At 40.4% G+C, this 144,179-nt stretch overlaps 1 long non-coding RNA gene across 2 annotated transcripts; it reads right to left on the minus strand.

Annotated features, from left to right (window-relative positions):
• Positions 1-28,714: 28,714 nt before the first annotated feature.
• Positions 28,715-102,142, minus strand: LOC132393217 (uncharacterized). 2 transcript variants are annotated; one of them, XR_009511798.1, is made up of 8 exons: positions 101,953-102,142; positions 98,774-98,835; positions 97,297-97,367; positions 96,271-96,423; positions 86,639-86,682; positions 39,289-39,440; positions 34,014-34,111; positions 28,715-29,485 (listed from the first exon to the last, which is right to left on the minus strand). It is a non-coding gene; the product is annotated as an uncharacterized LOC132393217 (long non-coding RNA). The 2 variants fall into 2 exon arrangements; XR_009511797.1 differs by lacking the exons at positions 28,715-29,485; positions 34,014-34,111; positions 39,289-39,440; positions 86,639-86,682 and having other exon boundaries at positions 95,050-96,423.
• Positions 102,143-144,179: the final 42,037 nt, after the last annotated feature.

Here is a 144,179-nt window from a genome sequence, read left to right on the forward strand (position 1 = left end):
TATTTAACCCCATTTCTCAACCCCTGTCCTTGTTCACTGTCAAACCAGCTGCTCCTGCGTTACATTCTCCCTGACTAAGGTTTATTTTGTTGCCGGCTCGGTTTAGTTTCTGTTCTCTTGCTTTGTGTTCCCACCTGTCTTATTATTTTGCAGTCTATTATTGAAGTTAGTGTTCATCATTGAATTGTCTCTACTGCTCTGCTTTTGGGTCAAGTCTCCCCTATATTTCCTGAAAGGATGAGTGAACCAATGATTGACTTGGCAAAGAATGCTCGCCTCAAGGAAGCAGTCTGCCAATATGAGCACACAATCCTGAAGCAGCAGGAAACTATTGACCATCTTTCACTTTCTTCCAGGTGTCTATCTCAGTGCAGCAGCTCCATGCCAGTCAACCTTCTCCCCCTGAGCCCTGGATTCTCATGCCTCAACTTTGATAGATCTCCAACCCAATGTCTCAACTTCTTGTTTCACTTTGAGCTCCAGCCATCTCTATATTCCACAAAATGAGCCAGGATCACCTGCTTCATCTCTCCCATTGACTGGGCCTCTGTTAACTGGGACATTAAAACCACCATTTGCAATAAATATGATGAATTCACTGCTGAGATGTGACTAGGTTTTCAACCATCAGGCTTGTGGGACTAGGTGAGAGTAAGCATCCAGCACGGACTAGAAGGGCTGAGATGGCCTGTTTCCATGCTGTAATTGTTATATGGTTATATCCAGGAAGTGGAAGGGAGGGAGAAATTTGATATTTCACCTACCCGAAGTCTGACACTCTGTGGTGGATTCAGGAGCATTGCGTCAGAATATGGAAGCACGCCTGGCCCATTACTATCGAGGTCTCTTGGAGGGCTTGAAAGATGAGCCACCTGCCTGGGGGATTCCCACTGACCACGACCGCCTTATCACTCTGGCTCTCCATATTGACAAGTGTTCTATTCAACAGCCCTCCAGATCATTACCCATGTCTCCAGAATCAAGGCAGTTAGGGAAAGCTTCCTTAACCCTCCAAGAGTATGAGCTTTGGTGGAGAAACTTGTGCACCTACTGCCGAGCAGACAAATGCTAATGCATCATAACCCCACAGCTTATAGGAATACGGCATCCCCAGGTAGAGATGAGGGGCTTCCTATTGGGCAAACTTATCCCAAACCCTTGTTCCTGCACCATAGCCCACCTCATTCTCCCTGACCTCCTCCACACTATGTTGACCCTACATGCATTGAAGGTTCTAGTGGATTCTAGTGGACAGCCAACTTTCTGGTTCAGACTCTGTATGTGTGTTGTGTTTGTGACATCTGTAGCATTAACAAACCTAACTCTCAACCCTTCAACACCTTGGCCATTAATGGATGACCCTTAAGGTTAGGGACTGCACACATGAGAGTTGGGGAGCATCTTAAATCCATCCATTTCCTCCCGATCGGCTCCTTCAACACACCATTCATCTCTCATTACTCCTGGCTCTCCACTTACGACCCCCACTTCACCTGGTTCACTGCCGAGTGAGGACTTGCCAGCCGGAACCCCCACCTATAACATCAGTTGACTTTGCCCTGCAAATCTGTGGAGATAGAGGAAACCCCTGACCTCACTAAACTCCAACAGGAATGTCTTCACTGAAAGGGAAGCCAGCATCCTGCTGACTCACAGGCCACACAACTGCACAATTGACCTCCTCCTGAAGGTTGTCTGTTTTCCCTCCCTGTCTTATTGAGACCAAGCAATGAATGACTGCGTTGCTGAAGTGCTACAACATGGCTTCATTCACCAATCACCATCCACAGCCTGTGCAGGATTCTTCTTTGTCAAAAACAAAGATTGGGGTCTTTGTCCCTGCATTAATTACAGTGGACTCAATAAAATCACCATTGGGAACCACTGCTCCTCCTCTTGATGCGACTGGATCTATGGAGTGCATACAACCTGATCTGCATTTGCCAGGGGAACAAGTGGAAGATGGTGTTCAATACACACACTGACCACTATAAATACTTTGTGATACAGCCATGTTTCAAGCCTTCATTACTGAGATCCTCTGAGACATGCTATACAGGAATGTGTTACCTTGACAACATGCATATTTTCTCCAGGACACGGCCCCTCCCCTCCAAAGTCACCATCTGTCATGTCCGTTCAGTACTTCAACATCTCATTGAAAACCATTGCAAGTTAGAAAAGTTTCAATTCCACACCCCAGTCATTTCCTTCCTGGATTATGTCCTTTCACCCCAACGCATAACCATGGACCCAGAGAAAGTGTGTGCCATTGTTATATAGCCCCAGCTATGCATCTTCAAATATCTACAGCGTGTCTTGGGTTTCTCTAACTTCTACCACTGTTTTTTTTCCAGAAACTACAACCAAATCACTGTTCCTCTCACTTTGCTCTTCAGGTCACCTACCTCATGGATAACCTGGTTTGCTGCCATGAACCACACTTTCGAGGAGTGCAAGGGCCCTGGTTTGCCACTGCCAGAATGATTGGAGGATAGCATAAAGGGCCATCTTGGCTGCCAATGCTGCCTGTTGCCACCAGACCAAGCACTCACTCAGCCAGACTACTCCAGCCTGGGAAACGTGTCTAGCTGTCTTTCCAAGATCTGCGCCTGCGCACCAGCTCCTGAAAACTCTCTCCTGTGTTCATTGGTTCCTTCAGGATCATCGATTGCATCAATCCAGCCACTTGTCTCCAACTGCCAACATCCCACAGGATCACACCTACCTTCCACATGTCCTGGCTCAAACCCATTGTCAATGGACCAGTCAACCTACCTGAGCCTGCACATCTGGAACCTAGGAAGATAGTCCAGTATAAACAGCTTGCTGCTTGATGAATTCACATCTCTGTGGACGAGTGTGCAGTACCTGTTTGAATAGGAGGGGTATAGACTAGAGGAAATGTCTCGGGTGCCATCCAGTTACAACTTGGAGCAATCACTCATTGATGACTTTCACCAGACTGATCCAGAATATACTGAGCTGAAGGGAGCAAGCCATGAAGTGTGTTCCTGTTAGGCCTGTTTCTGCTGGCACCTCCCAGTTTCCAAGCTGCTAATAGGATACTCCTGCTGCTTGTTCCAGACTCATCACCTGCAGCCTATTTCTCATCCATAGCTCTTGTTCACTCATCAAACCAGCTGACCTCAACCAGTTGCTACTAGATTTCGCTCTCCTTGCCTTAGGCTCAACCTGATGCCTGTTCATTAATTTATTTAAACATGTGGTGTGGAACAGGGACTTCCGGCCTAGCAAGCCCCACTGATTTAATTCCGAGCCTAATCATAGAGTTGTGATGAGTTTTCTTTCATTCTTGCTTTGTGTTCCTTCATGCCTTGTTACCTTGCAGTGTATCATTAAAGACATCATTCACCACTGAATCGTTTCTGCTGTCCTGCTTTTGGGTCAAGCCTCCTCTACATTTCCTGACACCAACTGAATTTTGGAATAAACAGTAAACAACATTTCACAATACTGTGCAATTTGGTATCAATTGAAACACTTAATATAGGAAGAAATATCAGATAAAGAAACAAAAATACATTTCTTGCACTTTCTCTCTCTCTCACTGGGACTCACATCCTGTCTTGTTTTAGCACTTTCTTCTGCTGTTCATTTATTCCCTCCATTTTTTCCCTCTGTGGTTCAAATTAAATGAACATTCTATTGTATTCTGTCCATTTTTCTTACTTATACACTTTAAGTTCCATTGATTTTTCAGAGAATGTGAAGTGCAGTACAACATTATGGTCAACATTAGGATACGTAATAAATTGGTTAGTGAAAATGAATGCAAGCACAAATGTTGGAAATGATGGATCCCACACTTGCAATGTTAACTCTGCTTCTCTTTACTGAAATTGGAACTGTAGGATTGTCTAACTAGGATTCGCCTGCCACTCATTCCAGACTCATCAACTGCAGCCTCCTTAACCCCAGTTCTCATCTATAATCCTTATTCACTCATCAAACCAGCTGGCATCAACCAGTTGTTCCGGAGTTGGGCAATCAATATGAGGGCTGTGTAAAAAGAGTTGCCTTTTAATCAGGATGATGATCTAGATTTTAAAGACAGAGTTTCGCAGCAGTTTCTCTGAGTTGAGCAGCGACCAATCAGCAAGAGGGATACATTAGAACGGGCCTATAAAAAAACTCAAGTGGAAGCAGAGTGGCCATTTTTTTGAGTGTGCCAGTCTTTAAAGTGGTTTTGACTCATCGGGCATAGGTGAGATCAGGCTTGGCTGAGGTAAAATGTCTTGTAAATTATTCTTTCTCCATTCTTATTTGTTCATTCCTCATCTGTTAGGGCATAGTAGTTTAGTGAGAATGGCTTGAGGGGCAGTGTTTTGTACTGTGTGTGGAATGTGGGAAGTCTGGGAGACTTGCAATCTCACAGATAAGCACATCTGCACCAGGAACGCCAAACTGCAACTTTTGAGAGACTGTATTAAGGAACTGGAACTGTAGATCGATGACCTTTGACCCATACGGGAGAATGAGGAGGTGATAGACAGGAACTACAGGGAGGTAGTCACCCCCTAGGTTGCAAGGGACAGTTAACTGGGTGACTGTCAGGAGAAGGAAGCGAAATAGACAGCCAGTGCAGAGTACACCTGTGGCTGATCCCTTCAATATTAAGCATATAGCTATAGATACAATTGGGGGGGGGGGGACCTATGGGGGAGGGGTGTGGTGGTGGAGAGCCACAGTGACCAGGTCTCTGGCACTGAGACTAGGGTTGTGGGTTTGAGGAGCAGAGAGAGGAAGAGGACTGCAGTGCTTATAGGAGATTTCTTAGAGGAACAGAGATGAGGTTCTGTGGGAGTGATGGTGACATCTGGGTGGTATATTGCCTCCCTGGTGCCAGGACCAGGGATCTTTTGAATCATGTCCATGTCCTTCTTAAGAGCGATGGTGAACAGCCAGAAGTCTTAGTACATACTGGGACCAATGACATAGGTAGACAAAGTGAGGAGGTCCTGGAAAGAGATTTTAGGGAGCTAGGTAGAAAGCTAAGAAACAAATCCTCCAGGGTAGTAATCTCTGGATTGCTGCCTGTGCCCTGTGCCAGTGAGGGTAAGAATAGGATGATCTGGCAGGTGAAAGCATAGCTGAGGAACTGGTGCAGGGGTTCAAATTTCTGAATCATTAGGATCTTTACTGCAGAAGGTACAACTTGTACAAAAGGGATGGGTTATATCTGAACCTGCAGGGTAGAGGAGTGGGGGACCAATATCCTTGCAGGCAGGTTGTCTAGTTGCTAGAGTAGGATTAAACTAATAATTTAGCAGTGGAATGGAAACTAGAGTGGTAGTGCTGAAGATGAGGTAGTTGTTGTACAAACAGAGGCAACCTGTAGTGAGACCCCAAAAAGGAGAGGCTGTTGATAGAGCAAAATTGCAGTCAACAGGATGAGTTGCATCGTAAAAATGGATGAACTCAAAAAGGGTGAATACAGGACTGGAGGTAGTATATCTGAATGCATGCTGTTTAGGGAATAAGATGGATAACTTGCAGCAGTTACAAATTGGCATGTATAATGTTGTAGGAATCACTAAATCCTGGCTGAAAGAAGATTATTGCTGGGAGCTTAACATCCAAGGATACACATTGTATCAAAAGAACATGCAGGAAGGCAGAGGTACGGCGTAGCTCCATTGGTAAGAAAGTCATTAGAAAGAGTTGACATAGGGTAGGAATGTTTTGAATCATTGTGGATAGATCCAAGGAACTGAAAGGATAAAAAGACCCAGATGATGGGAGAGTATACAGGCTTGCAAACAATAATAATAATGTGGTCTACAGATTAGAACAGGAGAGAGAAAATGCATGCCAACAGGGCAATGTTACCATTGTTATGGAGGATTTCAATATGCAGGTTGATTGGGAAAATCACATTTTTGCTGGACTCCAAGAGGGAGAATTGCTATGATGCCTAGGAGAAGGCTTTTTAAAGTAGCTCATGGTTGAGCCCATTAGGGGATCAGCTACTCTGGACTGGGTGTTATGCAATGTTCCAGAGTTGACTAGGGAGCTTAAAGTAAAAGAACCCTGAGGAGAGAGTAATCATAATATGATAGAATTCACCATGAAATTTGATAAGGAGAAGCTGAAGGCAAATGTAGCAGTGTTAGAAAGGAGTAAATGGAATTACAGTGGCATGAGAGAGGAGTTGGCCAAAACTAACTGGGAAAGAATGCTGGCAGAGATGACAGCAGAGCAGAAATGGCTGGAATTTCTGGAAGCAATTTGGAAAGCACAGGATATATACATTCCAAAGAGGAAGAAGTATACTAAAAGCAAGATGACACAAATCTTGGCTAACAAGAAAAGTCATTGCCACCATAAAACCTAAAGAGAAGGCATATAATAGAGCAAAAATTGGGAAGCTTTAAAAAAAAACAAGAGGCAACTATATAAATCATTAAGAAGGTAAAGATGGAATACAAAAGTAAGCTAGCCAATAATATTAAAGAGGATATCAAAAGTTTCTTCAAGTACAAGGTGTAAAAGAGAGGTGAGAGTGGATATCAGACAGATGGAAAACAGCACTGGAGAGGTAGCAATGTGGGACCAAAGAAAAGGCAGATAAGCTGAATAAGTATTCTGCATCAGTCTTCACTGTGGAAGATACTTGCAGTTTGGTGTGAGTTCCAGGTGCTGGGTCATGAAGTGTGTGAAGTTACCATTATGAGAGAGAAGGCTCTTGGGAAATTGAAAGGTCTGTCAGTAGTCCAACCACAAGCAAGGAAAAATCTGTAGAAGCTGGAAATCAAAGCAACATGCAGAAAGTGGCAGGAGGAACTCAGCAGGCAGGCAGCACCTGATGGAAAAGAGAATAGTTGACCTTTCGAGATGAGACCCTTCATCAAAACTGGAGATAAAAAAAGATGAGCAGTCAGAAGTAAGAAGGTGGGGGAGGGGAGGAAGAAACAAACACAACATGATAGGTAAAGCCAGGTGGGGGAGAGGTGAAGTAAAGAGCTGGGAAGTTGATTGGTGAAAGAGTTGCAGGGCTGGAAAAGGTGGAATCTGATAGGAGAGGACAGAAGGCCACGGAAGAGAGGAAAGGGTGGGGGGGGGGAGCACCAAAGGGAGGTGATGTGCAGGTAATGAAAAAGGTGAAAGGTGAGAGAGTGAAATGTGAATGGGGATAGTGAAGGGGGAAGCAATTTCCAGAAGTTTGAGAAACAGATATTTATGCCATCAGGTTGGAGGCTACACAGATGTAATATAAGGTGTGACTCCTCCTATTTGATTGTAGCCTCATCATGAAAATAGAGAAGGCCATGGACAGACATGTTGGAATGTGAATAATAAGTGGAATGAAAATGGGGAGGAACTGGGAGATCCAGCTTTTTCTGGCAGATGGAGTGTATGTGCTTGGCAAAGCAGTCTCCCAATATAGTCTCACCAATATACAGAAGACCACAGCTGGAGCACTCGATACAGTAGATGACCCCCAACAGACTCTCTGGTGAAGAATTGCCTTACCTGGTAGGACTGCTTGGGGCCCTGAATGGTAGTGAGGGAGGAAGTAAGGGACAGGTGAGGCACTTGTTCTGCTGGCAAAGATAAGTTCCAGGAGGGAGATCAGTGGGAAGGTACGAATAGACAAGGGAGTTGTATAGTGAGCAATCCCTGCGGAAAGCAGAAAGTGGGGGAGAGGGAAAGACATACTTGGTGGTGGGATCCTGTTGAAGATGGCAGAGGTATGGAGGGTTGTGTGCTGGACATGGAGGCTGGTGGGGTGATAAGTGAGGACAAAAGGTATTTTATCCTTGGTGGTTTGGCGGGAGGATAGAATGAGAGCAGCATTGATGGTGGAGGAAGGGAAGCCACTTTCTATGAAGAAGGAGAACATCTTCATTCTGAAATGATAAGCCTCATCCTGAGAACAGATGCAGCAGAGACAGAGGAACTGAGAGAAGGGGAAAGTTGGTAAGTCACCTGGACCAGATGGATTACACCCTTGGGTTCTAAAAGAGGTAGCTGAAGAGATTGTGGAGATTGTGATTCTGGAAGACTGGAAAATTGCAAATGTTGCTCCACTCTTCAAGAAGGGAGGGAGGCAGAAGAAAGGAAATTATAGGCCAGTTAGTCTGAACTCAGTGGTTGTTAAGATGTTGGAATCAATTTTCAAGGATGTGATTTCGGAATGCGATTAGTGAGGCTGAAGTCTCAGCGTGCTTGGAGGCTCATGATAAAATAGGCCATAGTCAGCATGGTTTCCTCAAGGGAAAATCTTGCCTGACAAATCTGTTGGAATTCTTTCAAGAAATAACAAGCAGGATAGAAAAAGGACAATCAGTTGATGTTATGTACTTAGATTTTCAGAAGCCCTTTGACAAATTGCCATACATATGGCTGCTTAACAAGCTACAAGTCCATGGTATTGTATGAAAGATTCTACCATGGATAAAGCAGTGGCTGATTAGCAAGAAGCAGAGTGGGAATAAAGGGAGCCTTTTCTGGTTGGCTGTCGGTGACTACTGGTGATCCACAGGGGTCTGTTTTGGGACTGATTCTTTTTACATAATATCAGTAATTTGGATGATGGAATTGATGGCTTTGTTGCAAGGTTCACAGATTATACAAAGACTGATGGAGGACCAGGTATTTTGAGAAGTAGAGAAGCTACAGAAGGACTTCGACAGATTAGGAAAATGGGCAAAAGGTGGAATACAATATTGGAAAGTGTATGGTCATGTACTTTGATAGAAGAAATGAAAGGGTTAACTATTTTCTAAATGGAGAGAAAATGCAAAAGTCCGAGGCAGCAAGGGACTTGGGAGTCCATGTGCAAGATTCTCTAAAGATTAATTTGCAGGTTGAGTCTGTGGTGAGGAAACAAATGCAACCTTAGAGGACTAGAATATAAAAGCAAAGATGTAATCTTGAGACTTTATAAAGCACTGGTGAGGCCTCACTTGGAGTATTGTGAACAGATTTGGGCCCCTTATCTTAGAAAGGATGTGCTGAAACTGGAGAGGATTCAATGGAGGTTCATGAAAATAATTCCAGGACTGAATTGCTTGTAATATGAAGAGTGTTTGATAGCTCCCTGACCTGTATTCACTAGAATTCAGAAGAATGAGGTGTGACCTCACTTAAACCAACCAAATGGTGAAAGGCCTTGACAGAGTGGATGTGCAGAGGATGTTTCCTATGGTGGGGGAGTCTGTAAGACCTGAGTACACAGCCTCAGAATGTCATGGTTCTGGTTGGCTGTTCCCCTTTAATGCTCCTTTCTCCCTGATTATGCCCTAATTTCAGTCATTAGATTTTCAATTGCTGCTAGTTTACTTAATTACAGTACACCTGGTTTTCATCAGATACTGTGGAAATAAGTACGATGGCATCAGTATCACAGGTTTCCAGTTTGCTGGTCTATTCTTGTTTGGTACTTTGTTTCCTTGTCCGATTAGAGCTATTAGTTCAAAGTTCAGCTCTAGTTCCAAGATAGTCCCTGTAATTCCCATCTCCTTGTCAAGATTCCTCTGGTTTGCTGTTCTATGTTCATGTCTATGCCAAAATCCCCAACTCATTGGACGTGCTGGTGTCCTGCACTTAGGTTCTCCTCAGTCGCCCTGTGCAACACCGAACAGAGGGGTGTCCTTTTAGAATAGAGATGAGGAGGAATTTCTTCAGACAGGGGTGTAGAATTCTTTGACCCACACGGCTGTGGTGCCAAGTCTTTATATACATTGAAGGCAGTGGTTGATAGATTCTTGATAGGCAGGAGATTGGGGCTGAGAGCAACCATAATGAAGCAGTAAAGCAGACTCAAAGGGTAAAACAGCCTAATTCTGCTCCTATATCTTTTGGTCTTACGGTCTAAATGTTGCCTGGGTTGCTAAGAATTTTCAGCATTTGGTACTTGATATTAGATTTCCAGTACCTGCAGCTTCCTTGTGATTTTTACTCAACAATCTCACCTGAGCTCATACAAAGGATTGAAAATTAAGCAGAGGAAGGTTTCTGATGTAAACTAGTCATCTGAACTGTTTCTTATTGCACACAAGCTGCTGAACATTCCTAATGCTTATTGCTTTTACCTTGGATATCCCAGCATCCATGTTATTTTGATCAATAAACACTGTGAAGGGGACTAAAGAAGAACTTAAAAAAAAATAGAAGCAGGAGTGGGTCATTTGCTTTGTGTGCCTGATGTGCTATTCAATAAAATAATTTCAGGTTTTAATCTCAGTGGCAGTTTTCTGCACCAACTGCATTTACTTCGATTCCCTAAATATCTAAAAGCCTATTGATCTTCGATTGAATATATTCATCAATGGGCTTGTACAAGCTTTTGTGTAGAGAATTCTGAAGATTCATAACTGTCTGGGTGAAAGAATTTATTTTTGTACATCCCGCATGGTGGAGTAAGGGAATAAAAACATATGGTGAATTGTGGGAAGGTCAATAGGCTGTCCTGACAATTAGTGGCCTGAGGGCATTAGCAGGAAATGGGAAGGTGGAGTGGTTTTGTGAGGGAGAGGTTGAGAAATTAGGGTAACTACTTGAGAGAGCTCTTATCTGGAAGGCAGAATGCATCTCAGATACCCTGGCAAAATCACGTCCCTTAAATGCTAAGACCTGTATTAACCCTTGCATGCAGAGATATTATAGCATTACACATTATCAACAACCTCCACAAACACAACAAAAATGCACCAGAACATTAACTACCCAAGTAAGTTTTGTGATTGAATTATTTTATAAAATACCTTTGCATATCACCCAAAAATGATGTATGTGTCTGAATTCTGAGGTAATAATTTTCAATGTCACTTTCTTTTAAGTGGTCCTCTTGAAGGAATCCAGAGCCGGAAGAAAAAAGGACTTCCCGATTATAATCATTCATTCTCTAAACATTGGCAGTCATTAACTATTATCATGTTAAAAAAGATGCTCATCCTCTTCATTACTACACAACTTGCTGTGGTGAATTTAATAGGCAATTAGTGCTGAAATGCATAGACCATGAGAATTACACAGAGGTGAAAGCCCAGATGCATATTTTGCAAAACTAGGAGCAAAGTGCCACAAATAAACTGGTAATGTGGCAATTCAAAAGTCATGGGTTATCACTTCCTCACTGTTAGTTGCTGGCTGATTAGAGCATTAATATCAGCAATACTTTCAGCAAAATCTGGCCTGTCACACTTCTGAAAGTTCAGAAAACTCCTAAAAGGAATTTTCAGTGGGTCTGTATTTAGCATACAGTAACTTTGATTTCACTCTATCATTCAGCCACACATTGACAAAGCCTCATTAATATACAGCCAATGTAAATTTTACCTTAATTAAGCTTTTGAAATTTATCTTCATTTTTCAAGATTATTTGATAAAAACTACTAAGCAGAAAGTTAAAGAAGCTGAAAATAAATTGCACTAGCACAGTTGACTGAACAATACTGATACATCCTGGAAAGTTAAAGACACTGAACATGCTCAGACTGCACAATGTAAAGTTAGCTCAGAGATACAGTTCTGAGGAAAAATATCAAGCCTAGTTCAGGTTTGGAAATGACTAAGTCCTTTGTGTGAAAATGTTAATGAAAGCATGATTGAAAGATGATCACATGAACAAGAAAAAAAGAATGCAGACATCAGGAACATAAAATAAAAACAGAAAATTCTCTTAAATATCAGCAGGTTTATGTTGTTGACCATTCAACATTATTAAGAAAATGGATGTTTCAAGTTTCTGAGAAAGAGTGGGAGGGATTGTCAGAACAAAAGGAGTATCTGCGATAGAATGGAGACTGAGAATCCAGATCACACAGTTGCAGGCTGAGAGAGGTCGAGAAGAGCTCGTTCTTCACACAGTCGATCTCTATGGAAGAGATGACCATAGAAGATGAAAGAAGACAATGGAGAACAAAAACAGCACTGAAGCCATGAGATATACTAAACAACAACGACTGGAAACCTGAAACAGGGAATGAAAGCAACACTATGAAGGTCTGGTAGGTTGCATGAAGCAAGAGGTAACTGAGTTATTTGATTATTTTTCTCCTTTCTCTTTATTCATTTAGTTATATGTCTTTGCCACTCTCCAAAGGTGTCAGTCTTATCTGGCTTCTCTATCTGATCACAGTCATTCCTCCTGTTCTTTCTGCTCCTTCCCTTTCTCTGCAACCTATGACATTCTTCTTATCTTATTGGTTATTGACCTGAAACTTTATCACTTTCTAACTGACCACAGATGCTGCTGAACCTCTTGAGATTTTCTTAAAAGTTCTGTTTTATTTAACAATTATTACTCAGATTTAAATGCTTAATTTTCAAAAAATAGCAATCATTTAAGAAAACAAATCAATATAAAGAATTCAGGAATCATTCTGAGCAGCTTGTGGGCAACCAATAGCCACAAAGTGCAAAATGCTACTCAATATCATATCATTCCCTTATTCCAGAAATTGTGCGAGCAAAACGATGAACTAGAAATTTAAAGGAACTGACATAAGATGATCACGGCTACTCCTGCCTGTAAAGTTGAATGTAATTCATCCTCCCATTTATTTTGTCCCACTACCATTTACTTTTGCCAAGCTCCAGGAGTCCATAGATCTTTGTCGTTCATAACTCTTCTATCTCTCAAGGCTTTGTTGTTTCCTTTCAAAGGTTCAAAGGTTCATTTTACATTCAAAATATGCATGTACAATACAACTCTGATATTTATCTTCCCCAGATTGCCACAAATACCCATGAAAAGAAAAAGAAACAAAACTCGCAGACCCCAGAATCCCCTATTCCCTCCCCACAGTAAAAACAGCCACTATAGCAACAAATATCCATCCCCTCCCTGCAGAAGAAAAACAGCAATAATAACAATCCCCAATTCCCTCACCTGCAGAGAAAAACAGCAACTATACAATCCCTGACCCACTCACTTACAGAACAAAAGAGTAAAAATAGCAACACATGCCTATGCCCTCTCCCGTTGAAAAAAAACATTGACAATAATTATCCCTGACCACCTCACTCACAGGAAGGAACAGCTACAGTAGCATCAAAAACACCCCACTATAACCTCCCCCCCACTCACACATAAAGAACTAACAGATCACCTACCCATCAATCAGCCACAAGAAAGAAAACACCAAAAACCTGACGGCTTCGGTTGGGAGCAATTAGGAATGCCACAGATAAAGTGGCCTCCATTGGGAGTGTTTGCTGACCGTCTGGCCTCCACTGGGAGCAATCGCTGATCCCCTCCACATTAACCTTGATGCTTCAATCTTCCTCGCCGCTTTGAGATGAGTTGTTCATGAGCCCTACGTCTTGTCTCCGGTCTTTTCCACAATTCAGCTCATGTTCTTGGTCCTTTTTGGCCCCCTGTCTCTGATTTCCACTAGGCAGCTTTCTGGACACAGCATATTTCTAAATTCGGCTTAACAAAATTAAATACAAAATTTAATATCTATTAAGAAAATCAATAGGGAATTAGGAGAAAATCTAGCAAGAATATACTGTAGAGTTGGAAGAAAATTCACTTATCTTTCTATGACTTGCTGCTTCAAAGTAATGAGAATCAAAAAGCGTTCAGGAATGTCTTCCTGGAGAAGCCCAAGCTTAGGTGCAGCAAGAGGGTTAAAGTCATCAGAATGGTCTATGTAGTAGAATCCCCTCTCCTTCACATCAACCTTAACCTTCTCCTGGAATATTTTAACTGCTCTACCAGAGTCCCCTTAGGAAAGATGCAGTATTAACACCGAGCAACTCAGCTATGGACAGTCCCAAGCCCGGCTATGAAATGAGGAGGGTTGGGCATGGGGTTGGCTGTCCCATCAAAGACCCAGTGCTACTGAAACACCAGCAGAAGCTCTGAAGATCTCATCCCTGAGAAAGGGGATATACCACAAAGGTGAGCTATATATGGAGAGAAGTTGAAGGAATGGCCCAATACAGGGGACACCGGCGAGCTACTGTCAGCAACCTACACCCCTGTGGGGGTGCTGGGGTGTACGTAACAATTTAAAACAAGAAGACAGCGGGAGAGCACCTAAGGATTTCCTGCGGGAAGACATTTTGAGTTCTCGGGGGAAGAGAGAGGCCAGACTGCGCAGGCGTGTGACGTCAGCCAGTTGAGCGTGAACAGTTGAAAAAGAAGGCAGCCATATCCAGCGGGCAGTGGAGTGAGAGGCAGCAGAGTGAAAGGGCTTTGGCTCCATGGGCTTCGGCGGTAACGGGACAAGGTGAGGCAGTTGTTGATTGCAAAAGGAGGTATAATGTGTGTGAGGCAATTTTTCTATGGTCGGTGTCAGATTTTGGAGGTCCTGGAGTCTCCCAGTATCCCGGACGGCCACATCTGCACCTGTTGCATCGAGATGCAACTCCTAAGGGACCATGTTAGAGAACTGGAGCTGCAGCTCGATGATCTTCATCTGGTCAGGGAGAGTGAGGAGGTAATAGAGAGGAGTTATAGGCAGGTGTTCACTCAGGGGCCACGGGTGACAGAGGGCAAGAGTCAGGTACTAGGGAGTACCCCTGTGGCTGTAGCCCTTGACAACAAGTACTCCTGTTTGAGTACTGTTGGGGGGGGGGACAGCCTACCTGGGGGAAGCGACAGTGGCCGTGCCTCTGGCACAGAGTCCAGCCCTGTAGCTCAGAAGGGTGGGGAAAGGAAGAGGAAGGCAGTAGTAATAGGGGACTCTATAGTTAGGGGGTCAGACAGGTGATTCTGTGGACGCAGGAAAGAAACGCAGGTAGTTTGCCTCCCAGGTGCCAGGGTCCGGGATGTTTCTGATAACGTCCATGATATCCTGCGGTGGGAGGGAGAACAGCCAGAAGTCGTGGTATATATTGGTACAAATGACATAGGTAGAAAAAGGGACGAGGTCCTGAAAGAAGACTACAGGGAGTTAGAAAGGAAGTTGAAAAGCAGGTCCTCAAAAGTAGTCATTTTGCAATTACTGCCTGTGCCACGTGACAGTGAGAATAGGAATAGAATGAGGTGGAGGATAAATGCGTGGCTGAGGGATTGGAGCAGAGGGCAGGGATTCAGATTTCTGGATCATTGGGACCTCTTTTGGGGCAGTTGTGACCTGTACAAAAAGGACAGATTGCACTTGAATCCCAGGGGGACCAATATCGTGGCGGGCAGGTTTGATAGAGCTGCTGGGGAGGGTTTAAATTAGTTTGGCAGGGGGTGGGAATCAGAATGTGAGTGCAGGGATTAAGGTAGAAGGACAAGGGTATGATGCTAAGAGTTCTGAGTTGATGAGGAAGGACAGTCAGGGGACAGAACATAATTGTAGCCAGTTAAAGAGGTTGAAATGTGTCTATTTCAATGCTAGGAGTATTAGGAACAAAGAGGATGAACTTAGAGCATGGATTAGTACGTGGAACTACAATATTATGGCCATTACTGAAACTTGGTTGGAGGAAGGGCAGGATTGGATGATGCAGGTCCTGGGGTTCAGATGTTTTAAAAGGAATAGGATGGGAGGTAGAAAAGGTGGGGAGTGGCTTTGCTGGTCAGGGATAGTATCACGGCTATAGAAAGGGAGGACGCTGCAGAGGGAGTGTCCATGGAGTCAGTCTGGGTGGAAGTCCGAAATAGAAAGGGATCAATCACTGTGCTGGGAGTAGTCTATAGGCCTCCAAGTAGCCCTCGGGACACCGAGGAGAAGATAAGCAGGCAGATTTTAGAATGGTGCAGGAAATACAGGGTAGTAGTTATGGGTGATTTCAACTTCCCTCATTTTGACTGGCACCTCCTGAGTGCAAGGGGGATAGATGGGGCTGAATTTGTCAGGTGTGTTCAAGAAGGATTCCTGACACATTATGTGGACCGGCCGACAAGAGGAGAGGCTATACTGGATCTAGTACTGGGTAATGAACCTGGTCAGGTGACAGACCTCTTGGTGGGGGAGCATTTGGGGAGAGTGACCACAACTTCCTTAGCTTCAGCAAAGCTATGGAAATGGAAAAAATCAGACAAAATGGAAAAGTGCTAAACTGGGGAAGGATAACTTTGAAGGGATGAGGCAGGAACTAGCAAGAGTAAATTGGAAACAGATGTTCAAAGGGGAAAGCACAGAAGTAATGTGGGAGAAATTTAGGGACCACCTGAGCCGAGTTCAGGATAGGTTTGTCCCACTGGGGCAAGGAAAAAATGGTAGGAAAAGGGAACCATGGCTGACAAAACATGTGAGGCAACTTGTCAAGAGGAAAAAGGAAGCATATGTTAGATATAAGAAGCAGGAAGTAGGAGGGGCTTATGAGAAATATAGGGTAGCCAGGAAGGAGCTAAAGAAAGGACTTAGGAGAGCTCGAAGGGGGCATGAGAAGGCCTTGGCATGTAGGATTAAGGAGAACCCCAAGGCGTTCTATACATATGTGAAGAATAGGAGGATGACGAGAACGAAGGTGGGACCACTGAAGGATAAGGAGGGTAATATGTACCCGGAAGCGGAGGAGATTGGGGAGGTGCTAAGTGAATACTTTGCTTCGGTATTCACAAGTGATCTTGATCAGGATGAGGTCGAAGTAGAGCAGGCCTGTGTGCTGGACAATGTGGAGTTTAAGGAAGAAGAAGTGCTGGATCTTCTTAAAAACGTTAAGATTGATAAATTCCCAGGGCCAGATATGATACACCCCAGGTTGTTGTGGGAATTGAGAGAAGAGATCGCAGGAGCATTAGCTATGATCTTTGAATCCTCTTTGGCTGCAGGGGAAGTGCCAGAGGACTGCAGAATGGCAAACGTAGTTCCCCATTAAAAAAAGGTAATAGGGAGAAACCTGGGAACTATAGACCGGTGAGTCTTACGTCGGTGGTATGCAAACTACTAGAAAGGATTCTTAAGGATAGGACCTACGAGCATTTGGAGAAGTACAGTCTACTCATGGATAGTCAACAAGGCTTTGTGAAGGGAAGATTGTTCCTCATGAGCCTGATTGAGTTTTTTGAGGAGGTAACAAAAGAAATTGATGAGGGTAGGGCAGTGGATGTGGTCTACATGGACTTTAGCAAAGCATTTGACGAGGTCCCTCATGAGAGACTCATCCAGAAAGTCGTGAGGCATGGGATAAGTGAAACCTTTCTGTTTGGATAAAAATTTGGCTTAACGGAAGAAAGCAGAGGGTAGTTGTGGAAGGAAAGTATTCTGCCTGGAGGTCGGTGACTATTGGAGTGCCGTAGGTATCTGTCCTGGGACCCCTGCTAGTTGTGATTTTTATAAATGACTTGGATGTAGAGGTGAAGGATGGGTGAGTAAGTTTGCGAATGACACAAAGATTGGAGGAGTTGTGGATGGAGCTGTAGGTTATCAAAGGTTACAAGAGGATATAGGCAGGCTGCAGAGTTGGGCAGAAAAATGGCAGATGGGGTTTAATCCGGACAAGTGTGAGGTGATGCATTTTGGAAGGACAAACCAGAAGACTGAGTACAGGATTAATGGTCAGTTACTTAAGAGTGTGGATGAACAAAGGGACCTTGGGGTTCAAATCCATAGATCCCTCAAGGTTGCTGCACAGCTTGATAGAGTAGTTAAGAAGGCCTATGGGATGCTAGGCTTCATAAACAACGGGACTGAGTTCAAGAGTAGAGAGGTCATGTTGCAACTCTACAAATCTCTGGTGAGACTGCACTTAGAGTATTGTGTTCAAATCTGGTCACCTCATTATAGGAAGGATGTGGAAGCTATGGAGAGGGTGCAGAGGAGATTTACCAGGATGTTGCCTGGTTTGGAGAACAAGTCATATGAAGCAAGGTTAGCAGAGCAGGGACTTTTCTCTTTGGAGTGTAGAAGAATGAGAGGGGACTTGATAGAGGTCTACAAGATTATAAGAGGCATAGATAGGGTGGATAGTCAGTACCTGTTTCCCAGGGCACCAATAGCAAATACCAGAGGGTATATGTACAAAATTAAGGGAGGGAAGTTTAGCGGAAACATCAGGGGTAAGATTTTTAGAGGGTTGTGAGTGCCTGGAATGACTTGCCAGGGATGGTGGTGGAGGCTAAAACATTAGCGGTATTGAAGAGCCTCTTGGACAGGCACATGGATGAAAGAAAAATGGAGGGTTATGGGGCAGTGTGGGTTTAGTACTTTTTTTTAAGGATTATATGGGTCGGCACAACATGGAGGGCTGAAGGGCCTGTACTGTGCTGTAGTGTTCTATGGTTCTGTGGTAAATAACACTGAACACTCACACGAAAGAACATTTTAACCAAGATTTACATTTAATAGCATATTCACAGTGTCAGTGAACATCAACACAGAGGTAGCTGGCTCTCCTGAATTGAGTGTCCTGAGTGAGATAATCTAGTAGATACAAAATACCTTCTTGTTCAGCAGTCCCTCCGGATTAAGAATGACCAGCTTCCACTTTGGATCTATGGATTCTGAGGTTACTGATGAGGTTAATAATGTGCAAACCATAGACTCCATCACAGATTGGATAAGGAGTGACTGAGCACTGTTGATGCAGAACTCAAGCCATATATTAATTTTATAACAGAACTTACATCATTCTTTGTGAAAATTTCACCAATTCACTTTCTACTATTTTCCCATCAGCTTATGCTGAACTACACTGTTAAATGTTTACAGTGGCTCTGTTTATTTTTGAAAACAATTAACTTGTTGGTGCTAGTCAGCCATATCCTCTTTGAGGAATATTAATGTAACTGTGTGTAGACTTGACATAGGTGGCTTTAACATTTAAGAGAAGTTCTGCATTAAGTACCTCAAACCGTCATCAGTCCTTTGTATGTATAAGGGACTAATGCCTCCTTTGGGCTTGTATTTTGGATATTGTTTGGTTTTGCCAATACCAAAATGGTGTTTATTAATTCCAGCCAATGAGCTAATGCTTCTAGCCTCCCTCCTGCCCCCCCATTGAGGACAACCACTACTAAATGCAGTAAAATGGACTGAAGAAAGAATAATCAGTTGAAAAATGTTACCTTCTACATCTGAATCCAGCTGATTATAAAGAAATACAAGGACTAAAACAGAAGCAGTACACTTTTCAGATGCATATTAGGAGGTATTTTCTATTTGATATGATTGTATAAACTAATGGATACTTGGGAATTATAATGAGGCAATAATCAAGGAGTTCAAATGGCATTATAAACTGCAGTAGTGGAACTTGAGAGTTTTATTACTACCATCTGAGACATAAGATAAAATTACAGGCTTGAAGTTGTTCACTGTTATCTATCATTCTTTAATGTGCCACTAATTTTACAGGATGATTTTACAGGGCAGAAATATTGCACATTTTAAACTGAGGCACGTTAATTTTTACTTCAATTTGACAAATAGGCTGCTTTTCAATCTTTTGCTTAATAATCAATGTAAATAGATGGAGTAGAGTGGAGTTGGGGGAAGCAAATGTAACACACCAAAGACGAAGGCCCAAGTATCAGTGAGAGTGCTGCCTCTGTTCCGATACCAGCTAGAGATCAACATTCCTCACGTACCTCAGTGTAGATTGAACAGAAACAGAAAAGATACTTTGTATCTTTGTATTACAGAGTTGGCCAAGCAGCAATGGTGATGATAAAATAGAGTTAACATTTCATGTCCGTGATCTTTCATCATAGCTTAATTCTTTTCATACAGTTCATTGACCTGAAACAGTAACTCCATTTCTCTCTCTGTATACATTGCCTAACCTGCTGAGTGTCATGGTATTTTATCATAATGCTCCAGAATTAAGGAAAGAAAAGCTTATTTATACTTCAGAGACAAATCTATTAGATCTTTCAATGGCTATACAAACTACTCTTTTCTAAAATTGTCACCAGAATAAACGAGTAAGTGCTCGTCCCGTCTGACATATCTAATATTCATTGGACAGTCGGTGAACGTCAGGGTGACATTACTTATGGAAAATTGCACTAAAACTTGGTATTGCCCCAAGTCTATTTTTATGCCTCACATTCAGCTGTGACAGAGTAAAATTCTTCTTCCAAATTTGTATTTCTGCAGGAGTGAAGTTACCACCTTTGTTTGGGAGCATTTCAAGATAGATAATCTCACATAGCTTTGACATTCATTGACTGCTGTGTAACTGCAGCTACCACCGGGCATTGAACTTTAAAAAATGTGTTGGCTGGAGACCTATTTAACTTAATTTTAAATTGTTTGATTTTGCTATTTGAATTGTATTAATATTTAATACCTGGCATTAATAGCAGCATTTGAATGATGGTCAGCCGAGCACTGCAGTCAATATTGTACTGGCTCCACATTTCTCTAGGCAACTTATGTTCTGAAAACTTCAGTTAAAATGCAGTTGCACCATATTTCATAGATTTAGTTCACTTTTCAGTTGGCAATGAGTATCAGCACAGACACTGATAGCCAGTGCTCTCTTTTCAAAATGCGCAACAATATTTATGCTAGGGGATTTTAAGATTGTTGGGTAATTTCTGCAAATTTGTTGGGAGGCAATTATTCTAAATCCAATTGCAAATTGAATGAATAGCATGTATAATAATATGAAACATTTTATTTGAAGTACAGTACTGCTATAGAAACATCAGAAATTACTTGCATGGTATTAAAGGGAAACTAATTTTCATACAGGAACCTAATTTTGCACATTTGAAGGAGCATGTTAAAATATATTGTCTTTTTATTAATAATACAACTTCTTTCTCCATTACTCCTGTCCCCACTTTCCACTAAATGTGCCCTATATAGATACAAAAAAATATATATATACACACATAAACATGTTGGTGAAAATAACTAAATAAGTAATAAACATCAGGAGGTTAAACATTAAAGCAATCAAGCAATTTTCATTATTATATAAAAATACAATCTAGCCAAATTATTAATTTCTTATAATCAGTCCACAGTTATATAATTATCTACCTTACTTTGCTGTGGCTTGAACAACAAATATCTTACCCGGTCCAGAGAAAATTTAATATAATCAAAGATGTGTAGCAATATGCTATGTTTAATAAGTACATGAACTGTCAGTGAATAGATTTTCAATTTCATTGCAACAAAACATACATCTTTGAATAACAGAGGAAAGAAATATCTTGCCTCAGTAGTTGACAATTCCCCAAAAGAACAGATATTTTGCTAAACAATACAGCAATACAAATGCTTCATCTTATGTTTCACATACTGTTTGTAGGTCTAGGAACATGAGGCGGTGATAAGAGAGGCTTTGGATTGAACATGTGATTGGGAATTGATTCACATGGTAGAGTTTCTGGTCCAAAAGTGAGAAAAAAATGAAAAGATCTCACAAGATCTTTTTTACAGCTCTTCAGCCTTAAGGACAGCTATCAGGAGAATGACTTGTCAATGGTAAGAAATAAAATAAATCTCAGTATAATGTTCAAGTGTTACTTCAGGAATGAGATTTTCCATGAAGTGCAAAATATGCCAGAAGCATGTACTCAGCTGAAATTCTTGCATGAATTTAATTAACATCTCCACACATTCAGGCTTTCTCATGCTGATACTTATTCTCCAGCTTAGCTAAGAACTGAATTTAGCTGGATTGCAATTATAGTCATAGAAAACAACAGCGCAGAACCAGTCACTTCGGCTCACCTAGTTCATGATGAAACCATTTCAACTGCCTGCTTCCATCGACCTGCACCGTTACACTGGGACCATAGCCCTCCATACCCCTACCATCCATGTAAAAAAAACTTCACTTAAACGCTTAAATCTAACTTGCATGCACCACCTGTGCTGGCAGCTCATTCCACACACTCACAACCCTCTGAGTGAAGAAGTTATCTCTTATGCTGCCCTTAAACTTTTCACCTATCACCCTTAACCCATGAGCTCTGGTTGTAGTCCCACCCAACCTCATTGGAAAAAGCCTGCTTGCATTTACCCTATCAATACTCCTTATAATTTTGTATACATCTATCAAACCTCCTCTCACTGATCTGTGTTCTAAAGAATACATCCTAACCTTTTCAATCTTTCCTTATAATCCAGGTCCTCCAGACCCAGCAGCATCCTTGTAAAATTTCTCTATACTATTTACATCTTAGCTCTAGGTAGATGACCAAAACTGCACACAATACTCCAAATTAGGCCTCACTAGCGTCTTATACATCTTCAACATAATATCCGATCTCCTGTACTCAGTACTTTGATTTATGAAGGCCAATGTGCCAAAAGCTTTCTTTACAACCTTATCTACCTGTGACACAACTCTCAATGAATTATGGACCAGTACTTTTGAAGTTATTAACTCATCATTTAATAACTCATCAGGGGTGACAGATAAGTTTGTGGCCTAAGGTAGAAGGAGATAAGTTATTAACTTCAAACTTTCTGCATAATCACTCAAAGAGTTGACCTGCATGTGTATGTAACGACATCTGTATAACTCATCTCCTTCTACCTTAGGCCACAAACCTATCAATCACGCATCTGTGGACACTTTCTGGAGGTCCAAGTTCTGTATGCTCCATGACCGCTGGACTAAGTGTGTAAATTTAGGAGGGGACTGACTATGTTGAAAAACAAATGTGATAGGTTTTCTAAAATTGACTCCTTCTACCTTAGGCCACAAACTGATCAATATAGATGCAAAGTAATTATTTAAGATCTCCCCCATCTCTTTTGGCTTCACACATGGATTATCATTCCAGAGGACCAATTTCCCCTCACAATCCTTTTGCCCTTTCAGAATCAGGTTTATTATCTCCGGCATTTGATGTGAAATTTGTTAACTTAGCAGCAGCAGTTCAATCCAGTACATAATTTAGCAGGGAAAAAAATATAATGATAATAATAAATAAAATAAAACATAATAATAATAAATAACCAAGTAAATCAATTATATATATTGAATAGATCTTTTAAAAATATGCAAAAACAGAAATAATACATATTTTTAAAAAAGTGAGGTAATGTCCAAAGATTCAATGTCCATTTTGGAATCAGATGGCAGAGGAGAAGAAGCTGTTCCTGAATCGCTGAGTGTGTGCCTTCAGGCTTCTGTATCTCCTTTCTGATGGTAACAGTGAGAAAAGGGCATGCCCTGGGTGCTGGAGGTCCTTAATAATGGATGCTGCCTTTCTGAAACACTGCTCCTTAAAGATGTCCTGGGTACTTTGTATGTTAGTGCCCAAGATGGAGCTGACTAGATTTACAACCTTCTGCAGCTTCTTTCGGTCCTGTGCGATCGCCCCTCCATACCAGCCAGTAATGCAGCCTGTCAGAATGCTCTCCATGGTACAACTATAGAAGTTTTTGAGTGTATTTGTTGACATGCCAAATCTCTTCATACTCATAATAAAGTATAGCCACTGTCTTGCCTTCTTTACAACTACATGAATATGTTGAGGCCAGGTTAGATCTTCAGAGATCTTGACACCCAGGAACTTCAAACTGTTCACTCTCTCCACTTCTGATCCATCTATGAAGATTGGTATGTGTTCCTCCATCCACCCTTCCTGAAGTCTATAATCAGCTCTTTCATCTTACTAATGTTGAGTGCCAGTTTGTTGCTGTGGCACCACTCCACCAGTTGGCATATCTCACTCCTGTACGACCTCTCATCACCACCTGAGATTCTACCAACAATGGTTGTATCATCAGCAAATTTATAGATGATATTTGAGCTATGCCTAGCCACACAGTCATGTTTATATACAGAGTAGAGCAACGGGCTAAGCACACACCCGAGGTAAGCCATTGTTGATCATCAGTGAGGAGGAGATGTTATTATCGATCTGACAGACTGTAGTCTTCCAGTTAGAAAGTCAAGGATCCAATTGCAGAGGGAGGTAGAGAGGCCCAGGTTCTGCAACTTCTCAATCAGGATTGTGGGAATGATGGTATTAAATGCTGAGCTATTTTTGATGAACAGCATCCTAAAGTAGGTGTTTGTGTACATACCTCTGTAGAATCCCTGAGGATTCTCCTTCACCTTGTCTACCAGGACAACCTCATGTTTTCTTTGAGCCCTTCTGATTTCTTTTTAAATGTTCTCTTGCATTTCTTACACTTCATAGATACCTCATTTGTTCCTAACTGCCTATACCTGCTATGTATCTCTTTTATTTTTAACAGGGCCTCAATAGCTCTAGAAAACCAAAGCTCTCTACATTTGTGATCTTTACCTTTTATTCTAACAGGCACATACAAACTCTGTGCTCTCAAAATTTGAAGGCCTCACACTAACCAAAAATACATTTGCAGGTAACAGCCTGTCCCAATCCACACTTGCCAGATCATTTCTGATACCATCAAAATTAGCCTTTTTCCAACAGGATCTCAACCAGTGGACCAGACCTATTTTTTTGCGTATTTACTTAAAAATTGATGGCATTGTGATTGGTAGATGTAAAGTGTTCCCATACTCAAACTTCTAGCACCTACCCTGTCTCATTCTCTAAGAGCAGATCACGAATCACACACTCTCTCATTGTGACTTCTCTGTATTGATTAACAAAATCTTCTTGAACACATTTGTTCTTCTAAATCCCTCTATTGCAATGTGCATTTCCAGAGAGAGGGATAGACAGTTTGTGTATCTGTATAAGTAAGGTCCATTATGGAGTGAAGCATGAGGAAATTAAGCTTACTTTGGTAGGAAAATAGAAAAACAATTTGTAAATGATGCAAAACTATTGAACAATGGTTTACCAAGGGATTTGGGTACATTGATTTAAGAACTGCAGACACTTAACACACAGGTAACATGAAAGCAATTACAGTGTCAAAGGAGTTTTGCCATTTATTGGAAAAGATTGGAGCACAAGTCTTACTGCAATCCTACAGGGTTTTGATAACACTGTCTGAACATTTAATGCTTAGAAATGCTCTTTGTACCCAAGAGAGGATATAGTTATCTTGGACATGCCTCAATATTGGATTCTGGATTGGTTCCCGTGGGTGTTGTTCTACGAGGGATGTTGCACAGATTTAAAAATAATAATAAGGAATGAGGTGAATGAAATGCAAGATTTGGACAGTTTGAGAAATAAGGAACTGCTCAGTTGTTTCCCCTAGCAGGAGAACAATGGGTCTTAGCTTCTGGGCAAGGATCGAGATGAAGAGAAATATTTTTGCTTAGTCATGAATCTTCAGACTTCTCTATCCCTGAGGATTGTAAACATTCAGTCAGAGTATAAAAAAATTAGGGACTGACAAATTTTTTATGGTCTAAAGGGATACAGGGACTGAACAGAAAGTTGTACCAAAACTAACATGCAGATTAGCCACAATCTTATAGAATTCAGGGTAGGCTGAAGTGATCATATAACCTACTCCAGATTCTGTTTTTTATGTTCTTATTGGAAAAAGTATGGATCTGGTGACAGGGCAATCCCCTAGGAAAGAATGTATCAGTTCTACTCAATCTCACATGTCAATGGGAAATCTGGTTGTTTTGTTAAGTAATATTACTTTTCAACCATATCCCCACGTATGTTGGTATCATGTAAGCAGGTTTGAATATCTGGCATGGCTGGAGGCAGAGGACAGCGAAGTCTATGTTTCAAGAAAAATACAGAATGGGATATAAAATGGACTGCCACTCCATTTGTTTCACACTGTCAAAGTTCTAACCCCACTGGTGATCTCCCCTTAGTTTTTGTCATTAGAATTGCCTGTCCAGATGTATAATAGAGAACCACACTTAATATCCCTCACTTTTGCAATGAAATTCAAGCAAAAGGGACAAGTCCCTGCTTCAAAGCCCAGGTTATCTGAACTGGGTTTGATGATCTGAAGTCAAGTAGGTTAAACTTATCTGTAAATATAAATTGGGGGAGGGGGGTGTACTTGGGTCTTTATCATCGTGCTTAAGCTCTCTCATGAAAATACTTCTAATAAATACTTACTGGATCAGTTAATGGAACTGTATACAACTGGATCCTTTACTGGGACAGTATACAAGGTTAATTGTACAAAATTAATGATGGAATTTCACATGAAATGTATTCTTAGACTTTCAGGTGGCTCTGGTTCCCGACTGGGAGTCCCGTAACACCACAGTAGTGCTAAAATATTAGAGTAAACAAGCTGATGTTACGTATTGAAATTTACCCAATGTTTTGAAATATGCAAAAATAATAGTGATTTCTCATAGCATAGGTATCTGGGGAAGGGATGACATATACAAAAGGGATGGGTTACACCTCAACCCAAGGAGATCCAATATCCTTGCGGCCAGATTGGCAAGAGTTGTTCAGGTGGGTTTAAATTAATTTGGCTGGGTAACAGAAACCAGAGTGATAGTGCTAAACATGAGGTAGTGGTTTACAAGCAGAGGCAACGTGGAGTGAGACTTCTAGCAAGGAGAGGCTGATTTATAGGTATAATGCGTGCAGTTTTCGAAATAAGGTTGATGAACTTGTGGCACAGTTAAAGATTGGCAAGTATGATGTTGTGGGCATCGCTGGATCCTGGCTGAAAGAAGATCATAGCTGGGTGCTTAATGTCCAAGGATACACGATCTATCGAAAGGACAGGCAGGGTGGTAAATGGGGTGGTGGTGGAACAAATTAAATCAAATCATTAGTAAGAGGTGGCAAAGGATTGAAAAGTGTTGAGTCATTGTGGATACAGCTAAGAAACTGCAAGAGTAAGAAGACCCAAATGGAAGTTATACAGTATGTAGACCCTTAAACAGTAGTAATCATGTGGTCTACAAATTACAAAGGGAAATAGAAAATGTATGCCAAAAGGCAATGTTACAACATACAGGTAGATTGGGAAAATCAGGTTATTCCTGGATTCCAGGATGGGAAATGCCTGTGAGATGGCTCTTTAGAACAGCTTGTGGTTGAGCCCACTAGGGATCAAGTATCCTGGATTGGATGTTGTGCAATAACCCGGAATTGATTAGAAAGCTTAAGATAAAATAACCCTTAAGGGAAAGTGATCATAATATGATTGAATTCACCCTGAAATTTGAGGAGGAGAAGCTAAAGTCAGATGTATCAGTATTACAGTGGAGTAATGGGAATTACAAGGCATGAGAGAGGAGTTGACCAGTATTGATTGGAAAAGACTGCCAGGTGTTGACAGCAGAGCAGCAATGGCTGGACTTTCTGGAAGCAGTGTGGTGAACTACATATACCTGTCTGGACATGCCCCCTGCTGACTGCTCCTGTGGCTCCTCCCACAGACCCCTGTATAAAGGCAGTTGGAGACACTGCTCCCCCCTCAGTCTCCAGGATGTCTGTGGTGGTTTCTGGCAGCTAATAAAAGCCTATTGTTTGCCTCCTGTCTCCGAGAGTTATTGATGGTGCATCAAGCATTTCAGAAGGCACAGGATATATACATCCCAAAGAGGAAGAAGTACTCTAAAGACAAGATGACACACACAACTGTGGCTAACAAGAAAATTCAAAGCCAACATAAAACCCAAAGCGAGGGCATATAATAGAGCAAAACATTGTGGGAAGTTTGATGATTGGGAAGCCTTCAAGTACTAACAGAAAGCAAGTAAAAAGTTATTAAGAAGGTAAAGATGGAATATGAAAGTAAGCTAGCCAATAATACTAAAGAGGATACTAAAAGTTTCTTCAGATGCATAAAAAGTAGAAGAGAGGCAAGAACAAACATCAGACTGCTAGATAAAGATGCTGGGGAGTTGTTAATGGGTACAAGTAGATGGCAGATGAACTGAATAAGTATTCTTCATCTGTCTTTACTGTTGAAGACACAAGCGGTATGGTGGAAGTTCCAGGTGACTCATGTGATATTACCATTACCATGGAGATGGTTCTTGGGAAACTGAAAGGTCTGAAGGTTAGTAAGTCATCTGGACCTGATGGTGTATACCCCAGGGTTCTGAAAGAGTGGAAGCATTAGTAACAACCTCTCAAGAATGACTGGATTGTGGAATGGTTCCAGAAGTTTGGAAAATTGCAAATGTCACTCCACTCTCCAACAAGTGAGGGAGACAGAAGAAAGGAAATTATAGGCCGCTTAGTCTGACCTCAGTGGTTGGGATAATGTTGGAGTCAATTATTGAGGATGAAGTCTCAGGGTATTTGAAGTCACATGATAAAATAGGTCATAGTCACTGTGGTTTCCTCAAGGGACAGTCTTGCCTGACAAATCTGTTGGAATTCTTTCAAGGAATAACAAGCAGGCCAGACAAAGGACAATCAGTTGATGTTGTGCATATAAATTTTCAGAAAGCTTTTGACAAGGTGCCACACATGAGTCTGCTTAACAAGCTACAAGCTCATGGTATTACAGTAAAGATTCTAGCATAGATAAATTAGTGGCTGACTGGCAGGTGGCAAAGTGTGGGAATTAAAGGATCCTCTTCTGGTTGGCTGCCAGTGACTAGTGATTTTCCACAGGGGTCTGTGTTGGGCCCGATTCTTTTTGCACTATATATCAATTATTTGGATGATGGAATTGATGGCTTTGTTGCAAAGTTTGCAGATGATTAAAAGATAAGTGGAGGGGCAGATAGTTTTGAGGAAGTAGAGAGGATACAGAAGAACTTAGACAGATTAGGAGAATGGGCAAAGTGGCAGATAGAATACAGAGGTGGTTAGTTAATAGTCCTGCACTTTGGTAGAAGAAATTAAAGGGTTGACTATTTTCTAATGTTATGAACCCCATAAATGGGTTACTTACTAGCAAACATAGAAGCATCCATTGAAGTCTGGTGATACTATTTTTAACAGTATTTATTAGCAAAAATACACAAAAATAATATCAATGCAAATATACAAATAATATACGTCATTAATACTAAACCTAAATGTGCGGGTATAATAATAATCAATAAGAAATAAGCTCTATTGTTGACTAGGGGATAATGAATTGTCAGATGGAAATATAAAGTTCATTTCAGTTCACACAGGTTGCGGTGTTTGTTGGTCGCTGTGTTGCAATTGTTGGAGAGAGAGAGAGAGATAGAAGAATGGGAACAGTTACCGCCAAACTTCCTTTATGATTTCGATCCGTCAGAGTCTCGTTGTTGTGGTCATTCAAGTATGACCTCTCCTTTAGCTAACCATTCTTCCGTGATGAGCCCACCACCCAGGCAAGGGAGGACAAACACAAGCTCTCACCGGCTTTCACTATAAAACGCTGTCACTGGATTTCTAGTATTTCTCCTGGTGCGTCTGAGGGGTGTTCCCCAGACCCAACTTTTATCCCCACTCACGGGGTCTCAGATGTCAATCAGGTTGGGATGAAGCAATCCCTCAACCAGGCCACTCTGGTTGTCCCCTGAGGGGTTTCAATGATTAGTACAGTACTCAATATACAATTCCTTCTCCAAGAGACAATAGTAGTAATCAGTGGTTCTGTTCTGCTTTTTGTTAGGAGACATTCCACCTTGTTGTGTATTCTGCATTGTCCATAACAACTGCCTTTGCTGTGATCCTGCATCTCTCTCTCTCTCATTACTGACATGATGTGTATCTCTCATTTCCTGGGTATCAGACCCGAAATAATAGCGATTTTGCGATTCTCGGGGGGGGGGGGCAATGGCGATTCTGGACCCTTCTGTCCATCAGATTTGCTCCTCATTCGTAACACTAAAGGGAGAGAAAACACAAAAAATAATGAAGCATGAAGGGACTTGGGAGTCCTTGTCAGGATTCCATAACAAAAAATTTGTAGGTTGAGTCTATACTGAGGAAGGCAAATGTGATGTTAGCATTCATTTCAAGAGGACTAGAATATAAGAGCAAGGATGTAATGATGAGACTTTATAAAGCACTGGTAGGGCCTCACTTGGAATATTGTGACGAGTTTTGGGCCCCTTATCTTAGCAATGGCGTTCACAAAAATCATTCCAGATTTGAACAGCTTGTTGTATGAAGAGCATTTGATGGGTCTTCGCCTATATTCACTGGAATTCAGAAGAATGAGTGGTGACCTCATTGAAACCTATCAAATGGTGAAAGGCCTTGATAGAGTGGATGTAGAGAGGATGCTTCCTATGGTAGGAGTGTCTAGGGCCAGAGGACACAGCCTTAGAATAGAAGGGTGTCATTTTAGAATGGAGATGAGGTGGAATTTCTTTAACTAGAGAGGTGAATGTGTGGAATTTTTTGACTCAGGCAGCTTTGGAGGCCAAGTTTTTTAGTATACTTAAGGCAGAGGTTGATAGATTCTTGATTGGTTAGGGTATGAAGGGATATAGGGAGAAGGCAGGAGAAATGGCCTATTTCTGCTCCGTTGTCTTATAGCTATCTCTCATAGCATCCCTGCTGAACTCTAGGACCATACAACCAGCAGAGATAGAAATAGAATTGAGCTCATTGTCTCATTGTGTCTGCTCCACCATTTGATCATGTCTGTTTCATTTTGCCTCTCGACTCTTTTCTTCTGCCTTCTCTCTGTAATCTTTGATGCCCTTACTAATGAAGAACCTATTAACCTCCATGTTAAGCATACACAATGACATCCCTCCACAACCATCTGTGACAATGAATTCCACAAATTCACCACCTTCTTGCTAAAGGATTTCCTCTTCATCTCTGTTCTAAAGTGATGTTCTATTCTGAAGCTGTTCCCTCTGGTCCTAGACTCTCCTGATATTGTAACCATCCTCTGCATATCCACTCAATCAATGCCTTTCAATATTTGATAGGTTTCAATGAAATACCCCCCCCCCCCATTCTTCAGAACATCAGTGGTTACTGTCCCAGCCATCAAATGTTCCTCATATGTTGACTTCCATTCCTGTGAACCTCCTTCGTATCTTCTCCAATGCTAGCAGAAGCTGTCTCAGATATGACGAATTGCTCAATACCCCAGTTTGCAGGGCTACAGTATTCAAATCAGGTGATACTGTAGCGGTGTGCTACACGCAGCGCTGAAATAACGACACGGAGTCGGTAAACTGCAGTTAAAAAAAGATTTTATTTGAACTTCGCGGCCTCACTTTAAAGCCTCCCTGATCCCGCCCTCCCTGGGCGCGGATGCTTTAGGGGGCACGTATTCACAGTCCTGTCCCGCGTGCGGATGCTGTAGGGGGCACATATTCACAGTCCCACGCAGGCTTTTCCCTTTGTTGGTGAAGCAGACCTAGCGCCCTTTTGGGACTGGCCTTTATGCCGGCGCGCTGGCTATTTGTGAGCTAGTTCAAGTGCGGTAGGAAGTGGGTCGCCACATAAACCCCCCCCCCCCCAGAACTGGTGATACACCCCCCAATGTCCACAGTCTGGGCCGGACCCTGTTTGGGAGGTCGGCCTCTGCGCCGTGGTGCCGGAAACTCGACCGGTTGCGCCACATCCACATGGGCCAGTTTGAGTCGGTCCACCGTGAAAACCTCCTCTCTCCCCCCAACGTCCAGCACGAACGTGGACCCGTTGTTCCGGAGCACCATAAACGGCCCCTCGTAGGGCCGTTGCAGCGGTGGCTGATGCCCGCCCCTTCGTACAAACACAAACTTACAGTTCTGTTGGTCTTTGGGTACGCAGGTCGGGTTCTGCCCATGCTGCGAAGTGGGGATGGGGGCTAGGTTGCCGAGCCTCTCGCGTAGTCTGCCCAGGACTGCTGCAGGTTCTTCCTTTTGCCCCCTTGGGGCTGGTATGAACTCCCCGGGGACGACCAGGGGTGCGCCGTACACCAACTCGGCCGACGAGGCGTGCAGATCGGCTTTGGGCGCCGTGCGGATGCCGAGTAGGACCCAGGGAAGCTCATCCACCCAGCTAGTCCCTCGCAGGCGGGTCAGGAGAGCCAACTTCAGGTGACGGTGGAAACGCTCCACCAGTCCGTTCGACTGTGGGTGGTAGGCAGTTTTGTAGTGCAGCTGTGTCCCCAAAAAGCTGGCCATAGCTGACCACAGGCTGGAGGTGAACTGGGCGCCTCTGTTGGAGGTAATGTGGGCTTTTCCCTTTGTTGGTGAAGCAGACCTGGTGCCCTTTTGGGACTGGGCTTTATGCCGGTGCGCTGGCTACTTGTGAGCCGGTTTGAGTGCGCTAGGAAGTGGGTCGCCACAATACTGACCTTTACAAGGAATTGAGATATGACCTCCATAAAACCATCAGGGATCACAAGAGACAATACTAGTCCAATATCAAGTCCCAAACCAGGCGGCAGATGTGATAGGGCTCTTGCGCTGTATTAGGCTATGAAACAAAGTTAGGGAACATCATTGACAATAGCACATTCCTCCTGATGAGAATGACACATCCTGTGCACATTTTGAACAGAAAGAAATTGTGATGTAATTACCTACCCAGACAGTCTCCAATGCACCTGAACCAACAGTGACTGTAGTGGATGTAAAATCAATTTTCCAAAGACTGAACCTGTAGAAAGCATATAGCATGTACGATGTCCGTGGCCGTGTCTTTAGACATTGCACAGATCAGTAGGCAGAGGTATTTGTAGACATATTTAACCTCTCCCTGCTTCAGTCTAAGGTTCCCACCTGCTTTGAGAAGACCAGTATCATCCAGATATCCAAGTAAAATGCCTTAATGACTACTGACTGGTGTCTCTGGCATCTATCATCATGAAGTGGTTCAAGAGGCTGCTGATGGAACCCAATAACTCCATCCTCCCTGACAAGCTTGATTCACTATAGTTTACCTGCTACTGAAACAAGTCTACAGCAGATGCCATCTCCCTGTCTGTGCTCTCATCTCTAGAGTATCTGGACAATAAAGACACCTTGGCTAGACAGTTACTTATTGACTACAGGTTCACCTTCAGTGCTAAAATTCCGTGCAAGCACATCTCAAAACTCCTAGATCTGGGACTCAACACCCCTTTGCAAATGGATCCTTAATTTCCTGACTAACAAACTGGATTCGACAAAGATTAGCAGCAGTGCATCCAACATACTGGTGGCTCTCTTAACACTGGTGCCCCACAAAACTGCCTCCTCATCCCCTACCCTACTCCCTGTACACTCATTATCTGCGTGGCCATATTCCACTCTAACTTCATACACAAGTTTGCAGATGATACCTCCATTGTGGGTCGTATTTCAAATAATGATGAGTTGGAGTTCATGAAGGAAATAGGTGCCCCAATGACTTGGTGACAACAGAAGAGCTGGTCATTGACTTTGGGAAGGGGTAGTACTGAGGTTGGGAGGGTTGAGCGTTTCAAATTCCTAGGAATGAACATTACGAGTAACTTGACCTTGTTCACTGACTTACACACATGGACATGAAAGCTCACCAACTCCTCTACTTCCTCAAGAGGTTGAAGAAATTGGGCATGTCCCCATAGATCCTTACCAATTTTTTATCGATGGACCATAGAGAACATTCTATCTGGATTCATCAGAGCATGCCTGTGAGCATAATCAAAGAACTGACCTACCTGGGACATTCTCTCTTTCCCCTCCTCCTATTTGACAGAAGGTATAAAGTCCCTGAAGGCATGTACCATCAGGATCAAGAACAGGTTCTACCACTATTAGACTGGTTTCCTAGTATGAAAAGATGGACTCTTGACCTCACAAACTATCCCATTATCACCTTACATCTTATAGTCTCTCCGTACTACACATTCTTTGGAGCTGGTACATTTTAGTCTTCATTCTATTATTTTTTTTAACCCTGTGCTGCCTCAATGTACTGTATAACTAATTGATATGTATAAACAATATGCAAGACAGACTTTTCACTGTACTGCAATACATGTGATAATAACCCAAATCCAATTCTTATTCTGTTTTATAAGTGAGATGAAATTGGAGGAGCTTAGGCAGAAGGAAGTATAGACTTGAATGTATCCCATATAATTATGACCACTGATTTGTTGACAAGAGCCAAATCTTCATTAATTGGCAACCCACATGGGGACCTTCCTCCACACTTCAAGCTTCAGAAGGAAAGTTCACATGCAATTATACCGCCTCCTCAAATCTCTCCTCTACTGAATATATCACTTAAGAATCAGTTGTGCCATAGACTTATGGGACTGAATGACATCCAGTAACATTATGTGATGTCTAGTTGTAAATCCTTCTGCTATTTGTTCACATAATAACCTTTTCAAACAGGATCTCGTACAGGCATTGAATAAGCAATAGGGTAAGTTTGGGTGCAGTGTGCTTGCAGCATCAAAGTGGTAACTAAAAACTAGCAAACTTACTGATTGTGAATTGCATATGCTTGACTCTGATGTTTTCCATGGATCCTTTCAATTTACAACCAGGACATTTGCCACATCAGCCAGTATTTGGTCCATTGCTATAAAAATAGATGAAATTGCTTGTTAAAGAACACTTTCTTACTGTACCCACGGGGAAATCATGCCAATGCTCTTCAATTGATATCTTGAGAAACGTAACAATGTAGTGAAGGAGGAGAATGTAATTACGCTCTACTTCAATAAAAAACCATTTTGAATCAGAGTGAGAATCAGGTTTATTATCACCAGCATGTGACGTGAAATTTGTTAATATAGCAGCAGCAGTTCAATGCAATAGAAACATAAAAACATAGAAAACCTACGGCACAATACAGGCCCTTCGGCTCACAAAGTTGTGCCGAACACGTCCCTACTTTAGAAATTACTAGGTTTACCTATAGCTCTCTATTTTACTAAGCTTCATGTACCTATCTAAAAGACTCTTAAAAGACCAACATATCCGCCTCCACCACCGTTGCCAGCAGCCCATTCCACACACTCACCATTCTCTGAGTAAAAATCTTACCCCTGACATCTCCTCTGTACCTACTCCCCAGCACCTTAAACCTGTGTCCTCTTGTGGCAAACATTTTAGCCCTGGGGAAAAAAGCCTCTGACTAGCCACACGATCAATGCCTCTCATTATCTTGTACGCTTCTATCAGGTCACCTCTGATCCTCCTTCACTCCAAGGAGAAAAGGCCGAGTTCACTCAACCTATTCTCATGAGGCATGCTCCCTAATCCAGGCAACATCCTTGTAAATCTCCTCTGCACACTTTCTATGACTTCCACATCCTTCCTGTAGTGAGGCGACCAGAACTGAGCAGAGTACTCCAAGTGGGATCTGACTAGGGTCCTATATAGCTGCAACATTATCTCTCGCTCCTGTACTCAAACACACAATTGATGAAGGCCAATGCACCATATGCTTTCTTAACCACACAGTCAACCTGCGCAGCAGCTTTGAGTATCCTGTGGACTTGGACCCCAAGATCCCTCTGATCCTCCACACTGCCAAGAGTCTTACCATTAATACTACATTCTGCCATCATACTTGACCTACTAAAATGAACTACTGCACAATTATCTAGGTTGAACTCCATCTCTGCCACTTCTCAGCCCAGTTTTGTATCCTATCAATGTCCTACAGTAACCTTTGACAGCCCCACACTATCCTCCAACCTCCAAGCTTGGTGTCATCAGCAAATTTACTAACCCATCCCTCCACTTCTTCATCCAGGTCACATAAAAAATCACAAAGAGTAGGGGTCCCAGAACAGTTCCCTGAGGCTTTCCACTGGTGACCGACCTCCATGCAGAATATGACCCATCTACAACCACTCTTTGCCTTCCGTGGGTAAGCCAGTTCTGGATCCACAAAGCAATGTCCCCTTGGATCTCATGCCTCCATACTTTCTCAATAAGCCTTGCGTGGGGTACCTTGTCAAATGCCTTGCTGAAATACATAACATAGAAGGAAAAAAAACAAAACAAAATAATAATAATAAATAATTAAATCAATTACCGTATACATATATTGAATGGATTTTAAATTGTGCAAAAAACAGAAATGTTATATATTAAAAACGTGAGGTAGAGTTCAAGGGTTCGATATCCATTTAGGAATCGGATAGCAGAGGGGAAGAAGAGGGAATGCCTGACAGATGGCTAGAATGCATGCTGTTGCACATAATCAGAAGACATGGTCATTGTGTGTTTTGATTTTGGCTTAAGATATTCCACTTATACACAGCACCTCAGAAAACTCCAGCTGCTTCTGTGCCAGCAGGGCCCAAGACCAAGAAGGAGACTGTAATGTTATTTTTTTTACTTTGAGCATATTTCTCAGGTTTAGTGTCCCTGAACAATCCCAGTGAGTTGCTCTCATAGTGTAGTACTTTTCTATTTGACTAATATCTATGTACGGTTAAGTGAGCCTGAGGGTCAAAATAAACAACCCTCGTTAGTGCAGATTGACTTCTTGTTTAGTCATGTGGCATCCCATTTCCTTCACTTGACTATAGCTCAGTGATTATCATTTGGCAATGTATACATAACCAGCCAAATAGAAGTGAACAGAAACATTGATATGTTTGGAGTCACAGCAAACAGAGGCTTTATCATCCCTCCTCCCTGTTTTGTGCTTTCTCTTTCTCATGTTGGCGAGGTGCCATCTGCCCAAATATGAGGATAAACAGGATAATGGGATCTTGAAAATTGTGTGGAGCATATATTATGCTGAGAACTAACTTATCAAAGCTAACAAGATCATTATATTGGATCACTTCTCTGTTAATTAAATTACTCAGCCTGTTCTTCAGATTACTTATTCTTCTTTTTCCATCAAACCCAAATTTGGCTGTAACCTGGGATGCTTCAGGAATGGTTGCGTTGGAGCACAACTTGTTACAAAGTTATTAATCAAACACTCAATCTTAAGTACTGTCTGTAAATAAGTTGGGTATTATTAACCTGGGGAGGACTGGTAATGGGAAAAGAGGAAGGCAGAATTTTGATTGCTCTAATCACAGAGTCTCATTTTCAAGTTACTTGGGACTTTGTTTTATCCATGCATAGTGAGGTAGGAGCCAGATGTTAATTCTCATTCACTTGAAGATTGTTCAGTCGTATTTTAACATAGTAGCCAGAGGAAATATAAAAGTCAAAATATTGCAAAATGTCGCAATTACAGAACCTGGAATCTTAGTTGCACTTAGTTAGATGTAGCTGTCAATAAAATTGCTGTTTCTTACCAATTTTATTTGATAATATTGTGTATCGCTGAAAAATTCTGATACAATTTATGAACAAAAAATGTACTTTTTATAGAATTTTCCACAAGAGGAGATACGATGTGCTTTGGGAGAATGATGGGACTGTATGTTCCAAATGACTAACCTCATATATCAACCAACTGCACAATCCATTACTGTTAAATATTAATGCAATCCATAACTTTATAAATTCCCAGTCATTTACTGAAACAGGTAATTTCTGTTTTGTTGAAAGTCTTATATGGCACCATTACTGATTAAGTATTAATTTATTTTCAAGTTGTCTCATGAAGCCACATGACAGCTTTTCTCACTCAGCTGAGCAAAATGATATAAATGTGTGTGTGTCCTTTAGGGCTCCTTATTTCATATTTAACATTCTACCTTAAGCTTCCTGTCAAGCTTCTATCATAAACTCATGGATTAAAAGCAACAGAATAAAAATCCTTATCTTTGCTAATTGGAGTTCAAGGGTTCAAGCCATTTCACTTGGATACAATTATTTATTTTAAAGCTTTTTTTTATAAATTGGCTCAAGTGTGTCAGTGCTATTTAATATGACAATTCCAGAGAGCAACATGGGTGACCTTTACTGTGGGGAGTCCATCTGGAAACCAATCAATATCTATTACATTTTTTCTGTACCAAATGTCCTGCAAACTGTTATTTTCAGAAACATTAAGCAGCAACTGCTGACTCTAATGGTGTTGTTCAGTATCTTAATCACAGCTCAGCTTCAGAGATTAGAAAGGTTTCTTAGATGTCAACTAAGACAGGAACAACTGCTGAGAGAATGTGCCTTGGCTTTTTCCATGAGCTGCAAATTTGTTTCAAACCTGAATTAAGAAGCATAGCTTCCATCCAATTTATCATTACCAGTAAAAATCTGCCAATATGCTTCATAATCCAGGCTGACACATAAGTAAACCATTAAAGGAGTACTCTTTGAAGTAAAATATTAGTCCAAACCCCTAACTTGCTGCTTAGTGGTATAAAAGATCCTTCAATCAAATGGTGGGTGGGATTGTGGCATTTAAACTGCAGAAGAAAATTCTGAAGCAGGAGCAATAACTGCTTCACACACAGAGTTCAGGTTTTGATGCCTCTCTGCCCAAACATACAACTATAAGGCTTGGCTAACACCTGTCCGCTTCCCTACAATGGGACCTCCTGCCCATGAAATGAAGACTCATAATACACAACCAAATACCCCATGCAAATGGTGTTTCATTTCTTCTTCCACTTCCAATTCTCCTCACCGCCCTGTTCCTTACCTCTCCCATGCTCTGAGTCACCACCTCCCACAATACTACCTCACATGCAGCCGGAATCTCCCCCCTCACTCATCTGCAAACACTCTTATTCCTCCCAATTGTTCTCTTAGGTTTAGGTATTTTTATTAGGTATACAATTTTGATCAGCCAATCAGCATTAGGGAGTTTTGGGGATCCAATCTCTTCCCAGATTTCCAACTTTGCAGCAGATCATAAGCTGATTAAAAGATTAAAGATTGTAGCTTTATTTGTCACATATATTTAGAAGGCATGTGCTCAGTGATTCAGGAACAGCTTCTTCCCTTCTGCCATCTGCTTCCTAAATGGACATTGAACCCTTGGAAACCACCTCACTTTTTTAATATCTATTATTTCTGGGTTTTTTTGCATGATTTTTAATCTATTCAATACACACATACTGTAATTGATGTATTTATTTATTATTATTATTTTGTTTTTTTTATTTGTTTTTCTTCTGTATTATGTATTGCATTGAACTACTGCTGCTGTTAAGTTAACAAATTTCACGTCACATGATGATGTTAATAAACCTGATTCTGATTCTGATACAACAAAACACATCGTGAAATGATGGTTTGCGTCAATGACCATCACAGCCAGAGGTTGTGCTGGGGGCAGCCCACAAGTGTCATCTCGCTTCCAACACACACACACAAATGTCGCCACACCTCCAACACACACAAGTGTTGCCATGTTTTTAACGCCAACGTAGCGTTGCCACAATTCACAAGCCCCATCCCTAACTGTCTGTGTTCAGAATGTGGAAGAAAACCAGGGTACCTGGAGCAAGATCACAGGGAGAACATACAAACTCCTTACAGAGAGCGGTGGAAATTGTACCCCAATCTGTGCTTGCTATTGCTGTAAAGCAATGCGCTAACTACTATGCTACAGTGGCCAGCCTTAATGCCCTGAGCACTAACCTAATCTTGCTATGTGTAAATTGACTTCCAACTTTACACCAGTGCATCTCAATGGCTTCATTGCTCTGAAGTGAAGAGATATTTAATTTGTTCCTTCAAGAATAAAATTGCAGCTTTTCTTGCCGTAAAGCACAAAAGTGTTTTTGTTTAGCTGGCACAAAGATCACAAACTCTGAAGCTGAACAGTATTATTTTATCATTGCTTTGATAAAAATGGTTTAAAATTTGAAAAGGATAAATTACATTTAAAAATAAAATGGGTTAAGAAGTTGTTTTGTATAAACCAATCTTGATCAGGGACTCTTAATTAATGCCAAAGATCATAGTTCCCTCTGCCTCCAATCTCTTCTGGACGTGAGTCATCTGCTGGTTTTGATGTTTACAAGGGAATGGATCTAGGGGAAGATAAAAGATAGTTGGAACAAATACACAAGCTTTAAAAAGTTCACACGGTATCATGCATATCAATGTTAACCCATATACTGGCTTGTTAATGATTTACAAGAAAAATCAGTAGTTTTATTCTGTTCTGAAGCTGTAGACTATCAACTTCAAGCAATCACATCAGCTGAAAATTGTTGGAAGCAATGTTTCCACAGCCTATGGACTCACTTTCACAAATTCTTCATCTCATATCTCAATATTTATTGTTTATTAATGTATTTAGTGTTACTTTTTTTCGCAAATCAAGCTGCTAAAACCTGAAGTATGGGCACAGCCAAGCACACTCATTTCTCAATTGCTAGGAACTTGCGGACAATTCTAGTGGTCAGTATTGTGGAGTTCTGAAGACATACATAAATATTGCTGGGTAGGCCTAATTGTGTAATGACTTTGGGGTGATACCAGTTGTAGATATTACAATTGGGAAAATATATACCCTGTTCATGTTCCATAGTCTTTCAATTTCCTCATTTAATTTAGTGTTTTTCACAATGATATCAGTATATTGTGTTTGTGGTTCGAATAGCTATATCTATTAAGTAAGTTGTTCTTACTTGTTTGTCCTGTAATATGATATTCTAACCAGACAGTTATAATGGTTTGTTCTATCTGTAATAATACATCAATCATAATATAATTTGTTGGACTCTGATTCTAAAACGGGATCAGGTTTGTATTTATAGTAAAGAATGGTATGTTTATTGAGCTTTAAACTTAAAGCAGGATTTTGGTAAATGATGTTTGCCACTTGATTGTGCCTGTGCAAGTAATCAGATTGAGTTAAACTGTTGCAGGATCCTTAATGTATTGGATTATTTTTGGTTTCTCTTAGCATTTTCTGCACTTATTATCCTGAATTTGTTAGTCTTTGATAACTTTTATACTAAACACTAGTCCTATATTGCCATGAGAAACACCTTTGTTTCTGTGAATACATCTCTAAGACTTGTTTTCAATGCTTCCTAGTTTTCATCTAGTTTTCTCAAATTATGTGAATATTTTCCATGGAGGGTTATACTCTTCCATTGGTTAGCTTTTTCTCCTGTGGTGATAAGTTCTTTTATTTTTCTAGGTTGTGCTTTCATTTAAGTTTCATGGTGTGTACTTCTTATCAGAATTGCATATGCTCATGTGAAGTGTTGAAACCTGTTTTTGTTGATGAAAATATATTCTCAGAAGTTTGATCTGACCATTGTGTAAATTTTTAAAGTAGTTTATTCTTCTTCCTCCTTCTGTCCGAGATAGTGTTAATTTAATTGTGCTCGACTGTACATACCATTTTCTAATGTTTGTCACTTTGATTATTTTTCTTTGTAAACTTCCAGATCAGTTTCAGACCAAGATATTATGCCAAAAGAATACATTAATATGGGTAGAGTGGAAGTGTTTATTGCCTTTGTTATATTTTTACTGTTGAGCTGTTTTCAGATTTCCTTAAGCCTTGAAGTAAATTCTGCTGTACGTTTTCCCTTTATCATAGTATGGTCTGTTTTCTTTGCTATTTGATATCCCAAATACTTACATGTTTCATATTGTTCCATCAGTTTTATTGTATCCTGCTGCTCTGTTTTATATTCTGCTAGCTCTATTGAACTGTTCTTTATGTTTAATGTTCTACATTTATCTAGAGTGTTCATGTCTACATCTTTAGAAAATAGTTTTCACTTTTGAATTAATTCCTTCAGTTTTACTGATGAGGGAGCATATCATTCTGATTTGCCTACGTATAGATGGGGTGCAAAGGTACAATTAATTTGGTTGTTTCTGATTTGAGACCCTATTTTCATCTGATTCAGTAAATTAGAAAGTGGGTTTAAAGCTAGACAAAACCATAGTGTACTTGAGATTCAACTTGTTTTATTTTGTTAACAGTCGTTTTTTTTTGGCTGTGAATAGACTGGTGCAGCAATGCTTCATCAGATGTTGTAGGATTTCACAAGTATTGGATATAGTTTATAAATATTAAGAGCTTCTTCTAACCATGAATATGGAACCAAGTGCTTTTTGGTAGTCAATATTACTAATTATTTTTGTAATTTTTATTTTTTTCTCAGCTCAAGCTGTTAAAACCTGAGTTCCAGGTACAGCCAAGCATGTTCATTGTTCAATTGCTAGGAACTTTTGGATTATTCTAGAGATGTTTAGCATTGTGGCTTTCTGAATCTTTAGATACATATTGCTGTGTAGGCCTAATTGTTTAATGATATTGTGTAGTGACTTTGGGATGATACTAGTGGTAGATATTACTACTGGAACATTGCATGTCCAGTTCATGTTCCAAAGTCTTTCAATTTCCTCTTTTAATTCAGCATATTTTTTTGTGATTTTCACTTAATGGTTTCTGTATGATATGTGTGTGTGAGGATGTGAATGTGGGCTGTAGGAAGGATGTGCCACCATGGTTTGGGAGTCTTTCAAGAGGGGGGAGCAAGATAAATTGTGGTTGTTATTGGGGATAGTATAACCAGGAGAATAGACTCAGAACCAAAGGCTGTGTTGTCTGTCTGGTGCCCAGATTTGGGATATCTCAACTGGCATGCGGAGGAATTTGAAGTGGGAGGGCAAAGATCTAATTGTCATGGTCCATGTGGGTACCAACAACAGAGGAAGAACAAGGAAGTAGGCTTTTATGATGGCAGTTGAGGACTAAATTGAAAAGCAGAACCAAAAAGATATTTTTTTCTGGATTTTTACCTGTGCCATGTGCAAACTGGTGCAGTGTTAGTAACATCAGATAGCTAAATACGTGGCTCAAAGGTGGTATGGGAGAAGTGGATTTGAATTTGTGGGCAATTGGCAACCAGTATTAGGGAGGGAGGGGCCAGGCTGCACCTGAACTGTGCTGGAAGCAAGATGCTGGCAAATTTGGCAGGGGGATGGGAACTGGAGTGATGGGGCTGAGGACGGAGTTTACAAACAGAGATGGTATGTAATGAGACCACTAGCACGGAAGGGCTGATGATAGGGCAAAATTGCAGCCAACGGGATAAATTGCCATGCAAAAGGGTGATAAATATGGGTCTGAAAGTGTTCTATATGATTGCACACAGTATAAAGAATGCAAATAAGATCTGCTCACCCTGCCCTCATATTTACCTGGTCTATTTCCAACACCTCCTTCACCTTTCTCAACCTCTCTGTTGCTATCTCTGGAGACAGCTCATCTACTGATATTTTTTATAAACCCACTGATTCTCACAGCTACCATGACTATCCTTCTTTCCACACTGCCGCTTGTAAAAATGCCAGTTACTTTTCACAGGTTCTTCATCTCCACCACATCATCTCTCAGGACGAGGCCTTTCATTCCAGAACTAATGAGATGTCCTCCTTCTTCAAAGAAAGGGGTTTTCCTTACCCGCATCTCTTCCACTTTGCACATGTCTGCCCTCACCCCATCCTCCAGACACCCCACTGGGGATAGGGATCTTCTTGTTCTCACCAACCACCCGACTGGCCTCCGAGCCCAGCATATAATTCTCTGCAACTTCTGCCATTTCTGATGGGATCCCTCCGTCAAGCACATCTTTCCATCCCCCTTATTATCCACTTTCCACAGTAGTCGCTTCCTACTCTATTCTCTTCTCCATTTGTCCTCCCCACTGATCTCCTTCCTGGTACATTTCCTTGGAAGCTGATCAAGTGTGACACCTGCCCATAAACCTTCTCCTTCACTACCATTCGGGGCCCCAAACAGTCCTCCCAGGTGAGGTAACACTTTACCTTTGAGTCAGTTGGGGTCATCATCCAGTGCTTCTGGTGTGGTCTCCTGTCTATCAGTGAGACCCAACATAGATTGGGAGACTGCTTCACCGAGCACCTATGCTCTGTTCACCAGAAAAAGCGGGATCTCCCAGTGGCCAGCCATTTTAATTCTATTTCTGATTCCCATTTCGATGTGTCCGTCCACTGCCGCAATGAGGCCACACTCAGGTTGGAGGAGCAACACGTTATATTCCGTCTGGGTAGCCTCCAACCTGATGACATAAGCATCGGTTTATTGAATTTCCGGTAATTGCCCCCACACCCCCATTTCACCATTCCCCATTCCTGTTTCCCGCTCTCACCTTACCTGCTCAACTTCTGTCTCTGTGCTTCTCCCCCTTCCCTTTCTTCCATGGTCTTCTAACCTCTCTTGTCAGATTCCCCCTTTTCCAGTGCTTCAGCTCTTTTACCAATCAACTTCCCAGCTCTTTACTACACCTATCACCTACCACCTTGTCCTTCTTCCTCCCCTCCCCACCCCCACCTTCTGAGTCTGACTTGTCATCTTCTTTTCCAGTCCTGATGAAGGATCATGGCCTGAAACATCAACTATTTACTCTTTTCCATAGATGGTGCCTGGCCTGCTGAGTTTCTCTAGCATTCTGCATGTGTTGCAAGGGATAAGATGGATGACCTTGCGGGCATCTCTAAATTGTGGCTGATACAAGATTATAGTTGGCAGCTTAATATCCAAAGATACAGGTTGTATCAAAAGGATAGGCAGGTACACACCAGTGGTGGGGTTGCTCTGTTGATAAAAAAATGAAATCAAAACATTATAAGGAGGCGACAATGGATCAGAAGGGGTAGAATCATGCTGAGTTGAGCTAAGAAACCGCAGGGATTAAAAAACCCTGATGAGACTTATATACAGACCTCCAAACAGAAGCAAAGATGTGGTTTACAAATTACAATAGGAGATAGAAAGTGCATCTTAAAAGGTCAATATTATGATGTTCAATCTCCAGATAGATTGGGAAAATTAGATTGGTGCTGGATCCCAAGAGGCATTTTTTGTAGAAAGCATATGAACTTGCAGCAGAGTTACAGATTGACAGACATCACTGAATCATGACTTTAAGATGATTATAGCTGGGAGTTTAACATCTCAGGATACACATTGTACCAAAAGGACAAGTAGCTAGGCGTGGCTCTGTTGGCAAGTAATGAAATCAAATCATAAAAAATAGGGGACAAAGGGTCGGAAGGTCTTTAGTCATTGTGCATAGAGCTAAAGAACTGTAATGGTAAAATTACCCTGATGGGGATTATATACACACCTCCAAGCAATAATAAAGACGAGGTCTGCAAATTAAAATGGGAAATAGAAAATGCATGTCAAAAGGATAATGCAGAGGATTTCAATATGCTGGATTCCAAGAGGGGGAATTTGTAGAATGCCTACATGATGACTTTTTAGAGCAGCTTGCTGTTGAGCCCATGAGGGATCAACTATTCTGGATTGGCTATTGTGTAACAAGTAGAATTGATTTGCGAGCTTAAGATAAAGGAACCCTTAGAAGACAGTGACCATAATATAATAGAATTCACCCTGCAATTTCAGAAAGAGAAGCTGAATCAGTATTACAGGTGAGTAAAGGGAATTACAGAGGCATGAGAGAGGAACTGGCCAAAATAGATTGGAAGGGAACACACAGCATTGATAATAACTGGAGTTCCAGGGAGCAATTAGTAACGTGCAGGATAGATACATCCCAAAGAAGAAGTACTCTAAACACAGGATGAAACAAGAAGACAAAGCCAACATGAAAACCAAATAGGGGGCATATAATACAACAAAAATTAGGGAGAAGTTAGAGGAATGGGAAGTTTTTAAAAACCAACAGAAGGCAACGAAAAAGTCTGAAAGGAGGATAAGATGGAATACAAAGGTGCTATCCAATAATATTAAAGGGGATACCAAAAGTTTCCTCAGATATATGAAGTGTAAAAGGGAGGCAAGAGTAAATGTAGAACTGCTGGAAAATGTTGCTGGAGAGGTAGTAATTGGGGATAGGAAATGGCAGGTGAACTGAGTAAGCATATTGCATCAATCTTCACTGTGGAAGACACCAGCAATATGCTGCAGGTTTGAGAATGTCGGGGGCAGAAGTGATTGAAGATGCTATTGCTAGGGAGAAAATGCACAGGAAACTGAAAGGTGTGAAGGTAGACAAGTCACCTGGACCAGATGGTATACTCCCCAGGGTTCTGAAGGAAGTAGCTGAAGAGATTAAGAAGGCATTAGTAATGATTGTTGAAGAATCATAAGACCATAAAATTTAGGAGCAGAAGTAGGCCATTCGGCCCATTGAATCTGCTTCACCATTCAATTATGGGCTGATCCACTTCATCCAGTCATCTCCACTCCCCTGCTTTCACCCCATACCCTTTAATGCCCTGGCTAATCAAGGAGCTATCTATCTCTGCCTTAAATACACCCAATGACTTGGCCTCCAAAGCCACTCGTGGCAACAAATTCCACAGATTTACCTCCCTCTGATTAAAGTGATCTCCCCACATCTCTGTTCTAAATGGACGTCCTTCAGTCCTGAAGTTGTGCCCTCTTGACCTAGAATCCCCTACCATGGAAAATAACTTTGCCACATCTCATCTGCTCAGGTCTTTTAACATTTGGAATGTTTCTACGAGATGCCCCCTCATTCTCCTGAATTCTAGGGAATACAGCCCAAGAGCTGCCAAACGTTCCTCATATGGTAACCCTCTCAATCCTGGAATCATTCTTATGAATCTTCTCTGAAAACTCTCCAATGTCACTATATGCTTTCAAAAATAAGGAGCCCAAAACTGCACACAATACTCTAAGTGTGGTCTCATGAGTGCCTTATAGAGCCTCAACATCACATTCCAGCTCTTATATTCTATACCTCTAGAAATGAATGCCAACATTGCATTCACCTTCTTCACAATCAACTCAACCTGGAAGTTAACCTTTAGGGTATCTTGGACAAGGACTCCCAAGTCTCTTTGCCTCTCTGCATTTTGAATTCTCTCCCCATCTAAATAATAGTCTGCCTGTTTATTTCTTCCACAGTTCCAGAGGACTGGAAAATTGCAAACGTCACTCAACTCTTCAAGAAGTGAGAGCAGCAGAAGAAAGAAAATTTAGGCCAGTTGGTCTGATGACAGTGGTTGGGAAGATGTTGGAATCAATTGTTAAGGATGTGATTTAGGTATACTTGAAGGCACAAGATAAAATAGGTCAAAGTTAGTACGGTTTCCTTAAGGGAAAACCTTACCTAATAAATCTGTTGGAATTCTTTGAAGAGATAACAAGCCGGATAGGCAAAGACATTCATTGGATGTTGTGTGCTTGAATATTCAGAAGGCCTTTGTCAAAATGTCACACATGAGGCTTCTTAACAAATAGGAGCCCATGGTATTACAGGAAAGATATCAGCATGGTTAGAGTATAGGCTGATTAGAAGGAGGCAAAGAGTGGAAATAAATGGAGCCTTTTCTGGTTGGCTGCCAGTGACTAGTGCTGTTCCATGGGGGCTGTGTTGGGTCTGCTTCTTTTTCCATTATATATTAATGATTAGGATGAAGGAATTGATGGCTTTGTGGCCAGGTTTCTGCATGATATGAAGATAACTGGGCAAGTAACTGGGCAAGTAGTGTTCAGGATGCACAGAAGTTACAGACTTAAACACCTTAGGAGAATGGGTAAAGAAGTGGCAGATGAACTACGGTGCCTTAAAGTGAATGGTCATACATTTTGGTAGAAGAAATAAGAGTGTAGAGGATTATTTTCAAAATAGAGAGAAAATTCTAAAATCTGGGATAAAAGGGGGCTTGAGAGTCCTTGTGCAGGATTTCTTAAAGATTAATTTACAGGTTGATTAGTGGTGAGGAAGACAAATGCCAATATTATCATTAATTTCAAGAGGGCTAGAATATGAAAGCATGCATGTGATGTTATGACTTTATAAGGCAATAGTGAGGCCTCACCTGGAGTATTGTGAGCAGTTTTAGGCCCATTATCCAAATAAGGATGTGCTGACATTAGAGAAGGTTCAAAGGAGGTTTACAAATGAAAGACTTATCACATGAGGAACATTAGATGGTTCTGGGCCTGAGCTCACTGGAATTCAGAAGAGTAAATGGTGACCTAATTGAAATCTATTGAATGGAGAACAGCCTTGATAGACTGATGTGGAGAGGATGTTTCCTATTGTGGGAGTGTCCAAGACCAGAGGCCACAGCCTCAGAATCGAGGAGCATCCATTTAGAATGGAGATGAGGAAGAATTCCTTTAACCAGAGAGTGGTGAATCTGTGGAATTCATTGCCACAAGTGGCTGGAGAGGCCAAGTCATTGGGTTTATTTAAGGCAGAGGTTGATAGGTTCTTGATTAGCAAGGGAATGAAGTGTTTTGGTTAGAAGTCTGGAGATTGGGGCAGAGAGGAAAATGGGTCAGCCATGATGAAATGACAGAGCAGATTTGCTGGACCAAATGGCCTAATTCTGCTCCTATATCTTATTGTTACCAGGTTCGGATATGGCCCAAGTGTGGAGTGAGAGACATTGAAGCAGGTCAATCAATAGTTCAGAAACTTTAATGTGAACAGTGTTAAAGGGAAAACAAAACAATAAACGCTAGGCCAAACAGGGCCGTTAACTAAAACTCTCAAATGGTAAACGAAGCCTACACTGTGGCTGAAAAGAAAATCTTTCTAAATCTTTTTATTAATATTAGTAATATGGACAGAATACAAATGATATATTGATAAAGAAATTACCAACATATAAATTCCATTACATATGAAAAAAAACATACATAATAGTTACAATATAAATGAGTTTACCAAAACATAAGCCATAAAATATATGTATGAACATAGTAAGTCTAAATATTTCATAATATATGATATAAAGAAAACAGAAAAAAGAAAGAAAAAAAATATAATGCCAAACTAGCTAATCTATTCTAATAACTAATATAGAAGAAAAAGAAGCAAAAAAGAGAGAAAAAAAGGGGGCTGTTTATAATATCTCACAAAAATAAGTATTCATCAATGCTGTCACTTCCGGTCCTCTCAAAATCCATAAGCTAAAAGCTGGGAAATCAAATGAACTTGGCACAGGGTCATATTACATCATATGAAAATGTTGAATAAATGGTCTCCATAACTTTTCAAATTTAATAGAAGTCTCAAAAGTACCACTTCTAATTTTTTCTAAATTTAAACATAACATAGTTTGAGAGAACCAATTCAATACAGTGGGAGGATTAATTTCTTTCCAATTCAACAATATAGATCTTCTAGCCATCAGAGTTAGAAATGCAATCATTCGACGGGCAGAAGAAGATAAATGCAGTGAGTCTAAGATTGGTAAACCAAAAATTACGGTAATAGGATGAGGTTGTAAATCGATATTCAAAACCGCAGAAATAATATCAAAAATATCTTTCCAATATTTCTCCAAAAATGAACAAAACCAAAACATATGAGTTAAAGACGCAATTTCAGAATGACATCTATCACAAATAGGACTAATATGAGAGTAAAAATGAGCTAATTTATCCTTGGACATATGGGCCCTATGTACGACCTTAAATTGTATTAGTGAATGTTTGGCACATAACGATGATGTATTAACTAATTGAAGAATTCTATCCCAATTCTCACTAGAAATACTAAGACTAAGCTCTCTTTCCCAATCCTTTTTAGTCTTATAAAGAGGCTCTGAACGTATCTTCATAATTATATTATAAAGTTTTGAAATAAGCCCTTTTTGAAAAGGGTCTAATTCAAATAAACTCTCCAAAATATCTGAAGGCACAAAATTTGGAAACGTAGAGAGTACAGAACTTAAAAAATGTCTAATCTGTAAATATCTAAAAAAAATTAAATCTAGGCAAGTTATATTTGTTGGATAATTGCTCAAAAGACATGAAACAATTATCTAAAAATAAATCAGAAAATCTTAGTAATCCCTTAGTTTTCCAAACCGAATAAGCTTGATCTATAATGGAAGGGTGAAAAAAACAATTAGATACAATAGGACTATTTAAAACAAATTGAGTCAACCCAAAAAATCTCCAAAATTGAAACCATATACGCAAAGTATGTTTAATGATCGGGTTGTCAATTCGTTTCGACAATTTAGAAAGAGCAAAAGGGAGAGAAGTCCCTAAAATAGAACCCAGAAAAAGAAAATCTAAACATTAAACGAATGCCTCTAGCCTTCAGAGTCAGTTGACACGTAAGTTCAGTTTTCTTAGGGATGGCTGAAAGCAAACAGTCAGCAAAGTGTTGCTATGCCCTGTCCAAGTCTTGACAAGCACTACGACAACAAGTATGGAGTTAAATATTATCACAATTAAATAATAATTAGCTGACACATGCAAATTCACAAGTGTAATTGCCGTATCTACTGCGCTGCTGAATCCATGGTTGTGAGACTTGTGGTATTATGGTCTTAAATCACATAACCTGGGCTGTGATAGGGCTTTAAACTAAATAACGGGGTGGAGGGGTTTGTTGATTTGAAGTTACTGAAGTCTCCAGAATAAAGAATAAGACAGAAAATTTAGAAACGGATAAGAATTTATCTTCAGGCAACATGGAGACAAAATTGAAAGGAAGAGTGATCAGTACAGGACTGTTGATGTTATATTAGAATGCACACAGTCTAACAAATAAGGCAGATGATCTTGTAGCCTATTTAGAAATTAACAGGTATTGTGGGTATCAGAAAGTCATGGTGATGAAGGGAAAGGTAAACTTAGGTAGAGGGGTAGGTAAATGGGGGAATGGATTAAGGGGTATGATTTGCTTATGATCAATTGTCTTATAGTTACTTTATGTTACTGAGCAGTCAGAAAGAAACACTACCCAGCAACAGGTGACACACTAGGCTTTGTTCTCTAAAAGTGCTAAGCATAACTAAATATGGGTATAGAATGATTGAAGGGGCATCTCAAGGTATAACAAAATATGGAGCAGTACGTTCGAGAGAAGGGGGAGGTGTCAGGTGGAGGTGTCAATATGATGAACTTGGTTGTATCCAGGCTGGCCTTGGCAGAAATAATTATAACTAACCAATAATGATTTTACTTCTAATTGTATATTAACAGGTGATCGACACTATTCTAAAATTGTCTTAACTTGCGTAATTGTAAGTTTTCCTGCGATTAATATTATAAATTGGGTAGAATTGTAAGTCCGGACGGAATGCTCAGGCTATCTCTTAGATTAGTCTGTGATTTCCCCATAGCATGCTATGAGTAAAAAATGAAGTTTGATGAAGTATCGCTTGTTTTATGGTTTTATTGAATTCATGGTACCTTGCATTATTGCATTGGGTCAATCCATCTTTGACAATGATGCAAGAAAATCTAAGGACATGCATCATATCAAAAGGACAGGCAGATGGCCAGAGTGGGTGAGGTGGGTTTGCTGGTAAAAAATTAAGTCAAATCCTTAGAAAAAAATAACACAGGATCAGAAGACATATAATCCTTGTGGTTAGAGCTGAGAACCTGCAAAGATAAAAAGACCCCGATGAGAGTTACATGCAGTAGCCAGGATGTGGATGTAAAAAAGGCAATGTTACAATAGTCATGGGGGATTTCAATATGCAAGTAGATTGGAAAATTAATCTGCTGCTGGATCTTGGGAGGTATTTGTAGAATGCCTGTAAGATGGCTTTTAAGAGCATTTGTGGTTGAACCAACTAGGGTAAAATGCAAATCTGGATTGAGTGTTGTCTAATGGTTTGATTCGAAGGCTTAAGACAAGGGAACTCTTAAGTGATCATAATATGATAGAATCACACTGCAGTTTGAGAGGGAGAAGCTAAAAGGTAATGTATTGGTTTTACAATTGAGTAAAGGTAACTACAGAGGCATGAAAGAGGAATGAGCAAAGTTGACTGAAAAGGGACTCTAGCTGGGATGACAGTAGAGCAGCAATGGGCAGAGCTTCAAGAGGTAAATTGGATGGCACTGAATTGTTCATCTCGAAGAAGAATCAATTTCTTTTATGATGTATGACCTATCTTTAAATTTTTGATTACGGAATGGTATACCTTTATGTGATATGCTATAACATTTTGATCATTTTTATTACAATATACGAATGTATACAATTTATATTGAGATGTATCTATGTGTTGCACTCTGTAAATCTTGTTTTTATCTTCTGAATAAAAAGACTAAAAAAAAAAATTCTAAAGGGAGGATGAGGTAACAGTGGCTGATAAGGGATATTAAAGACAGCATAAAAACAAATGAGAGTACATACAGTATAGCTAAAATTAGTGGGAAACAAAATCATTGGGATTTTTTAAAAAGCAACAGAAAGCAACTAAAAAGCAATGAGAGAAAAGATGATATATGAAAATACGATAACCACTAATATAAAAGAGGTCACCATTTTTTCCCCCAATATAATGGTAAGGCTTTAAAAGGCATTAGATAGACCACCTTTAGATCATGCTGAGTAGTTTTGGGCCCCAATTGTAAGAAAGGACATGCTGGCATTGTAGAAAGTTGAGAGGATTATGAGAACACTTATATCAGTGCCAAAGAAGAATAATGTGGACTGCCTTAATGACTATCGCCCGGTAGCATTCACATCGACAGTGATGAAATGCTTTGAGAGGTTGGTTATGACTAGACTGAATTCCTGGCTCAGCAAGTTCCTGGGTCCATTGCAATCTACCTATTGTCACAATAGGTCAATGACAGATGCAATCTCCATGGCACTTCACATGGTTTTAGACCACCGGGACAACACAAACACCTACTTCAGGATGCTGTTCATCGACTATAGCTCATTATTTAACACCATCATTCCCACAATCCTGATTGAAAAGTTGTAGAACCTGGGCCCCTGTACCTCTCTCTGTAATTGGATCCTTGACTTCCTAACCAGAAGACCACAGTCTGTGTGGATTGGTGATAACATATCTTCTTCACTGACGATCAACACTGGCGTACCTCAGGGGTGTGTGCTTAGCCCAATGCTCTACTCTCTGTATACACATGACTGTGTGGCTAGGCATAGTTCAAATACCATCTACAAATTTGCTGATGATACAACTCTTGTTGGTAGAATCTCAGGTGGTGACGAGAGGTCGTACAGGCGTGAGATATGCCAACTAGTGGAGTGGTGCCACTGCAACAACCTGGCACTCAACATCAGTAAGACGAAAGAACTGATTGTGGACTTCAGGAAGGGTACGACGAAGGAACACATACCAATCCTTATAGAGGGATCAGAAGTGGAGACAGTGAGCAGCTTCAAGTTCCTGGGTGTCAAGATCTCTGAGGATCTAACCTGGTCCCAACACATTGATGTAGTCATAAAGGCAAGACAGCTGCTATACTTTATTAGGAGTTTGAAGTGATTTAGCATGTCAACAAATACGCTCAAAAACTTCTATAGTTGTATCATGGAAAACATTCTGACAGGCTGCATCACTGTCTGGTATGGAGGGGCTACTGCACAGAACCGAAAGAAGCTGCGGAGGGTTGTAAATCTATTCACCTCCATCTTGGGCACTAGCCCACAAAGCACCCAGGACATCTTTAGGGAGTGGTGTCTCAGAAAGGCAGCATCCGCTATTAAGAACCTCCAGCACCCAGAGCATGCCTTTTTCTCACTTTTCCCATCAGGTAGGAGATACAGAAGCCTGAAGGCACACACTCAGTGATTCAGGAACAGCTTCTTCCCCTCTGCCATCTGATTCCTAAATGGACATTGAATCTTTGGACACTACCTCACTTTTTAAAATATACAGTATTCCTGTTTTGCATATTTTAATAATTCAATATATGTAATTGATTTTCTTTTTAATTTATTATTATGTTTTATTTTATTTATTATATTTTTCTCTCTCTGCTAGATTATGTATTGCATTGAACTGCTGCTGCTAAGTTAACAAATTTCATGTTACATGCCAGTGATAATAAACTTGATTCTGATTCTGGAATTAAAAGGTTAATGTATGAGAAGCACTTGATGGCTCCAGGCCTGGACTCACTGGAGTTTAGAAGAAGATTGAAAGGCCTAGATTGAGTGGATGTGGAGCAGATGTTTTCAATAGTGGGGGAGTCTAGGACCAGAGGGCATGGCCTCAGAATAGGACATCCGTTTAGAACAAAAATGAGGAGGAATGCCTTTACATAGAGTGTGGTGAATTTGTAGAATCCATTGCCATGTACAGCTGTGGGGGCCAAATCTTTGGTGTATTTAAAAGAAAGGTTGATAGATCCTTGATTAGTAAGGGCATCAAAGATTATGCAAAGACAGTAGAATGCTGTTGGGAAAGGAAATAAATCAGCCATGGGTGAATAGTAGAGCTGGCTGAAAAGAATACTTCTGTTCCTATGTCTTAGGCTCAATGTGAAAGTAAATGGTAATGGAATTAATGAATAACATAAGGTAAGGAGAAAGAATAGTGAAAATGATAGGTCAGTAAAAACAGATTAAGAGTTGTAAAAGCAGGTGTGCAAAAGGCAAAAGAAAAGTGTTGAAGTTCAAAGTTGAAAGTTCAAAGTAAATTCATTCTCAATGTACATATATGTCATCATATATCACCCTATGGTTCATTTTCTAGTGCAAATTCGCGGTTACAACAAGGAAACACAATAGAATCAAGGAAAAACCATGCACAACAGGATGGCCAAACAACCAACGTGCAAAAGACCACAAGCTGTGCAAATATGAAAAGTACAAATAAACAAAATAATAAATAAATAAGTAATAAATATTGAGAACGTGAGATGAAGAGTCTTTGAAAATAAATCCATAGGTTGTACGAACAATTCAGTGCTGGGGTGACTGAAGGTGAGCGAAATTATCCCCTCTGGTTCAAGAGCATGATGGTTAAGGGTTAATATCTGTTCTAGAATCTGGTGGTGTGGGTACTGATGCCACTACCTCTCCTTCCTGATAGCAGCAGTGAGAAGAGAGTATGGCCTGGCTAGTGGGGTTCCTTGATGATGGATCCTGCTTTTCAGCAAAGGCTCTCCATGTAGGTATGCTCACTGGTGGCAATGGCCTTACCTGTGATGGACTGGGTTGTATCCATTACTTTGTGTTGGCTTTTCCATTCAGATACTTTGGTGTTTCAATACCAGGCCACGATGCAACCAGTTAGTATACTCTGCTCTGCACATCTATAGAAATTTGTCAAATTTTAGATGACATGCCGAACCTTCGCAAACTTTGAAGGAACATTAACTGTGTTAAGGAGGTAAAATTATTCATTCTGAGCAATAGCACAGAGCTGTGATTAGGAGCTAATCTTAGAGTCAAGTATATATACAATTCAAAGAAGGATCTAGTGCAGGAAGTATTCAGTGGCTAGGACACTGAGCTGTGATGGGGATACATGGTGACTGCTTTACTCTTGCCAATGTTTTGTTGGAGGAGACACCATTGAATCCAAGCAGTTAATGGAATTCAGAAAAACATGTTTGTTAATGTACAGGCAATTGAGAGGCTAATAGAAGTGGTGATGAAGTAAAAAATCAATGCCATCATCAAACCCTTGCAACCTAACACAACTTCCTCTGATGGTTTTGCTAAGCAACAGCATGTGAGGAAACAACTACAGACTCTGTGCTTAGGGGGGTGGGGAGCCAGTACTGGATGCAGAAACGTCATTGCTATGACTCACTAAGAATGGACCCACTGTAGCCTCACCTATATCAATGACAATCAAAGTCTGAAGTCAAAATCAAAGACTGGAGGACTAAACAGTTTATCTCATTTATATCAGGTGGTAGTCATGATGCAGTGCTGTTTTGGGACAGGTACAGAGATAAAGCCTTGACAGGAGAGACACAAACAAGGATTTGCACATATGGGAGATATCAATACTTTAAAGGACTTAAAGTGAAATGACGGTGAGAGGTAGAATTGGAAGGATAGAGAGTTCAAAGAATAGTTAATTTCAAGTGTGATGTAGCAGACATGAATGTGAGCAAACCATTAACAATATTATCTAACAGGACCAAGAAAAGGAAATCAGATAGCAATCAGGGGGATGAAAAGAACAGGATGTGGGTGTCATGGAGATGAAATTGATGAAAATAGGAGGAAGTAGGTTTGTGAAATGAAAATATAGTCAAATGAAATATTTGATCAAATTTGTATCCAATGTTTGTAAATTATTTAATAAAAGAAACAATATTAACAAGTTAAAGCTGCAAGGCAAATGGGAAAGATCGTTAAAATTTTGGTGAAAAAGAATTGCTAGGATCAGTGGTAGTGTGACAAACGAAGATCACTTGAATAAGTGGATATTGAAAAAAATGAAGTGACAGCTGATGAACACCATACATTCCTTTGGAAGTACTCCTAATGGAGTTAAGAATATGATCTAAAACCTTTGTGTCCAGCCACTAAAAAAATACAAGCAATTTTACAGCTGAGACTTCAGTTAATACATTTGATCTTTCTGTTATGCCAGGTAGAATTTTCAGTTTAATACGTGTGTTTTGAATCTTACTGCTGCATTGCATTTCTTCTCAAAATGATGTTAATTGTTTTTCCCATATTGCAGCTTTGTAAATACATGTAATGAAGCTATTTGCATCACACTGTAGTAATGCCACGGTCAGACTAGGCAATTAAATAAAAATAAGCTTTTATATTTCTACAGCAGCTTACGTCATTGAGGTGTCTCAAAATACCTCAGGCAACTAAATTAATTTAATCATTCACCAGCTCTTAGTTTACAGATAACTTCACAGCCATGTTGTAACAGCAGTCTCATGAACAGTGATGAGAAAAAAAAAGTTATTCAGTGCTTTTTAGCATGACTAACACATTTGAACCAAAGCGGTATTGCATAAGAAACTATGTTTTAATGCAGGAATTTTGGGTTGCAATATTCTACCATTCTTTACACTGGAGTGTAGAATTGGACTTTTTAAAAGGGAATTTCATGAAAAGACCTTTCTCTAATGATCTCCCTGCAATGTAGCAATCAATGATTACTTATCTAGGGGAGGGACCTGATTAGGATAAAGTAATTGGATCAGGGTTGTGGGAGAGAAATTATCTTGTGTTGATTGGGTTAATGAAGATGTCTTGGAGGCAGCTAATAATAAAGATAAATTACCAGGGCCCAGATAAGGTAAGCCATATAAATGACACTAAACCAGGCCATATTACTCCAGTAACAAATCTCTTCATTGTCTGATACTATGCAATATTTCACAGTGATGTTAAGCAGAGCATTGCTGAACACTTCAGGGTAGAAGATACCAAAACTATCTCAGAAGGAGTGGAGAACAGTAAGCTTTAAGAGATCGAGGAGCTGAAAGAAATTAGTGTGTAAAGAAAGTATTGTAGAAGTTAATAGGTCTGCAGGATCTGATGACCAGAATATCAAAATTCTGTAAAATAATACAGCTATAGTAATGATGGATGCGTTAGTCACCATCTTCCAAATTTCCATGCACTCAGGAATGGTTCTCATTGACTGAAAGGTAGCAAATAACAGTGAGGAGAAACCAGGAGGTTATTAGCAACAGAATCAGATAGCTGGCTGGAAGTTATTCTTGAATATCTACCTTATTAAGGATGTAATAACAAGGCATTTAGAAAAAAGTAATGAGAGTGAATAGGGACAAAATAGATTTATGAAAGGGAAATCATGTTTGATATACCTATTAGAGTTTATTTGTAGTCATAACTCAAGAACAGGTGAAAAAGGAAATGAAAAAAAATAGCTAAAGTGGTATTCACTTTGGAGAGGTATGGAGGAGTTCCTTTGCTTAGAACCTCATGAATTTTTAGATGTATTTACACCAGAGGGTTATGGAAGCCGAGTCACTGAATATATTCAAAGCAGAAGTAATTTAATGGAGAGTCAAAATTTATGGGGTTTAGTCAGTGAGGTTAAAGCTAAGATCAGTCTTCATTTTCCTGAAGTAAGGTGCAACTTGCCAGTTCATATGTCTCATTTCTGATCCTATCTTTTATGTTCTTATATTCCCAAGCAAGAAAGGAAATGAAAGAACTTGTGTAAGGAGTGAAAAATCCTGATACATATTTATTTTATTCTGGTCTTTGACATGAATTGATAGAGCCAGCAGCCCATTTCACACATTGTCTGATTTTCTTTAAAAGGACTTCATTAGACAAAATACGGTGCATGATTCAATGGGCAGTCAACTTGTTATGAGCACTTTTCAGTTGATTGGTAAAGCCAAAGTTACCCCTTTATTGTCAATGAAATTAATTTAAAAAACACATTTATATCACAAAGTCTGAACAATTCATTTCAAACTTTAATTTTAGGCTGAATTTCAATTTTCCAATACTCCATTAACAATCATCAAAAATTACATAACCTGAAGTCCCTCTTTCCTGGTTCCAGCCCACACTTCTTCTAAGGCCTGAACATGCTTCTTGAAGTTAGGTGCCCAAAATTGGACACACTACTGTAGCTGAGGCATTAGTAGAGGAGCATTCATAATCAGTTGGGCTGAAGGATCTGTCTCCATGGTGTTGATTCTGTTATACTACTTCACCTGTCACTGATGACATCCTCATGAATATTACCTATTTTTTTCCTTTTGTCTCTCCTTAACAATAAATGGTCTATTTTACATCTATCCTTCCAAAGTGTATAGGCAATTTCATATACTCTGCATTAGACTACATCTTCCACAAGGACTATTCTATGTCCTCTTGAGGTCTACTATGGAAGTAATTCAGAAGACGTGAGCTTAAATGGTTGATGGTTGAGTTGAATTGTTCCCCAATCTTGGCAATTTACTTGTAAACATTTCATCACCATGCAAGGAGACATTGTCAGTGCACTTTTCATTGTGGTGTGTCCTCTGAATGCTTGACCCTTAGATGCTTTTCAGTCAGCTGATCTGACATCATTTCAGAAACTCAACTCGCACAAAAGAGATTGGACAGGCTAGATGCAGGAAGATTGTTTCCGATGTTGGGGAAGTCCAGAATGAGGGGTCACAGTTTAAGGATAAAGGGGAAGCCTTTTAGGACCTAGATGAGGGAAAACTTCTTCACACAGAGAGTGGTGAATCTGTGGAATTTTCTGCCACAGGAAACAGTTGAGGCCGGTTCTTGGCTATATTTAAGAGGAAGTTAGATATGGCCCTTGTGGCTAAAGGGATCGGTGGGTATGGAGAGAAAGCAGGTACAGGGTTCTGAGTTGGATGATCAGCCATGATCATACTGAATGGCGGTGCAGGCTCGAAGGGCTGAATGGCCTACTCCTGCACCTATTTTCTATGTTTCTATGTGTAAAATGGATTTCTGCAGAACTTCATATGAAGATGCCTATGAGATCGACAACTCACCAACCAACAAGCAACCAAACAGGTTGACTTTCCATACATTTGGAATATCTCAGAAATAGTAGCCCATTTGCTCCAATTTCTTTTGTGCACAAACCAACAGTGACGTTGAGTTGAGTACTTTGAAAACCAAAAGAATGAAACAAGCTGTTAGTCAAGATGAATGTGGTCTAAAAAATCCAACGCAGGACTGAAGCAAATGTTACATCAGCCATACTGGAAAAGAACTATCCACACATGAACATCAATTGGCTGTCAAGTGGGATGACCAACTCTGCCTAATTTCTACCCATGAAGATTGAGAGGGGCACAAATTGGACTGGGTATCAGTGAAAGACATAGCACAAGGGAATTCCAAGAAATGTGGCTTTCTGTGATCAATTCTGTAAACAAGCAATAGACTTCCATCCTATTATGAGTCAATACGGACAAAATTCCAGACCATAATGCACGGTGCACCACAGAGCCAATCAGTGGTGAGATTTCCTCCCCACAGCACAACTGAGTTTCTGAAATGATTGAATCAGCTGAGTGAGAAGTATTATTGAGCCTCTGGCAATGATCTTTGCATCATCAATGGGACGGGAGAGGTCCGGAGGATTGGAGGGTTACGGATAATGTTCCTTTATTCAAGAAAGGGAGTAGAGATAGCCCAGGAAATTATAGACCAGTGAGTTTTACCTCAGTGCTTGGTAAGTTGACAGAGAAGATCCTGAGAGGCAGGATTTATGAGCATTTGGAGAGGTATAATATGATTAGGAATAGTCAGAATGGCTTTGTGAAAGACAGGTCATACTTTACGAGCCTGATTTAATTTTTTGAGGATGTGATTAAACACATTGATGAAGGAAGAGCAGTAGATGTAGTGTACATGGATTTCAGCAAGGCATTTGATAAGGTTCCCCATGCAAGGCTTATTGGGAAAGTAAGGGGGCATGGGATCCAAGGGGACATTGCTTTGTGGATCCAGAACTGGCTTGCCCACAGAAGGCAAAGAGTGGTTGCAGACAAGTCATATTCTGCACGGAGGTCGGTCTCCAGAGGTGTGCCTCAGGGATCTGTTCTGGGACACCTACTCTTTGTGATTTTTTATAAATGACCTGGATGAAGAAGTGGAGGGATAGGTTAGTAAATTTGCTGATGACACCAAGATTGGAGGTTGGAGGATAGTGGGGAGGGCTGTCAAAGGTTACTGTAGGACATTGATAGGATACAAAACAGGACTTAGAAGTGAAAGATGGAGTTCAACCCAGGTAAGTGTGAAGAGGTTCATTTTGGTAAGTCAAATATGATGGCAGAATATAGTATTAATGGTAGTGTGAAGGATCAGAGGGATTTTGGGGTCCAAGTCCATAGGACACTCAAAACTGCTCCATAGGTTGACTCTGTGTATTGGTGCATTGGCCTTCATCAATCATGGGATTGAGTTTAAGAACTGAGTGGTAATGTTGCAGCTATATAGGACCCTGGTCAGATCCCACTTGGAGTATTGTGTTCAGTTCAGGCTGCCTCACTATAGGAAGCATGTGGAAACCATAGAAAGGGTGCAGAGGCAATTTACAAGGATGTTGCCTGGATTGGGGAGCATGCCTTATGAGAATAGGTTGAGTGAACTCGGCCTTTTCTCCTTGCAACAGTGGAGGATGAGAGGAGACTGGATAGGTGTGTATAAGATGATGAGAGGCATTGACGGTGTGGATAGTCAGATGCTTTTTCCCAGGGCTGAAATGGCTAACACAAGAGGGCACAGTTTTAAAGTGCTTGGAAGAAGGTATAGAGGAGATGTCAAGTTTAAGTTTAACGTAGAGAGTGGTGAGTGCATGGAAAGGGCTGCCATGAAACTTCCTTGAGCTTCACTTTACAAAAAGTGTATGTATTTTTGCCTTACATTTCTCTATACCATCTAAATGATCTTGTTAAAATGAGTATGACATCAGCTATTTCACAATTCCTCCACACCAAGAGCACTTTCATATGTCATCTTCTTCATGACCCACTTGTTACAACAATCCAATTTGTCCGTTTTCTTCACTTTTAACAATGACTATATCTGATATTTCCTTTCATTGTATCATTTCTTTAATTCACCCCACATCCAGATTTAATGTTATGGAATCTGTTCATGGTTCCTTCCTTTAACATTAAAAATAGGTATTCAGTGTACCTTATATCAGTTACTCATTGGTCATGATACTACTTGATTCTTGTCAGACGTTTCCTATAGCAATGTTTATAAAACAGCCTTAATAATTGCTGCTATCAATACCTCCTTGAGCAATTGATCCTGGATTTTCTCACTTGCAGACCCTGGTCAGATGGCATTAGCAACAGCATCTCCTCCACCATTTCCATCAGCATAAGTGCACCACGGAGCTGTGTGCTTAGCCCCCTGCCCTGTTCACTTTACATCTATGACTGTGTGGCTAACCACAGCTCCAATACCATATTCAAGTTGGTGGATGGCAGCACTGTTGTGGGCCGCATCAAAGGTGGTGATGAATTGGCATACAGAGGGAGACAAAATTTGGTTGAGTGGTGTCATAACAATAACCTCTCATTAAATGACAGCAAGACCAAGGAACTGATTGTAGACTTCAGGAACTGTAAGCCAAAGGTCTGTGAGTCAGTTCTCGTAAGGGGATAAGAGGTGGAGAGGGTTAGCAACATTAAGTTCCTGGGTGTTACTATCACAGAGGATCTGTCCTGGACACAGCGTGTGAATGCATTTGTGAAGAAGGAAGCATGACAGTGCTTCTACTTCCTCTGGAATCTGTGGAGGTTGGCATGGCATCTAAAATTTTGGCAAACTTCTATAGATATGTAGTGGAGAGTGTATTGACTGGCTGCATCATGGGCTGGTACGGAAACACTAATACCTTTGAACAAAAATCCTATGTAAGGTGGTAGGTTTGGCCCAATACGTCATGACTAAAACTCTCCCAGATGTTGAACGTGTCTACATGAAGCACTGTCTAGGAAAACAGTTTCAGTCATCAGAGATCTCCATCACCCAGGCCATGCTCTTTTCTCACTGTTCCCATCAGGTAGAAGGTATAAGAGCCTCAGGAATCACACCACCAAGTTTAAGAATAGTTATTATCCCTCAACCATCAGCCTCTTAATCAAAAAGGGGTAACTACACTCACTTGCCCATCTTTTGAGATCTTCCCACAACCAATTATCTCACCTTAGGGACTCTTTACCTCATTATCTCATGTTCTCATTATTTATTGCTGTTGATATTTGCATTTGTACAGTTTGTTGTCTTCTGCACTCTGGTTGATCTTTCATTAATCCTGTTATAGTAACTATTCTACAGATTTGCTGAGCCTGCCTGCAAGAAAATGAATCTCAGGGTTGTAAATGGTGAGATATATGTACTTTGATAGCAAAATTTACTTTGAACTTCTGACTTTGAATTTATCACAACCTCAGTTTTCTGAGCTCAGTATTGGGGATCTTTCTATTAAAAGCAAATCCATGAGAAGCAATGATGTGGCAAATAAGCTGGGATCCACAAGGGTCCAGATTTAAATGAATGAGAAGCACACTGAGAAAAGTGAGGCATAAAGACATTATTGAGATGAGAAGATTTAAAACAAAGAAACACTTTAAGCATGAATGACAAATTTAAATTGGACAGATTAGGGAATGGGTACCAAATGGGACAGATTTGATGGACGCAGGATAATTGGAATAAAGCTTCGAGTGCTCAAAATGTATTAATTAGAAAATGAGCTAGAAGGAAATTGGAGTTATTGGCAAAGGAGTGTAGTATGTTATAAGGGATAACGTTTCTGGCCTTCAATATTTTTAATGGAAAATCACTCATACCTAATCTCATTACTCTGCATGCCCCAGCACCTCCCTATCTCACTGCAGTTTCCTCGATTATTTATTCACATTCCCTTAACAAAAAGATATGTTGGAAAAATACACAAAAAAGCAGATGAAGAAGATCTGAAATTCAAAATAAAAATGCCTGAACTGTGAACTCTGCTTTTCTTTTCACAGAAGGACACTATAATAAAACCTCTCACATTCTCTCCTACAGATAATTTTAAGGAAATGGTCCAGCAGGACCGATTCCTCAACTAATGAAAGGCTTTTGTCATTATGTAAACATCTTTTAAATCTTGAATATGTTCCCATTCTCCATTCCGGCAAATCTACAATGAATAATCTTGATAGTTATTAAGTCCCTTCTGGATGGGAGAACTAAACTTGATTTGTATTCTAAACAGCATTATCTTTGCCTTCTACAAATATATAGTATCATTACCTCTTTATATTAACAATCAATGCCACCATTCAAAGGTATGAAAAAATGTTATTGACACTTGTCCACAATGTTTCTTGCATTAATTCCCTTACAGAATGCAAAACAATTGCAACAATTATTTTGATTTAACAAACTTCACCTGTATTTCCACAAAGAACAATGGTGCTTTTACAGCTGTGTGCATACATCTACTGATGCTTCTGGACACATCTTCAGTGACGTTCCTGGAATCATCGGGTGTTTCGGGTCTTTCACCCTCCTCCAGGTGACCCAGCCGGGGCTGATCAGACCCCAGCTTGTGTCATGTCTACACATGACTCCATGGAATTGCTGTCAAACCAAATTTTCCCTGTGAGCACAAGGATTTAGGAATTAATGATCAACAATTTAGTTAAATGCTAAAAATATTTCTTTGGAAAATAGCAAAACTCATGTAACAGATATTGGTAAAGCAGACCCTCTACACATCGCACCAGAATTTATATTAAATATGACATTTCTTTTGTACAGGCGATTAACCATAAAACAAACTTTCTTGACATACACAGGTCATTATGTCAAGGCTTCCTTCTGATCCTGTTTATAATTTAATACAATAATAATATTTCACACTCCCTTATAACATAGAAGGAGGCAGTTTTGGACCATAAAATCTTTGCTGGCTCACAGAGAGTCCCCTTTCCCACTAATTTTCCACTCTACCTATTTTCCCCACTTTCCTGTTAACTCCCCTCCCTCATCTCAGACTCTAGCACTCACCTATGCATAAGAGGCAATTTACAGTGGGCAATTAATACAATCATATCTGGAGAGTGGAAGGAAACAGGAACACCCAGAGAAATCCCACATATGCAAACTTCATGCATAAACCTCGAGCTCAGGATCGCCAGACTCATGAGGCTACATCTCTTTCAGGTCAAATGACTGTGCTAACCACAGAGGACCCACATCCCTTAAAAACAGATTTTTCAAAGCCTGCTTAACATACCACAAACCATGAGTGTTGCTTGGCAAAAAAACCTGCAGAGAGAAATATATAATTTAATCTTAAATAATAACTGATAACAGTAATTAATAACTATGTTTCATGTTACGATTAAATTAATAAGAGGGATTAGGATGGTATTGGACTAACATTGAAACTCAGGGTTCAACAGTTGCAGAAAAATTGAGTGATAGATGAATGCAGATTTTGTTGCAAAACGTGAAGAACAATAACACTAACAACTGAGCTTGACTGCAGCTCACATGGCATGTAACAGAGACAAAAGAACCAGTGATGGCTGTATTCTAAGGAACACGTGCAAAATCAGTGACCAAAAATGTAGACAATAGCCCTGAACTAATTGAATAATGCTTGTTCCTCCAACACCATGAATAGAAATTCATATTGCCCACAACAGCCATAAAGATTCTTGTCAAGTTGATTGTACTTTTGTTAGATTGCTTTTGACAGATTTTATTTATTCTTGTAAGTATGGAATAATGGGGCCACAAGATTTACTTGCCCAGCATTACCAGTTACCAGCTGGTGTTGATTTGTATCTATCTGTTAGTTGTACCACTGACTCAACCAGTTTGACTGAATTGAGGAGAATATTAAATCAAAGCAAGGAATCTGACATCTGTGCTACTAAAGTTGTACATAGGGCACCTAATTTACCAGAGGCTCAAAAGACTGGCTTAGAGTATCTCCACTAGTGGAAGTGCCATTTCTTCTATCATTCATAAACTGACTGTGTTGTGAAAATATTCCCCACTTTGCTTTCTTCCAATTCTGTTGTATAACCACAAGGGAGAAAATAAAAGACAACATTAGGAATTCCGCCCAGTTGTCTCTATGGTAGGGGGACTGCAGGAATAAGTAGATGTGGCAGAACAATACAACAGGATCTGAAGGCAGCAGCCTGTACCAGATATAGAGAATCCGGTGTGTCGACTTGCTAGAGAGAGGCTTCCTCTCAATTGCACTTCCCCAGAGGAGTCAATTGAGTGCAAGCCTCATGCAGATCAACACTGAATTGATGAGCAGGTTGTTAGGCCTACGGCCACATGCATAAAATGACCTGGAAGATGGAGAAATCCATCACTATCAAAAAATAACACACAACTGGAAGATTTTGATGGGTTAAGCAGCAGCTGTGGGTGCAAAGGGGTAGCCAATGTTTTGGGCTGACTCTCTACACGCAGTGAAGGTGAATGGTCTTGACCTGAAACACCAATTATCCCTTTACCTCAACAGATGGATCTGCTGAGTTCTTCCATCAATTTTTTATTTTTGCTCCATATTCCAGCACCTGCAGTCTCTTGTATTCCCAAGTCTGTCACCATGCTCTATCTAGCAGGAGGTTTTGTCAAAGCAGGAAATTGAAAACTGTGGTGAACTACATATACCTGTCTGAACATGCCCCACCCTCCCCCCTGCTGACTGCTCCTGTGGCTCCTCCCACGGACCCCAGTATAAAGGTCTCAGTCTCCAGGATGTAGTAGGGTGGTCAATTGCTGCTTGTTCTTTCTTCCAGCCAATAAAAGCTTTTATCTCGCCTCATGTCTCAGAGAGTTATTGATGATGCATCAAAAACCAACAAAGGAAAACACTTTTTTTCAAAGACCAGCTGACAATCTCATTATACAACGCCATATGATCCAGCCAACAGCAGTGCTGTGTCCACACACACACACACACACACACACACACACACACACCCTCACCAAATTTCTCTCATCACACTCTCAGCAAAAACACCATCTGGGAGCAATTCAGTGTCCTCAGAGCAGAGAGATGCCAATTATAGCTAAATCACAGTTCTCACTGGACACAGGAAAGTTATCAAGTGCAGTTTATTTCTCCAAGAGTGAAGAAATGCTGTATGTCAGCAGTATCTGGACAAATAGACTCTGTGGGTTAGTTAATCATTCTCCTGTGGGAATGTGAAGAGCTGGAAGAGTCACATTTCTCCCTCTGCTCCCATCTCTTAACATGTCTTCAGAATTCTATCAGCTAGTGGTGCGGCCTGTCTGAGAAAACAGTGTTGTGACATTTTCTAAGTCTCCTGAAAGATTGCCTCATGTGCAAATTCAAGACACTGATGTCTCCTCTTGCCAAGACCTCTCACTGAGGGCCCTCCTGCAGCAGAATCCCTCATGCCCTCAGCCAGACAGAAAGACGACAGCCTTTTGAATCTGAAACTAGTCCACGTTAGGAAAGAGCTTCCTGTGGGAATCTGTGCAGTTCAAAGGGAATCACCCCTTTCACCTCCAAACAATCAATTAAACTGTAAGTGTTTAGGGAACACTGTAATATCAGAACATCAAAATCCAACTACAAAGTAATAAAATTCCAAAGGCATGGAAGTGTGTAGTTTTATTGAAAGATGTTAAGATTTTGCATTAATGCAACATTAAACACCCTCAAGACACTTTTGCATTGTCAATCTTTGTTTCCATTCAGTTTTTCGTTGATTCTATTGCATTTATTTGCTTTACTGTGGATGCCTGCAAGAAAATGAATCTCAGGGTAGATTATGGTGACATATATGTACTTGGGTAATAAATTTACTTTGAACTTTGATTCAGATGGATTTAAGTGATGCCTTTGCCCTTTAAACACATAGCTTCACAGCAACATATAATGCAATAATAAGATCTTAAAACTTGTACCATTGCTACCATGTTATTCTATCAAAGATTACATATCTTAATGACTTGGATTTTATTGTATTAACTTCAATTCAAAAATCTGCAGATGGCACAAAGCAAAAGCATAGAAAACTGTGAGGAGTTTCAAGATATATATGGGCAGACTGCAGGAATTGACGGACAGGCAGTAGATGAACTTCAATGCTGAAGAATGGGAAGGAGCAACATTAGCTGGCTGACACCGCTCACAGCTTTGGAGTTGTGCGCAGATAGTTAGTGAAACGTGGCAGAGTAAGTTGAGAAAGTATTTAAACAACAACATGGAATCCTGATCTTTCTAAATAGAAGGACAGAAAAGAAAACTGAGAAAGTCATGAAGAATCCTTTTTAAACAATCATTTGTCTACAACTATTACAAACAACACACATAAAATTCTGGAGGAACTCAGCAGGCCAGGCAGCATCTATGGAAAAGAGTAACCAGTCGATTTTCTCAGAAGAAATGATAAAAAAAGATTCCTGGAGAGATTGAAAATTAAATTTTTAGGTAAAAGAGCATTGATGAGAAATGATACCCATGAAAGAAAGTTTCATATGATTTTGATTAGATCCAATTGTTGAAAACTGGTTGAAATTTGTTGCTTCTACTGACCAGTTTGCTCCATTATAAACATTTTTGTAGTGACTTAAATTGAATGTCTCTTGGAATACCATGAGCTATCTGTCATTTTTGAATAATTGTGGAACTCATTGACTTGAAATGATAGGATCCCAGATAATCCTTCCACCCACTAGAAATGCGTTGACACTAAACACAAGAAGACAAGGCTTTTCCAATATAATCTATATAATTCTATTGGCAGTGTGGATTTCAGAGCCAATCACATATTTACTGATAGCTCCTTCAAAAGCCAAAGATATTTCATTTGCAGAAATAGCACAGATTTTAGAGGATTATTTTAATCCATAGCTACATGAGGTAGTAGCGTTCTTAATCTGCAGGAAGAGTCAAAGCACTGGTGAAAAACTCAGCTATTATGTTAGTTTTCGATTCATTCAAAGTTGCAACTTTGGTGAATTCTGAAACTATGCTTTATGGTATTAATCTGTGTAGGACTGAAATGGTGAACAGGTTCAGTTTAACTTGTTAAGCATGCAGAGTCTTACATTTGACCTGAATTGCAAAAATACAGCTTCAATGGAAATGGCAGAGAAAATGCCAAAGAATTTCATCCTTCAACACTTACAAACATGACAGTAGGTTAAAGCACTACGTTTGAAACAAGATCAGCACTTTGTAAATGCATGTGGCATGAAGAAGGAACATATCGCAACAACATGTAAACACCAGCCAAGAATAACAGCTAGACCAGTGTACCCAATGTGACCCAGCACCGGGGAGAAGATTTTCCAATATGATAATACTGAAGAAGATTCATATAGAGTAGCATTCAATCTGCCTGTATCATTACTGTCAGTGAAAATGGTAGGAAACAGCAAGATTTCAAGACAGTAATAAAAATATACGTAGCTGCAGCAGCAAATTTTCAAGTTAAAAGCTCAAGGTACATTTATTATCAAAGTATGTATAAATTATCCAACCTTGAGATTTGTCTGCTTACAAGCAGCCACAAAGCAAGAAACTCAAAAGAACCCAATTAAAAAAAAGACTATCACCCAATGCAGAGAGAGGGAGAGAGAGAGAGGGAGAGGGAGGGAGGGAGGGAGGGAGGGAGAGAGAGAGAGAGAGAGAGAGAGAGAGAGAGAGAGAGAGAGAGAGAGAGAGAGAGAGAGAGAGAGAGAGAGAGAGAGAGAGAGAGAGAGAGAGAGAGCACAAATCATGCAAACAATAAAAGCAAACAACAGCATTCAAATTGAGTTCATAGACCCGCATCCTGGAGCAGTTGGAGTAAGCCCATACTCTCAGTCTCAGTTCATTATATAGCGGGGTATATCGCTGCGAAGCTTGCAGGCAGGAAGTGTGTAGCAGCCAGAGCAGTCTCATAGCCTCAATGCTGTGAAGAGAGGAGTAAACGTCGTGGAAGAGCAAGCAGAATCAGCCTGACCTCGCTGATGGTCCCAACACCCTGCCTTATCGGTCTATCTGGGCTGGCATTTAAATCATCCAAATGCCATGTCATGCCCTGCACTAGGATCAGGCCCCACCATAGTGATATGCTAGGGACCTGTAACCCACTGCCCAACCCATAATTATTCTCGATCTTTCCAAATCATCTTGGAGCTTAAATCGATCCAACCTCAGTCCTGGTTTGGGTGGACCGACTGTGAAATTCCTCATCAAATTGTTTGCTCCAACTCCATCTCTGACTCTGACTTAGTCTCGAGCATGCCTTGACCTTGCTTACCCTCAAACAATACCACACGGCTTGATCCTCCAGTCAGATTCACCTCTTCATTGTTTGCGGAAATAGATTACCACTATTTGCTACAGAAAAAAGTGTTATTAATAAATTATCTAGCTGCATTTCTTGCTTCTTGAACTACCAGTAAGCTGTCACCCAACTTCAGTAGTGCCATGTTAAACTGAATGTTATTTTTCCACTGTATCTGGAAGTATCCAGTGAAGGAAATCCCACCAGCTATCCTAACTCTGTCAGCAATCAAACTTGGATTGTTTTCTCAGGGTCATAAGAGGTTGAGTGCTGACTTGATAGATGTGTATAAAATCATAAGGGGTATAGAGAGGGTAGAGAGTTGAAGTGTTTTTCTCAAGATGAAATGTCAAATAATAGAGAACATAGATGTACTGTCAGAGGGAGAAATATTAAATGATATATGCAAAGCATGATGTTTTTATACAGAGTCATTTGTAGCTTCTGGAACACACTGCCTAGAGAGGCAGTAGAAGAAGTTATGAAACCAATGTTAAAGAGGCATTTCGACTGATACCTGGACAGGCAAGGAATGGAGGAATATGGACCATGTTCAGGCAGATGGAGCTAGATTAGTTTGTTGCCATGGTGAATGCATACATGGTGGACTTAAGTTTCTAGGTCCTATGTCTGTTTAACATTTTATAGAAAGCACAGTTAAAGTTAATCACATGATGAAAGTCAGGTGAAATACTGAAAGCACCAGGGAAAATACAATACATTGTGTGTTGTGGTGGACAAGACCAAAGTTAATTCCACTAACCACACAAAGCAGTTGATAAAGCCAGACAAAGATTGGCTATGTCAACTGAATGTCAATCAGAAAGATGAATCCGAAACATACATCAGGCTGATAAAATGTGACCCCTATATAGTGACCAGCAACCACTTGTTCAATGATGAGCAACACTCTTTCAAGGTTCTTACGCAAAGCTAGCGGGAGCCAAGCTCTTCTCAAGAATTAGAAATCATGCATTGAAGTTAAATGATATCTTATATCATAGGGACCTTTTCTTAAAACGAATTGTAAATGAAGTCATAATGAAATCTTCCAATCCACAATGGACATGACCCTGTAAGGCATAGACTTCTGCGCATTGCCCTTCTTGCTGTGAAAGACAATTGCTGCATTTTAATGGTGGTTCTAAAATTAATGCATCACCATAATGTGAAATCTGAAAGAAATAAACGTGCCATTGTCCAAGCAGAAGTTTATTCTTTGTCAATAAAATTTGATACATATACTTTATCATCCATTAAAGATAAAGGTGAATCTAATGATGAATCAAAGAAAGCAGAAATTGTGGTAAATTCAGGCATTTTGGAGGCATTGTTTGGAATTGCACTGTTTTTTTTCTGGACTTAGCAATGACACTTACTGTGGTAAACTATGTATACCTGTCTGGACACGCCCCCCCCGCTGACTGCTCCTGTGGCTCCTCCCACAGACCCCTGTATAAAGGCGATTGGGGCACTGCTCCTCCCTCAGTCTCCGAGATGCCATGCTCCCTTTTCGCTGTTAATAAAAGCCTATTGTTCACTTCCAGTCTCCTAGAGTTATTGATGGTGCATCACTTACACAGCTGAAGAGCTTAAGCAGTGAATCCTTATCAGTACATATGATACAATTTGCACATTATCATTGCGTTGACCAGTAACAGCTGCAACTATAGAGTTTGTGTTGTTATTAGTCACTTCATGGATGCAAAGCTAGGAGAAGCTTGTAGTATTTACCTCTCACTTTAAATAACGGAAATGGAATTATTTTCAGTTACTCAAAGAAGCAGTGGCCTTCATTTATGATGTACAGTGCCTTGAAAAAGTACTCAGCCTCTAACCTTCTGTTCACATAAATGAGTACTCCATCCACTGAATTTGATCAATTTATTTGAGATTTTATATTTATGGATCACGTGCTCCTTTTTCACAGTAGAGCCAAAAAAAAGAGGGAAAACTGTAAACCATGAAAAACTAAAAATTCAAAAACTGAAGTGTCAGCAGTTCAAAAGTATTCATCACTTAGTACTTGGTTGAACCTCCTTTCACGGCTATTAGAGCAAGCAATCTTTTGGGGTAACTCTCTATTGGCATTGCACAATGTGATGGAGCAATTTTACTCAAGCTCAGCCAGGTTAGTTGGGGAGAGGCAACGGACACAATTTTGAGGCTTTTCCAGAGATATTTGATTAGGTTAAGATCAGGTCTCTGTCTGAGTCATTCAAGAACTTCAATTTACTTCATCTGAAGCCACTCCATAGTTTTTCTGGCAGTGTGCTTCAGGTAGTTCTCCTTCTGAAGGATGAACTTCCTCCCTAGTTTAATCTTTCTGGAAGAAGCCAGCAGGTTTTTATCACGGATCTCTCTGTATTTAACAGCATCATTTTCACATCAATTTTGACCAGAATTCCAATCCCTGCTGCAGAAAATCATTCCCATAGCATGATGCTATCTCCACTATTCTTTAAAGTAGGGATAGTGTTACTTGGCTGATGCACAGAATTAGATTTAAGCCACAAGTACTGCTTAGCATTCAGGCCAAAATGTTCCACTTTAATCTCATCCGACCACAAGACCTGCTTCCATATCATTACAGTATCTTCTAACTGACACTTTGCAAAGTCTTTATAACGTGAATATGCATCACACATGTTGTCTTATGGTTGGATGAGGCTAATGTGGAACTTTTTGGCCTCAACACTAAGTGGTACATGTGGTGCAAATCTAGTACTGTGCATCAGCCAGGTAACACAATTCTTACTGCAAAGTATGGTGGAGGTAGCATCATGTCATCGGGATGCCTTTCAGTAGCAGGGAATGGAAATCTAGTCAGGGTTGAAGGGAAGATGAATCATGTGAAATGCAGAGATATCCTGGATACAAACCTCCTAGTTTCTTCCAGAAAGATTAAACTAAGGAGGAAGTTCGTCCTTCAGAAGGAGAATTACCTGAAGCACACTGCCAGAACAGCCATGGAGTAGCTTTAAATGTCCTTGAATAGCTCAGTCAGAGTCCTGACCTTAACCCAATTGATCATCTCTGAAAAAACCTCAAGATTGCTGTTCACCACCACTTCCCAACTAACCAAGCACAGGTTGAGCAATTTTGCAAGGAAGAATGGGCAAATCTTGCTCCATCACATTGTGCAAAGCTAATAGAGACTTATCTAAAAAGACTACCGGCTGTATTAGCAGAAAGAGGTGGTTCAACTAAGTACTGAGCAAAGGGGGATGAGTACTTTTGAGCTCCTGGCATATTTTTAATTTTTAGTTTTTCCCTTACAATTTCCTGCTTTTTGGGCTCTACTGTGAAAAAAGAAGCATATGGTTCCCAAATAATAAATGTCAATTAAATTGATCTAAATCAATTATGCCAACAAAGGGTTTGGCATAATTGAATACTTTTTCAAGGCACTGTATAGTTATTTTACTATTTTGGGGGGTTTGTGTTTATTTTAGCTAAGGAGCACAAACCCCTCTAACCATTCTAATTCCACCATTCAGATTTACAATGACTAGTTGTAACTAGATTACGTTATTCTAGCACACAATTGAGCATGCATCTTCTAAACAAATATAACTAAATTGCTTTATCCAAGGGAAAAATTAGTGTCCAATAATTGACCATGATTCATATTATAATGACTTGAATGCAAAATTATTATAGGTTCATTAATTCCTTAATACAATCCTGCATCTAATAGAACAGCTAATGGATCTCTGCATATTCTTAAGAGGTTGCACAGTGGCTCAGTTAGTAGAGCACCAGATTCAATCCTGATCTTGGGTGCCGGGTTTGCATAATCTGCATGTGAACACCTCTAGTTCCCACTATCTTCAAAAAGGCAACAATTACACACGTACCTAAAAAGAATAATGTGAGCTGCCTTAATGACTATCACCCAGTAGCACTAACATCTACAGCGATGAAATGCTTTGAGAGGTTGGTCATGACTAGACTGAACTTCTGCCTTAGCAAGGAGCTGAACCCATTGCAATTTGTCTATTGCCACAATAGGTCAATGGCAGATGCAATCTTAATGGCTCTCCACATGGCCTTAGACCACCTGGACAACACAAACACCTATATCAGGATGCTGTTCATCGACTATAGTTCAGCATTTAACACCATCATTCCCACATCCTGATTGAGAAGTTACAGAACCTGGGCCTCTGGACCTCCCTCTATAATTGAATCCTTGATTTCCTAATCGAAAGATCGCAACCTGTGCGGATTGGTGATAATATCTCCTCCTCACTGATGATCAACACTGGTGCTCCTCAGGGGTGTGTGCTTAGCCCGCTGCTCTACTCTATATACACCCATGACTGTGTGGCTAGGCATAGCTCAAATACCATCTATAAATGTGCTATAAATACCATTGTTGGTAGAATCTCAGGTGGTGATAAGAAGGTGTACAGGATTGGGATTTACCATCTTGTGGAGTGGTGTCGCAGCAACTACCTGGCACTCAACATCAGTAAGATGAAGGCTGATTGTGGACTTCAGGAAGGGTAAGACAAAAGAACACATGCCAATCCTCACAGAGGGATCAGAAGTGGAGAGAGTGAGCAGTTTCAAGTTTCTGGGTGTCAAAATCTCTGAGGACCTAAACTGATCCCAACATATCAATGCAGCTATAAAGAAGGCAAGACAGCTACTATACTTCATTAGGAGTTTGAAGAGAATTATTATGTCAACAAAATCACTCAAAAACTTCTATAGATATAATGTAGAAAGCATTCTGACAGGCTGCATCACCCTCTGGTATGGGGGAGGGGGGGTGCACTGCACAGGACCAAAAGAAGCTGCAGCGGGTTATAAATTTAGTCGGCTCCATCTTAGGAACTAGTCTACAGAGAACCCAGGACATCTTCAAGGAGTGGTGTCTCAGAAAGGCAGCATCCATTATTAAGGACCTCCTGCATCCAGGACATGCCCTTTTCTCACTGTTACCATCAGGTAGGAGGTACAGAAACCTCATGGCACACACTTAGCATTTCAGGACAGCTTCTTCTCCTCTGCCATCTGATTCCTAAATGGACATTGAACCTGTGAACTCACTTTTTTAATATATATTATTTCTGTTTTTGCATGACTTGAATCTATTCAATATATGTATATTGTAATTGTCTTGCTTATTTATTTATTCTTAAACTTCTTCTATATTAGGTATTGCATTGAACTGCTGCTGCTAAGCTAACAAATTTCATGACACATGCTGGTGATAACAAACCTGATACTGATTGTCGAAGGGTCTCAGCCCGAAACGTCGACAGCGCTTCTCCCTATAGATGCTGCCTGGCCTGTTGTGTTCCACCAGCATTTTGTGTGTGTTGTTGTTTGATTTCCAGCATCTGCAGATCTCCTCATGTTTACTGATAGTAAATGCTCAGAATTCCTACCACATCCTGAAGATACCTGGGCTGAGTTAGGACATTTTTGGAGTTATAGTATATAGCAAATACTAATTTCAACAGTTACCAGTTTTCGGACCTGAACGTGGATTGTAGATTCAGTTTAAAATGCATCCAGAACAATGGTGTTCTTGGAGCTGCAGACTGGGGTCAATTGCAAACAAAGAAACACTCGATTTCACCTGAGATGTCTGCAAATGTGTAAGTACGGCCAGAGTCAGTAGGGATTAACATTTTGGGTGTCTGGAGTGATGATGTGAAGATGGAGGTGTTTGAAAATTATATGTAATTTAATGGAAGCATTTAGAAACACATTGTAACTGTAGAATTCTCCTGCTGTACCTTTCACCTTTAGCATATAAAACTGTCATGTAAGACTGGACCAGACAGACCTCATCTTCCTAGAGCATAGGTGTCAAACTCAAGGCCCGCGGGCCATATCCGGCCTGGCGTACAATTATATCCGGCCCACGAGATCATTTTAGATAGATCTATTATTTTAATTATTAATGGCCCGGGGATATGAAGCCTGATTGTAAGTTAATACCAATCATAAAAATAATGCTTGCTCAGCAGTCTTCTTCATAAGAAACGGAATTTGTGAAGTGAAACACTTTGTAGTTATAGCAGAGACTGAGACACATGAGAACAGGCTGAAAAAACGGAGGCAACGAAAGCTGCGTTCGCACGTGCCTGACTGATCCGGCCCGCATGAAGCTGCATTTTGCCCAATCCAGCCCGTGACCTAAAATGAGTTTGACACCCCTGGCCTAGAGTGTGTCAAGTATAATGCCTAATGATTGTTTTGATGAATAAAGACTTCTATATCCACTGGCTTCAGTGTCTCTCTGGCAACTTCATTCACAGTCATAACACTGTCAGGCTGCCCACAAGAAGGGTCAGAGCCGTCTCTACTTCCTGAGAAGACAGAAGTCCTTTAACATCTGCTGGACGATGCTGAGGATGTTCAACGAGTCTGTGGTGGCCAGTGCTATCATGTTTGTTGTTGTGTGCTGGGGCAACAGGCTGAGGGTAGCAGGCACCAACAGAATCAACAAACTCATTCGTAAGGCCAGTGATGTTGTGGGGGTGGAACTGGACACTCTCACGGTGGTGTCTGAAAAGAGGATGCTGTCCAAGTTGTATGCCATCTTGGACAATGTCTTCCATCCACTCCATAATGTACTGGTTAGGCAGAGGAGTACATTCAGCCAGAGACTCAATCCACCGAGATGCAACACTGAGCGTCATAGGAAGTCATTCCTGCCTGTGGCCATCAAACTTTACAACTCCTCCCTCGGAGTGTCAGACACCCTGAGCCAATAGGCTGGTCCTGGACTTATTTCCACTTGGCATAATTTACTTATTATTATTTAATTATTTATGGTTTTATATTGCTATATTTCTACACTATTCTTGGTTGGTAACGAACCCCAATTTCCCTCAGGATCAATAAAATATGTCTGTCTGTCTGTCATTTGGGGTCTCATCTGGGATACTTCCATAACCTATCATATAGTCAGCAGTTTAAGTGGGTGAGTATTTTTAAGACTGCCACTACATTTCACTCTGTTTAGATCAGAGATCATGGGAGCATGAAATATCACAAACATGGTGGAGAGTTGAACTAGTAGATATAAAAGCAGTGTTGTGTGCACATGTATGTTTGCTCCTATAAGAGATAAGACATTTTTGTGTAATTTGGTGAAACAGGGCCAGACAGGGTTACTGACCATTTGAATTGAATTGAGTTTATTTCTTACATCCTTCACATACATGAGGAGTAAAAATCTTTACGTTTACGTCTCCATCTAAATATGCAATGTGCAATCATAGTAACTTAGACTAATTTATAATAAATAATACAGTCAATGTAACATAGAAATACACTCAAATCAGTGTGAGTTAATCAGTCTGATGTTCTGGTGGAAGAAGCTGTCCCGGGGCCTGGCTTTTTGCTGCTGTTACCTTTTCCCAGATGGTAGCAGCTGGAATAGATTGTGGTTGGGGTGACTCAGATCCTCAATGATTTCTTTTTAATACCTGTAAATGTCCTGAATCATGGGAAGTTCACATCTACAGATGCTCTGGGCTGTCCACACCACTCTGCAGAATCCTGCGATTAAGGGAGGTAAAGTTCCCATACCAGGCAGTGAAGTCAGGAAGTTGTAGAAAGTTCTTAAGGTTTGGTGGCCCATACCAAACTTCCTCAACCATCTGAGGTGAAAGAGGTGCTGTTGTGCCTTTTTCACCACATAGCTTGTGTGTACAGACCACGAGGTCTTCAGTGATGTGGATGCCGAGGAACTTGAAGCTGTTCACCCTCTCAACCCCAGATCCTTTGATGTCAATAGGAGTTAGCTCGTCTCCATTCCTCCTGTAATCCACAACCAGCTCCTTTGTTTTTGCAACATGAGGAAGAGGTTGTTTTCTTGACATCACTGTGTCAGAGAGATGACTTCTTCCCTGTAGGCCACCTTGTTATTGTTTGAGATTAGGCCAATCAATGCAGTGTTATTGGCAAATTTAAATAGCAGATTAGACACACTGAGTAAGACAGGTGCTTTCATAGACTCAGGAAAAGGAGAAATAACATGGATAAAACTGGGACGGTAAATACGTGTGACCTGCAGAGCAGCTAACATGACCTACTGAGAGATAGCAGCCGCAAGCAGGGAAAAGAGATGGAGCACTGTGTAGGAATCATGTCATGGGGTTCCAAGGGTAAGCTTCAAGCACAGCCAGGAGCTGCTAGAAGTAGTGTAGCTGCCTGCAGAGGTAGCAGTGATTAAAGTAAAGGCTGACCAGAAAGGGAATAGTAAGGAGCAGAAAGGTACCAAGCGGGCAGGCATACCACTGTATCTAGGGTAACATATTGAGGAATCGAGCAAAACAGCAGTAACATCTTGCGGATCAGAGAGAGCCACAGGGAGAGAAGATAGTCCTCCCACAGCCTGGTGACAAAGTGATGGTAAGGGAGCTAGATGAAAAGAGAGATTTTGCTCCCATTTGGATAGAACCACAAGAGACATTCCGGAAAAATGATGCCTGTGTTGATGTACAGTGCCAGCAATGTAGCCAGTGGAAACACTGGACTCAGGTTAAACCATTTGACTCACCTTCTTGTTGCTCTCACAGGCAGAGCAAGGGATCATGCATACCCCATAAGAATGTTCTAGCAGAGAGCCTAAGTGTTAAACATCAGCTGGCTGCATCAGTTCTGACTGCACCTGATGGAAGCAGACCCAAAACTAACTCAAATGGAGAAGACGCTGAGACAGCGTGACAGCAAGCTATGAGCAGCATGTTAACGTATAGCGGTAAGCGTACTCTTTAATGCAGGCTGGTTGCTGAAGGTAGATGATTAGTTGCATAGCTCAGAATAGAAAGTACTGGGGAAAATAAATGGGAAGGGGTTCAAGTTACAGCCGAGGCATCAGGTTCCATCACTTTGATAGCATGGCACTTTAAAGACTGTTGGTCAAATTCCTGGAACAATCTCTGCTTAGAGTCTTGTAGGTAGCCATTAGGAATGATAGGTAGATGTAGATACACACACACACATGAATTGATAGGTACATGAGGAAAGGGATCCGAAATACAGGGCATTTTTGCCACCTACTTGATTACATTCCCTCTTGAGGTTTGGCCTTTCCTGGATCGAAATTATTTTTGTCCAGGACATCCAAGAGGAGGAATGGATAGGATGTATTCTAAAGTTATCATATATAGCAAATACTAATTTCAATAGCAACCAGTCTTCAAACATGAACGTGGATTTTAGATTTAAAATGCACCCACGATAGTGCCGTTCTTAGTGCTGCAGACTGGGGTTAATTGCAAACAGAGAAACATTTGATTTGACCTCAGATGTCTGCATATGGATAAGTTTGGACCAGAGTCAGGGGGACTGACGTTCATGTTGGCTGTATGGAGCATTGTTGTGAGGATGGAGGTGTTTGAAAATTATCACTGTAGGTACATTGTAAGTATAGAATTGTTCTGCTGTTATCTTTCATCTTTAGCATGTAAAAATGTCTTGTAATATTGGGTCAGGCAGGCCTCTTCTATTCCGAATGTGTCGAGTATGATGCTCGCTGCTTGTTATTCTGAATAAAGACTTCTGTATCCACCAGCTCTCTGGTGACTTCATTCACAGTGACAAAAGGCTGGGAGAGTAATTCACCAGAATTTTCCTCTAGCTGTGTGGCAAAACCGGGAGATATCTTAAGAATGTGAAGAGAATAAATAATGGGATTTGTATGAACAGGTAGTTGGAGGCTGGAGTGAACTTGGTGGGTTGAAGAGCTTGCTTCCATGCTGTATCTCTCTATAGCTCTAACACCTTATGAAAGGTTTAAGAGAAAGATTGTCTAAAGTTGTGCAAGTTTAACAATGAAGAGTGGCTAACTTCTTGTTCAAATATCATAAAACATTTTTAATAAAGGACTTAGTCTAGCAAAGCTTCTGAAGAATCACAGACTTCAAAGGCACTATAGCCCAGGCTGAAAGTGAGAAGGAATTGGACAAACAGCATTTGAAACAAAATCAAAATCATGATTTTTATCCTTCAGCTCATTGGGAAGAGATGACGGTGTGAGAAGGAGAGCGTGTTAGAATGGAAGAGTAAATATGACATAGAGAATTGGGATTATGGTGAGACAGGCAGGATAAAGGTCTGCAGTACTGAACAATACTGCACTGTGCCCAATCAGTGAGTGGGAGCATGAGAAGGAGCAGCGATTTCATGAAGGTCGGCTGCTGAAGTTGAAAAGAAAACAGCATTTTGAAACAGATTTTGAGGTTGGACTGTGACCAGTCAGTGAGTGGGAGCTCAAGAGGGAGCAGCCTTTACATTTAGTTCCACCGCTGAAGTTGAAAAAGGACAGAAATCAATGAAGGGGATCATTAGAAAGGGTAAATAAAAATAAGGCAGGTTCAAACTATTGTGTGAGGGAGCTGGTGGTTTTGGATCATAAGGTTTGGCAAGATCAGGCTTAGAGGAGGTAAGTATCCAATAAGTTTTTTTCTTCCTCTTTATTTTATCATTCCTTCTCTGTTAGGGCACAGTTAGTGCAGTGAGAATGGCTCCAGGAACAGTTTTCTTCTGTGTGAGAGATGTGGGAATTCTAGGAGACCTCCAGACTCCCAGATAACAACATCTGCATCAGGTGCTCTCAACTGAAAGTCACCCAGCTGCAGCTTCTCAGAGAATATGTTAAGGAACTGGAGCTGTAGCTGGATGACTTTCAGTTCATAATGAAAAATGTAGAGGTGATAGACAGGAGCTACAGGGATGTAGTCACCGCTAGGCTGCAGGATGCAAGTAACTGGGTGATTGTCAGGAGAGGGAAGGGAAGCAGAGTCTCTCTGTGGCCGTTCCCCTCAATAATAACTCTACCACTCTGGACACTGGGTCTCTGACACCAAGTCCGGAGCTGCAGATCAGAAGAAAACAGAGGTAAAGAGAAATGCAGCGGTGATCAGATATTCCATAGTCAGCAGAATAGAGATGAGATTCTCTGGGCGCAATAGAGACTCCTGGATAGTATGTTGCCTCCCTGGTGTCAGGGTCAGGGATTTTTCAGATTGGATATTCCAAAGGGGAAGGGTGAGCAGCCAGAAGTCTTGATACATATCAGCAACAAAAACATAGGCAGGAAAGGCAAGGAGGTCCTGAGGAGAGATTTTAAGGAGCTGGATAGAAAGCTGAAAAACAGGACCTCCAGGGTTGTAATCTCTGGATTACAGCTCATGCCACATGCCAGCAAGTGCAAGAATGGAATGTTTTGGCAGAGGAATGCGTGGCTCAGGAATTGGTTCAGAGGTCAGGGTTTCAGTTTTATTTATCCTTTTCTGGGAGCAATTTAGAGGGTGCAGGATATGTATATCCCAAAGGAGTATTCTAAAGGAAAGATGACACAACTGTGGCTGACTAGAGAAGTCAAAGCCAACCCAAAAGCCAAAGAGAGGGCATACAACATATCAAAAATTAGTGGGAAGTTAGATGATTGAGAAGCTTTTAAAAACCAACAGAAGGTAACTAAGAAAGTTGTAAAGAAGGAAAAGGTGGAATCCAATGGCAAGGTAGTCAATAATATTAAAAAGGATACCAAAAGATTCTTCAGATATATAAAATGTAAAAGAGAGGTGAGTTTAGATATTGGACCACTGGAAAATGATGCTGGAGAACTAGTAATGGTGGACAGAAATGGCAGATGAACTGAATAAGTATTTGTATCACTCTTCACTGTGGAAGACACTAGCAATATGTCAGAAGCTTGAGAGTGTCAGGAAGCAGATGTGAGTGAAGTTGCCATTACTAGGGGGAAAGTACTTGGGAAACTGAAAGGTCTGAAGTTCGGTAGACAGTTGGCCTACACCCCAAGGTTCTGAAGGAGGTGGCTGAATGGAGTGTGGTGGCGCTAGTAATGATCTTTCATGATTCAATTGATTCTGGCATTGTTCCGGAGGACTGGAAAATTGCAAATGTCACTCCATTCTTCAAGAAGGGAGAGAGGCAGAAGAAAAGAAATTATAGGCTGGTTACTCTGACCTCAGTGTTTGGAAAGATGTTTGAGTCAATTCTTAAAGATGTTGTTTCAGGGTACTTGGAGGCATAAAGGCTGTAGTTACCATTGTTTCCTTAGCAAAAAATCTTGCCTGACCAAGCTGTTGGAATTCTTTGAAGAAAGAAAAACAAGCAGGATAGACAAAGGAGAATTGGTGGATGTTGTGTTCTTGGATTTTCAGGAGGCTTTTGACAAGGTGCCACAAATGAGGCTGTTTAAAAAATTAAGAGCTCATGGTGTTACAGGAAAGATACTAGCACGGGTAGAGCGTTGACATTGGCAGGAGGGAAAAAGTGAGAATAAAGGGAGCCTTTTCTGGTTGGCTGCCAGTGACTAGTGATGTTCTGCAGAGGTCTGTGTTGGGACCCCTTCTTTTCATGCTATATGTCAATGATTTGGATGATTGAATTGATGGCTTTGTGGCAAAGTTTATGGATGATATGATGATAGCTGGAGGGGCAGATAGTGTTGAGGAAGCATGGTGTCTACAGAAGGACTTAAATAGGTTAAGGAAATAGGCAAAGACATACAAGATGGAATACAGTGTCAGAAACTGTGTGGTTATGCACATCAGTAGATGAAATAAAGTATAGGCTATTTTCCAAATGGAGGGAGAATTTAAAATTCTGAGTTGCAAAGGAATTTGGGAGTCCTTATGCAGGAATCCCTAAAAGTTAATTTGCAAGTTGAATTGGTGTTAGGAAGACAAATGTGATATTAACATTCATTTCAAGAAGACTAGAATATAAAAGCAAGGATGTGGGTTTCAATGGAATTTAGAAGAATGAGAGGTGACCACATTGAAATCTATCAAATTTTGAAAGCCCTCGATATAGTGGATGTGGAGAGGATAGTTGCTGTGGAGGGGGAATCTAAGACAGCCTCAGAATAGAGGATGTCTTTTTAGAACAGAAATGAGGAGGAATATCTTTAGCCAGAGAGTGGTGAATATTTGGCATTTGTTGACACAGGTGGCTGTCATTGGGTATATTTAAGACAGATGTTGATAGATACCCGATTAATCAGGGAGTAAAGGGATATGGGAAGAAGGCAGGAGATTGGGCCTGAGAGGTGAAATTAATAAGCCATGATGGAATGGCAGAAAAGGCTCCATAGGCCAAATGGCCTAATTCTGCTCCTATACCTTGTGGTCTATAGCCTTCTATCTTGTGTGAAGTAGAAATCTTGTAATAGTCTGCATTGACCAAATGATTGCAATGGGGGATGTGTCATTATTTATTGAAGAAATATAAAGCATGCATTCAAATTAGTAAATATAGATGAAAGGTATGACAATGGCAAATTTTCTCAAGCCTGGTTGTCATGCATTTGTCATATCAAGAAATCATTACATCTTTAGATGCCTAAAACAGTTAAGATTATTTAAATATCCGAGTAGACGAGGAATTTGATAGATTTCAATGTGGTCACCTCTTATTCTTCTGAATTCCATTGAAATCCACATCCTTACCTTTATATTCTAGTTCTCTCAAAGTGAATGTTAACATCACATTTATCTTCCTAACACCAGTTCAACCTGCAAATTAACTTTTAGGGAATCTTGCACATGGACTCTCAAATGCCTTTGCAACTTCTACGAGGCTGTGGTGGCCAGTGCTATCATGTTTGCTGTTGTGTGCTGGGGCAGCAGATTGAGGGTAGCAAACACCAACAGGATCAACAAACTCATTCATAAGGCCAGTGATGTGGGGGTGGAACTGGACTCTCTGACAGTGGTGTCTGAAAAGAGGATGCTGTCCAATTTACATGCCATCTTGGACAATGACTCCCATCCACTCCATAATGTACTGGTTAAGCACAGGAGTACATTCAGCCAGAGAATCATTCCTCCGAGATATAACACTGAGCATCATAGGAAGTAATTCCTACCTGTGGCCATCAAACTTTACTACTCCTCCCTCGGAGTGTCAGACACCCTGAGCGAATAGGCTGGTCCTGGACTTATTTCCATTTGGCACGATTAACATTATTATTTAATTATTTATGGTTTTATATTGCTATATTTCTTCACTATTCTTGGTTGGTGTGGCTGTAATGAAACCAAATTTCCCCGGGGATCAATAAAGTATGTCTGTCTGTCTGTAGACCAGTTAACCAATTGAACCTGTCTACTGGTGAGATAATGTAGTGTTTGCAAGTTGGAAAGTAATGTGCTACAGACTTAAATGAGTTTTGTGGCTACTTGATTTGAAGTTATATCATATGATTAAGAAAATATGTCAGTTGTTGCTTATCTATAATAATAAGGGCATCCAGGTTGTATGGCTCCAAGAAATTATTATGGATGGTAGTTAGCAACTCCACAACACTAACAATATGATCATCCCAAAATTCATTGCATGCCCTCTGCTCATTTCCCAAGTTGTGGTGCATTTGAAAGACAATGCCTACTAATATTTTGTTTGGAAGCAACTATTTTATGTAAAAATTTTCAGTCAGCTCTTCTTCACATAGTACAACTCTTTCTGTAGATCTTTGAATGCTAGACTTCAGATGTAAAATGCACTGTTAATGATTAACAGTGGATCCATGCCAACAGTCAAGTAGAAATCGATCACAATGAGAATATACACTGAGGCACAAGAGATTTTGCAGAAGAATCAAGCTTTTTCCTATTAACCTTTTTTCTTTGATCTCTGTGCTTTAAGGCCAGTAGTATTCTGAACAACACTTTCATGATTTCACTCTCCAGCAAGCTGACGTTTGTATTATTCTTGCCCTTTGTTTATGCAAGATTTATTTGCATGATGAAGAGGTTTGTGTTTAGGATATCATCACTGATGTTTTGTCTTCTGAAGGCCATTGACGTCAATGACTGATGGAGGACATCCTGAGTCCAGGCCTCCACTCTGCACTTGAGGGCAGAAATGACATGGAAGTGAAATGAAGGACCTCAGGAGTCTAGGTCTCCAGTTCTCACTTGAAAGCCAGCAACATGGATGGGTGATGAAAGGCATCTGGAGCCTAGGCCTCTGCTCAATGTTCAAAGGCCAACGATCTGGATGTACGATCGAGGATATCCATGAAGAAACATTAGGTCCTGTGAGTCAGTGAGCCCAGAGTTTGAGGTCCAGAGTTCAGAGTCCTGTCATCAGCTAGTCAGGGGTCAAAACCAAAGATCAAAGCCTGACGGTTGATCGGCAATCCAGATGTTGAAGCTGCTGACTGAAGCCTGGAGACTGGAGACTGGCCTGGAAGACTATGTGTGTGTATGGGTGGGTGGGTGGGAGGAAAGGGGTTTGTTTTGCCATTGTTATTTTGTCACTTGTTGTGTTCTTTGCTGTTCTGCCAAGCGTTGTGAGCCAGAATGTGTGACAATACCTATGGGCTATCCCCAGCACATCCTTATGTGCGTTGGTTGCATTTCACTGTACTTTCTCATGTACGTGTGATAAATAAATCTGATTCTGAATCTGCTGCCAGCTACAGATTCTAAAAAAACATCCCAGGGTTGGTCCGTATTGTCTCCTCATGCACCACAGAATATACAGGCATGAATGTGCCTACAGATGATCTTTTATGTACTATCCTGTGTTGCAAGAGAAGCGATGTGCAATCTGCATGATTGATATCATTGCTGTGTTTGAATAGCTCTCAGCATGTGCAAGCTGTGAGATGTAGGCAGTTACTTGTGTGAGGGTCTGGGGGAACACAGCAATGTTATCATGAATGATAGAGATGAGGTGGCATCCTTTAAGCAGAGCAAGGCTGTTAATTCACTTTGGGGAACATGGCAATGACTTTAACTGCCTGTGTGAAGTCACTGAGTTTCTCCCAGTACCACACCCAGGGCCTCTGGACTTGACTCCTGGCACTAGCCACAAAGGCTATCTGCTCCTGCTGCTTTCTGGCCCAGAGCCTGGAAGGCCTCCAGGCCCCTGTGGATACAGAACATCTTGTCTGGACTTCACCTCTTACACTATGTCCTGGAGCAGTTTCCAAGAACATGGAACCCACTCTCTCCTGAATGGCATAATCCTTCAAAATTTCTTTCCATTTTCTTGCACCTGATCCTGCCAAAGTACAATTCCCCCTTATGGACAGCTTTAATTAGTGCCAAGTACTGGCAAACTGCCTGTTTTCTACTCAACAGCATGACTCAATCATGCATCACAGTCTCTGCTCCATTTTCTAAGGGTTACTGGGTTTAGTCCCTATTGTATACATTGTATCACCTTGGCTAGATTCAATATGACATTCAGATGACCCATACAAAAATTACAAAAATACAGCTACAGAAATTGAATTGCAGAGATTTTGGCTATTTAGTTTGGCTTTTATCTCTAAAACCTTTTGTGAGTAAAGTAACATTATCTGCATTGAATAGCAATTGTTCCTTGCATTTACCACTCGTCATATTTAACGAGTGAGCAGTAATCAATCTAGGTCTATTTTTTAATAAGGAATAAGAAAAACCATCATTCAAGCATGCATTTTTATTATGTGACTACTTAATTGTTTGAGTTTTACAAGATCAGCAGACTATCCAGTCTGTGACATTATCTGAACTTGCTAGTGATTCATTTTTAATATTTCAGCTGGCCATTGATTTGGGTGCCATTCATAGTTTTGCTGTATTGAATAAAATTCAATTTTACTCTGCATGTGGTGAGACACCTTTTTCGGGCCAACATCAGTAGTTACACTCAGTTAGCTGCATGGGACTAATCGCACTGCTACATGTCTAACATCAAGCACCCAAAGCAGGCATTTTATTCTGGAGGGAGATGACCAACAAATTCAAGGATGTGTTCAAGATTTAATAGTCCTTTCTGGAGGATCAGAGGTGGAAAGGGTCAGCAACTTCAAATTCATAAGTGTTATTATTTCACAGGACCTGTGTTGGGCCCAGTACATAAGTAATTACAAAGAAAGCATGGCAGCACCTCTACATCCTTAGGAGGTTGTGGAGACTCAGCATGACATCTAAAATTTTGACAAATTTCTCTAGATGTAGAATGGAGAGAATATTGACTGGCTGCATCACAGCCTGGTATGCAAACACCAATACCCTTGAAAGAAAAATCCTACAAAATGTATCCATCAATGATAAAGCTTTCCCCACCACTGAGCACATCCACATCAAACACTGTCACAGGAAAGCAGCATCCATCATCAGGGAACCCCACCACAATAGACATTCTCTCTTCTTCCTGCTGTCATCACAAGAAGGGACAAGTGCCTCGGGAATCACACCACCAGGTTTAGGAACAGTTATTACCCCTCAGCCATCAGGCTCTTAAACAAAGACGATAATTTCACTTAACTTCACTTGCCCTGTCATTGAAATTTTCCCACATCCTATGGACTCATTTTTAAGGACTCTTCATCTCATGTTCTTGAGCTTTATTGCTTATTTATTTATATTATTGTTTCTTCTCTTTCAATATTTGCACCATTTGTTGTCTTTTGCACTCTAGTTGAATGCTCTGGTTGGACAATCTTTCATTGATTCTGTTGAAGTTACTATTCTAAAGATTTGTTGAATATGCCCAAAAAATTAAATCTCAGGGTTGTATATGGTGATATATTTGTACTTTAATAACAACATTTACTTTGAAATTGAACTTTGACTCCTAGGAAAATCTGTCTGACAACCACTCAGTTTGGAAGGATCATTTGGGGTGATATTGAGAGCCTCTAGGCTATGCATCAACACCCCTTCTGAGCTCTGGGGTATCAACAGTAGGCGCACACAATCTCACAAACTTAACCATCTGCCTGACCAATCAGACACCTACCTCTGTGTGTCTGTTCTTCCTGTTGACTTTCAGAGCCATCCAACCTACAAAATCAGAATGGAAGCAAGTCATGTTAAACCGTTAAAACAGATAAGCAATCAGTGTGGAAATATTTAGATGGCTCACTTTACATAGCAGCTTGGTATCCAGATTATTGATATTTAATTTATAAGTAAAACAGCTCTCTGTTAGTACTTTTCACTGGAGAAATTATGCTGCTTTCACTAGAAGATGGTGCAGTCATCTACTTCTTCTGTTCTTTAAGTGCTTGAATTGATTGTGTTTGCTGCGGTAGTCTATATGAATCATACACTCACACCAAACACAACTCACTAGATAAAAAAGATTAACACCAAATACTATTTTTACATAAAAAACCTTAAACACAGAAATACATTCCAATTAGATGTTTTTCTTCAGTTGGCTTGATTTTTATGAAGTTCTCAATCTGTACTGTATCTTTCCTAATTTATGTTCAAAGGTTTTATTCTTTGGTGTCCTGATTTATTAAATGGCTGAGAATGTATGGAAAATGTTACTCATGACTGTAATTATGTTTGCGTGGCTAAGTACAGCTTCATGCCGTATTTAAGTTTGTTGACAGCACCACTGCTGTTGGCTGAATCAAGAATGATGACAAATAGGTATTGAAGAGGCAGATTGGAAATCTGGTTGAATGGTGCCGCAACAGTAACTTCTCACTCAACATCAGCAAACCCAAAAAGCTGATTATTGCCTACAGGAGGAAGAAATCAAAAGTCCACCAGCCAGTCCTCATTAGGGGAATGGGGGAAGAAAGGTCAGTAGCTTTAAATTCCTTGATGATAACATATCCAAGGATTTATCCCAGGGCCAGTACATAAGTGCTAAAACAATGAAGGCACAGCAGCACCTCTACTTTCTTAGAAGTTTGTATGGTTTCAGCATGTTACCAAAAATTTGATAAACTTTTGTAGATGTACAGGGCAGAATATCCGAGGCTGCATAATGACCTGGTATGAAACACCAAAACAAAGAAACAGAAAAGGTTATAGAAAGTGGTGGATACAGCCCAGTCCATCACAGGCAAAGCCCTGCCCACCATTGAGTACACTTACATGGAGCACTGCCACAGAATGTAGCAACTATTGTCAAAGATCCCCATCAACCAGGCCCCGCCCTCTTCTTTCTACTACCATTCGTTGGTAGGTATAGAAGCCTTAGATTCCACACCACTAGGTTTGGGGTCTGTTCATTTTATTTTATGTAGATTTGCAGTGAGCAACAGGCCCTTCCAGCCCAACGAACTACATCGCCCAGCAGCTCATCTATTTAACCTTTGCCTAATAACAGGACAATTCAGAATGACCAATAAACCCACTAACCAGTGAGCCTTTGGAATGTGGGAGGAAAGCAGAGTACCTGGAGAAACCCACACACACAGGGGAAGGATGTACAGGTTTCTAACAGGTGGCATTAGAATTGAACTCCTGAATCGATGTGAATATCTTCATTCACCATTACTCTGAACTGGTTTACAGACTCACTTTCAAGGACTCTTTTCCAATCATGTTCTTAGCATTAATTTTATTTGCACATTGGTGTTTGTCAGTCTTTGTTACTCTATAGTTTTTTTTGTAAAATTTTATTGTATTCTTTTTTTCCTATAAATGCCTGCAAGAAAATTAATCTCAAGGTAGGATATGGTAAAATATATGAACTTTGATAATAAATTTACTTTGAACTTTGAATGTTGCAGCATCCATTGTTAGCAGCAGCCTCCGGGATGACTTAAACTTTGAAATGCAAATGGGAAGAGGAAATTTGTAAAATGAAAGACAACATAATCTCCATGACAATTTTAAAGGTAGCAAAAATTATCTGCTCATGACATGTCTTGTGCCTTCAGCCAAAAACCTAGGTAGATCCTGCAATGAGAGCTATACTGCACTGAGCTCTGTTGGAACTTTCCCACAGCTCACACTCACCTCTCCAGGATGCCTATGGGCATACCAGTATTTCCAGCACAAAGCAGTGGACAAGGTCAGCAATGCAGTTAGAGTGACATCACACTTGAGGGCATTTTCTCACCTTGACAATCATTTGGAATCATTAAGTTTCCAGCTCTGCATTCATAATTTTGCGTGTTAGAGTCATTGGCTCAGTTGCTACTTGTTCCTATTGCTTCAAAAACTGTTAAAAGTTCAAAGCTCTTAAACTCTTGAAAATCAGCAGATGGGAACTAAAAATCCATAAAGAGAGAAAAGATGAAATATGAAGGTAAGCTATCTAAAAATATAAAGAAGGATATTGTGGTAACTTCTACTTTACAAAAAGACTACTCGACAATTTGTTGGCCAAAAGAGCATCTTTACCTGGGATGGCAAATGATATTTACAATACAGAGGCTTCCAGGAACCTCGTGCGGCATGGGTGGAGGAACTATACACAATGCACACTGGGAGTAAAAAGAGCGGAAGTAAAGACCCCACCAACCCCGCATCCCGCCTCTTGCTACCAACAGCTTTCTGATTAGTATTAGCTTACTTTTAATTACACTCACATTACAACAGATATGAAAAGGATTTTCAGATATATAAAAGTTAAAAGGGAGATGCGAATGGGTATAGGACCACCGGAAAATGATGCTGGAGAGGTAGAAATGGGGGAGAAAAAATGGCAGGTGAGCTTCATGGGTATTCTGTGCCAGTCTTCACTGTGGAAGACACTAGCAGAATGTTGGAAATATGAGGGTGTTAGGGGGTAGAATTGAGTGTTGTTGCTCTTACTAAGGAGAAGGTGCTTGGGAAGATGGAAAGTCTGAAGGTAGTTGAGTCATCTGGACAAGACAGACCACACCTCATGGTTCTGAAGGGGTAGCTGTAAAGATTGTGGAGGAATTAGTAATGATACTTCAAGAATCATTAGATTCTGGAATGATTCTAGAAAATTGCAAATTTCACTCCACTCTTTAAGAAGGGGAGGAGGTAGAATAAAAGAATTAATAGGCTAGTTAGCCTGACTTCGGTGCTTGGGAAGATGCTCCAGTCTATTAGTAAGAATGAGGTTTGGGCTACTTGGAGGAACATGACAAAATAGGCCAAAGCCAGCATAGAATCCTAAAGGAGAAATCTTGACTGACAAATTTGTTGAAATTCTTTAAAGAAATAACAGACTAGATAGACAAAGGAGAGTCAGTGGATGTTGTTTATTTGGATTTCCAGAAGGCCCTTGACTAGGTGCTACTCTTGAGGTTGCTTGTTAAGATAAGAGCCCGTGGTATTACAGGAAAGATACTGATAGAATAGTTGACTGGCAGGAGGCAATGAGTGGAAATAAAGTGGCCCTTTTTGTTTGTCTGTCAGTGACTGCTGCAGTAACATAGGGGTCAGTGTTGGGACCACTTCTTTTCACGTTATATGTTAATGAATTTATGACTTTGTTGTCAAGTTTGCAGACAATATGAAGACAGGTGAAGGGACTGGTAGTGTTGAAGAAGCAGAGTGTTTGCAGAAGGACTAGACAGACTGGGAGAATGAGCAAAGAGGCAGATGGAATAGAGTATGGAGAAGTGCATGTTCATGCACCTTGGTAGAAGAAATAAAGGCATGGACTGTTTCTAAATAGGGAGAAAATTCAAAAATCATAGGTGCAAAGGAACTCGGGAGGCCTTGTGCAAAATTCCATAAAGGTTAACTTGCAGGTTGAGTCGATGGTAAAGAAGGCAAATTCAATGTTAGCATTCATTTCAAGAGGACTAGAAAAATATCTAGAATATAATGCTAAGGCTTAGGCTTTATAAACTATTGGGACATCATGATCAGTTTTGGGTCTCTTATCTAAGAAAAGATGTGCTGATACTGGAGAAGGTCCAGAGAAGATCATGAGAATGATCCCAGGCATTAAAAGGGTTAGCATGTGAGGAGCATTTGTTGACCCTGGGCCTGTACTCACTGGAGATTAGAATCAAGGTTCAAGAATCAAGATTTATTCATTATCAAAGAATGTATAAATTATACAATCTTCAGATTTGCTTGCTCACAGGTAGCCACGAAGCGAAAAACCCAAAAGAACCCAATTAAAAAGAAAAGAACATAATTAAAAATAAAAGACCAATACTCGATGCTCAAGATAAAAAAGAAATAAAAATACAAATCATGTAAACAATTGAAGCAAACAACAGCATTCCGAACCAAAACTGAGTCCTGAGATCCAAACTCTGGAGCAGCTGGAAGTAGGCTTAAAGCCTTGCTTCTCAGCTCATCATATTAGTGGGTACAGAGCACAGCAGCCAGGGCAACCTTCATAGCTTCAGCGCCATGGAGATTACCGTTGCAGTAAATGGGCAATATCAGCTCTCACCTCTGATCCCGACATGAGAAATTTTCAAGCTACCTGGACCGGTATTTAAATTGAACCAACAATGGAACAGCAAAGGCTTCAGCGCCCTGGAGAGAGGAGTAAGGATCATGGAAAGCAAGTGAAATCAACTCTCACCTTCAATCTGGGTTGGCATTTAAATTATCTAAATAACACATTGCACCTCACAGTAGGACCCAGACACCACTGTTGTGAAGGGCTCCAGGCCTAGACCATGCTGCCCAGTGACTCGCTTTGAGGAGTATAAGGGAGGGATCTCAATGAAACCTTTTGAATTTTGAACAACCTAGATAGAGTGGATATGAAAAGGATGTTTCCCATATGCAGGAGTCTAGGATCAGAGGGTATGGCCTCAGAACAGAGTGACATCCGTTTAGAACAGAGATGAGAATTTTTTTTGTTTCAGCCAGAGGGTGGCGATTTTGTGTAATTCATTGCAACAGATGTGTTGGACAGGCCACGTTATTGGGTATATTTAAGATAGAGATTGATAGGTTCTTGATTAATCAGGACATCAAATCTTACAGATAGAAGGCTGGAGAATGGGGTTGAGAGGGTTAATAAATCAGCCATGAGGTGGAGCACACTCGATATGTCTAATTCTTCTCCTAATGGTCTTCCTGAGCAAAAATCCAACAATGATCTGGTCTTCAGAGCCAAGATGTCTTCTTTGTACTATGAACCCTCCTACTGCCAGGATATGCTCTGGTATCCTCAGTCACAATTTCAATTTTTAGGTATAACTTAAAGGATTACAGCAGAGAGTTAGCTTTTAAATGAAGACTACAATTTTGTGGCATCTCCTCTTTTATATGTTTAGACAACATCTAAGCAGTGTTGGGAATGTCCTTGGTGATGTATAAACCATGGAATAATATTTTGACTTTCTACAGTGAAGAAGCAAGTGACAAAAATATAGTACATTGTCTGCAACATATTTAATCGGTGCAGATTAATTGCGCACCACAATCCCCACATTCAGCTGTGAGGTTTGGGTAATTTGGCTCTCGAGGACTTTTAACCATTGTTTTCCTTTTAATAGTTCATTAAGTTAATCGAAAAAGGATCAAAATACACCGAACCACAGGTAGCATTCTTAAATAAGATATTTTAGTTTCCTTCTTCACTCTTTCATTTAAATTGGAAGAATCAGTGATTATTATTTTGACCAGTTTCCTGCAATAGAATCATCACAACCCTTTGGCATTTTACAAGTTCCTGACAAAGCTCAATGGCAAGAACACTTCACAATGTGCATTAAAAACAGAAGGAACATTTTAAGTTCTTAAGTTAATCTGCTACTTCTAAGGCCATGTATTTTAATTATGGAAGGAGCAAGCATCCTGCACGCAATCTTGATTCTCATCTGCACTCTTCTAAAGGCTGCACTTTTCTTGTCTGACCTTTCTTTATGACCATCAGAAGCAAAAAGCACTTCCTGCTTCCACATTAATCATCTTTATAATAATCAATGAGGCATTTCAGCAATCAATGGGTACATTGATAGCATATTAGAATAGACACTGGGTTTATTTTACAGCAGTAAAATTGAATTGGGGAAAGTAATAAAGCTAGTTCAGTGCTCTTTTCCTGGTCATATAAGGTTAATCTTTTGTAATAAAATTATATGAGGCTGATATTTTGTCTAATGGTAAATCTCAGTTCCAAATGGTTAAGAATGAGTGCAAATCTTTACAGAATGTTAAAGAGGAAAATTCAACTCTCCTGAGGCTGTCAACTTGAAATGCAAGTTCAACTTGTCCAAGAGATGAATTTTAGTGCTGACCTTGACCTAAATGGAGAAGATAACATATCCATCTCAAACAGGCACCTGCAAGGAAATCCCATAACTCTGGCCCGTGTAGTATCAATCAGCCCAGAAACCATACGTTCCATCAGCTGCACCAAGTCATTCATTTAGAGGGTACCAGAGAGGTAATGTAGGGTGATGGCACTTTATGCTGAGTCTTAAAAAAACTTGGAAAATTAGCAACTTCATCCAGGCATTTGTTGTGAGTGATATACTTATGTTTCCCTGCTTTTCCAAGCCCTGTAAAATAAACAGCTGCATTCAACTAGTTTGTCTGTGATCTTGTCTCCAACATGAGGTCAGAAACAGTGATGTTTGCTCAGTGATTGACAAGACTGTTCAATTCCACTCTTAAAGCCTCAGATAATAAAGCAGTCTGTGCCTGTGTCTTACCAGACCTAGTCAACATTCAGATATGTGCTGTCAAGTAATATTCAAACCACACACTTGTGAAGCTGTAAACATCTCCAAGATCAGGAACTAATTATGTTGTCTTGACATTCATCAGCAGTGCCATCATTAATTCCTGTTGGTCACCACTGATCAGAAGCTAAACTGGAACAGCCATATAAGTACTCTGGCTACAGGAACATGTCAAAGAGTGGGCAATTCTCCAAATCTTTTCCAAAATCTACAGGAACGGGCCACTCCAGCAGCACCCTGGCTCAATTACACCAAAGTCAAATTAAGCCATTTGACTGACACCCCATCTGCTTCCTTGAAAATTAACATCCTTGCTGGGGCAATGGCATCAACATGGGGTGATGCAACTGGGTTAATAAACTGATCAGAAAGGCTGGCTCTATTATAGGAGTCAAACTGGACATACTGGAGGCTGTAGTAGAACAAAGGACTCTACGGAAAATCCTCACAATTCTGGACAATGTTTCTCACCCTCTGCATACCTCTACCTCCTTGGCTGAACAGAGGAGCACTTTTAATAATAGACTAAGACAATTGCGATGCTTCAAAGAGCACTAAATGAGGTTATATTTACCCTTGGCCATTAATCTCTATTATGAGTCAACCTAAAGCCAAGGAAATGATGAGCCCTCCTGTCAGATTGTTTGAGATAACTTATTTTTTACTCTTCCTTACCTTTCTTTCAGTTTTGTATATTTGTACACTTGTAATCTGACTGTGACACTGTAATTTCCCTAGGAATCAATAAAATATTTGTCTATCTATTTACCAGTACACTCTGGTTGAAAGATTAAAGATCCAGAGATTAAATTTACCTGTCACTTACACATCGAAATATTGAAACATACCCTGAAGTGCATTGTTTATACCAACAATGAACATGACCAAGGTATGCTTGGGCCAACCCACAGTTGTCACCATCCTTCCTGCGCCAATATAGCATGCTCACACTCTTCTGCCTCTAACTTGTATGCATCTTGGAATGTAGGAGGAAAGCAGAGCACCCGGGGGACACCTACACAGTTACAGGGGGAACAGACAATAGCCTTGCAGACAGCGGTGGGAATTGAACCACAATCTTGTAGCTGCAAAGCAGTATGCTAACTGCTACACTATCGTGCTGCATTCAGCAGTGTCAAATGTTGAATTCAGCTGTAGGACCACCTACAAACATCTTCAGGCAAGGTTTCAGAATAAGAGTGATCCCAATTTCTACTAAAAGCACTACAGATACTTGGATGTGTTTTCTGGACCAACCTCTAGTAGCACACAAATACATGAGCTTGTGCTGCTCTCAAAGTCAACGTTTCTGTAGCAATATGTCATGTGCAGAACGCTTCTGTTACCGATTACAGATGTCAGGAGAGCTGTTAGCAAATTGGGGAACCTTTCACATTTTACATTTTAGCATTCACTCAAGCAAGGGATATTTAGCTGTTTCTGAGAGCTCCCAAAGGTACAGTCACTCATTGAGGGCAACTATGCTACAATGACAATTTCCATCCAGGAATGCCACTTCTCCAAAATATAATTTTGGACATTTCTGATCTGATAAACAGTTGAAACTCTTTTCTTCCAGGATTTCTTTCTGGCCACTTAATTTTGAGAAGGAACCTGCTGAAACCTCATAGCAGTTTAGGGACAGGGATACCAACTTGGATCTATCTACTTGAAATTTGTTTGTTAAGGAGTTAGCTTGAAGTCTGCTGATAATCATAGGAGAAAGATGTTAGAAATAATAATGGTCAGCTCTAGTTTTCATTGTTATTAAAACTGTGAGTAAAATGGAATGGATATGACAGAAAAAAATCACCAGAAATAAATTATGTTTATTGCACAACAGTTGCTATCATTTGATGCCAGAAACACGACATTATGATACACAATTCTTTCACAACAAAAATTCCTGTTAATGGCTGGCATTAACTCACACAAAAACATCACATTATTGGTTAACAGAAATCAAAATGCCAGTTATTTGGTAGTACTGATGCACGTAAATGGATTTCCTGCCACAAAATAGCTGAACTATGAAAATATTTGAAAATAAAAGTGAGATTTTTTTTCATCTAATGGTGTTATTTAACTATGCAATGCCACAAAGCCAACAAGCTCACTGGTGATGTATAAGCAGATTTGAAGCAAGTTAGGACATGGACAGAAAGAAGAGCTTTGGAATTTTTTTCAGTTTATGTTCAGAAAGTGAAAAAGCGCAGCCAAGATTAAGTTGAAATTATGAAGTTTAAAGGTAACAGAAGTACAGATGTATCATATTTCCAGCAGATGATATAAAACAGGACTGTGGTCAGGCAATGTTGCAGAGGTGAAAACAATTTGTTTTAATGATACCTTGGTTAGATTGACTGGAGCATGTCATTAAATAAACCTTTAAATGTCTTTTCAACATTAATTATACATCCAGGGCAGCATTAAACAGGCATCAGCTGTCTTTGGGAGACTTCGGCGTAGAGTCTTTCAGAACAGGAGCCTTCGTCCCTCCACAAAGGTCGCAGTATACCAAGAGGTCTGTGTCACCACCCTCCTTTATGGCTGTGAAGCTTGGGTAACCTGCAGCCGTCAACATCAAGTCCTTGGAGCACTTCCACATAAGCTGCCTTCAGCGCATCCTGGGAATTACCTGGCATGAGCAGGTGCCTCACACTGAAATACTTGTAAAGACCAACTGCAGAAGTATTGAGGCCGTGATCACCCAGTGTCAGCTGCAGTGGCTGGGGAATGTGATAAGGATGCCCCCATATTGGCTACCCTGCAGAGTGTTATACTGCCAGCTACATCACGGTTGACGCTCAGCAGGAGGGCTGAAGAAACGCTATAAGGATCGGATGAAGAATGCTTTAAGTAAGTGCAAGATCAATCCTGAGGATCTGGAGGATGTTGCTGCTGACCATAACACTTGGCGACATCTGTGTAGGGATGGGGTTTGTATACTGGAGATGGAAAGAACAACCAGAAGACAGCAGAAGAGAGCCAGGAGAAATGCAGCCATGGTTGCCATCACTACCACATATACATGTCCCACCTGCAATAGAACTTGTGGGTCCAGGATAGGACTGTGTAGTCATCAAAGGTCTCACCATTAAAAGAGTGGACGTCATCATTGGATTTTGATGGACAACTGAAGATACGATAAGTGTTCAAAGATCTCATCCTGAGCCAACAAGTCAATATCCAGCTGCAATATAGTGAAAGAACAGTTTGAAGATACTTCATTTTATTGCCCAGATTTTATGAGGTAATATAAACTATACAGTATGGCTGCACAGGTAGTTGATAGTATAGGGGCAAAGAGACCTATATGTTGGAACATGGTTTGCCTTTAGGAAGGGCTGTATAGAATAGAAACTGTGATGTAGTCAAACATCTCCTGACCAAAAGCAAGATGGGAACCACGAAGGATGGGCTTTGGAGATGGTGGGCTTCAGATCAGCAATGTTAGGGAATTGGTGATTCAGTGGGTAAAATAAGGCCTGAATTCAGGTGTGTTTGTATCCTCAGTCAAAGCTGGTTGTCCCTGGAGTGTGGAACAGCAGCTGATCCTCATTTTAATTTCTACAACAGTTTGAAGTGATAAGATGAAAATGAAGGAACATTCAGAACTTGAATTACATCAAGGAAGCCATATTTGAATGGTTGCTGACTTATCCAGAGATCACAATCTGGAGATATATGCTGATGCCCCATATTATGGATGTAGCCTGGGGAAAAAATACACACGCAAGACAACAAATACTTTTTTGGGTCTTAAGTTCCTTTATCTGTTTTAGATGTTTTATTACAGAAAGAGGGTATCAAAATAAAAACAACGAAATAATTTTTAAAAAACAGTTGCCGCTTTTACAATCTCAGTTTAACTTCAGACCACACCCTTGTTACATTTGCAGCATAAAAATAAATAAAACAAAATAGACAAAACCTAGATGTTTTGTTCGGCAATTCTAAAAAAAAAACAATACAAACAATGTTAGAACCCCACCAATCCTGTACCTTATACACACATTGAAAATATGAATAAATACACCTCATCTTAACTAAGAGATATACTCACATTTGGCACACACATACTTAACTTCCAAACACATATAGGCCAGACCTTGAAACGAGTTCTCCTCACTCACGCTACATGAACAGAAATTAATACATATTACTCTGTTACATTCACATTCAGTCATGAAACAATAAAGAAAGACAAATAAACATTTACAATATAATAGCTTGTAGTTGAATTACTAAAAAAACTAACTTGTTAGGCCAATTAAGGTACTTCGCAATCAGGCTATTAAACACTGATCAATTTACTCGCAAAAATCTAAAGTATTCACATGTAAAGCACATAAAATTACTGATATTCTAGATTTACAAACAAGTATAAATGTATTTATATGGATATTATCAAATATTATTCACCTTTCCCCACCAAACCTGAGAAAAGCATTTGAATGCTGTCCTTTCTAGAACATGGTAACTCTTTGTTCTACACCATCCATGAAAAATAACATCACAGTTTTCTCTTAAAGTCACTGGCAGCTATTTTAGAATTACCAAGGTGAATACATAAATGCACTTTAACAATAAAGAAAATGATATTCAATGGTCACCTGGTTACACTGAACAATGATGATAATCTTAGATAAACTGGTCAACAAAATCACAATTGTGTAACTATTTCTACCAAAGACTTGATAGTGTTATTTGATATGTTATAATACAATGATATATTGTGGAAAGGTTACTCTCCTTCCAAGTTAAATCTACGGCATTGTATAATGTATAACGTACATGGGATAAATGAGTTAATTATGCATTGGACAGATTTATGCAATGTAGCAATAAATCTGAAACTTCAAACCAGTCAGGTACAGGAACAGACTGATACCATGTTACATCAGTTCAGGAATGAAGTCCAATTTCTGAGAAATTTATTTTGGTCCATTTCTAGGCCACATATTTTTTTTCTCAGAGGAGTGATGTTCCATAATTTTTCAACTCAGATAGCTGTCAGCATAGATTCAGTTTCAGGAGAAATGAGTGGACTGCCAGCTATTTGCAGCAAATCATGAACACAAGACATTCTGTAGACACTGGAAATCTTATCACACACATACAATGCTGGAGGAACTCAGCAAGTCAACAAGCTTCTGTGGAGGGGAATAAACAGTCGCTGTGCCAAGACATTCATTAGGACTGGAAATGAAGGGGGCAGCAGCCAGAATATGAAGGTGGGCAGAGGGGAAGGAGTACAAACCGGCAGATGAGGGAGAAAATGGGTGGAATGAAGTAAGAAGCAAGGACCAGTAGCTTGAAAAAGTGAAGGGCTGAAGGAGAAGTGGATAGGAGTGGAAGAAAGGGGAGGAGGAGGGAATCAGAAAGAGGTGATGGGCACATTAGAAGAGAAGTGGTTCAAGGCTAATGAAAATGGAAAAAAGAGAGAAGGAGTGAGGGGGAGAAATTATTGGAAGTTACACGGCTTGAGTTCTTTCAGCATTTTGGGTGCAGCAGTTGTTATCGTCTTCCTTTTAAATTACCTTCCCATAGGAACAAAGTTGAATTTCTATTTGCTTCCAGCCAATTGGGAAAAAATGTAAACCTGAAATAAAAAAGAGGCAGAAAGAAGTTGGGGTTAGTACTGAATCAATAAAATTACATTGGATGCTGCTTAATCTTAATATTACATATTAAGTTCCAATGAAGACAATGAAATGTAATGTGTGGTGGTTATAATCAAAGACAAAATTTTATCGACCAAAGAAAAAGAATCACAATTTACTCTCTATGTACTGCATGATTTACAGCTATCACCAGCAGGCTCTCTTCTGAAAAGATGGATAATTTATAATATCTATAACTGCTTCTGCTTTGAAGTTTAACTTTCTCACATTCACTATTTATGTAAAAAACACTGAACTTCATTACTGTCCTACGGGTCAGCCAGCATTTAGTTACCCATCCCTAGCTGCCCCTGAGAGGGTGATAGTGAGCTGCCTTCTTGAAAAATACTTGGGCATGGTATAGCTGCCATGTTATTAGAGATTTTGACCTAGACAACAATGAAGGAATCAGGAAATATTTTCAGCTCTTGGGTGGCAACTTCCAAGTGGTGTCTCTCTTATGTTTTTGCTTCCCTTGTCCTTCCAACCAGCAGAGGTGGTGGGTTTGGCAAACAGTCTAAGGTGTTGTAAAGAGTTTCTGCAATGCATCCCCAAGGAGTTACAAACTGCTGTTACTGTGTGCTGGTGGAGTGAAAGAATAGTTGTGGGTGGGGTGCCTATCAAGCGTGTTGGTGTGTCCTCAAGCTTCTTGAGTGACGTTGAAACTCCACTCATCCAGACAGGAGGATTGTTGTAGTACTCCTGCTGCCCACTGAGACAGATCTGAAGATCATTCCAAAAATAAAGCTCATAAGTACTTCAACATCCTCACTATCAATTATCTCCCATCCAAAATCATGCTTATTACTATTTTCAGGTATATCACCAAATCCAGAGCTTTTGTGGATTGATTTTCCACTTGATCCTCAGTTTGCTAGCAGCTGAGACAGCACTCACTCAATCATCTTTGCTGGCTGATATACTTCATACAGAACAGAGACTGATGTTCAGCCTTTTAAAGTAGAATCATTTTTGTGGGATTTCCAATATTACCTCACAAATTAAGCACTTCTAATTCCTGACCTGCTTTAGAACTGACTAGTAAGTCTTTAAAATCTATGAATACAGGAAGCCCTTCACTTTAAATCTCCCGTCAACCAAGACTGCTGGGTACTTACGTGTCTGCTGTAACCTTGTACTTTAAACTGTGAGCATGTGAACTCATTTCTTCAGCATTTCAATCTGCTTCCAATATATGCAAACTTAACATGATCAAAAGGATATTTGATTGATGTTTCACTCAAGGAAAAGAGGATTTAAACATGATAGGCCATAATGCTCAACATGCTCTGGTTGACAATATTTTTAATACTGATGATAGCAAGGACACCAGGCTCAAGTTATTAAACATGCTCTTTATGATGTCCACCAAATCTTCATCATTCATGTCAATCTCTGTTAGAGAAAAGCTGGCAACCTGTTGGAGGAAGTTGTTTCTTACTCTGCTCTTCTCTGCACGATTGTTGACAAAATATGTTTATTATTTTTTAGTCCCTTCGTACACCAGATTAAGATTCTCTATCCAGATATATATCTAAAGGATAGTGGTATTCTCCATGGGTCCAAGTGATGACTAATTGATGCTTGAAATTTCATTTCTTCCCTCTGACTTGGCAGTGGCTTCTAAGAATCAGATACTAAATTAGGAAATGAGGCCTGGGACATTAAGATTTCACCATGCAAGCTTGTTGCTGGCCTAAACCTGTGCATGCAATGATCCCAGGCCAGGCTTTTGATTTTACCTTCTGTAGAACAAAACTCTCGAAGTCGGCATATTAATCAATTTCAGCCCACTACTTCCATCTTACTTCAAAGCACATCACTTGATCTAAGATGAACGGAAGTTAATTGCTGAAAAGCTGACACAAGGTTTTGTTTTGGGAATACCTCAGAGTCTGTGGAACCCAGCATCAAGGCAGAGAAGAACTTCACAGGATCTTTGAACCTCCAACGATCCTGTATTCCAGCTTTGCATTAAGTGTTAGATGGCACCAAGGCCAACATTCTGTCTTTTAAGCTCATAGCTATTCCCTAGATCCTAAAGCCACGTACTGACTCAAGGCCACCTCAGGAAGCAAATTCTGTGCCAAGTGCAAGAAGATCCTGTTTATGAAATGAAATCCAGCGATGTTCTGATTTAGTTCGACTGAACTTACTTTTGATGATCAGTGCCTTGACAAGGATTGTGTGGGGAAATTTGGGGTTAAAGATTTTCCTTAAGAGTAACACAAAGGCAATGTAGATGATACATCCATAATACTATTAATGCTCTGAAGCACTAGCTCATTGTTCTTTGACTTTGGTCCTCAAGATGATTAAAGCACAGACTATCAGATTTGGCAACAGCACAGGTGTGAAAAATACATGGAGCAAAAGCAACTCAAAAAAAACTGCTTTAGCTATTATTCAGCTGCAACATTTAACCCACCCAAAAGCTTCACGATGACTTATGGGGATTTGGATATTGTCTCACTTGCCAGAAATGAGGGACTAAGTTATTTTCATAGACTCAGTTGGTAAATGAGATTTGTTGAACTGGGAGGATCGGCAATTCATACACACACATTTTAATTAACTACCAAGTGACATTACAATCCAGCTATAATTACTCACAAGCACACAGACATGTGGAAGGTTGTGACAGACCTACCTTCAAGAGAGCTATTGTTGGTACACTGAACCAATGACTGATAATATAAACTTGAATAATTGCAGATTCACCAGAAGTTGACACTTGGGTTTTACAGATTCAAGGTTATGCTGAAGTTACATTTTCCAGTCCACCGTCGAGACAGATGAAGTTCAGCCTTATGAGACTGTATGTTTATTGATGTGGCTTCTAATGCTATATTGAAACTTTTTTAAAAGTCAGATTTTCACACCCACATCTTTAATGTTTTAAGGCACTGGCACAATTTGTAAAGAATTTTGTTTCACAGCTCAATTAGTCATAACCTTGCACAGACCTGTTGAGCGCTCATTAAAAGTGAGGGATGACAGTACGGAAGAACTGTGTGTTCCAGCAGCACTATCAAACAATTCCAGATCAAGCTTACCTTGGAGCAGAAAAAGTGTTGGACACCCATGGCTATAGTACACGGTAATATTTCTACTTGTCATCATTTCAGTCCTGAATACACGGATGGCAGTTTTATTATAGATATCTATTTCTAAGAAAAACTCTGAGAGAAAAAAAATAATCTTCTGCCATTTGGGACCTTTAATGTGTGTGAGTGAAACACCACATGCCTCAACTGAAAAGCTAAAGTTGTCAAAGATAATCCTCCAGGAGCTAACTTAGAATTTCAAAAATGTATTTTCTATTGCTAAGCATGAGAGCTCTCAGGTATTTTAAACGGTAACCAGATTTATTACAGTTAGCAATTATAAATGATTAAAAGTGAAACCAACCAAGCTATACTAATGCACTTTGCTCACTTTACAGACCATTTTTAATCTTACAGAGTTTAGTTATCTTAAAAATTGATCAACACTTCATAACACTTAACAATTAAATCTATTTTCTAAAAAAATCACAAGACCAGTACTAGTTTTAACCAAGACTTCTTAACAAAATAATTGATGTTTCAGTTGCTTTCTAAGCTTTTGTGGATGAAAATAATTTGCACCTGTAATACAAAGGCAACCATGAGTGAGTAAGCTGAGTGAAAAAACTAATCGGTTATTTGAAATGATCCAAGTCTACACTGTAGAAGGGTTAATTCCACTGTTTTTTCCTCAAAATAATTTAACTTGCAAAAGGAAAACACATCAAATTCACATAATTAATTAATAAGCTACTGCTAGCAATTATTGCATCCAAAGGTTATGAAATTTGAATTAATGTATTTTACACTGCAGGCCAGGCCTATTCCAGAAGCGTTTAATTTAGGACTGATTATCATAATTTCTTAATAGGTTGTTGGGTCATTTGTAATTAGCTTAACAATTATATTCTCCACATTTCACTGGTATTGAACTTATGAGCCTTGAGATGTGGGTGGAAAGCTGATGGTTTAACCCACCCATCTTGCATGTTAAAGTTGCTGCAGTTGACATAATTACTTAATTTGCACAGCATTCTCCAGCTTCTCAGAGATATCTGATTTATCTACTTAATTATGTAAAATTGGGCCAAAATAACATGTTTTAAATCTTTCTTATAACACCAGGGCACTTGGATACTGCTGGGGTGGGGGAGGACATCACAGTGGTCAAGTCTCCGGCACTGAGACTAATTCTGTGACTTAGAAGGGAAGTAGGGAGAAGAGATGAGCTGTGGCAGTAAGGAATTCATTAGGCAAGGGAACGGAAAGGAGGGTCAGTGGATGAGAGTGAGATTCCCAGATGGTATACTGCCAGGGTGTGAAACGTCTTGGACCAAGTCCTCAGCCTTCTTAAGTGTGAGGGTCATGGTCCATGTAAGAACCAATGGCATAGGCAGGAAGAGGGTTGAGGTTCTGCAAAGGTTAGATGGACAGGACCTCTAGGGTTCTGATCTCAGCATTGTTACTCATGCCATATGATAGAGGGGCCTGAAATAGATTGATTATACTAAGATGTGGCTAAGAAGTTGATGTAGGAGGGAGTGTATAAGATTTTTGGACCAGTGGGCTCTCTTCCAGGGAAGGAGGGACCTGTACAGAAGATTATGTTTACATCTGAACAGGAAGGGGACTGATATCCTAGTGGGAGGTTTGCTAATGCTGCACGGTAGGGCTTAAACTAGAGTTGCAGGAGGCTGGGAACCAGAGTGCGAGAGCAGTTAGTGGAGGGGCTGCAGAAACAAATGTTGTTAAGACTTGTGACAAAGTCGGGAATCAAAAGGTTGAGCATGGTGCAACTAATGTCCTAAGCTGCGTATATTTCAATGCAAGCAGTATTGTAGGAAAGGCAGGTGAACTCAGGTCATGGATTAACATATGGAATTATGATGTTGTAGCTTTTAATGAGACTTGGTTGCAGGAGGGCCAGACCTGGCAGCTCATTATTCCAGGGTTCCATTGTTTTAGATGCAACAGATTGGGTGGCATTAAAGGAGGAGGAGTGGTGTTACTAGTCACGGAAAATGTCATAGCATTGCTCAGTCAGGACAGACTGGAGAACCTGTCTAGTGAGGCATTATGGATGGAACTTAGAAATAAGAAAAGTATGAGCATTTTAATGAGGCTATATTACAGACCACCGCCAGTCTAAAGGATTTAGTGGAACAAATTTGTAGAGATTTTGCAGCCTGTTGCAACAAAAAAGGTTATTATAGTAGGTGAATTTAACGTTTCACATATTGACTAGGTCACCCATACTGCAGAAGGTATAGATGGGATAGAGTTTGTCAGATGTGTTCAGGAAAGTTTCCATAATTAGTATGTAGAAGTCACAATGAGAGACTGTATGATTTTTTTTTTTTTTTTTTTTTTTAAATAATTTTTTTATTGCATTTTTAAATGATTACAAAGTATGAAAAAAAACAATGTATATAACCCATACCCCCTCCCCTTAACCCCTCCCCCCTAACTACCCCTTAGAAAAAAAAGAAAGAAAGAAAGAAAGAAAGAAAGAAAGAAAGAATGCCTGGTGGTTGGAAGATCTCCACATGCTCCATGGAGTTCGTTGATCTGCTATTAGGGGACGAGACATGGTAGTTGATAGAAGTTTATTCAGGTGAACACTTTACATCTAGTGATCACAATGCCATTAGTTTCAAAGTAAACATGCAAATAAATAGGTCGCGGTCCACGGGTTGAGATTTTAAATTGGAGAGTGTGGAATGGGACAGGCTGGTTATTAGCAAAGGTGTACTTGGTAAGTTGGAGGCCTTGAAAATGAAATTTTGAGAGCACAAAGCTTGCATGTACCTATTAGAATAAAAGGTAAAGATAACAGGTTTAGGGCACTTTGGTTTTCAAGACATATTGAGGCCCTGGTTAAGAAATAAAAGGTGTTATGCAGGTATAGGCAGATAGGAACAAATTGGATACTTATGGGGTATAAAAATGCTAGAGGACACTCAAGGTGCAAGAGGGGTAAAAGAAGGCATGAAGTTGTCCTAGCAGACAAGGTGAAGGAAAGTTCTAAGGAATTCTACAGATATGTTAAGAGCAAAATGATTGCAAGAGACAAAATTGGCCCTCTGGAAGATCAGAATGACAATCCAAGTGTAGAACCAAAAGAAATAAGGGAGAGCTTAAATGGATCTTTTGCATCTGTATTTACTCAGGAGATAGTCTCAGTGTATTGAAGTGAAGGGAAGGGACATCGACTTGATGATGCCTATACAGATTACAGAGGAGGAGTTCTTTGTCTTGGGATAAATTAAGGTACATACATCACCAGGGCCTGACAAGGTGTTCCCTTGGACCCTGGGGAAGGCAAATACAGGAATTGCCGGAGCCCTAGCAGAGATACTTAAATCTTCATTAGTGACAGGTGAGGTACGGAAGGATTGGACAACATCTAATGTTGTTCTGCTGTTTAAGGAAGACTCTCAAAATAGTCGAGGAAACTATAGGCTGGTGAGCCTGACATCGGTAGTGGGAAAGTTATTGTAAGGTATTGTAATGGACCAAATATATGATAGCCATGGACTGATTAACGATTATCAGCATGGCTTTGTGCATGATATGTCATGTCTAAACAGTATTATAGAGGTTTTCTACAAAGTTACCAGGAAAGTTGATGAAGACAGGGCAGTGGATGTTATCTACATGAATTTTATCAAGGCACTTGACAACATCCCCAAAAGATGAGGTAGTAAATCGGATTACACGTTGAGTTTCTGGGAGAAGGTAGAGGGTGGTAGTAGATAGCTGCCTCCCTGACTGGATTCCTATGGCAAGTAGTGTGCCACAGAAATCAGTGCTGGGTCCATTGTTGTTTGTCATCTGTATCAATGATCTGGTTGATAATGTGGTTAACTGGATCAGCAAAATTGTGAATGACACCTAGATTGGGCATGTAGTGGACCATGAGGAAGACTATCAGAGTTCCAGCAGGATCTGGAACAGCTGGAAAAATAGAATGAAAATTGGCTGACAAATTCACTGCAGACAAATGTGAGGTATTGTATTTCAGTAGGACCAATCAGGGTAGTTCTTACACAGTGAACGGTAGGGCACTGAGGAGTGTGGTAGAACAAAGGGATCTGAGAATACAGGTCCATCATTCATTGAAAGAGGCATCACAAGTAGATAGAGTCATAAGGAAAGCTTTTGGTCCACGAGCCTTTATAAATGTAAGTACAGGAGATCGAATGTTATGTTGAAGTTATATAAGCCATTGTGGCCTAATTTGGACTAAATTGTGCAGTTTTGATTACCTACCTACAGGAAAGATGTAAATAATGTTGAAAGAGTACAGAGAAATTTTAAAAGGAAATTGCCAGGACTGGAGGACTTGAGTTATAAAGAAAGTTTGAATAGGTTAGGATTTTATTCCTTGGAACATGGAAGATTGAGGGGAGATTTGGTAGAGTTATACAAACTTATGAGGGGTTTAGAAAGGCTAAATGCAAGAAGGCCTTTTCCATGGAGTTTGGGTAGGACTACAAACAGAGGTCATGTGTTGAGGGTAAAAGGTGAAAGGTTTAAGGTGAACATAGGGGGGAACTTTGTTACTCAGAAGGTTGTGAGAGTATGAAACGAGCTGCCATTTTAAGTGGTGCATGCAAACTCTATTTCAATGTTTAAGAGGAGTTTGGATAGGTAGATGGATGGTAGGAGTATAGAGGCTCATGGTCCCATGCAGGTCAATGGAAGTAGGCAGGTTTTAATGGTTCCGTATGGACTAGGTGGGCCAAAGAACTTGTTTCTGTGCTATGCTTTTCTATGACTCTAACAACAATGTAAATGAGGCAAACTGTAAGTATTGAAATGAAATAGATGGAAGATATGTCATAGTTTATAATGTCTTTTGATATTCTTTTTCCAGTGTAATTATTTGGACCACCATTACTTTCAAGCAATGGGTGGGTTTGAGAAGAAAAACCATGGTTTTCAAAGCATAAAAGTGTGATTGATATTCACTCCTTGGTGGTTTTCTAATCTCACTTTCTAAACACAGCAGCTGCCACCTGCCATCAAAACACTTGTAAGTAAACTTGCAACTAATAATTTGTTTAACTTCTGGTCATAAACAAAAGTTGTTCAGTTTGTAAAATGTAAATGGAAAGCAGAAATCAGCTTGTAGTTAAAATACAGCTTTGCAAACAAGCTGTTCATAATACAGACTCTCTGTTTGTAGAACCTCATTGCACTTGCTTTATTACTGCTCAAAGATGTAACATGAGACAATGGGTTACTCTGTTTGGGTTGTTTCAAAACAGGCAAGTTTACTAAGTTTCTTAGTTCAAGGAAGTCTGCAGACCAGATGGATATCATTTAGCATATCAATAACTGATCTATTAATGTTCAAAGTTTTATGTATTTATTCAGGGAAGTTAGCTTTACAGCATTTACTGAGATCTATGTCCCCACGATTCTTTTTAGATTATTTGTGTAAAAAGGTATCTGAGGAAATATCATATCGTGTGAAGTCACTGAAGTGGCAAAGAAGCAGCATAAAGTAGAGAGCAGCTGAGGCTTTATTAGAAATAGGACAACAAACATCAAGAAGTTGTGGAAAAAACATAGGGTGAACTAGCATCCATATTCTCTGCTTTCCATTTTTGTAACGGACATTTTGCTTGTCTGCATCTTTGGTAAATCTATTTGGGTTATGGGAATTGTACCTGTGTTTTGGAAATCCTTTGTGCTTCATGTTTTAGAAGTAGTTTGTAATGAGGAAATATTTACAAAAGAAATGCTCTGAGTTTTAAATGTGCTTTAACAGTGCTGGTTGGGTTTAAATGTTTATTAGTGGAAATAAATGGGATGTGTTTTAAACTACTTTGTTAGCTGGAAGTATCTTCTCCTTGGTAGGGAGAAAGGACCCACTGCTCCAAAAGTAGGTATTGGTAGCTAAGCTGGCATGAAGAAGTAACTGGTCTTAAAGTTTGGATAGTTGCAGTATAAGCTCACTTCATTGAGAGTACTTATGGCTATTTACTGTACATCCAATAAGGTTTAAGGTGTTTGTTTGTGGTCAGCAAACCCAATACCATTATAAAAGGAAACAAAATACAAAATCATCAGAAGTTAACAAAAAGGGTTCCAACAATTACACTTAAAGATTAGATATAGAAGGAAGGGAAGAGAACATGTGTGGAACTTTGGTTAGCAAGGGTTGGAGAAAATTTGATCAGTTTTACCTAACCTGGGCAGAAAAAGGACTTGATATCCATGCCACAATATTGTGTCCAGACAAGATAATTATAAAAAGGCAGACAGGTTTTGGTAAGGAGATAAAAAAAAGTCTGTGAACATCTTTGTAAAAGCAAGTAAAATGGTCCAAAGCAGTTAAGAGACTTCTCATACAAGGGAAGACAGATAAGCTGCTAAAATGGTTTGGCATGGGAAATCTCTCATTTTGTATATTAAGATAAATTTACTTCAGTCAGTGCAGTAAACCTATTCAAGTTATTGCTCTGCATGTGTTATGTTTCACCTCAACTAATGGCAATTTAGCTCAGACTTGGAGAGAAAATGAAGCAGCAGTCATACAAAATATTTGATTATCTAATTCAGATAACGAGACTGCGCTGACTGCATCTACAGTTATCAAAGCTGAAAACATATTGTAAGGAAGCAGAATAGAGAATAGCTCAACATTTCCTGAAGCTGAAGTCTACACAACATTCAAACACGGCATTCCCTTTGAGCAAGGTATGCTTAGTTATCTATCTGCACATAAAAAGATTAAACATGAAATCTTAGACATGCCAATCTCTATTGCCAAAAACCAACTTGCAGTGCATGTTACACACAGTAATTATGGGGTGAAGTAACTTAAATTTGTTACCTGTTTATTCATATGTTCATAGAATTGTGCAACATAGAAACAGGCCTTTTAACCCACCATGTTTATGCAGACTTTTATGTCTATCTATACACACTCACCTCTATTAATTCCATATCTCTCAATTCTCTGCTCATTCAAGCACCTGGCAAGATATCTTGCAAATATCTACAACCCTCTGTGGAAAATGTATCATACAGATCTTCTTTAAAACTCCTCCCTCTCACCTGAAAGCTGTGCCTCAAGTTTCAGATATTCCTGCCATGGGAAGGAAGCACTGGCTACCTATCGTCTCTAGGCCTCGCATATTTTTATGCACTTCTATCACGTGAGCTCTCAGCCTTCTTCGTTCCAGGGACAAGTAACCCAGCACATCCAAACCTTTTTGATAACTCAAGCCCTCCATCCAGGTGAGATTCTCATGAATCTTTTCTGCACACTTTCTGGCTTAAACACATACTTTCTATACTACGTGTGCAGACTATGCTCTCAGTGCAGATTAACCAACATCTAGTACAAATCTGACAATTGCCTCAGCCAACAAAAGCAAACATATCATATACCTTCATCACCACCATATCAAATTGTGCTCCCATTTTTAAGTAACATTGTATCTGTACTCCAAAGACTCTTTGTTCGACATCACTCCTCAGCCCTGTCATTCACTATGTATGTCCTACCCCTGGTTTAACTTTCTAATGTGGATTACTTTGCACTTACTTGATTTAAATTTGATCTGTCAGTCTCCTCTCCACTTTCTCAGTTGATCCCGATTGTGTTGTAACCTGAGACAACCTCCTTCACCACCCACATATCACACATTTTTGGTGTCATCTGAAAACTTAATAATCAATCTCATTCTCATCCAAGTTCATTATCATCCAAGTCATTAATAGATATGACAAACAACCAAGGACACAGACTGATTCCTGGGACACAATACTGGTCACAGACCTCCAATCTGTAAAACAACATTAACATTAGTAACTCAAGACATGTTGCAGACGTGTAAATCTAAAGGAAAACACACAAATTTCTGGAGGAATTCAACAAGTCCGAAAGCATATGTAGAGGGGAATAAACATGATATTTTGGGTCAAGACTCTTCATCAGGACTGGACAGGAAGGGGACAGAGCCAGAATAAGAAGGGGGGTGTAGGGGAAGGAGTACAAGCTGATAGATGATAGGTGAGAACAGGTGAGGGAGAAGATGGGTTGGTGGGTGAGTGATTCGCATGAAGTAAGAAGCTGGGACCAATAGGTGAAAGAGGTAAAGGGCTGAAGAAGGAGGAATCTAACAAATGCACAGGGAACTATTGAAGAAATGGAAAGAGGAGGGGAACCAGAGAAAGGTGATGGGCTGGTGAGGGGAAGAGAAGGGCTGAGAAGATAACAGAAAAGATACTGGCATGGATAGAGGAATGGTTAAGAGGCGGCAGACAGAGAGGGGATATTTTGGGGTTGTTTGCCAGTAATTAGTAGCATTCCTCAGGGGTCAGTATGGGGACAGCTAATTTTCACATTGTTTGTCAATGATTTAGATAATGGAATTGATGGCTTTGTGGCAAAGTTTACAGATGATACAAAGATAGGTGACAGGGCAGTTGGTGCTAAGGAAGAGATGCAGTTGCAGCAGGACCTAAACAACTTGGAAGAATGTGAACAAATGTGGCAGATGGAATATAGTGTTGGGAAGTGTATGATAATTCATTTTGGTAAAAGGAACAGAAGTGCAGACTTTTAGCTAATTAGGCAGAAAATTCGATCTTCAGAGGTGCAGAGGGACTTAAGAATGCTCGTGCAAGATTCCCAGAAGGTTAATTTACAGGTTGAGTCTGTGGTAAAGAAGATAATTGCATGTTGGCATCCATTTCAAGGGGAATAGAATATAAAAAAACAAGGAGATAATTCCGAGGCTTCCTAAAATACTTGTCATACTTGGAGTACTGTCAACAGTTTTGGGCCCCATTGCTCAGAAAGGATGTGTTGCCATTAGAGAGATTCCGGAGAAGGTTCATGAGGATGATTCCGGGAATGAAGGGATGAGGGGCATTTGGCAGCTGTGGGCCAGTACTCACTGGAATTTAGAAGAATGCAGCTCCCATCTCATTGAAAGCCACCAAATGTTGAAAGGACTAGATAAGGTGGATGTGAAGAAAATGTTTCTTATTGTGGGGGTGTCCAGAACTAAAGGGCACAGCCTCGAAATTGCAGGGTGACTCTTTAGAACAGAGGTAAGGAGGAATTTTGTTTTAGCCAGGAGTAGTGAATTGTGGAATGCTGTGCCACAGACAACTGTGCGGGCCAAGGCATGTGTATATTTAAAATGAAAATTGATAGGTTTCTGATTGGTCAGGGCATCAATGGTTATGGAAAGAAGGCAGGCGTATGGGCTTGAGTGGGATCCGGGATCAGGCATGATGGAATGGTATAGCAGGCTTGATGGGCTGAATGGCTTAATTCTGCTCCTATGTCTTATGCTCTTATAACCAAGAATGGACAAAGAGAGAAGGAGGGAGTGAGAAGAAATTGCTGAAAGTTTGAGAAATTGATGTCCATGTCATCAGGTTGGAGGCTACCCAGGCAGAATATGAGCTGTTGCTCCTCCAAACTGAGTTTTGCCTCATCATGAATGTAGAAGGAGCATGGGCAAACACAACAGAATGGGATTGAAATTCAAACTGAACTGGGGTTCAACAGAAGATTCTGCCTTTTGTGGCGAACAGAACAAAGGTGCTTGTCAAAGTGGTTGCCCCAATCTGAGTCGTGTCTCACCAATGTAGAGGAGGTCACACTGGTTACTGGATACAAAAGATGACCCCAACAGATATGCTGGTGAAGAGTTGCATAAAGGCTGCATAAGTTCCTTAAATTTGTCACTCAGGCACTTCACTCTATCCCAAATGGCTGGAAAACTTGGTATATTCTGATACCCAAGGCATCCAGTGTGTTTTGTGATTATACACTTTTTACTTATACCCCAGAGAAGTACCAGCATCTACCATGAGCACAAAGATAAAATAAATAAGTTGCATTTTTTGACAATATACTTAGTCATAAGACTGTAATTAATATCCAAGAGAGATCTCCATGTTATTCACATTCAGCCTCCTTCCCCAACACCACTGAAACACACACATGCATGTGTTTGTAGTTAATAACCTTGGCTTCTGCAGGACATACACTTTAGCAAGTGTTTCTGGTCAATAAATTTCTATGTCCATTATTTCTGCAGATGGATACTTTAGAATAGAATATGCCACCATCAATTCCAGTACATTGCCTGGTGCTGAATTCCACCTTGTCTCAAAAATTGATAAATCATTACCAAGCACATAAAAGCACACGGATTCTCTTCATATGAACCTAATTATATCTACCTACACTGCATTGATAAAATACATTGCAAACCTTTGCACTGTCCAATTGTTATGTTGAACTGCACACAGGACATATTAATGCAAAGAAAATTTTGCAGTCAGCTTAGAGTATTTGCTTGAGAAGCAGGAAACCATAACAAAGCCCATTTATTTCTCTTCCTCATTTACTCCAAAGGCTCCCAAAGTCAGCTAGAGAGGGGGATCAGAGCCACAGTTGTGCCAGGACAGGCAGTTTCTTTTCTTTCAAGGAGCTTAATAGTGTATCATTCAATTTATTACAAACTAGAATTTTTCAAAGGGGTGTTGTAGGAAATCCATTCTACTTACAAGATTGGATTCTACTTCATTATTTCTTTTCTTTGTTTGAACTTGTGCTTACTGAGCTTCTGTCAAGATCCATAACCACAAGGATATTGTGGTCATGTTATATGTTCTACTGTAAATGATTCTTTCTTTTATTCAGATTTTCAGCAGCTTCTGCCTGTGTTAATCCCTAAGTAATATCATTTCTTTATTGTTTATTTATGAATGGAATGTGGGAATTGCTGAAAAGGCCAGCTGTTTTTCCTCAACCCCTACTACTCTTCAGAAAATGGTGGTGAACTATGTTTTTTTGGAGAGACATAGCACAGTAACAGGTCCTCCCAGCCCAACAAGCCTGCACTGTTCAGTTATACCCACATGACCAATTAATTTTCTAACCCATACGTCTTTGGAATGAGGGAGGAGACCAAAGCACCAGGAGAAACCCATGCGGTCATGGGGAGAACGTAGAAAGTCCTTGCAGTCAGTGGCAAAATTAGGCCCACGTTGTTGGCATTACAATAGCATTGTGCTACCCACTACACAAATGTGCTGTCCCAGTCTTCCTTAATCTCTCCAGCCCTTTTAGTGAAAGTACTTCCACTGGGCAAGAGCTCCAGGACTATGATCCAGTGATGATGAAGAAACAGCAATAAATTTCCAGGTTAAATGTTGCATTATTTGGATCACTTATACCATTAAAATTTAAAGTTCACTTATTTTGCATAATGTATGCAGTAAATATAATTAGGACATGACTTTCTCTGTGTTTATTGTATTACCAATACAATACCTTCTCTTACTTTGCATTAATGCTACTTGTGTTTCTTCCTTAAAGAATGTACAATTAAGCAATTGTAGGATTTTGTACAGGCTCCCACAACACCACACCCTCATGTTAACTGTGTTTTACAGAAGCACCATTGAGATCGTCATGACAAGTTGCATCTCCATCTGATGGAAGCAGTCAAGCATCGGACCAGAAGTCCCTACAAAGGGCATTCAGAACATCATCAACTAACATGGTTACTAACAATGTTACTAACATGATTAGAGCATTGGCTGATTTTAGGAGGCAGGGAGTGGTAATAAAAGGATTCTTGTCTGGTCGGCTGCAACTGACTAGTGGTGTTCTACAGGGGTTGATGTTGAGACTGTTTCTTTTTATTCTGCATATCAATGATTTAGATGATGGAATAGCCAAGTTTGCAAATGATACAAAGATTATCCGAGGGGCAGGTTATGTTGAGGAAACAGGTAGGATGTGGAGAGACTTAGACAGATTAGGAGAATGGGCAAGAAAGTGGCAAATGAAATACAATGTTGGAAAATGCATGGTCCTACGCTTCGGTAGTATAAATAAATGTGCAGACTATTTTTGAAATGAGGATAAAATCCAAAAATCTGAGATGCACAGGGACTTGGAATTCCTTGTGCAGAATACCCTGAAGGTTAACTAGCAAGCTAAATTGGTGTTGAGAAAGGCAAATGCCATGTCAGCAGGTCTAGAATACAGGAGCAAGGATGTAATGCTCAGGGTTTAAAAGGCACTGGAGCCTCATCTTGAGTATTGTGAATAGTATTTGGCTCCTCATCTAAGAGAAGGTGTGCTGGCATTGGAGAGGGTTCAGAGGAGGCTCACAGGGGATGATTCTGGGAATGAAAAGATTATGATATGAGGAACGTTTGATGACTCTGGGCCTGTACTAACTGGAATTTAGAAAGATAAAGGGGAATATAGGAGTTGGGATGTAATGTTAAAATTGTACAAGGCATTGGTGAGGCCAAATTTGGAGTATTGTGTATAGTTCTGGTCACTGAGTTATAGGAAGGATATCAACAAAATAGAGATGGTACAGAGGAGATTTACTAGAATGTTACCTGGGCTTCAGCACCTAAGTTACAGAGAAAGGTTGAACAAGTTAGGTCTTTATTCTTTGGAGCATAGGAAGTTGAGGGGGGACTTGATAGAGGTATTTAAAATTGAGGGGAATAGGTAGAGTTGATGTGGATAGGCTTTTTCCATTGAGAGTTGGTGAGATTCAAACAAGAAGACATGAGTTAAGAGTTAGGGAGAAAAAAAATCAGGGGTTACACGAGAGGGAACTTCTTTACTCAAAGAGTGGTAGCTGTGTGGAATGAGCTTCCAGTAGAAGTGGTAGAGGCAGGTTCGATTTTGTCATTTAAAAAATATATTAGATAGGTATATGGACAGGCAGTCAGTATGGACTGCAACAGGCAGTGAAGAGGGCAAATGGAATGTTGGCCTTTGTTACAAGGGGAATTGAGTACAAGAGCAAGGATGTCCTTTTGCATTTGTACAGGGCCCTGGTGAGACCACACCTGGAATATTGTGTACAGTTTTGGTCTCCAGGTTTAAGGAAGGACATTCTGGCAATTGAGGAAGTGCAACGTAGATTCACTAGGTTGATTCCTGGGATGGCAGGGCCGTCTTACACAGAGAGATTGGAGAGATTGGGCTTGTACACGCTGGAATTGAGGAGATTGAGAGGGGATCTGATTGAAACGTTTAAGATAATTAAAGGATTTGATAGGATTGAGGCAGGAAATATGTTCCAGATGTTGGGAGAGTCCAGTACCCGAGGGCATGGATTGAGAATAAGAGGTCAGTTATTTAAAACAGAGTTGAGCAAGAGCTTCTTCTCCCAGAGAGTTGTGGAGGTGTGGAATGCACTGCCTCGGAAGATGGTGGAGGCCAATTCTCTGGATGCTTTCAAGAAGATATCTGATGGATAGGGGAATCAAGGGATATGGGGACAAGGCAGGGACTGGGTATTGATAGTGAATGATCAGCCATGATCTCAGAATGGCGGTGCAGACTCGAGGGGCCGAATGGTCTACTTCTGCACCTATTGTCTATTGTCTATTGGACAGAAAAGGAATGGAGGGTTATGGGCTGAGTGCAGGTAGGTGGGACTAGGTGAGAGTAAGCTTTCGGCACGGACTAGAAGGGCCGAGATGACCTGTTTCCATGCTGTAATATGGTTATATATGGTTATATGAAATCTCATTGAAACCTTTCAAATGTTGAAAGGGTAGATGTGGAAAGGATGTTTCCCATGGTGGGGAAGTCTAGGCAAGAGGGCACAGCCTCAGGATAGAGAGGCATCCATTTAAATCAGAGATGCTAAGAAATTTCTTTAGCCAGAAGCTGGTGAATTTGTGGAATTTGTTACCACAGGCAGCTGTGGAGGTCAGATCATTGGGTATATTTAAGGCAGAGATTGATCGGTTTTTGTTTGGACATGGCATCAACGGTTACAGGAAAAAGCAGGGGAATGCGGCTGAGGAGGAGGAAAAATGATCAGCCGTGAATGAGTAGCAGAATACACTCAATAGGCCAAATGGTCTAATTCTGCTCTTTTGTCTTATGGAATGTGAGAGCAGCTGAGAGGATCATAAAGGTCTCCATACCATCATTCAGGGACATTTATCAGGAGCGTTGCATATGCAGGGCCTTCATATTATTTTATTATTAAGGATCCCATCTACCCATCCAGCATCCTCTTTGACTTTCCACCATCGGGCAGGAGACTACCATGCACAAAAACAAGAACGGTCAGGATGAGAAACAATTTCTTACCCCAGGCCATAGAATTTTGAACTCCTGGCTGCATCGTATTCAAAGTGATATGGGTTAATCTGTCCTGGATCTTACAATATGTAATATGAATGTACTTCAGTTTGTTATTTATGTATGATTCATCTGTAGATGTTATCTTTACCTTCATAAGTTATCGTATGTAATGTGTGTCATGTGTACTACTGTGCTTCACCACCTGGTTCAAAGAAACGTTGTCTTGTTCCATTTCGATTTATATTATACGGATATATACTGTACATGTATGTAGTTAAATGACAATAAACTTGACTTGACTTGACTCTGGACTATAGTCCTCACACACAGAGCCTTTGGTGCTTCCCTGAGCATATACTCTGGCTGAGAGTGATGTGCCAGCCAGCAGCATTTACTTATGGAGATCTTGTAAAGGGAGACCAACAAGTCTTATGCCGTTTCCACTGAGTTGCTAATCTTTCAGCAGCAGCATAGGCTTGTCTCATTACCCATACTTGAGAACAGCCGGTTGACCACAGAATCTTGTGTCACCCAGCTGCCTCGGATGGACCTCAGCAAGTATCAATGCTTCCCTTTCCAGGCCTTCAGATCATCTCATCAGTGTGTAGTGAAATTGAAGTCCTGATTCAATTAAACGAGACGCTATTTCCATTTCATTTGTTTTCTGCTTCATTTTCGCACTGGGACATTACTTTAATTTTCTGGGTGAGCTCTTTATAACGAGTAGCCCTGGGTTGTTACACATTCTGCAAAGGGAAAAGTGTTACTGCAGTGACGTTGTTTGCAAGGCCTAACAAAGTCTTCTCTGTAAACTGTATATTCAGAGGACATCTGCCAGTCCTCCAAAGAAAACCCTGAGGGTTAACTTCCCAAGTTCAAGTTTTGATTGGAAGATCCATTGACCTTATTAGTTTGTTGTTGTACAGCTGTTCAGTCGAATCTGACTCTTTGTAACCTCATGGACCATAGGTCCATAGGGTTTTCATGGCAAGATACGGAAGTAGATTACCAAGCCTTTCTTCCACACAGATACTGCTGCTGCACAGGTTGGGAGCCAGCTGAGTTTGAGCTCAGGACCATCTGCCTTGAAGTCCAGTGCTGATACCACTACACCACCAACTAGCCCGGCCTTATTAATAAGAACTGCTTAATTGCAAAAAAGGTATGATACAGGTGCCCCCTGCTTTACGAAAGTTCGCTTTATGCCATTTTGCTTTTAAGAAAGACATACAATAGTACCTGTTTTCGCTAACCGAAAGAAATCTGAAGAGGATTTTCACTTTTATGAAAAAAGGTGGCCGCTTTTAACTTGTATTTACCCCGAGAAAGATTACCATGACTGTGAAGCCTTGTGCGGGCAGGTGTGTGAGCATGTGTGTATGTGCCGATTTTTTTCTACAAATCGGTTTTGGTTAAATCTTCCCAATTCTGGTAAGTGAAACTACTGTGTACATACATTATTTCTACTTTATATAGGCTGTGTATTTATCATATCATTCCTGCTTTTACAATATGTTAGTGTTATTTTAGGTTTTATGCACTATTTGGTATGATTTGGTAGGTCATTTTTTGGGTCTGGGAATGCTCAAAATTTTTTCCCATATAAATTAATGGTAATTGCTTCTTCACTTTACGCCATTTCGGCTTACGAAAGGTTTCATAGGAACGCTCTACTTTCGGATAGCAGGGAAAATCTGAAGAGCAAGCATTGTCAAAGCAAAGCTATATTGTCAAGGCAATAATAAGGATTTAAGATTCATAAGTTAGCTCTAAACCATCGTGTAGTGTGACTGAAGAAACAATGGGGAGGAAAAAAGATAGCTACTGTGATTGAGTAGTCTGGTTTCCTTGTCACAATATATGCTAAGTATAAAAAGCATGCTTCCACAATTAATTAGTAATATTTCTAACAACATGGAGTTTCTTAACTTTGAATAAAATGTGCTGCCAAATATATCCTACAAGTAAATACAAAAGAGTAATTTGCTAATTTGACAGAGAATAGAGTTGTAGCAATGTGGCAAACTTTCATGCAAGAGATTCTACAGATGTTAGAAATCTTGAGCAACATCCCCTAGCATTTTGTGTATGTTGCTTTGGAACATTGATTTGTTTTAAGGTGACTGAAGAAAAGAACAGAGATCAAGGGATGGTACCTTGGGGATTGTGTCTATATGTTTCTCTTCACTCATTGGTATTTAGGTGGACTTTGTTTGAAGGTGCAAAGGGCAGTATTTATTGTTCATTTCCAATGCCATTGAATATAATGAGGAAATTGTCCCCTGAGCCTCCTTCAATGTTTGTTTTGGGGGCTGCTCCATCATGGTGAAAGAAAGAGCACAAAGGAAGGTGAAGATTGTTTCCAAATGAAGGTTTTATCTAAATTGGACATCAACTTACTGCTCTCAGTATTACAAGTTGAGGCATCTCCTGGCGGAAGAGAGAATATTTACAGAAATTCTGTCATTCAGCCTGAAAATGGCACACCCTGCAGTACTGAAGGGTCTTTGATCTGAAGTATTAATTCTGCTTACTTTATACTGATGCTGCCTTACCTGATGAGGGTTTCCAGCTCGTTTTTGTTTTTGTTTCATCCTATGATACGGCATTCTTCAGTGTACCTGGGCTGCACTGAGCCACAGGGCATATCACAAAACTATAAAATCATACAGCACGGAAGTAGGCCTTTCAGCCTGCTATGTTAGTCATCATATAGCCATCCACACTAATCCCATTTACAAGCACTTGGTCTGTGGCCTTCCATGCCTTGGTGATTTAAGTAGCTCTTCAGATATATCCTGGTTGTTCCTGCCTCCTCCGTTTACTCAGGCAGCATTCTCCAGATTACAAACATCTTCTGGGTGATCTCCTCTAGGCCTGTGCTTTCTAGGCCTAGACTCTTCTACCACGGAGAATCATCTCAGCCATGGGGGATAGCTTGACAAAAACATTTCCAGAGAGATCCTTCCATCATCACCACCTGCTATTATCTTCTGCTTACTGGTTCACCTCTTCCTCCTCTGATGCTTCAGTGGGCAAGAGCTACAGTTTACTGCTGGTCAGGTGATGCAGTATTCAGATGATGATGGCCAAACTTTGAAACTTCATGAGTATGGTTCAGGGTGCTTGAAACAGCAGATTCTCACTTTGCATGCTCGTGATTATCTTATAAACTCATAGCTGTAAAAGTCATTGCACTCTGCAGTATGACCAGAAGTCTGGACTGAATTGAAGTACGTTGGCTGCAGTGTATGAATTGACTTGAAATACGAGGAGTGATTGATAAGTTCATAGCCTAAGGTAGAAGGAGTCAATTTTAGAAAACCTAGCACATTGATTTTGCAACGTAGTCCCCTCTTACATTTTCACACAGTCCAACGGTCATGGTGCATATGGATCTTGGACTTCCAGAAAGTGTCCACAGCAGGAGTGATTGATAAGTTTGTGGCCTAAGGTAGAAGGAGATGAGTTATACAGCTTTCGTTACATGCACATGCAGTTCAACTCTTTGAGTGATTATACAGAAAGTTTGAAGTTAATAACATATGCTAATAACTCATCAGAGGTGACTGATAAATTTGTGACCTAAAGTAGAAGATGAGTTATTAACTTCATACTTTCTGCATAATCACTCAAAGAGTTGACCTGCATGTGTATGTAGCAACAGCTGTATAATTCATCTCCTTCTACCTTAGGCCACAAACTTATCAATCACCCACCTGTGGACACTTTCTGGAGGTGCAAGATCCGTATGTTCCACGACCGCTGGACTAAGTGTGTAAATGTAGGAGGAGACTATGCTGAAAAATAAATGTGCTGTGTTTTCTGAAATTGACTCCTTCTACCTTAGGCCATGAACTTATCAATCACCCCTCGTACTGTTGGGTCATCATCATATTCCATGTTCAATGTCACATAAAAATAATCAATTGCACTACATTAAAAGTTAAGTGCTATGCACTAAGTATAAGGGCCATTGATCTGAGTACACACTACAACACTTCCAAGACATGAGGTTCAAGAATTCCGAAGAAATGATTAAAATCTAACTTTGCAATAACTCCCATATATAAAGGTTGTAGCTCATGTTATCAATGATATAGGCATAGTATTATGATATCCTCAGTACACAACTGACTGTTTTCCTGACTGTAATAGAAATTTGATTTAAAGTTTTCCATTGAGCACACTTCTGACCTTCATTTCATTTTGATTCAACTTGGAAAATAACTACTAAGATACAACCAGAGTACCTACTGCGAGGTCCCTCACAATGCAATGGGCACAGTAACTGATTCATCCATATAATATTTTAACAATCTGTCTATACGTACTCTTGACAACCTTTTCCATTATAAATTCCAATGTCCACAATTATAATAGAAGCTGCCTGTGGAAACTTGCAGCAGTGTCACCACTGACAGAGTAGTAATTACACCGTGACAACTTTGCAAAGTTATTTTCAGCATAAATATAGACAGAGCGATTTATAACAGCAATAAAAATTAAGGGCAAAAAGGATGTTTTAAAAAGGAGTGATTGAAACTCCCAGGCCCAATTATCTCCCAAGCTTTAAATTCACTTTATATGAAGATTTTATTTTGTTTTGACTCCAGATTGGCAAAATAAGGAAATCATCAAAAAACATTAATATTAAGAAAAAAGTTTTGATTAATAATGTTGCAAAGATATAGGGGGATGTTAAGTAGGTGGATAAATATTTTATGAGGGAACCATAACGCACCAACTGGCACCAAGAAGAAGTGCTTCAGCCCTTTCTTAAACAAGCGAATTTGGGATTGTCAAAGGGAGGCATTAAAGATATCATTTACAATGTACCAATGCCAAAGGATCGAAATCTCATAAAGTACTAGGGTGAAATAATCAGGTGATAAATCTAAAGCATTTTCCAAATGTTAAAGAAGACGTATTGATGACTAGATGTTAATTGGATAGAGAGGTAAACAGCATTAGCTTCCAAAGGGCTCATAAATACTTCGAAGTGCACTTTTTGAATGCAATGAGTGAAAATATTTTTTTCCATTCTGATTGCTTCTGCATTTCTCCTGAGAATAATAGTCTCTCAAAAAAATTGATGTGTTGTCTTAGATTCCAGTGGTGAATTCCCAAAGGAGAACAATGTTCATATTCCAGTGGGATAGCACTCATGCTGACGTTTGCTGTCGATACTACAGAAGACCTGCAGGTTTCCTGTTGATACCAAACGTGCTTCTATGTTGTCAGTTCAATCTCTTTACAATATGTCTTAAGGAGTACAACAAGAGTAATGGCAATTGAAACAATTACTATGCTGGAGAATGTACTCACGGAGAACAGACCCTCAGCATGAAACAGTTTTCAATTTATATATAGCACATGTTATTGTGCAGAAGTTGCCTGATTCTAGTGCAGCAGTCCACATTATAATTGCAAAACTGAGGCAGTTCTTCCCTGCCCCATATAGTAATTTTAGCAGTTATTTTTTTGGACCTCTTCAACCAGATTCATAGTTTTACTGTAAGTTTTATCTTATAGAAAATAAAGATTCCAGCAGGATCCTCTATACATCATAATACCCTAATGATCAGTTTATAAGGTGCTTGGTTAATTTAGGCAGACTCTTCATCCAGACAAGAAAGCCCCTGTGGAATAAAGTGACCAATGGGAAGCAAAGTAGAAAGCCCTATGCTCTGATTTTAATTTCATAACTTCCTGGATTCTACAGGGGTGAAAGAATGGAAATCGGCCCTTATGGATGTAAATCTGTAATTAACTATGAATCTTGTGGCTGCATCAGATGGAATCATAGACTGTGATCCTCTCCGGAGCTTAGAGCTGGAGGTATGATTAAGGTGATGGAGGGGTGTTTAGTAATGTCATTGATCTGTATAATAACTGAGCCCTGAGGATTTAGCCACAGTGTTACAGTGCAAAGGTTTTACTTTTAAAAATAAAGAATTTTTGTTACCATATTAGGAATAAGCACAATTTTTATTTTGTATCATGAGCTATTTTAACATATACCTAAATGCAGTTCCAAATGAGGAAATTCCGAACATTGGGTCTACTTGTATATACTGCTGGTGTTTTCATTAAAAATAAAGGCAAAAAATACCGTACACATCTTGATGCTCATGCAAATTTGCACTGTACAATTATGTTGCTTTTGTCCAAGGAATCAAACATATTGTGAAACTAAAAGCTGGTCAGGTCTTCCATTTGTCTTCTCATTATTTTATATTCAGGTTTGATTCATCACGCTTCACTCTCAGGTATATTGTGTGCGCTCAGGGATTTCTGGAAGGTTTGATTGGTATTCCAATTAGATTTCAGGAAGAGTCTCTGTTGCATACTGGTTGTGAGTTTATTATAGTCTGCTGATCTCCACAAAATATGTCACATGCCCTCTGAGAGACCATTGCATCGTGCAGACCAGGTGTTTTTTTTTTCATTTCTATCACCTCCTTGTACTCAGACTGTTTATTAGGTTGCTTAGCAGCTAAACTAGGAACTGTTATAAATACTACTTTAAATTATTAGCTATGCATGGTTACTAACTTTTACACTCTGATCTCCTCCTTAAAATCTGTGCATTTATTAAGCAAATAACCAAATTGGAGTTCAAGACTCAGTGCAAATTGAAGCGAAACCTTCCATTCCATCGAAATGCCAGCCCCAGGACACGCATACTACAGTGTTGCATTCCTCAACAGATCCAATAGAGCAGACCAGACTTCCTGAGACTACAAACAAGAGAACACCTGCAGATGCTGGAAACTCAAGCAAAACGCACAAAATGCCGGAGGAAATCAGCACACCAGGCAGTATCTATGGAGAAGAATAAACAGCCAACGTTTTGGGCCGAGACCCTTCAGCAGGACTGGAGAAAAAAAGATGAGAAGTCAGAGCAAACACGAGGAAATCTGCAGATGCTGGAAATTCAAGCAATGCACATAAAATGCTGTTGGAACGCAGCAGGCCAGGCAGCATCTATAGGGAGAAGCACTGTCGATGTTTCGGGCCGAGACCATTCGTCAGGACTAACTGAAAGGAAAGGTAGTAAGAGATTTGAAAGTAGGAGGGGGAGGGGAAAATGCAAAATGATAGGAGAAGACCGGAGGGGGTGGGGTGAAGCTGAGAGCCAGAAAGGTGATTGGCAAAAGGGGTACAGAGCTAGAGAAGGGAAAGGATTATGGGATGGGATGCCTCGGGAGAAAGAAAGGGTGAGGGGAGCACCAGAGGGCAATGGAGAACAGGCACAGTGATGGGCAGAGACAGAAAGAAAAAAAGAGAGGGGGGAGAAAACAACAAAAAAAAACCTAAATATGTCAGGGATGGGGTAAGAAGGGGAAGAGGGTGTGGTGAACTATGTGCCTGTCGGGACACGCCCCTGCTGACTGCTCCTGTGGCTCCTCCCACAGGCCCCTGTATAAAGGAGATCTGCGGCCTGACGCTCGGCCTCAGTCTCCAAGACATTATATGATAGACACTCACTCCTGGTTCCTTCTTCCAGTCAATAAAAGCCGATATCTCGCCTTACGTCTCAGTGTGAGTTATTGATGGTGCATCAGAGGGGCATTAACGGAAGTTAGAGAAGTCAATGTTCATGCCATCAGGTTGGAGGCTACCCAGCCGGTATATAAGGTGTTGTTCCTCCAACCCGAGTGTGGCTTCATCTTGACAGTAGAGGAGGCCATGGATAGACATATCAGAATGGGAATGGGATGTGGAATTAAAATGTGTGGCTACTGGGAGATCCTGCTTTGACATATCAGAAAGGGAATGGGATGTGAAATTAAAATGTGTGGCCACTGGGAGATCCTGCTTTAACCCTTCCCACTGATCTCCCTCCTGGCACTTATCCTTACAAGCGGAACAAGTGCTACACCTGCCCTTACACTTCCTCCCTCACCACCATTCAGGGCCCCAGACAGTCCTTCCAGGTGAGGCGACACTTCACCTGTGAGTCAGCTGGTGTGGTATACTGCGTCCAGTATTCCTGGTGTGGCCTTTTATATATTGGTGAGACCCGACGCAGACTGGGAGACTGTTTTGCTGAATACCTTACACTCTGTCCGCCAGAGAAAGTAGGATCTCCCAGTGGCCACACATTTTAATTCCACATCCCATTCCCATTCTGATTACTCATTACTGGAAGATTGAGAAATCGATGTTCATGCCATCAGGTTGAAGGCAACCCAGACAGGATATAAGGTGTTGCTCTCCAACCTGAGTGTGGCTTAATCACGGCAGTAGAGGAAGCCATGGAGTAAAGTGCCGGAATGAGAATGGGAATTGGAATTTAAATGGGTGGCCACTGGGAGATCCCATTCTTTCTAGCAGAAGGAGTGAAGGTGCTTGGCAAAGCAATCACCCAATCTACATTGAGTCTCACCTGTATATAGGAGGCCACACCAGAAGCATCAGATACAGTAGGTGTTTCTGTGAAGTGTAAAATGTTGCCTCATCTGGAAGGACTGTTTGGAGTCCTGAATGGTAGTGAGGGAGGAGGTGTAGGGAACAAGTATATGTATACATACAGCAGATACTTCTGAATATTTCTGAATGTTAAGTTGAGAATATTAGTAAATCTTCAATCATAATGACAGCTTTGACAGCTAGTCAACTTGGGGACAGTGGGTTGCCAGCTGTTCAGGCCTTTCTGGGGTTGTAGCTGGTCAACAGTGCTCAGAGAGGCCTTGGGTTGTACTGGGGGCTGACTTCCAAGACCAAGATTGTGCACAAGGAAACAGTTTTGTTCAACGGCAAATGACTGGTGAGCTTGGGTGCAATGCCAGTCAGTGAAAGATCCAGGCTGTTACTTAACTTCCTTTACCTGTATAGTGATAGGGTTGTTATCACTAGATTTAGTCACTCAGTTCATAGTTGCAAAATGATGTAATTTAGAGGAATGTTCTGAGGGAAGTCAGAAATGTAATTCAATCATATTTAAATATAATCATTCAGTAATTCATGGCTCATTCATACTATTCCAACATGTCTTCTATTGCTTTTGAATGTCCCTTTAGCCCTGAAGGTCTTTTCTAAGCCTTTTTTTTTCATTGTAGTTGAGGCAATCAGATTTCACTTCAGCAAAGAGGACCATAGATACTGATACTGCTTCACTGATGTGAGAGTCTACCATTTATACTCAACAAACTGGCCAAACTATTCTTCAAACTCAAAGCTAGGCCTCAGGCAGTGAATCAGAATAATGGTAACTATAACCATGTCCACTTAACTAAATTTTATCACAGATTGGTTTAAAAGAAAACTTAATATTTGACAGCTTGGGAAGAGACATGTGAGTAGTTGTAATCTTTTTTTCAAGAAATAAAGTGTGTTGAATGAAATATTATTGCATAGAAATAATGTTATATTGACAAGTTTACTACATAATTAAATATTCCAATAAAAAGTGCAGAGAACATTAAAGTTGTAGAGTGGAACATTAAAGCTGTCTGGAGCAGCAGTCTACTAAGAATGATGTGGTGATGTACTGGTTATGAAACTACCTTAGTGGTGAGGGAAATTTAAATAAAATATGTAAAATAAAAGACTAGTACTAATAATAGTAAAACCTATTTAGTTCAATACTGGAGAAAGCCACTTCTGAGCTGTCAGTGAACCAGAGCACAGTGGTAAGGATGATTATTAACTATCTCTTGCACTCTGTAACTACCAACACTCCAGCCACATTGTTCCAGTATAGCTTGGCAGCTACCGTGCAAAATGAAAACATGCATAGGTAGAGGCAAATACATTCCTGCTAATTAGCACCCAGTGAATCTCCTCTCAATCATCAGCACAATGACAGGACAGTCTTTCAAGTAACACTTAATCACCAGTAACATACCCTCTGCTGCCTAGTTTGGATTTTGCAGAGATCACTCACTTCAAGGCCTCATCGCAGCTCTGGTTCAGACATGAAACAGAGAGCTGAATTCTAGAAATGAGATGTGACACATCACTACATGAGTTCCTCAGGGCAATTTCCTAGGCTGAGCCATTTCAGCTATTCTTCAGAGCTGCTTCTTTCATCATAACGTCAAAACTGGGAAGTTGTGCTGATCATCACATGACATTCAATTGCATTCATGACTCCTGAGCAATTGAAGCAATCCTTGTGTGCATGCCAAAAGACTGAGACAACATTCAGGTTACAATCATATCATTAAAATGCCAGGCAATGGCTGTCCCCAATAAGAAAGGGTCGACTCATGTACCTTTTGTTAATAGCCCTCCACTATCCATATCCTCGAAGTTATCATCGGTCGGAAACTCAGCTGGATCCTAAAGACAAAGCCTAAACTGAAGCAGGTCTGACGCTGGGTATCTTGCAGAGAATGCATCATCACTTGACATCCAAAGTTCTTTCCACCTGCAAAAGCCAGAGGTTAGGAACATGACAGCACTCACCTGTCTGGATGAGTGCAGCACCAGTAGCTCTTGGACACAACCACTCCACTTTTTTTTCTCTTTTTGCACTTTTCTTTAATTTAACTTGCTGCTGCTGCATAACAACAATTTTTACAACATATGTCAGTGATATTAAACCTGATTTTAAATCGATTCTGAGGCTTGAAAACATCTAGATAAATAAACCCATTCTATTAGCCAACCTAAACATTCATCTTCTTCCAAAATTCTGATCAGTGGCTTCAAGGTGGACTATGTACAAAATACTCTGCAGTTACTCTTCCAGGCTTTGGACAGCACTTCCCAAACCCATGACACCTATCAGTAAGACGTAAAGGGACGGCCCGCAGCACATTTTCTTAACATTGAAATACACCATCAACCCTGGAACTCCCTACCCGAGCACTCCAGGAGGAGAGTGGTTCAAGAAGATAGTTCCTGTTCATTGCACTAAGTGGCATAAAATAAAGGCAAGTGAATCCTGATACTGAAAATAAATAAATAAATCAATCAATCAATCAATCAATCAATCAATAAATATATAAATAGATAGATAGATAGATAGATACAAACTACTTTGATGGCCTATCATTTACTTGGGGATAGGTAATAAATGGAAGGCCTGCTAATATTACACATCCCATTATATAGATATAAAAGCTTCATTGAAATATAGTTGCCGTACCTATCCCAAAAACCCTGAAAAAGAACAATCATGCTACAGCAATTGTATTTCAAGATTCAAAATTCTAGTTTTAAGATGTTTTACTGTCTTTATTCAGTACAAGAATGTAAAGGCAAACAAAATAACTGTTACTCTGGATCTGATGCTGCATACACACAATAAATATAAATGGTAAAGCAATCCTATGTAACAGAATGTGCAAGTAACTGTTATACATGGATACTGGTTGTAAGTATAAAAAGTGGCACGGTGATGAGTATTTAGTGCTGGTAGGGTAAGTTAATGGGTGGACGTGTTGATCAGCTGGACGGCTTGGAAAAAGTATCTGTTTTTGAGTCTCGTGGTCCTGGTATACATACTGCATTGTCACTTCCCTGATGCAAGTGGACTGTCCATCAGTAGGGAAGGTGGAATTCTTTATGATATTACTGGCCTTTTTCAAGTGTCTTTCTATATAACTGTCTATATCCTTGATGCTTGATAGGCCTGTATAATAATGCATTGGGCAGTCTTAGCTATCTGTTGTAGAGCCCTCTTGTTCGCTTCAGTGCAGTTTCCATACCACACGGTGATGCAACATGTTAAGATGCTCTCCCTGCACATCTGTAGTAGGTTGCGAGCATTGGTATGCATAGACCAGCTTTTTTAAGCCTCCTCAGAAAATAGTGGCATTGGTGAGTTTTCTTGACTGTGGAGGATGTGTTCTGGGACCATGAGAAGTTGTGCAAGAGGTGCACTCCCTGGAGATTGAAGCTGCTCACATTTCCACGGCTGTGCCGCTCATACGAAGAAAAGTGTGAGTGGTACAAGTTCTCCTGAAGTTGCATAACCATCCCCTTTGTCTGATGTCAGTGAAGAAGAGGTTAGTTGCCTGGCACCAGGCCTCGAACTCTTCCACTTCCTCTCTAGATCATCTCATCATTGTTGGTGATGAGCCCTACCACTGTTGTGACATAGGTGAACTTGATAATGTACTTGTTTGGGTGTTTGGCCATGCAGTCATGTTTGAGCATAGAGTACAGCAGCTGACTTAGCATACAACCCTTGGGGACACTTGTATTGAGAATGATGGGGAGGGAGGAGCATTTGTGCATCCTGACTGTGTAAGGTGTTTGTTGTAATTGCAACACCCAGTTGCACAGTGGTGTATTTAGACCGAGGAGAAAGTTTGTTCATCAAGGACTGTGGGACAATTGTGTTGAATTCCAAACTGAAATCCAGGAGGAAGATTATGCCATAGGTGTCCTTGTTATCTACGTGTGTTGTGGTCGGGCGCGTGACAGACACTATGGCATCTGATTCAGTAGTTCTGATGGTAGGCATTCTGGTGAGTGTCCAGTGCTGCAGGAATTGAGTTTTTGATGCGTACGGTCACCACAGTTCAAAGCACTTTGTGATGACTGGTATTGGTGACACTGAGTGACAGCTATTCAATCTGAAGCCGTAGAATTCTTTGGTACAGGGATAATAGTTACTGATTTGAAGCATATGAGGACTTGGATAAGTGAAGTGTTGGAGATGTTTGTGAAGACATCAGTGAGCTGGTGTGAACATTCCCTGAGTACTTGGTCTGGGATGTTGTCTGAAATATCAACCTTATGCTGGTTTACTCTCTGCAGAGTCCTTCTCATATCTGCTGCTATTACCGACAGTGCCTGTTCACCTGGGAGAGTGTAGCTTTTGTAGCTGCTGTTGTGCTGCATGCCTCAAAGCATGCACAGAAGTTGTTTTCGATATCAGGGAGGGAGGAAAACACTGATACAGTCGACTCAGTTTTTCCTCACATAGTCAATAATGCCCTGATGCCCTGTTATGTATGCTAGGGATAGGTGTTCCTGATTTTTTTTTTCACAGGTGGTCTTTGCCAACTTGATGACTAAGTTGAGGTTCCTCCAGGCTGCACTGAGAGCTGTTCTGACTCCAGACTTGGAGGTTGTGTCCTGGCCTTTTAACAGTGAGTACACTTTTGTGTTCAGCCAGGGCCTCTAGTTGGGCTGAGAGATGACTGTCCTTGAGGTACCGATGTCATCTGCATATTCACAGATATAGCCAGTGACAGATGAAGCATATCTCAAGCTCTGTGTCTTCTCTGCGTGTGGCAGCCTCCTCGAACATCTGCTCATTCGGAACAGTCCTGATGCATAGAGATGGCCTTATTAGGTCATACAGTGATGTGACTGGTTTCCTCATTTTCAGCAGTGGTTGGTATGCTGGGATTAACATTATGGAGATGTGGTCAAAGAGGGCAAGGTCTGTTCATATAAACGTGGACCAACCTCTTAGTAGCCATGGTGACGTGTTGGTGGAATTTGTGTAAAACATCCTGCAGGTCAGCATGATTGAAGTCTTGTGAAATTATGAAAAATACGCTCTGATGCTTGTTTTGAAAACAGCTGATAACGTTGCTCTCCCTGTGCATCCTTGATGTGAGCACTTGGGTGGATGCAAACATTTATATAATGCCTTTCACATAACAAATGAAGATTTTTCACCAATGGAAATATGAGTTCATCTTTGGTGGTGGGGGGGGGGGTGGAAAGAGGTAGGGTGATACAGTACAACTCCATAAAAATCATTGACATAGGAAAAGCTTTTAAAGGATAAGTGAGTAAAGGGAAGGTAAAGAGATTCAGTAAAGTTGTTCCATATAGTGGCAATTGCATAGCCTAATGTTCTACTGCCAACTATTAGATCATAGACTCAGAGGGTTTTCCTTATGACAAACATACACTACCCTAACTGTAAATGAATCTCATTGTTTAATTCATGGATTTCCATCAACTCCCCCCAGATTCTAACATTCACTGACGTACTAGAAGAATTTATAGTAGTCAGCTTGCTTACCTTTGGAATGTCTGAAAGAAACCCATGTGGTCACAGGAAGAACCTGCCAACTCCACACGGATAGCAACCAGTTTCAAAACCTGAGGTAGCAGCTCCATGAGCTGAGTTTCATTGCTGAAGAGCAGTTTACAAAATCAATACTGTTAATTGTCAACTTAAGTCCTGATGCAGAATCTGAATTTAAATGCCAGGTTATACATTGCTGCTTTCCCAGATTTTGCTTAACCCATTGAGTTCTTACAGCTGTTTTGATTAAGATCCAAAGATTAATAAAATAATTTAAAAGAGATGACTTTTTCCCCTTGTCATACATTATTTAAATTAAGCAGGAATTAGCTAGAATGAAAATACAGAGTATCAACAGGGAATACGTTAGTCTAAGTATGTTTATTATGTGAATTATCACAACATGCACTAGGTTGATTATTCTTACTAAATCTGATAACCTAGCAGATAGGAATCTCTACAGAAAACTTGTAAAGTAATTCCAGCCATAAAGAATTCATAGCACCCTGAATGATAAACAGATGTTTTATATATATATATCTATAATCAACATGCTACTTGATGTTGTCAGCTTGTCTGTTTACCTGAGCGAAAAAAATCCCCAGTGACTATTATAATATTGTTTGATCTTTCTGCTAACCAATCAGTCATTAAGGGACCTTGGAAGTAATTACTAATTAAAGCAGCCAAAATAATTTAAAATGATTTAAAAGTAATACTTGTGGAATGCCTTGATGCTGGATTCTGAAAGCTTATGTCATTGACATTCAAGAGTCTCAGAGATTTTAATTCAGAAGATAAAAATAGTGTTAAAATTGCAGCAAAGCTCACTGTAATCCTGAAGAACACAAGTTGCAGATCTCTGCCACATCTCCTTCCTACCCCAACCACCCACACCCTCTATCTCCAATCCTATTTCCCAGCAGAACCCACATTCACGGCTTCTTCCTAACTGACAACCTTATCCGAATCTGTTTTCCAATTTGCTCATCCAGATACATGGAACAATAATTTCAGGAGCTTGGCACATCGCAAAATCTGAAAACTTCAGACGCTGGAAATCCAAGAATATAAAATGCCAGGAATTCTTAACAGGTCAGGGAGCATCTATAAAAAGAGAATCAGAATTAATATTTCAGGTCAAAACTTTTATTCAAAACTGCAACTTGCTGTTTGATGAGCAGGAGGTGTGTTGAATTGTTTGCATATAGAAGTATGCAGGGAATTAAAAAATATGCTATTACATCACCTTTTATTTAAATATCTATGCTCCTCTCTCATATTAACATTTTATCTTTATTATTCTCTGCCTCTTTTCTTCATACTCTGTACGTACGTAGCAAAAGTATGAGTGAAATTGTAACTCCTCTTTCCCATTGGGTCCATAGTTAAAATTTCTATGCAAAGGCTTACTTGATAACTATCAGTCGGCATGTTAATTTGGACTTCTTATGAGGAGACCAAGGTTTTATTAATACGTGTCTATCAGACTGCTACTTTGCTACTAAAACATAATATGAGCTTAGTTGATATATATTGAAATGACAATTTAATAGTCTATTGAGCAGGCACTTGCTGTGGAAATCTTTTTCATTAAAGCCAATCAGGGAAGAAGTGGAGGCCTCTTAAGGTAATTATAAATTTTAAGATAGGCAGAAGGAGCAGAGTATCTGATTCTCAACAGCCACAGCCTCCTGAACAGCATCAGTTTCCGCTGAATTTGGACAACTAGCCGACAGGAAGTAAGTGATGCACAGCAGTGAAAAGATTAGATTAGATTAGATTCAACTTTATTGTCATTGTGCCGAGTACAGATACAAAGCCAATGAAATGCAGTTAACTTCTAACCGGAAATGCAAAGAATAGTATTATTTACAAAATAACACTATCAACCTTAAAACAATGATATTAATCAACTCTTATTGTATACTCAGAACTGAATCCCAAATCATCTCCTCTGTGTATAGCATTTTCAAGTCAGTGTGTGCACTTATCTGAATAGAGAAGTTTTTAATCATTCTGAGACCTTAATAAAGATCATCGGGGCTTCTCACAGAGCAAAGTAAGAGCTTTACTTGCCTGGTATAAAAGTAACAGGAAAGATTGCAGCTCATAATGCAAGAGACAGTGTAAGAGCCAAGTACCAGGATGTTAGGAGTGAGTGTGGCATATCTATACTCGGCAGACATCCATTCAGCCTATGGACTCGTTCAGCAGAATGGTGCTGTGCCAAATTCAGTGCACACAGAGCTCACAAGAATGATGCCAGATGTGCATATGAAGAACGTTTTCAAAAGGGAAAGGAGGTGATCTAATAAAAACTTATTAATATGATGGATGTTTTATAGCATACTTCATAGAAAGATAGAAAACCTACAGCACAATACCACAAAGTTGTGCCAAACATGTCCCTTTCTTAGAAATTACTAGGCTTACCCATAGCCCTCTATTTTACTAAGCTCCATGTACCTATCTAAAAGCCTCTTAAAAGACCCTAACGCCTCCACCACCATTGCTGGCAGCCTATTCCACGCACTCACCACTCTCTAAGTAAAAAACTTACCCCCAACATCTCCTCTGAACCTACTCCCCAGCACCTTAAATCTGAGTCCTCTTGTTGCAACCATTTCAGCCCTGGAGAAAAGCTATCCACATGATCAATGCCTCTCAGCATCTTGTACACCTCTATCAGGTCGCCTCTCATCCTCCTTCATTCCAAGGAGAAAAGGCCGAGTTCACTCAACCTATTCTTATAAGGTATGCTCCCCAATCCAGGCAACATCCTTGTAAATCTCCTCTGCATTCTTTCTATGGCTTCCACGACCTTCCTGTAGTGAGGCGACCAGAACTGAGCATATTACTCCAAGTGGGGTCTGACCAGGGTCCTATATAGCTGCAACATTACCTCTCGACTCCTAAATTCAATTACACGATCGATAAAGGCCAATACACCATATGCCTTCTTAACCACAGAGTCAATATGCGCAGCTGCTTTGAGAGTCCAATGGACTCGGACCACAAGATCCCTCAGGTCCTCCACACTGCCAAGCGTCTTACCATTAATATCATATTCTGCCATCATATTTGACCTACCAAAATGAACCACTTCACACTTATCTGGGTTGAACTCCATCTGCCACTTCTCAGCCCAGTTTTGCATCCTATCAATGTCCCACTGTGATCTCTAACAGCCCTCCACACTATCCACAACACCCCCAACCTTTGTGTCATCAGCAAACTTACTAACCCATCCCTCCACTTCTTCATCCAGGTTATTTATAAAAATAATGAACAGTAAGGGTCCCAGAATAGATCCCTGAGACACCCCACTGGTGACCGACCTCCGTGCAGAATATGACCCATCTACAACCACTCTTTGCCTTCTGTGGGCAAGCCAGTTCTGGATCCACAAAGCAACATCCCCTTGGATCCCATGCCTCCTTACTTTCTCAATAAGCCTTACATGGGGTACCTTATCAAATGCCTTGCTGAAATCCATATACACTACATTTACTGCTCTTCCTTCATCAGTGTGTTTAATCACATCCTCAAAAAATTCAATCAGGCTCGTAAGGCATGACCTGCCCTTGACAAACCCATGCTGACTACTCCTAATCATATTATCCCTCTCCAAATGTTCATAAATCCTGCCTCTCAGGATCTTCTCCATCAACTGAGGTAAGACTCACTGGTCTATAATTTCCTGGGGTATCTTTAATCCCTTTCTTGTTATGCCCTCATCTCTGTTATGTTAATCCCAGCATACAGACCGCTCATCAGATGCTCCGGACCAGTTCAGAAGCAGGTGAAAAGGTGAAAAGCAGGTGAACGTCAGCAGGAGCCATCTCTGCTCTTCAAGACTGCTTTGAGCACACTGACTGGCACACGTTCAGGGAGGCTGCAATCGATGGCAACTCTACCAACTTAGAGGAGTACACAGCATTAGTGACCAGCTACATCAGCAAGTACATTGATGATGTTACTCTGTCCAAGACCATCACTATACGTGCCAACCAGAAGCCATGGATGACCGCAGAGGTGCATGCACTGCTGAAGATCCCTGACTCTACCTTCAGAACAGACGACAAGGCAGCTCTAACAACAGCAAGGGCCAAACTGATCCGGGCCATCAGAGAGGCAAAGCGTACACACGCCCAGTGAATCCACAGCCACTTCCTGGACAGCAGTGACACGCAGCTCATGTGGAAAGGCATCCAGGACATCACCAACTACAGGACAACATCACCTGACTGTGCAGGTAATGCCTCCCTTGCAGATGCACTGAACAACTACTACACTTGTTTTGTGGTGAAAAATGACATGGCGGCGAGGAAGTCCACCCCTCCTCCAAATGACCAGTTTCTGTGTCTCTGTGAGGAGAACCCTGTGCAGGGTCAGCCCACGGAAGGCTGCTGGACCAGACAATATTCCTGGTAGAGTGCTCAGAGGATGTGCAGACCAGCTGGTAGATGTTCTCACTGACGTCTTCAACATCTCCCTGAGCAGCGCCACCATTCCAACGTGCTTCAAGGCCGCCACCATTGTCCCCGTGCCGAAGAAGTCTTCAGTGTCCTGCCTAAATGACTACTGTCCCGTTGCACCCACATCCATTATCATGAAGTGTTTCAAGAGGCTCGTCATGAGGCATATCAAGACCCTGCTGCCCCCCTCACTGGACCCCCTGCAGTTCGCATATCATCCCAATCGCTCAACAGATGACACCTTCGCCACCACCCTCCACCTGGCCCTAACCCACCTGAACAAAAAAGACACATACATTCGAATGCTGTTCATAGACTTCAGTTCAGCATTCAACACAATCATTCCTCAGAAACTGATTGGAAAGCTGAGCCTCCTAGGCCTGAACACCTCCCTCTGCAACTGGATCCTAGACTTCCTGACTGGGAGACCTCAGTCAGTCCGATCGGGAGCAGCATCTCCAACACCATCACACTGAGCACGGGGCCCCCCCAGGGCTGTGTGCTCAGCCACTGCTGTTCACTCTGCTGACCCACGACTGTGCTGCAATGCACAGTTCAAACCACATCATCAAGTTCGCTGATGACATGACTGTGGTGGGTCTCATCAGCAAGAACGATGAGTCTGCTTACAGAGAGGAGGTGCAGCAGCTAACAGACTGGTGCAGAGCCAACAACCTGTCTCTAAATGTGAACAAAACAAAAGAGATGGTTGTTAACTTCAGGAGGGCACAGAGCGACCACTCTCCGCTGAACATCGACTGCTCCTCGGTCGAGATCATTAAGAGCACCAAATTTCTTGGTGTTCACCTGGCAGAGAATCTCACCTGGTCCCTCAACACCAGCTACGTAGCAAAGAAAGCCCACCAGTGTCTCTACTTTCTGCAAAGGCTGAGGGAAGTCCATCTCCTCCCCCCATCCCCATCACATTCTACAGAGGTTGTATTGAGAGCATCCTGAACAGCTGCATCACTGCCTGGTTCAGAAATTGCGCCATCTTGGATCACAAGACCCTGCAGTGGACAGTGAGGTCAGCTGAGAAGATCATCACTACTCTTCCCTGAGAACATCTGTTTCCAATTTAAGCCTCCAATTTCCTGCCCGATAGCCTCATTCCCCTTACTCCAATTAAATGCTTTTCTAACCTGACTGTTCCTTTCTCTCTCCAATGCTATTGTAAAGGAGATAAAATTATGAGCACTATCTCCAAAATGCTTTCCCACTGAAGAATCTGACACCTGACCAGATTTTTGACAGTACTCACAGGAATGAAGTAGGTTACTATTTCTGCTGAAAATATGCATTGCAGTCCAAGATGCTAAAGGCCTCGGTCTGAGTGGATTAATTGCACTTGGGAGGCAAAGGAAGCATGACTCAAGGGCAAGTTTGATGGTAAAAGATAGGTGCAGAAAAGTTAATGTATTGTTCTGTACATTACAAAACTATTAAGGCGTGTAATTTTGAGAATCGGACAAATCTTGAAAATCTGCAAGCCAGCAATCCGGGTGACACTCAGTGTGTGTGCATTAAAAACCATTGTGTGGTTAGAGCCAGTGTCAACGGCAGGTACTTATGCCACTAGTGAAGTTTTAAATGTTTGAACACTCACCATGAAAAATCTAGTATGGTGGTCTCTTCAGAACTCAGTGAAAGAAACAGCTGCAATGAAATAATACGGTGGTGTGATTTTTTTCTTTATTTTGTTCTTTGGTTCTGATTAATATCAACAAGGTTGCATTTATTGCCGATCTCTAGATTTCCTGTAAACATATTAAAATTCAGTACATCACTTAGTCTGGAATCTCATGTAGATTTGCACTAGGTAAAGGGGACAGATTTTCTCATTATAAGGTTCAGCGAATCAATTTAGGTTTTATTTGCATTGATCCAACAGTTCTGAGTGATACTTTTCATGTTTATTGATTTCAGATTCTTAACTTATACATAATATCACCATACCCAAAGAGAATTATTGCAGCCCAAACACACGGGACATCTTCTCCAACATGTGAGGCAGGATCTCTGCAAAAGGGTTCTCCCAATATCACAGAAATGTTTGGATCAGTGAGGAATGTCAATCCATCTCAAAGGAATCAATTATCTGAAATCAGCACCATGAGAAGTGTCTTTACAGTGAGAAAAAATACAAGTGCTTGGCCACTTTTTCACTCTTTCAAGTGTGAAAAATAGCTCCCTCAATTAAAGCACTAATGTATCTCTTTAAATTGCCACTGTGAGTTTGTGAAAGATGACTACCCACCAAAAGTACTTAAAATGCCTAACATACAAGAGTTAAAAATGAAGTCAACCGAAAGGCAAATTGGCAACTAGAAACTGAAATCTGCGATGTTTCTAATGACAAAGAAAGGATCTCTTTATTTTACTGTGCATGTCTGTGTTTTTTTTTGGGGGGGGGGAGTGGTGATTAAAGGACAGGAGGAAGGTGAGTTTCAGGAATGTTGTGAGTTTAACTTAGATTACCATAATATTTTTCAGACTTTGAATGCGCAATGTACTTTCATACAGTTTGACATTAACAACTGGATATCATACGCTTTACTTATTCATTTTTGGGACCTGTGCACTGCTGGCAAAGGTATTCCCACAGCACTTTTCAGAAAGCTGTTTCAGAATTTACATCCAGTGTCAATGAAGGGATGATGAAGGAATCTCCTCAATAATAAGTGTACCACTTTAGATATTATTGAGGTGGACGACCTGCCGGGGAGAGCCACAAAGACCACGCTTCTGTCACTGAGTTTGGTGCTGTGGCTCAGAAGAGCAGAGAGGTGAAGAGGACTGCAGTGTCGATAAGAGATTCCTTAGTCAGAGATGAGATTCTGAGGGTGCGATAGAGACACCTGGATGGTATGTTGCCTCCATGGTGCCAGGATCAGGGATGTCTTAGATTATGTGCATGGCATTCTCAAGGGTGCTAGTGAGCAGCTAGAAGTCTTGCTACATATATTGGCACCAGTGGCATAGGTAGACAAGGTGAGGAGATTCTGAAAGAGATTTTAGGGAGCAAATAAAGAGCTGAGAAACAGGACCTCCAAGGTAGTAATCTCTGGATTTCTGCATATGCCACATGCCAGTGAGGGCAAGAATAGCATGAGTTAGCAGGTGAATGTGTGGCTGAGGAACTGATGCAGGGGGCAAGGGTTCATATTTATAGATCACTGGGATCTCTTCTGGGGAAGATATGACCTGAATAAAAGAAACACATTACATCTGAACCCGAGAGGGTTCAATATACTTGTGGGCAGGTTGTTTGAATTTAAACTAATTTAGAAGGGGGATGGGAACTGGAATGATAATGTTGAGGATGAGGTAGTTGGTTTATAAACAATGTGTTCTGAGACTCCTAGCAAGCATGGGCTGATGATAGAACAAAATTGCAGTCAACTGGATGAATTGCAATGTAAGAGGCAAATAGAATTGAAAAGGGTCAATACAGGACTGAAAGTGTAATATTTGAATGTGTACTGTAGATAGAATAAGGTAGATGAACTTCCAGCACTGTTACAGACTGGCAGGTAGGCATCACTCTTCTCTGTGGAAGACACTAGCAGAATGGTGGAAGATCCAGGTGTCAAGCATTATGAAGTGTGTGAAGTTACCATTACTAGGGAAAAGGTTCTTGGGAAACTGAAAGGCCTGAAGGTAGATCAATCACCTGGACCAGACGGTGTACACCCCAGGTTTCTGAAAGAGGTGGCTGGAGAGATTGTGGAGGCATTAGTAATGATCTTTTAAGGATCACTAGATGCTGGAATGGTTTCAGAAGACTGGAAAATTGCAAATGTCACTCCATTTTTCAAGAAGGGAGAGAGGCAAAAGAAAATAAATTATAGGCCAGTTAGTCCAACCCCAGTGATTGGGAAGACATTGGAGCCAATTGCTTAAGGACATGATTTTAGGGTACTTGAAGGCACATGATAAAATATGCCACAGTCTGCATGCTGCATGGTTTCCTCAAGGGAAAATCTTGCTTGACAAATCTGTTGGAATTCTTTGAAGAAATAACAAGCAGGATAGACAAAAGAGAATTTGTTGATGTTGCGTTCTTGGATTTTCAGAAGACCTTTGACAAGGTGCCACACATGAGGTTGCTTAACAATCTACAAGTCCATGGTTTTACAGGAAAAATTCTAGCATGGATATACCAGTGGCTGACTGGCAGCTGGCAAAGAGTGGCAGAAAGAGAGCCTTTTCTGTTTGGTTGACAGACAGACAGACAGACATACTCTATTGATCCCGAGGGAAATTGGGTTTCGTTACAGTTGCACCAACCAAGAATAATGTAGAAATATAGCAATATAAAACCATAAATAATTAAATACTAATAAGCAAATTATGACAAGTGGAAATAAGTCCAGGACCAGCCTATTGGCTCAGGGTGTCTGACACTCCAAGGGAGGAGTTGTAAAGTTTGATGGCCACAGGTAGGAATGACTTCCTATGACTCTCAGTGTTGCATCTCAGTGGAATGAGTCTCTGGCTGAATGTACTCCTGTGCCTAACCAGTACATTATGGAGTGAATGGAAGACATTGTCCAAGATGGCATGCAACTTGGACAGCATCCTCTTCTCAGACACCACCGTCAGAGAGTCCAGTTCCACCCCCACAACATCACTGGCCTGAACAAATGAGTTTGTTGATTCTGTTGGTGTCTGCTACACTCAGCCTGCTGCCCCAGCACACAACAGCAAACATGATAGCACTGGCCACCACTGACTCATAGAGCATCCTCAGCATCATCCGGCAGATGTTAAAGGACCTCAGTCTCCTCAGGAAATAGAGACAACTCTGACCCTTCTTGTAGACAGCCTCAGTGTTCTTTGACAAGTCCAGTTTATTGTCAATTCGTATCCCCAGGTATTTGTAATCCTCCACCATGTCCACACTGACCCCTTGGATGGAAACAGGGATCACCGGTACCTTAGCCCTCCTCAGGTCCACCGCCAGCTCCTTAGTCTTTTTCACATTAAGCTGCAGATGATTCTGCCCACACCATGTGACAAAGTTTCCCACCGCAGCCCTGTACTCAGCCTCATCTCCCTTGCTGATGCATCCAACTATGGCAGAGTCATCAGAAAACTTCTGGTTGTTGGTGACTAGTGGTGTTCCACAGGGGCCTGTGTTGGGACTGATTCTTTATATGTCATATATCAATGATTGGGATGATGGAATTGATGGTTTTGTTGCAAAGTTTGGAGATGATACCAATGAGTGGAGGGGCAGGTAGTTTTGAGGAAGTAGAGAGACTACAGAAGGAAAGACAGATTAAGAAAATGGGCAAAAAAATGGCAGATAGAATACAGAGTCATTAAGTGTTTGGCCATGCACAGTGGTAGAGGAAATAAAAGGATAGACTATTTTTTAAATGGAGAAAATACTCAAAAATCTGAGGTGTAAAGGGAAATGGGGGTCCTTGTGCGGGTTAATTTGTAGGTTGATACTGTGGTGAGGAAGGTAAGTGCAATGTTAGCATTCATTTTAAGGGGACTGGGATACAAAAGTAGGGATGCAATGTTGAGAATTCAGAAAGCACTGGTGAGGCCACACTTGCTGTATTGTAAGTAATTGTGGGCCCCTTATCTGAGAAAGGATGTGCTGAAACTGGAGAGGGTTCAAAGGGAGTTCATGAAAACGATTCCAGGATTGAATGGCTTGACATATGAAAAATGTTTGATGGCTCTGGGCCTGCGGTCACTAGAATTCTGAAGATTGAGGGGTGACCTAATAGAAACCTAGCAAATGGTGAAAGGCTTTGATAGAGTGGATGTGGAGAGGATGTTTCCTATGGTGAGAGAGTCTAAGTCCAGAGGACACAGCCTCAGAATAGAGGAGTGTCCTTTTAGAATGGAGATGAAGAGGAATTTCTTTGGCCAGAGAGTGGTGAATCTGTGGAATCCATTACCATAGGCACCTGTGGAAATCAAGTTTTTATGTATATTTAAGGCAGAGGTTGATAGATTCTTGATTTGTCAGGGCAATTGTGAACAGAAACAAGCACTTTGCAAGCCTCACATCATTTCTGATCATTTGATGGAAGAAAAGTTACAGTGAAGCAACTGAACAACAGTAGAAGACCAAGCCTAGGACAATAGCCCGAGGTAATGTTACAGATGAGAGTGTTACAGAAAACCTGAATGATTGAACTCCAACAACGCAATCGTCTTCCTGAATATAAGGCATGACTTCAATCACTGGAATACTTTTCCCTTGATTCCCATTGTCTTCAGTTTTACCAGGACTTCTTGATCCCATACATGCAGTACAACCATGCAAAAGTTGTGTTTATGGTAAGAAGGTACAATTGGAAATGTAGCTCAATAATGGATCACAGGATCAATTAAAGGCAAGATTCAATCTAAGGCAATGATTTACCATGTTCCTGTTAAAAACAACAAGCCTAAGGACTGAGATTGTTCAGAATTCTACAAATTGATAGACAAAGCAAACAAAATATGACCATAAATTAGCAAAGGGCACACAAAAGATTACACCCTAAGAACTTTATGTTAAAAAGCAAATGACCAATCGGGGTAAATGAGGATCCATCACTGACAAAGTGGGAGAATTTGTAAAGGGGGATAAAGAACTGATAGAGGGATAAAACGGTACATTAATTCTTGTCTTCATCAAAGAAGCCACAAAAATAATCACAAAAATACTGGAAATTTAATGATTCAATATAAATTAGGAAGTAAAAGACATGAGCATTATTAAAGACAAGAGTGAAGTACATGAAATTGAAAATTGGTGAATTTCAAGGATCTGATAATCTGCATCCAAAAGTTTTAAAAGAAATGACTGTGAAGGTGATTATCATTTTACAAAATTTTACTCATTCTGAAATGATTCCTGCAAATTAGAATGTGACAGACATCTTTCTACTGTTTAAGAAAGGAAAGGGAAGGTAACAGTAAACTGCTGACTTGCTGGTGTGGCATTAGAAGTTGGGGAAATGTGAGAATCTGTAAAGATTCACCAACTTTAGAAAGGGATGTGATAGAAATGAACAGAAAATAATGGCCTGATTGAGTGGAATCAACAGAGACTGATGACAGGGAAACCATGCTTGCATTCTCTGAGATTGTACCTAGCCAAATAGATGAGGGGGAGCCAGTAGGTGTAGCACATTTCAATTTTCGGAAGGCTTCAGAAAACAAACATTGGAAATAAGCAAGTCTTTCCCCAGTTGAGAGGTTAAGTTTTACAGGATACTGAAGGGATTGGTGTTTGGGCTCTAGCTCATCAAAATCTAAATCAATGATCTGGGTGGGAGGATCAAGTGTAGTATTTTAATTTTGTTAATACCCTCAGAAGATGAAAAGGATATGTTCAAATTCAAGCAACACACACAAAATGCTACAGGAACTCAGTAGGTCAGGCAGCATATATGGAAAAGAGTAAACAGTCAACATTTTGGGCCAAGACCATTCGTCGGAACTGGAGAAGAAGGATGAGAAGTCAGAGTAAGAAGGTGGGGGAAGGGGAGGAAGAAATACAAGGTAGTCAGTGATAGGTGAAACCAGGAGAGGGGAAAGAATGAGGTAAAGAGCTGGGAAGTCAAATGGTAAAAGAGAAAAAAGGCTGGAGATGGGTGAAAGAGGAAATGGGAATGGTGAATGTGAGGGCTGTCATTACCAGAAATTTGACAAATTGATGTTCATCCCAGCAGGTTGGATGTTACTCAGACAGAATATAAGGTGTTGCTCCTCCAACCTGAGTCTGTCCTTATCATGGTAGTAGAGCACGCCATGGCCTGCTGAGTTATTCCAGCAATTTGTATGTGTTTCTTATACTTCCAGCGTCTGCAGATTTTCTCTTGTTTATGTTCAAGTTCAGTTTATTCTCATTCAACTATACACACCTATACTCTCAAATACTGTTAACTCTGAAATTCAATTAAGTGATGTAGAAGACCAATTGCATATCTTACTGATAACTATGTGGTGACCAGGCAGGACCTAAATGGACATGATCAGCACAGTTAATATGGGCCATACACACAACACATAAAGTAATTTTGTCAGGACCACTGACAAAATGTCATTGATGTGAAACACAAATTTCTTTTTCTCTCCACAAAAGCTGCTAGATCTGTTGAGTAATTTTCATTTCAGATTTCTAGGAAATGTAGTTTTTTTTACTCTTTACTGCAAAGTTTATCTGTTTTGAATAAACAATTACCTGCTCAAAGCTCTTCTGAATTGATTACTACCTTCTATTAATGGAGTTTGGTTTCACATTTTTCCAGAAATGGAAACATTTTGCCTATTCATAACTTTAAGAGCTTCTAACAGAAAACACTAAAGAACAACAGCCCCAGCTTGTTAAATGGTAAATATTTCATGGCAGCTATAATCTCTCAGATTTGAGATTATCTTTGAAAATCCTTATTACAATTTCATCTATGCTTCTTTGTCATTTTAATAGTATGGAGGCTATAACTGTGCAAAATAATTTTTGTTATATTGCCCAAATGAGAATTCCATTCAAATTTAAGATTACTAGTTTTGAATTTAATTGCTCTGGAAATAAATTGTGTTGCTTTGCTAGGATTTTTATTTATTTACAGACTTGTTATGCTTCTATGTTGCTTTATTCATACATATTTTCCTTTCAATTTCACATTTTTAAAGCACAAGTGATGTTACTATATGCACATTGATATGCATCACTTTAGGACAAATAAGTTGTTTCTGAAATTCCTTTTGCTAAGTGGTATACTGTAATTGATAGCTGCCACACTTTCTTCAGTTGTCAAGAACAGGCCAATTAGATATTTCCTTGTTAATTGATAAAACATGTGGAATGGGATTTAAAGAGGAGGATGGGATGTTTTTTTTGGCAAGAATTAAAATTGAACAAGAAGCCAGTTACAATAAGTTAACAAGTCATTTAAATTGCATAATTATTAAAAGTTAATTAAGTAGGCTTTAGGATGTGCAAATTATTTCAGGCATGGTTTAGTGCCTACATAGGAAAACAATACTGAGTGACCTAGAGGAGTTTATGAATTTTTAATCTTAAAATTTAATTATGTTTTTAACATGGGAGGTCAAAAATTAAGTATGGAATGGAGGTAGTAATATGACAATTTATCACAATGTGAACTCAGTATCAGCAATTTGAAAGCTTAATCAGGTGATGTGGAAGACCTATTGAAAACTGAAAACTATGTTGTACCATGCAGGACCTAAATGGACATGAACAAAATTATACGAATTATAAAGAAGTTACTGAAGTAGGGAAATGTTAGCAAGATCATTCACTTCAAGTGAAATGAAGCAAGATTATGAAAATTGTATTCCATTTTGTATGATAATAATGAAACTGTAATGCACAAAAGCATTTCCACAGCAATGTATTATCCAGATGGATTAGCGTTTCTCCCACAAGTTCTTCATAAGCCAAAGAGAATACAGTGGTCTACAAAACATAGCTGAAGAATTCTGCTGCCATCACCTATAATCGTGACCCACTTAAGTCTATGATGTCGTCTGATCCACAGAAAAAAAAAATAGATTATAGTGTGGTTGATGGGGAAACGTATCAAGTGGCAGGAATGAAGTGTTGATAAATAGACAGTCAGTGGGAGTTATGAGTGGGTACAGAGTGGAGGTTGAGCAAATAAAGTATCATTCCTAAATTATTTAGTGCCAG

Source organism: Hypanus sabinus, chromosome 4 (genome assembly GCF_030144855.1).
Source record: "Hypanus sabinus isolate sHypSab1 chromosome 4, sHypSab1.hap1, whole genome shotgun sequence".
Lineage (NCBI taxonomy): Eukaryota > Metazoa > Chordata > Chondrichthyes > Myliobatiformes > Dasyatidae > Hypanus > Hypanus sabinus.